The sequence below is a fragment of the Papio anubis genome, chromosome 17 (assembly GCF_008728515.1).
Source record: "Papio anubis isolate 15944 chromosome 17, Panubis1.0, whole genome shotgun sequence".
Lineage (NCBI taxonomy): Eukaryota > Metazoa > Chordata > Mammalia > Primates > Cercopithecidae > Papio > Papio anubis.
In genome coordinates, this window is record NC_044992.1 from 66,258,686 (window position 1) to 66,372,686 (window position 114,001).

At 48.6% G+C, this 114,001-nt stretch overlaps 6 protein-coding genes across 9 annotated transcripts in view; 2 read left to right on the forward strand and 4 right to left on the reverse strand.

Moving 5' to 3' along the window:
* The window catches only part of CD300C (CD300c molecule), a 3,382-nt gene extending 1,971 nt beyond the window's left edge, over positions 1 to 1,411 (reverse strand). The window contains exons 1-2 of the mRNA XM_031657744.1: positions 967 to 1,411; positions 20 to 358 (exon numbers count right to left, since the gene is read on the reverse strand). Of these exons, the coding sequence (XP_031513604.1) occupies positions 20 to 358; positions 967 to 1,027 (400 nt within the window). The 5' untranslated portion in view covers positions 1,028 to 1,411. The remainder of the gene's footprint in view (positions 1 to 19; positions 359 to 966) is intronic.
* A 12,144-nt stretch (positions 1,412 to 13,555) lies between these two features.
* Positions 13,556 to 22,372, reverse strand: CD300H (CD300H molecule). The gene is made up of 4 exons (XM_031657745.1): positions 21,169 to 22,372; positions 17,777 to 18,107; positions 16,629 to 16,727; positions 13,556 to 14,932 (listed from the first exon to the last, which is right to left on the reverse strand). Exons 1-4 carry the CDS (start codon positions 21,227 to 21,229, stop codon positions 14,746 to 14,748), a joined length of 678 nt encoding a protein of 225 aa, XP_031513605.1. The 5' UTR covers positions 21,230 to 22,372; the 3' UTR covers positions 13,556 to 14,745.
* A 12,819-nt stretch (positions 22,373 to 35,191) lies between these two features.
* LOC101014734 (CMRF35-like molecule 5) lies at positions 35,192 to 62,544 on the reverse strand. 2 transcript variants are annotated; one of them, XM_021927910.2, is made up of 4 exons: positions 62,267 to 62,544; positions 44,381 to 44,719; positions 37,881 to 37,971; positions 35,192 to 35,469 (listed from the first exon to the last, which is right to left on the reverse strand). In XM_021927910.2, exons 1-4 carry the CDS (start codon positions 62,337 to 62,339, stop codon positions 35,358 to 35,360), a joined length of 615 nt encoding a protein of 204 aa, XP_021783602.1. In that variant the 5' UTR covers positions 62,340 to 62,544; the 3' UTR covers positions 35,192 to 35,357. The 2 variants fall into 2 exon arrangements, with proteins under 2 accessions (XP_021783602.1, XP_003913427.1); XM_003913378.5 differs by lacking the exon at positions 62,267 to 62,544 and adding an exon at positions 50,007 to 50,299.
* C17H17orf77 (chromosome 17 C17orf77 homolog) lies at positions 49,630 to 50,666 on the forward strand. The gene is given in 2 exon segments (XM_021927909.2): positions 49,630 to 50,196; positions 50,198 to 50,666. Coding segments are annotated over 2 exon segments (726 nt in total). The 5' UTR covers positions 49,630 to 49,890; the 3' UTR covers positions 50,618 to 50,666.
* LOC116271078 (CMRF35-like molecule 9) lies at positions 59,816 to 65,722 on the forward strand. 2 transcript variants are annotated; one of them, XR_004179502.1, is made up of 3 exons: positions 59,816 to 60,149; positions 61,807 to 62,121; positions 64,415 to 65,722. XR_004179502.1 is itself a non-coding variant. In XM_031657747.1 (3 exons), the coding sequence occupies exons 1-3, from the start codon at positions 60,050 to 60,052 to the stop codon at positions 64,456 to 64,458; spliced, it is 462 nt and encodes a 153-aa protein (XP_031513607.1). In that variant the 5' UTR covers positions 59,816 to 60,049; the 3' UTR covers positions 64,459 to 65,722. The 2 variants fall into 2 exon arrangements, 1 of the variants encoding a protein (XP_031513607.1); XM_031657747.1 differs by having other exon boundaries at positions 61,804 to 62,121.
* Positions 65,723 to 67,786: 2,064 nt separating this feature from the next.
* On the reverse strand, positions 67,787 to 91,009 carry CD300E (CD300e molecule). Of its 2 annotated transcripts, XM_009191175.4 has the most exons (5): positions 90,572 to 90,659; positions 81,472 to 81,728; positions 74,978 to 75,325; positions 71,785 to 71,893; positions 67,787 to 70,637 (listed from the first exon to the last, which is right to left on the reverse strand). In XM_009191175.4, exons 2-5 carry the CDS (start codon positions 81,632 to 81,634, stop codon positions 70,517 to 70,519), a joined length of 741 nt encoding a protein of 246 aa, XP_009189439.2. In that variant the 5' UTR covers positions 81,635 to 81,728; positions 90,572 to 90,659; the 3' UTR covers positions 67,787 to 70,516. The 2 variants fall into 2 exon arrangements, with proteins under 2 accessions (XP_009189439.2, XP_017806428.2); XM_017950939.3 differs by lacking the exon at positions 81,472 to 81,728 and having other exon boundaries at positions 90,572 to 91,009.
* Between the last annotated feature and the right edge of the window lie 22,992 nt (positions 91,010 to 114,001).

The window sequence follows — 114,001 nt, forward strand, 5'->3', positions numbered from 1 at the left end:
GAGGGAAGGAGGGGCTCACCTGGGAACACGGACACCTCAACCTGGACTATGGGATCCTGAAAGTCTTGGAACAACGGTATATCCACCCCACACCAGTATATGCCTGTGTCCTCCTCTGTGAGGTTCTCCAAGGTCACTGTGAAGCTGAGGTTTTCAGGACTGTCCCTGATGGACACTCGGCCGTTCATTTTTCCTGCTGGCCCTTCGGTCTCCACAATCTTGTCACATAGGAAAACCCGTGGTGGTCTGCACCAGTATTTGTTGAGAGTCTTGTATTTCTCCTCATACCAACACTGCACGCTCAGGGATCCCCCCACGGGGCCGTCCACGGTGCTGGGGCCTCTCAGAGCAAAACAGCCTGAAAAATACAAGCCCGTCTCCTTACCAGAGGGGCCTGGTCCGGGGTGCCCCGGTGTCAGGCCCTCATGGACCCTGGGAGTGTGGAGAAGCCAATGGCAGGCAGGCAGGCTTTATCCACCCAGGAGCAGGAACTGAGGGTCAGAGGCTCCCTCTGTGCAAAGGCGGGAAGGGCGTGGGAAGTTTCCATGGAGACTGGAAAGGCCAGGCTAGGGAAACACTGGATGTGTGCAGGCCTGTGTGTGCATGTGAGTGTGGCTGTGTGAGTGTGACTGCATGTGTGTGTGACTGTGTGTGTGAGTGCGACTGCGTGTGTGATCGTCCCAGATAAAATGTGTGATTTGATAACTTTGGCAACGACAGTCACAGCATCACCTCCCACCAGGGCTTCCTGTCTCAGGCACAGAGAAACAGGCTTCCCCTGCGATGTGCCCTGCGGCCTGCTGTCCCCTGGGGAGGCAGCTGCTGACCGCTCTTGGATGCTCCTCTGCCCTCCTCCCCTCTCCCCACCCCTGCTCCCCTCTGTGACCGCTACTCCACTACCTGCAGCCCGCCCTGCCCTCTCCCACTCAGGACAGAACTCCCTGAGTCCAGGGCCAGACCACTCACCTGGGACAAGCAGGAGGAGCAGAGCTGAAGGCCGCCATGAGGCCCAGGTCCTGGCAGTCATTCCTGTAACACGGATGTCACCTGCCACTGTGCAAGACCCCAGGAGGAGACAAAATGGAGCCTCGTCCCAGCAGATCTGAGCTTTGCTTCTGCTTTTCTTCTGCTCTCTGCTTCCTTGTCCAGCCCTGTCTCAGGTCTGAGGCTGGAGAGGATCAGGGTGCAGGAAGCTCAGGGAGAGAGCCGCCTGGGCTGAGGCTGGTGCTGACAGCTCTGGGATGGTGCTAGTGGCTCCTCTCAACTCCGAAGTCTGGCAAAGTCCAGGGTCCCTTGGGTGGGAATGCAGCCACTTCCCCACAGCCCACAGCTTCTGGCTTCAGTGTGTCACTCACACAGCAGAAGGCAGAGCCAAGCCGGGCCATTTCCTACCACAGGGGCTGCTCCACCCTCCGTGACATGTCACTTCCTGGTCAGGATGGACAATCTTGTGGTTGGAAGCTAAATCTGCCATCTTCTTCAGCTTTGGAGGTGACCAGAGAGAGGCTGTGTCCCTTAATCTTCAGCTAGGTCCCCGCCGAGAGCTCTGCCCCTAAGACCCCCAGCTCTTCTTCTGGCCTCAGAAGTTAGCACTATGAACCCAGACACCATCTGCATGTCCCTTTTTGGTGCTGAGTCCCCAAGTAGGTTAAAATCCCACAGGCTTGGGGAGTTTTCTTCTTGTGCCCCTGCCCCCAGACCTAGACACAGAGCAGCATCACCCACCCGAGACTCTCCTTTTCCATCTTGTCTTCTTGCCGAAATCCACGCCCCAGTGAGAATCAGGGCAGAGAACTGAGAAGAGAGAGACAGAGAGTTCAGACGCGTGAAGATGCTGAAGTGGGACTTTGTGGTCAATATGAGGCTGCGACTGAGCCAGCACACACCCCAGGGCACACAGAGGGCGGTTTGGTGACTGAGAGGACAGCTTGTCATGAGCAGCGGCTGCTGGTGTCTATCCTGGGTCTACTGTGATGGCCAGGGGCTTCCCCAGGGAGCAGACATGGGGGACAGGCCTTCCCAGGAGGCGGAGACCCAGGTCTGTCCACACTCAACATGGCTGGTTCTCCTGACGTGATGGACTTAGGGTGTCTACCCTGGAAAGGGCAAGAAGGCAGGTCAGGTGCAGGGTTTGCCTCCTGTCTGTCCCAGAGGGCATCACCCCTTCTACACCTTCTCATGCTTTAAGCATATTCCTTGACTCTCCCAACCCTCCTACAGATTTCCGTTCCTTCCTTCCTATCAGAGTCAATAGCACCGGTATGTGCACATAGCCATAAGGCTGAGTGGAGAGTGACAGGGGAGTCTGGGTGTACCTGGCACCATGAAGGGGTCCCTGAACCCTCGACCCACCCTGTCCTCCCTCCATTTACACTCTCAGGGACACAGTGTGCACTGGGGTCATTGGTGCTGATGCCCCCAGACTCACATCATGGGACTGTCGTTAGCCCAGTGCAATCCCAGGGCTTCCAATTTGCCCAGTGTTCAGATCTGGCTTGGGCCTGGCTTTGAAGTATCCCAGCTCCGCCATGGGCTGACCTGGTCTCCTCTTCTGCTCATACCCAGCCCTTCCATTCTCCCCAGAATCAGCAGCGTGATCCCTGACACACACACGTGGCCCTGGGGAGGCGCTGCTCACCTCCCAATGGCTCCTGCTGTCACAGGATGGCACCCACCTGACCTGACCTCAGCACACAGGTCCTGGCAGCCCCCAGCGCCTGGTAGGTGTCCCCAGCCTCCTGGATCCAGGTTCACCGTGGTGCCGCCGCCCTCCCGACTCGGACCTTTGTCCAGACCCTCAACCTCCCACTCCTCTGCCTGGCTCCAGCTGACAGGTTTGCCTGCGTGTTCCTTGACCTTCCTGGGTTATGGTGGCTCCCCTTTTAGGGGTCCTCATGACCCATTTCACACTTCCCTCTTGTCTTCCTCAGTCTTTCTGTTGGCGGGTCAATGTCTGCTCCCATCTAGACTGGCCACCCCTTGAGAGCAGGGGCAGCCTCTTGTCTCATTCACTGCTGCGCCCGCTATTATTCCAGGGTCTGCCAAATGCAATTTAACAAACTGGCTGTTGAACGGATGAATGGGTGAATGGAGGCATGGTGTCCTGATGTCCCACTGCCTCAGAGGACTTAGTCATCCAAAGTTGGTGCATGATTTCCTGCCTAGGCTGGGGAGGAGACAGGAAATGCTGTCTGGAGGCCCTGGAGCCACCTGACCCAGGGAGGTGTCTGCCCCTGGCAGGACATGTGCACCTGCTCCTCTCTCTGCCTCAGGGAGTCACCCCTAAAAGGGAGTCCTCTTCCAGGGACCCCGGCGCTCACCTCTCCTTTCTCCTGATCCCTGCTTGCTCAGCGCCTATTAGAGGGACTTCATAACAGACCCCTCAGCTCCTGCAAAGCAGTCACCCCACTTCTCTTATTTTATTCTGTGACTCTTTTCATCTCTGACTCTTATATTTCTTCTGGAACTTATTCATGTATTTGTGCATTTGTTTATCTTTTCTATCCCCCACCTGGAATATGGGCTCAATGTAAACAGAGCTCCTCGCATGGGTGTTCACAGCTGGACTCCAATGCCAGGTCAGTGTCTGATACACCAGAAGCTCCCATAAGTATCTGCTGAATGGAAAAGTAGGTGAGGACTCCTCGGCATGGCCCTCCTTGACCAGGAGGACTCGTGGGAACCAGCTGCCTCATAGGGGTCTTGGGTGTGGCATCCCTGGAACCTAAACGATGGTCGGCTGATGACGTCTTCCTTTGTCTGTATAAGCAGACATGGTCTACACTAGTGAGCAAAAGACTCAGTTAACTACCACATCAAGGAGTCACGGCCCTCGATCCATTTCCATACTTGAGTCAGTTAAAAGCCACAGCCCTGGAATGAAGGGGAGGTCAGGTCCCCTTGAGGAAGGAGGAAGAAAAGGTCTGGCTACCATGCCACGATTCACACTGAGAATCTCCTACCAGCCTTCCCAGAGGGACCAGAAGACACTGGCCAGGACGTGTCCACATAAGGAAGGGAATTGTCAGGTTTTGGGGGGAATCCTGGATCCTCTTCTGCAGTGACCCCAATCCCGAGAGGCCCAGCATGGGGCTTGGTCCACTATTCTGAGCAAAGGCCTGTGGGGACCAGGGAACAATGGAGTGTTCACCCAGGTCTGACTTAGTGGGCATGATAGGTCCAGAATCCATGTATTGTCATTTCTTAAAGTTGAAAAGCATCATGGAATCGACACACTTAGCAAATGGAAGCTGCCGCATATTCTGCACTCCTGGACCCGGGGAGTGTGGGCCATTATGGTGGCAAAGGTGCAGGGGAGTCCTGGACCTGCCTCTCCCTGCCTCTCCCTGTAAAAACAGTGGAGGAAGCAATGCCAGGCTCCTGGAGAAATGGAAGGGTGCAGGGAGGGCGTCAGGCACTCAGAGTTGTTGCTGACCGCCCGAGGCTTAGCTGTCCAGGGCGTGCACGTGAGACATGGAGCTCAGGGTGTCCATGTCCATCAGGTTCACGTGTGACACATCAGGATTGGGCACAGGGAAAAGGCTGAAGGAGGCTCACAGAGGATTCCGGGAGATGTGGGGAGAGCAGCCCGGGAGGGAGCGGTCAGGAGGTCATTCCAGTCCCGCAGAGGGGCCCTTGATGGACAGCAGATGCTACTGGTTCTCACCCTCGGGCCAACTCTGCCTGCTTCTAGAGCTTCTCTGAGGTCTGTTCACCCAGAGGACGGCACCCAGCATGCTCAGGAGCAGGGGCAGCTCCAGGAGGACCAGGAGCAGGACATAGGGGCTGCTGAACAGGGAACTGTGGGGACATGGGGAAGGGTAGTGAGTCACCTCTCCAGGGGAGGCTCGGGGCCCTCCACCTTCTGCCTGTCTGTGAACCCAGGTCCTGTGGCCGCACAAACTCCTGTAAGGACAAGCTCTGTAAATGACAACTCCTCTAAAGGAATCGTTAGTCCCTGACCTTCAGCTGGAGAGTCCCTGGAGTCTCAGGACTGCCTATAAGGAAGCACATGGCCGGGAGAATGGTGCATGGGGACAGGAAGGGATCCAGGTGAGAACCACGCCCACAAGATCTCTACATCCTAGGGTTATTCACTGGCGCATGGAATCAGTCATGTAGTTTGATGTCCGTATGGCCATCATTTCCCAGGAAGGTCAGGACTATTCATGTTATTCACAAGTAACTGGCACCTGCCCTCTGGTTGCAAACATCAGCCTGTAAAATTCATGGTTGTTGTCAGCTCAGCTCTCAGCTCCTCAGAGGATTGGGCTCATCAAACAGGATGAGACTCTGGCCAGGGCTGCAAGGGAGGCAGAGGAGAGGGCCAGGGTCACCGGACCCCAGAGCTTCTGCCCCCTGCCCTGGCCTGGCCGGATCCCAAGACTCCCTTGTAGGACATGTGCCTCGCTCCTCCCTCCGCCTGGACCCCTCTTTCTCCAGACCCCAGAGTGCCCTGCTCTCAAACCCTGCAGGTCTCCACGGTCATGTCCTCTAATCCACAAACCCTCTTCTAATCATTGCCAATGAAATAGAGACTCCAACACCCACACACATGCTCCCCAAACCCGAGGCACAAATACCTTTTCCCAGCAGTCATCAGACTTTGCTGTATTTGTCTGTTGGCCTCTGTGCTGATCTGTTCACTGTGTGAATCCACCTGGTAGAACCCAACTTCCACCAGAGCAGGACAGTGGCTGGGTGGTTCCCTGCTGTGACCCTATCCCGACAGGAGTGCTGGCACTTAGCAGGACCTTCACATTAGATGTGGGAGGCGTGAGCAAAGAAGGGACCAGAGGGAGGGAGACACAACCGTCGCATCTCTCCCCAGCCTACAGGAAAGGCTGCCCATGTGGCAGTCCTGGGGGCATGAACCTTACCCAGGGTGTGGGCTGGGATCAGGGCTGTCCTGTCTGGTTGAGCTGGGCCAGGTGCATGCTGGGAGGTAACAGGAGGACCCGAGGTGCCCGTGGAGCTCTGGGACTGGAGGCTGGGGTCAGGGCTGCAAGGGCATCACAGGTCAGTCTTGGTGACCTCACTTGAGTCTCCCACTCATCCTCACCTGTTCAGCTCTGATTTCCACAGACACAATCACTCAGGACATGCTGGACAGATGCCCTGAGTCCAACATGTTCCATGGCCACGCCCAGGCCAGACCAGGGCCCTGGACCCCTCCTAGCCTTATCCCCACGTACTTCATAGCCAGGTGAGCACTTTCAGGTGCGAGAGTTGACCTGCTCTCTAGGGGAACATGAGAGTCTGTGGAAAGAACACCTGTCTGCAGACCCCACCCCAGCCAAGGAGGGAGGGGTGACATTTACTCTGTGAAGCATGACCCAGAGTGACTGTGGAGCCTGGGCCCTGGGCATGGCAGTGGCTGGAGTGAGGCTGGGATTAAGGACAGGCAGTCAGTGAGGTCCTCCCTGAATGATGGGACCTGAGTCCACTCAACCCCAAATGTCAGCCAGGCCGATGGACCCCACAAGGCCAGACACTTTCAGAGTGGGGCACACAGAGGAGTCTCGAACAACAGATGCAAATGTGCTTTTGTGCATGTCAGCACACACCTGCAGTGCACTGCAAAACACACCCACACATCTGTGCCTTCACCTGCCTTTTTACACCTACACCTGTGCATGCACACACACGCACTGCAAATACACCTCATACCTGTGCACGCGCACACACACACCTGTGCATGCGCACACACACCGTAAACCCATGCACGCACACACACTATGTCCTAAGTCACTGACCTGCAACCTCACACACTTCTTCCCATTTCTCTCTTCAGGGACAGAATAACCAGCCCTAGACTCAGACAGGCCTGGTGCTGAGTGAAGGGGAGCTCACCTGGGAACACCTCCACCTCCCACCCGGGAGGCAGTCTTCAGGCGAGATCTTGGAGACAAGATCTTGAAGGCTTGAGATCTTGGGAGACGAGATCTTGGGAGACGAGGTCTTGGAAGACGAGATCTTGGGAGACGAGATCTTGAAATTCTTAGAGCAATAGTCTATTGACCCAACACCAGTATCCACCTGCATCCTCCTCTGTGAGGCTCTCCAGGGTCACTGTGAAGCTGAGGTTTGCAGGATGGTCCCTGATGGACACTCAGCCACTCCTCACTTCCTCTTACTCTCCTCATTGCTTCTGAGTCTTGTTGCATAATTAGAAAAGTGGTTGTCCGCACCAGTGTTTGTTGAAAGTCCTGTATTCCTCCTCATACTGGCTGCACACTGCTGCACTGCTTACACATTTGACATTAGGATCCCCACCTCGGTGTCTGTCATGGTGCTGGGGCCGCCCACAGCAAAACAGCTTGGAAAACACAAGCCCAAGTCCCAGCTTCTCCTCAGATGGGCCTGGGTCAGGGATGCTCTGGGGTCAGAGCTCTGTGGACCCTGAGTTTGTGAAAACAGTGGCAGGCAGACAGCCCTTGTCCATCCAGGAATCTGAACTGAGGGGTGAGTAGCTCCCTCCCTGCAGAAGTGGGAATGGGGAGGGGGGTTTCTGTGGAGACAGGAAGAACATGGACTGGGAGAAAACACTGTGTGTGTGCATGCATGTGTGTACACGTGCATGCATCTATGATTGTATGTGTGGTGCATCAAGATGGCATTTCGGATTGGATAACTGTGGCAATGACAATCACAGGCATTCTCACCCAGGGCCTCTTCTGTCGAGGATGCAGCAGGACATGACTCACCTGAGCTGTGCCCTGGAGCCTGGCGCTCAGCTGGTGAGGCAGCCGCTGACTCCTGGGTGCTCCTCTGTCCTCCTGCCCTCTCTCCATGTCCCTACTTCCATGTCCAGAGCGCACCCACCCATCTGAGACATTCAGGAGGAACGGAGCTGCCGGTAACCGAGCAGCCCGATCCCTGGTGGTCATTTCTCAGATGTCACTTGTCGCTTCACCAGGCTCTGGTAGGACAAGGTGGAGTCCCCTCTCCCAGGGCCTGAGCCCCATTTCTGCTTTCTTCCCCTCTCTGCTTCCTTGTCCAGCTCTGTCTCAAGTCTGAGGCTGGAGATGGGAGATTGCAGAAAGCTCAGGAGAGAAGCTCCCTGGGCCGGTGCAGGCACCCCCAGACTCAAAGGGCCGGAGACCAGGGGCCAAGGTGCAACCTGGGTCTGAAGCCCAATGGGCAGTTCTGACCAGAGCAAGTTTCATCCCTAAAGACAAGTGCCCAGGGCAGGGGGTGGAACCAGGCGCGAAAGAGGAGGACACATCTGATTCCGGCCCATGGCTTCCGCTGTACTGAGAAGCAGCGCACACACTGCATGTCGAACTTCTCACTTCTGGGAGAGGAAGAGACACCCAGTGTCCCTACTGAACATGTTCACCTAGGCTGGAACTTGATTTGGTGACAATCTTCAATGCTTCTTATTTGTGAACAAGGGAAGCAGTCTTTGAAGCACTAACTATAACCAGTGCCAGACCTAAATTAAATTATACAACCTGTAAACCCAAGAGTATCTGAGACAAGTCTCAATTAATTTTGGAAGTTGATTTTGCCAAGGTTAAGGGCACATCCATGACACAGCCTCAGGAGGGCCTCACAACATGTGCCCAAGGTGGTCAGGGCACAGCTTAGCTTTATACATTTTAGGGAGACATAAGACATCAATCAGTATATTAGGTTGGTGCAAAAATAATTGCAGTTTTGCCATTACTTTTAATGCACTCCAGCCTGGGCAACATTACTTTTAATGGCAAAAACCGCAACTACTTTTGCACCAACCTAATATGTAAGATGTACATTGGTTCGGTCTAGAAAGGCAAAACAAAGTGGGAGGGGCTTCAGCTCACAGGTAGATAAGAGACAAACAGTTGCATTTTTTTGAGTTTCTGAATAGCCTTTCCAAAGGAAGCAATCAGACATACATTTATCTCAGAGAGTAAAGGGATGACATTGAATTACATCTGTCCTTTGTCCGCAAGGAATTTCCTTGTGAACAAACTGTGAGAGAGGTATTGTCAGGCCTCTGAGCCCGAGCCAAGCCATCGCATCCCCTGTGACTTGCACGTATACGCCCAGATGGCCTGAAGTAACTGAAGAATCACAAAAGAAGTGAAAATGCCCTGCCCCGCCTTAGCTGATGACATTCCACCATAAAAGGAGTGAAAATGGCCAGTCCTTGCCTTAAGTGATGACATTACCTTGTGAAAGTCCTTTTCCTGGCTCATCCTGGCTCAAAATCTCCCCCACTGAGCACCTTGTGACCCCCACTCCTGCCCGCCAGAGAACAACCCCCCTTTGACTGTAATTTTCCTTTACCTACCCAAATCCTATAAAACGGCCCCACCCTTATCTCCCTTCGCTGACTCTCTTTTCGGACTCAGCCCGCCTGCACCCAGGTGATTAAAAAGCTTTATTCCTCACACAAAGCCTGTTTGGTGGTCTCTTCACACGGACACGCATGACAGGTATATAGCTTTTTTTTTTTTTTTTTATTTTTAGTAGCTATCTTTTTAGCAATAGAACGGGAGGCAGGTTTGTTCTAAACAGTTCCCAGCTTGGCTTTTTTCTTTGACTTGGCGGTTTTGGGGTCTGGAGATTTATTTTCCTTTCACAAACTGCAGGGCTGGTTGGCGGAAGTGCTGAACCCACACATTTGTACGTGTCCTTTTTTCCCCCCACTGCAGCAGACAGCGTCTTGCTTTGCTGCCCACGCTGGAGTTCAGTGGCACAATCATAGCTCCCTGCAACCTCAAACTCCTGGACTCAAGCAATCTTCCCACCTCAGCCTCTCAAACTGTTGAGATTATAGGTATGAGTCACTGCATCCAGCCACAATCTTCTTTTTTATAGCTCAATTAATGATACTTTATTGCTTTTTGTGTACTAAGAAATTGATCTGTGAACTTCCCTCATTGAAAATATACCACAATTTTTGTAACCTTGTTTTTTTCATATCTCTCTCTCTCAAAAATAGAAGTGGCCCAGGCCTCTCTGGACCTTAGGGAGGCCCTGAAAGCCAGAGAGGAATAAAGTAGATGCTTCTGATTCCAGCCCGAGGAAAGACAGTAACTTTGGGCTTTAACTTTTATCTTTGCTTAATTATTTTTTCCTTTGTAAAAAAGAAAGGGACTCAATTTTCTCAGTGGATGGCTCTATGATATTAAATGTGCAGCTTGTTGACTCCTTAGGCATTGTGTTCTAAGTCTCTCTATGGCAGGCCTTGAAACCCAAACAGTTTATCAACGCCAGACAATGTCTGTGGGGAGGTCACTCTGCAGGTGAGAGGAGGGCCTCCCTGGCCAGAGTCTTCCTGAGTTTCTATGTGGATCTTCCTGAATCAGGTCCTCATGTACAGGCTTGAGAGTCGAAGAAAGAAATTCCCACAGGGCACGGTGGCTCACGCCTGTAATCCCAGCATTTTGGGAGGCTGAGGCAGGCAGATCACTTGAGGCCAGAAGTTTGAGACCAGCCTGGCCAACATTGTGAAACTCTATTTCTACTAAAAAAACAAAAATTAGCTGAGTGCAGTGGCTCATACCTGTAATCCTAGTACTTTGAGAGGCTGAAAAGGGTGGATCACTTGAGGCCAGAAATTCGAGACCAGCCTGGCCAACGCGGCAAAACCCTGTCTCTACCAAAAAATACAAAAATTAGCTGGCATGGTGGCATGCGCCTGTAGTTGAGGCACAAGAATTGCTCGAACCCGGGAGGCAGAGGTTGCAGTGAGCCAAGATCGAGCCACTGCACTCCAGCCTGGGAGACAGAACCAGAGTCTGTCTCAAAAAAAAGAAAGAAAAAAAGAAAAGAATGAAATTCCCACAGGGTCACATACACACATACTCAAACCTAAAGCCAAATGTGCACTCTCAAATCACCATTGCCTTTGCACTGGTTCCCTGATGCAAATTTCAATCTGTCAGCACAGCCAGGGACCAGCACAGGCTGCTTTCAATTGTGAAGTGTTTTCTGAAAAGCAAAGGGCACTGGGGAAGTGAGAGGGGAGGGAGAGTGATGGGTGGAAGGACTTCGAAAACAGTGACTCCCCGGAGTTTCTCAGTTTCGGTCACCTTGGCCCCTCTGCCTAACACACCCTTCTCGTTCTGTTTCCTGGGTCTCAGGATTCTGCTTTTCCCTTTTGCCATCCCTGGGCCACTCTGTCCTCTTCAGTGTCCTGGTCCAGTGAAGAGACTCTAGGGCATCAGTGCCAGAGAAATGCTGACACCATCACATACTGTATGCTTTTGGTCAGATTCTTTACTCTCTCAGAGCTGTTGGTGAGGCAGCTGGAAGGAGGAGAGATTAATATATGTAAACTTTTCCTTAGGTAGAAAAAATATCAATAAACTATAACCAAAAAAGAAAGTCAAGCAAACTTTCAGAGGTACAACTTCAGGTTTTGGTTTTTAAATTCTCTGATGGAAGTATAACATACAAACAAAATAATGCAAATCATAAATGTACAGTTCAGCAAAATTTGAGGAAATGACTATCCTTGCCTAACAGCCACCCAGATCAGACACCCACACCCTTGATGAGTCTCCTTCTGTATGTTATTGGGCGGGCTTCTGTGATCCATAGATATGGGCCATGGGCTATGACTTCTAATGCAGCAGGAGGAGCTGCAGACAAAACCTCTCAGACACCGAGTTGTAGAAGGAAGGGCTTTATTCAGCTGGGAGCATCGGCAAGCTACTGCCTTAAAATCCGAGCTCCCAGAGTGCACAATTTCTGTCCCTTTTAAGGGCTCACAACACTAAAGATTTCACATGAAAGCGTTGTGATTGATTTGAGCAAGCAGTGCGTACGTGACAGGGGCTGCATGCACCGGTGGTCAGAGAGAAACAAAACAGGGCTGGGAGTTTCACTACGTTCTTTTATACAATGCCTGGAATCTATGAATAATATCGGTTTCTACATTATGGGTTGATTTTTAACTACCAGGTTTAGGTCAGACAGGCCAAGGTCTGGTTTTGGGTACCGGGCTGCCTGTCTTGTTTTTTTCTTAAAACAGGTACTGAGTATAAAACAATATAAAGCAATATGAGAGGGTCTCTCTCTGTGTCCTCACTAAGGATAAGCCAAAGGTGCTGTGCCTTGCTCTCTCTTGGATCACTTTCTCTGGGGAAAGCTGGTGGCTGTGTCTAGAAGACACACAAGCAGCTCTTTTGAGCAAGGAGCTGAGGCCTCCCACCACCAGCCACGTGAATGCATGACGTTGGAATCAGATCCTCCAGCCCCAGTCCAGTCTTCAGATGACTGCAGCCCCAGCCAACATCTTGACTAGAACTTAATGAAAGACAGATCTTGAGCCAGCACCACCCACCTAAGCAACTCCCAGATTCATGACTCTCAAAACCATGAGATAATGAACATTTGCTGTTTTTGGCCGTGAAGTCATGGGGGAATTTGTTATGCATCAACAGATATCTAATATAGTTGGGCCACATTTGCCCAGGGCCAACCTCTGCAGCCACATCCAATCCTTATTCGTTTACTCACTCAGCAAGTATTTTTTTTTATGCCAACCATTACGTCACCATACTCTGTAGCTGGACGCTGGGGCATTCGTGGTGAACGAAGCTGGCCCAAATGCTGCTGTGATGTAAAGGGAGATGGATAGAAACCACCCAAAGGAAACACATTAACAGCATTTGGCAAACTGTGGAGGAAATAAACAGGGACCCATAATCAAGACAATCGGGGTGATCCCTCGAAGGATGATCACAGAGGCCTTTCAGAGGAGGCAACGTCAGAGGTGAAACCAAAAGGATAAGAAAGAACCAGAGGTAAGAAGATCTGGGGAAGGGATTCAAGGGGAGGAACAGCAGGTGCTAAGGCCCTGGGGAGGGATGCACACTGTGGCTAAAACATAAAGACCACATGGGGACAGGGCAACAAGATGAAATGGAAGAACCAACCAGTGGCTGGGTCCCCTCAGATCAAGTAGGCCAAGCAATGAGAGTGGGTGCTATGATTTGGCTGTGTCCTCCCTCCAATCTCAAATTATAGCTCTCATAGTTCCCACGTGTCGTGGGAGGGACCTGGTGGGAGGTAAATAAGTCATGGGGGCAGGTCTTATGTTGTTCTCATGATAGTGAATAAGTCTCACAAGATCTGATGGTTTTACAAAGGGGAGGTCCCCCGCCCTGCACATGCTCTCTCTCTCTTGCTTGCCACCATGTAAGACATGACTTTGCTCCTCCTTTGCTCCTCCTTTGCCTTCCACCATGATTGTGAGGCCTCCCCAGTCACGTAGAACTGTGGTCAATTACACTTCTTTCCTTTATAAATTACGCAGTCTCAGTTATGTCTTTTTTTGGTGGGGTGGGGACGGAGTCTTGCTCTTGTCACCCAGGCTGGTGTGTAGTAGCACGATCTCAGCTCGCTGCAACCCCCAGGTTTAAGCAATTCTCCTGCCTCAGCCTCCTGAGTAGCTGGGATTACAGGCACCTGCCACCACGTCTGGCTGATTTTTGTACTTTTAGTAGAGGCGGTTTCACCACGTTGGCCAGGCTGGTCTCGAACTCCTGATCTCAGGTGATCCGCCTGCCTCAGCCTCCCAAAGTACTGGGATTACAGACGTGAGCCACCACGCTCAGCCTCACGTATGTCTTTATTAGCAGCATGAGAACAGACTAATACAGTGGGTTTCATTTGAAGAACATGGAACAAGAGGTGACATGATTATTGCAGAACCGTGTCAAGGTGCTCTCTTGTTGCATTATGTAGAAGAAAGAGAAAAGGTGGCAAGAGGGATTGGGAAGAAAGTGGGAAGTCACCGTAGTATTGAGAGGATAGAGGACTATGGTGGCATCAGGGAAAGCGAGGGAATGGGAATATTGGAGAGATTTATATAAGGATTGACGAGAGATAAAGGAGAGAGGAATAAGAGATTAAAGGACTTGGGTTGCAGCAACTATCATGGAAAGAAAGCGTGGAAAAATAACAGATTTGTGGGACAGAGACAAAGATGTGGGGGAAAGTCAATAGACCAAGTTTGTGCATGGCAAGGTTGGGAAACTGTGGCACATCCAAGAGAGACATGAAGTAGTCCCTGGTCCTACCTTCCTGCCTTTTCCAGGGGAAAGTGATCCTAAGCCCATCATGTCAGGAGATGCTAAGCCAGGGCCAAACGACCCTAGGGAGCTTCCCCACCCCGCACGATAGACCCAGCCACTCCACCCACTTCCTGCCCCTGTACCCCTTTCTCCTTGTTTCTTATCCCCACAGCTGCCTTCCCTCAGACCTTTCCTGGCACTGATTATAGTTAGTGCTTCAAAGACTGCTTCCCTTGTTCACAAATAAGAAGCATTGAAGATTGTCACCAAACCAAGTTCCAGTCTAGGTGAACATGTTCAGTAGGGACACTGGGTGTCTCTTTCTCTCCCAAAACTAAGTTCAACGTGCAGTGTGTGTGCTGCTTCTCAACACAGCAGAAGCCATGGACCAGGATCCAATGTGTCCTCCTTTCTCCTGCCTGGTTCCACCCCCTGACCTGGGCACTTGTCTTTAGGGATGAAACTTGCTCTGCTCAGAACTCCCCACAGGTCTCCACACCCAGGTTGCACCTTGGGCCCTGGTTCCTGGCCCCTTGACTACCGTCCCTGTAGTCAACAATGCTGTATTGTACACTTAAAATTTGTTAAGAAATCACGTCGATCCCATGTTAAGTGTCCTCCCAAAGTGCCGGGATTACAGGTGTAAGCCACCGCACCTGGCCTACATTTTTTTTAACTTTTAAAGAGTATCCAGCGATAGGGTCAGGGTCAGAAGTCCTTTTTGCAGTCAGAAGGGCTGTGTCTCTGGACAGGGTTCCAGTGGGCATGGGGTGTGGCAAGTTCTCCTGTTCATGGACTCTGTCCAAGGAGTCCTCCAAGGCCTGTTCACCCAGAGGATAGCACCGAGTATGCTCAGGAGCAGAGGCACCTTCAGGAGTGGGAGAAGCAGGAAGTAGGCGCAGCTGGGCAGGGACCTGTGAGACGGAGAGAGTGACCAGTAGTAAGCTGCCTCCTCTGGAGAGTCCCAGGCTCTGCCTCACCCCTCCTTCCCTCGACGTCTGGTCCTATGCCCTCAAACCCAATGTCAGCATCAAGCCTGGTGGGTACCAGGGTCAGGCAGCTCCATGCTGAGGGTCACAGGCTCCTGACCTTCATTCAGCTCGGAATTAACCTTGAGTGTCAGGACCCAACAGATGCCGGAAGGTGAGGGATAGAGCAGAAGAGAGATATGGGAACCCAGGCAGGAACTGGCTCCCAGAAACAACTTCCAGAACAGATCCCTCAGCCACTGACGCCTGCAGGATCTCTGCTCTTGCTGGGAACAACCTCAAGGATGAAATATTGCTTTACAACCACCTTCACTCAAATTAAATATGATCACAAGAATAGCTCTTTCGCTTAAACTGCTTAACCATCTCAACCCCAAGGAGTGACCTCTCCGAGCTCAGCCCATGGCCAATCCTCCCATCCCTTGGGTCCCACTACACTGCCCCTATTCCAACTTCTCAAATGCTGCATTTTCTCCCCAAAACGGGCCGTTGTGCCATCTCTCCACCTTCCCAGCCCTCCACCTGTAGGACTTGTCTGACGCCCTCCCCGATCCTCTCTAAGACGAGCCCCTGTAACAAACCCTGTTGGTGCCCTGCCCCATATCCCCTTTGCCCACTTGAGCTCCTGGCAGCTGCAGGCAGTCTTGGCCCCACCAAAGATTTCCCAGTTCAGGCTCCCCTTCTCTGCCTGAGGTTATCTACAGGAGTGCACACATTTTCCTGTGCAGAGCAGGCCAGATGGGCCACAGAATTCATGCCCCCAGGAGTGCCTTCTGCCTGGAAGATTCTGTCTCCAGTTCTGAGGAACTTTCTACACAATCTCTCATAGGGTGCCCAGAGGGACTAAGCTCCAGTGTGTCCAGTTACTACAGTGTTAACCCCTTCATTACAGTGCATTTCATTTCCCTTTCCCTTTCCTGGTCTCATTTTCTGCTCTCTCAATGTACTTCCTGAGATTACCTCTCAATAAACAAATTGCTCCTAAGTCCCTGTCTCAGGACCTGATTTGGAGGAAACCCAAACTAAGACAGTCCCTTTGTTCTTCGTTTCTGTGGAACATCTTGTATTTCCTTGATAGCCCAAATCATGCCCCACCAGCTTCCCACACACCCTGGCACCCTATCTCTTTACATCTGCTTTATTTTCCTCCATAGTTATTATCATTAGTTGACATATTTCCTTGATCTATCATCTATCTATCTGTCTCTATTACATATCTCTCTCTACCAGCGATCATCTCCATCTGTCTATTCAGCCAGCCAGTCAGCCATCTCTATCATCTGTCATATCATATCTCTATCTCTATCATCTGCCTATCTATCTATCTATCTGTCTGTCTGTCTATCTATCTGTCCGTCCGTCCGTCCTTCTGTCTGCCTGTCTATCTATCTATTTATCTATCTGGCCACTGTCTGAATCTACCTATTTGCAATTTCCTCAAGAGCACAATTTTGCCCCTTTGTTCACTGCTGCATCTCCAGAATCTCCACCAGTTTCTGGCACATAACAAATAAATACCTGTTGAGTGGGTGAATAATCGAGGAAACCTGTGTCTAGGAAGCCCCACCCTACGAAAGAAGCTACACACATGGCAAAAGACAATGGGACACGTGCATTTTACCCTTCGCATTGGCTGGGCCTGGTGGGAGATCCAGGTGTCTTCACAGAGTTCTCAGTACTGGAGGCTGAAGATAAAGAACAGAGGCTCAGGGTCCTATGCCTGACTCTTCCCAGCTGAGTACCTGCCGCCTGCATGGTTCTGACTTCATAAAGCATAGGACGCTCAAGGAGGCAGCTGGACAGATGTTCTAGGACCATCATCTCCCCATAGGCAGACCGAAGCCCGGCTAGAGTCACAGAGCATCCCCCTGCAACCCCGTCCCAGTGGATGCCTTGCCCCGCTCTGGGGCCAGGTGGGCATTTTATAAACTCAGACCAGAGGACGACCAACTTCTCCCATGTTGGCGTCCCCCATCTCGTTGAAAACCGACATGCTGAAGGTCAGTTAGGCTTAGGTTTCAAAACCCCCCATCCTTGCCAGTGTATCCACACACCGCCGTCCGCACTTCACCATCAGTTCTTTCAATCCTCCGCCTGCACGTTCTCTTTATCACGTATTGCGCTCGTGGTCAATGCGTTCGTTGATCTGCCATCGCATCATCATTGCGCCTTGTCCATCACGCGCCATAAATATCGCATCATCGCATAAATAAATATCGCGGCGCTCCTGAGGATCATAATATCGCATAATCTTTTGCCGATATCGTCATCGCTTTATCACGCCTGTCATCACGCATCACCTTATCATATCACATGCCAATATCACTTATTGCTTACGTCAAATCTTGCCTTTTATCACCGCAATATAGGCGCATCCAGCGGCGCATCGGTTATAATGGCGCACGCGTCTGGGATCTTTTAATATATCTTATAACCGATCGCACTTATAATCACGCATATGTCGCGCATAATATCATCATCGCATAATACGCATCTCACGCAGCATAAACCTGGTCGCGCATCCGCATAATCACGCGTGCTTATTCGCATATCAATAATACGTGGTTTTGCCATCACGTTCACGCATGAGCCGCCACATCCGCTCCATCACGCGTGTTTCCCGCACGCGTTCACTGACGCGCTGATCATAATCTGGGTCGCCACGCTGAATTTCCTGCGGTTGAGTTCTTCTCCTGATTAAGATTTCCGTGGCTATCTGCGGATGTTATGGACGCCTGGGGAAGGAGATGCCGGGATACGGCAGCGGACCTGGAAGAGGGATCAGGCAGGAAGCCAGACAGGCCATCTTCCTGCAGTATTGTTGCAATCCCACATCGGTATTTTCCTGCATCGTCTGCCGTGAGGTTCTCCAATGTCACGGTGAAGGTGAGGTCCCCAGGATGGTCTGTGATGACTCGGTCACTCCTCACCATTCCCTCGGACCCTCTGGTCTCCACCATTTCATGCCAAATTGGCAAGCATGGTTGTCTGCACCAGTATTTGTTAAATGTCTTGTATTTCTCTTCATACTGACACTGAACGCTCAGGGACTCCCCCACGGTGCCCATCACAGTGCTGGGGCCACTCACAGTCAGACAGCCTGGAAAACACAAGTCCGTTTCCCCGTCTTCACCTGGAAGAGCCTGGACCAGTGGAACCTTGAGTGTTAGGTCCTTTGCACACCCAGTGTTGCCTGAGGCTGGAGGAGGGAGCAGTCAGGAGCACCAGGGAGCTATGGGCTATTTGCAGGGGGACACCCAAGGAGATGCCGGTGTGGAGTGCTGAACTCAGAGGCCATGTGCAGCAAGGTGGGCTCAGCCATCTTAGAGAGGGGAGAGGCTTAACCTCGATGGCCTCAGGCAGGTTCTGGGTCCCCCAGAAGTGTCAGTCCTGAGAAGAAACACCTGTCTTCATTGAACACCAAAGATTGAATGAAGCCACTAAGTACACTCTGAATAAATGGATGGTTGGAGAGATGGATGGATGGATGGGTGGATGGATGGAGAGATGAATGGATGGACGGATGGACGGATGGACGGATGGACCCGGATGGGCAGACTGGGCCGGGGCGGGGCGGGATAGTCAGATGGATGGATGGATGAAATAGGAAAGAAGCCATGTAGGCCAGGAAAAGGCAGGCATTTGGTATGCGAGGCAAAGGGAAGCTGGGCTTCTGACTCTGTATCTCCCTTTGTCCAGCCAGGCCTCATACTTGCAGTCCCTGCCCATATAGATGAGACCTCCTGTTTCCAGGTCTGGATCACAAAGAATATGGGGGCTGCCCGTGGGGATATCAAGGAACCATGTAGAAAGGGGTTGTTCTTGTGATTCAAGGACATTTACGCCTGGATTTTTTCCCCAGGACAGAATCCTGTGGCAACACTAGCCATTGCCTAACATCTGTAGGGCTCAGCTCCACGCTGACACCCATCAAGCTTCCTTCCCATCCCCACTTCTCTGCAGCACCCACCCGCCTTGGCATGTCCTGGGCCTCTTCTCCAGATCCTCTGCCCCCTCCAATATTTTGACATTACTCTCCCTCTTCCAGTCCCCTCTCTCTTTCCTCCACCCACTCTGCAGGCTCTGGGTCCAAATGATTAGGACCCAGCCCCATAAACTCTCTGCTTCCTGCCTCCAGGGGGCCTCACCCTAAGCAGCTGCTGCCATATGCATGTAACAGGAGGTGGTTAACAAGGGCAAAACGCTATTGAAATGGACTTTGGCAATAAACTCCTGAGGTGTGGATGTAATGTGTCTGCCTATCATCTATCTATCCATCCATCCATCCATCTTTCATCTACCCACCCATCCATCTAGGTGATGTATTGCCATCCAGTGATAGCGAGGCTTTGCTATATTTTATTGTGAATTAAAGAAAAATCTGGCCCGACTGGCGGTGACTCACACCACGAAATCCCAGCACTTTGGGAGGCCGAGGCGGGTGGATCACCTGAGGTCAGGGGTTTGAGACCAGCCTGACCAACACAATGAAACCCTGTCTCTACTGAAAAGACAAACAAATTAGCTGGATGTGGTGGTGGGCGCCTCTAATCCAGCTACTCAGGAGGCTGAGGCAGGAGAATCCGCAGACAGAGGTGGAGGTTACAGTGAGCCAGATCCCTTTCCTGCCTCCAGCCTGGGGCGACAGAATGAGACCCATCAAAAAGAGGAAAAAGAAGGAAAAGAAAAGAAAGAAGGAAGGAAGGAAGGAAGGAAGGAAGGAAGAAGGGAAGGAAGGAAGAGGAAGGAGGGAGGAGGAGGAGGGAGGGGAAGGAAGGAAGGAAAAAACAGAAACTGTATCTTTTGCATCTTCATTTTCTTGTCTCACGTTTTTCTGCTCCAAAGAAGCAGGCTCAGGTGGCCACTGTCTGCGATGGGCAGCCACCTCTGGAAGCAGTGATTCCTCCACCCTGGGTTGGAGGGCGGGGGGAACATTTGGCAATGACTACAGATATTTTTGGTTGTCCCAACTTAGAGTGGGGAATTGCTGCTGACATCTGGTGGGTAGAGGCCAGGGATACTGCTAAACATCACCATTGCACAGGGATGGCCCCAACACTTTGAGATAACGCAGCCCCAAATGTCCACAGTGTTGAGGTCCAGGAGCCTTTCCCAGGGAGCTAACTGCCTCCTAGGCACAGGCTTGGGGGCAAGGAAGGGATGGGCACCCCCTGTCCTCTCCTGCTATTGCTGCTGCTCTCAGCTCAGGCTCTGGGGGCGCTGTTAGCCTGCTCTTTCAGGTCCTTAAATTTCTCTCTTGATGATTTGGGACTGATTCCACAGATCTGGGAGGAAAAACACTGTGGGGTGCCACTTGGAATCACCTAGAATGTCCCTCCCTTGGATATTCAAGTCAAGGGCCTGACTGAGCCTTGTGGCGGCCCCTCCACCTCCCACTGACCCCGCTGCACCCAAGCTGTCCCTTCCCAGGCCTTGCAAGAGCTCACTTTCTCCCTCCACCATCATTTACGGAAATTCTCGGACCAGGGCTGACCGCAAGTTCCCAGCTGTCTCACCCTTCTGGGGGCCCATTATGTAGCAGCCCTGGGGCCAGCCCAGACCTGTGGGGACACCCAGGGTTCCCACGCAGGGATGCAGCAGTGCCTCCAGATAGGTAAGTGAAGCTTTACAAGGAGGCGCAGCAGGAACTGACATTGAATTATAGAAGGAACAATGATCTTGGAAATAAAAGTATGTAGGTTTGGACCTTGACTGTGCCTTTTATAAACTGTTTAATCTAAATTATTTGCACCTCCATAAGCGAGCCTCAGTCTCTTGTTTTCATCAGGACTGCAATGAGAATTAAATTAGGTAATGGGAAACAAGTCATGTATTACAGTGATTAGACTAGTAAGTACTGGTTTTCTGCCCCCTATTTCCCCTTCTCTCTGATGGATCGTGGAGGCATTCCTGATCTTAATAATGATGGTAATAATGATTAAAGTTGCCAAATCTACTTAGGGCTTACTGTGTGGGAAGCAGTTTACCATTTAATCCCCACCCTATCCCGATGAGAAGATTTGAGAAGCTTCTATGCACACCACACTCCCTCTTTCTTGATATCATTTCTTCCTCTTGCCCCTTGCCAGCCTTTTCTCATGCCCGCCTCACCCTGACCCGCCAGAGCAGACCCCCCTGCACCCAGGACCTGCCCTGCTCACCTGGGAAGCAGAGAAGGAGCAGAGCTGTCGGCAGCAGGGCAGCCCCAGCCCTCTGGGTCATCTCACCAGCATGGACGTCCCTTGTGGCAACAGGGTCTGAGGCTGGAGCCCAGTCGCAGAAGGTCAGCTCGTCTGTCCCCTCTTCTGTCCCCTCTTCTGTCCCCTCTTCTGCTGTTCTGGACACTTCCTCTTCGTTTCCTTCTCCGGCCTCTTCTGGGTTTGGTTCTCAGAGCTGGTGCCAGGATGGAGGAAGCTGGGGCCACGGGGCGCTATGTGGTTAGGTGAAACAGTTTTGAGAACTTGGACGAAGTTCTTCCTAATAAAATATGTTTGCATTTGCTGTTCCCCTTTCTGTTCCCAGTAAAGACAACGCGTCCCTCCCACTACCCACAGCTGACAGGCCTGCCCTTCTCCAAATCACAGCACGGCCCAGGACCAGTGAGACTGGGCCAGCTGCCATCTGGATTTTCTGGGCAGGTCCTCCCTTCTGTGAATGGCCATTTTCTGTGGCCAGCATGAGCCGCCCCAGGGTATGGCTCAGCATTCACTGGATAAGACCAGCTATTTGCAGAGCCTAGTGTAAAATGAAACGTAGGATTCCAAAATTATTAAGAATTTCAAGATGGTGACAACCAAGCATTAAACGTGGGACCCTTCTAAGAGCGGGGCCTGTGAGACTGCACGGGATAGGGGCACACCCACAATGCCCACTGGTCTATCTCTGATCCTTGGTGGTACAGATAGGCTGGGTGCAACCTCAGAGCCTCTGACCTCTTAACCCCTTGGTCTTGCTCTGACCTCAGCAGACCCCAGAGGTCCTTGTCTTGGTCAAGTGCCTGACCGTTTCCACAGACCTGGCACCACACAGAGCTTGGTGGACCATCTATAAGCCTTGCTTTTGACCTGCGTGGCTCTTTTTGTTGCCCAAGATGACCACATATAACAGTTCCAATATATCAAGAGCTAACTCCGGGAACCTGGCCAGCAGTGTGCCTGATATACACAGAATGGCTGTGGAGGATTTATAAATGCAAGCACAGCCTCAGAATGCCTCATCCGGGGACTTAGATTCCTGGAACTAGGAAACTCTAAAACCCTGGCATTCTGTTATCAAACGTCTCCTCTTACTTTGGTGTTTCAGTAAATGTATTTCCTGCTTGTTCATTTTTTGCTGCATTCGGAGTCCTCATATTTCTGTGTGTGTATATGTGTGTGGTATGTGGGATATATTATTAGTAGTGTCAATGCTTGATTATTGTGTAATTAGTAGTGTAGTATATGTGAAATTGCTGTGTATGTAGGGCTGGGTGATGTATGTGCATGGTGTGGGATGGTATTATTATTGTAGTGTGTGTATGTGTGGTGTGTAGGGTGTGTGTGGTGTATGTGAGATGTGTGTAGTGTGTGTATATGTGTGTGGTGTTTGGGGTCAGGTGTGTAGTGTATGTGTGTGCATGTGTGTGGGGGTGGCGTGTGTGTTGTGTGTGGTGTGAGTGGTGTGAGTGGTGTGAGTGGTGTGTGTGTGTGAGTGGTGTGAGTGGTGTGTGTGGTGTGTGTGTGTGTGGTGGTGTGTGTGGTGTGTGTGTGTGTGAGAGTGGTGTGAGTGGTGTGGTGGTGTGGTGTGTGTGGTGTGTGTGGTGTGAGTGGTGTGTGTGGTGTGTGTGTGTGGAGATGGTGTGAGTGGTGTGTGTGTGGTGGTATTGTGTTAATGGTGTGGTGGTGTGTGTGTGTGTGAGTGGTGTGTGGGGTGTGTGGTGGTGTGAGTGGTGTGTGTGTGTGAGTGGTGTGAGTGGTGTGTGTGTGTGTGTGAGTGGTGTGTGTGGTGTGTGTGCGTGTGTGGTGGTGTGGTGGTGTGTGTGTGGTGTGAGTGGTGTGTGTGTGTGTGAGTGGTGTGTGTGGTGTGTGGTGTGTGTGGTGGGATGGTGTGTGGGGTGTGGTGGTAGAGGTGAAGTGAGTGGGTGTGTTAGTATTATTAGTGAGTGGGAGGTGTGAGTGGGGTGGTGTGTGAAGTCAATGATAGTAGTGTGTGTGAAATTGTGAGTGGGGTGGTGTGTGTGTGTGAGTGGTGTGGTGGTGTGTGTGAGTGGTGTGTGTGGTGTGTGTGTGTGTGGTGGTGTGAGTGGTGTGTGTGTGTGTGGTGGTGTGTGTGGTGTGTGTGGTGTGTGTGGGTGTGTGTGGTGTGGTGGTGTGTGTGTGTGTGTGGAGTGGTGTGTGTGGTGTGTGTGGTGAGTGGTGTGTGTGTGAGTGGTGTGTGGTGTGTGTGTGGTGTGAGTGGTGTGTGTGAGATGTGTGTAGTGTGTGTATATGTGTGTGGTGTTTGGGGTCGTGTGTGTAGTGTATGGGTGTGCATGTGTGGGGGGTGGTGTGTGTGTAGTGTGTGTGTGATGTGAGTGGTGTGTGTGTGTGACTGGTGTGTGTGGTGTGTGTGGGATGTGTGTAGTGTGTTTGTGTGTACATGTGGTGTATGTGTGTGATGTGTGGGGTGGGGTGCGTGTAGTGTGTATGTTTGCATGTGTGGTGTGTGTGCACAGGTGGTGTGTGTGTAGTGTGTGTATGTGCATGTGTGTGGTGTGAGATGTGTGTACATGTGGTGCATATGTACCGTATGTGGGGTAGGATGTGTGTAGAGTGCGTGGTGTGTGTGTGAGATGTGTGTAATGTGTATGTGTGTACATGTGGTGTGTATGGTGTGTGGGGTGGTGTGTGTAGTGTATGTATATGTGTGTGTGTGTGGGGGTGGGAGTGTGTGTGGTGTGTGTGTGTCCATGAGTGGTGTATGTGTGTGGTGTGTGAGGTGGTATGTGTAGCGTGTGTATATGTGTGCACATGTGGGGGTGTCTTGTCTGTGGTGTGTGTGTGTGTTCATGCATTGTGTGTGTAGTGTGTGTATGTGTGTGCATGTGTGGGTGTGGGGTGGTGTTGTGGGGTGTGTGTCCATGCATGGTGTATGTGTGTGGTGTGTGAGGTGGTGTGTGTAGTGTATGTGTGTGTGGGGTGGGAGTGTGTGTGGTGTGTGTGTGTCCATGCGTGATGTATGTGTGTGTGGTGTGTGGGGTGGTGTGTGTAGTGCGTGTCTATGTGTGCATGTGTAGGGGTGTGCTGTGTGTGGTGTGGTGTGTGTGTGTGCATTGTGTATGTATGTGGTGTGTGGGGTGGTGTGTGTAGTGTGTGTGTGTGTGTGAATGTGTGGTTGTGGGGGTGTGTGGGGTGTGTGTGTGCACATTTGGTGTGTGTGGTGTGTCGGGTGGTGTGTGCATGTGTGGGTGTGGAGGTGTGTGGGTATGTGTGTACACTGTGGTGTGTGTGTGGTGTGTGGGGTGGTGTGTGCATGTGTGGGTGTGGGGGTGTGTGGGTGTTGTGTGTGCACATTTGGGGTGTGTGTGGTGTGTGGGGTGGTGTGTGCATGTGGTTGTGGTGTGTGTGGTGTGTGTGTACATGTGGTGTGTGTGTGGTGTGTGGGAATTGGGTATTGTGTGTGGGTGTGTGTGGGTATGTGCATGTACATGTGGTGTGTGTGTGTGTGGTGGTGTGTGGGGAGTGGTGTGTGCATGTGTGTGGGTGTGTGGGTGTGTGGAGTGTGCGTGTACATGTGGTGTGTGTGTGGTGTGTGTGGGGTGGTGTGTGCATGTGTGGATGTGTGGGTGTGTGGGTATGTGCGTGTACATGTGGGGTGTGTGTGTGGTGTGTGGGGTGGTGTGTGCATGTGTGGTTGTGGGGGTGTGTGTGGGGTGTGTGTGTGTACATGTGGTGTGTGTGTGTGGTGTGTGGGGTGGTGTGTACATGTGGTGTATGTGTGTGGTGTGTGGGGTGGTGTGCGCATGTGTGTGGAGGGGAAGCAGGAGCTGGGAGCGACAAAGATGTCTCCTCTTGCAGCAGCCACAGCCGGTTGCGCCCCACCCTATGTGCCTTGCTCTGGGCACTAAGGAAAAGCTTGCCTGGTCCTCAGTCTCCCTGACTCTGTGTCAAGGGCTGCTCAACGCACCTTTCTTGGGAAGCAGGGATCTGAGTCTGTGAAGGAGATGATGCACAGCTGCAGACTTCTCCAGAAAGCACCCTCACCAGCCTCGTCTGGGCAAACGGCCGGGTGCACGCGGTTGTATTAGTTAGCTCTTTCTGACTCACACTGCCATAGCAAAACTCCCAAATCACCACATGCTGTAACCACAAAAGCTTGTTTCTTGCTCCTCTATACGCAAGCAGTGAGTCAGCATTGCTTGGGCACCAGGCTGCAGGAGCCCAGTCCGCTAGAGGAGAGGGAAAGCACTGGGTGGCTCGCGGAGCCTCTGCTCAGAAGGTGCACATGCAGCTCCTGCTCACCGTTCATTGTCAAAGGGTCAACCCCGAAGTCAGTGGGAAGGAGAAGCGCAGTCCTCTTACAGGGTGAGGCAGTAAGTCACTGCCCGCAACCACGGAACCCACTACCGGAGGTTCCCTAACCGGGCTGGAAGGGTCCCCCGCAGCACACCGACTCCGTGGCTTCTCGCTCATCCGAGGTCGGGACAGGGAGAGGCTGCAGGGTCTGCTTAGAAACAGCTGGTGTGTGTTCCATTTTTTTTAGCTAGGACCAGACACTTTGCCAAATGCGAAGGACATGGCAATGCCACAGGGAACCCACCTTTGAAGCAGATGTGCTCTGAGCCCTGGTGTCCTCCAGGAGATGACAAATTCCTTGAAGAGATGGCCCACATCTGGGACTCCCAGGCTTTTTCCATGTCAAGGCCAGCATCTGGAGCCACTGTCCCCTCCCCAGGAGGCCCTTGTCCTTCTGTCTCTGAAACCTGTCCTGGAAAATGCTCTCCTCTCCAGGAGGGCAGAGCTAGGGGAGGACTGAGAATAATGAACACTGGCCGTGCGGCACCGAAGGGCGGGGAGCCTGGGGCCCTGCCTGGCACTGCACCACACTGAGACGCCCACCATCGCTGCCCTGGGGGGACAGCTCTCGGGGCTTCCAGAAAATTCAGATCTCATCTGGGAGGGGTGCATTCTTAGGGCAAACTCTGGGCATGTGATGTGTAGGACAGTGTGAGCAGCCCACACACTTATCCCTGTTATCCCTGCCTTTCAAGGCTATGCTTGTCTTTCTGCTTCCTCGAAGACCGTCATCCTCCCTTCTCATTCTCCCAGGATGAGCTCAGGCCACATCTCTCCTGGAAGGCATCCCTGACTGCTCCAGGCCTTCCAGACCCCTCCCTCTGGGGTCCTTGTTGCCTGCAATGCTTATTTCTGTATTTAATCTCATGTCCCTGTGTTGTCATTGTCCTGTAGCACGGCATCCATTTCCAGGTAAGGCTGTAGCCTCCACAAAGGCAGGACCGATCTGGGCACCCAGAGATGCAGATGGAGCTCGGCCCCAGCCTTGTGAGCTGAATTGGAGGGTGAGAGCTCTGATCCTTCCATATTTTCCAGGAAAGGGGATCAGGAATGTATGAAAGCATTGGGCCTCTCTTCTCTCACCTCTATCCATTTGGGGAGTGGTTCTCAGTATCCTGTGCATCATGGTGAGAATGGGCAAATGCCCAAGGGTGGTGGACCCCACTGCCCGCTTTCCTCCCTCCCCACTGGCACTCAAGGGAGACGTCACCAAGAAGGCAGCCTCCCGACCAGCTCTGGGCAATGGATGCCTCTTTGGGATCTTGTTACAAATACAGGGCTCTCTAAGGAGCAGGGTGTGGGGAGGGTCTTCCCAACATGGGGGCTGGGGCACTATAGGGAGCCTGGCTCAGAGAGGGTCTCTACTTGACTCTGATGATGTGGGCCATGTAGCAGAGTGAGGAAGGTTCTGGCCATGAGCTGGGAGCCCTGGCTTAGAATTTAGGGTCTGCTATTCACTAGTTATATGACTTCAGGCAAATCAGCAAAAGTCTCTTAGCATCAGTCTCCTCATCTGCGAAACAGGAATAAAAATATTCACCCTGCTCAGTACCAGGAGCTGAGCAGAGGCGTTTGAAGGTGGTGGCATCCCTCTGAGAAACCTTCCTCTTTTGATCTTCTACATACCATGCAGTCTGTATATTTAAATCCTGCACACCCATCCCAACACCCCTGCCAGGTCACTTTTAAATAGGATGACTGGAGCTGGAAAGACAAACTAAACTGTTGTGATGGGAAGTGGGGAGGTCAGGATTTGAACCCAGGTCTTCAGTCGGGTCCCACCTCTGGCTTTCATGATGCAAGGTAGGGATTGCAACACTCAGGCAGGGGTGAGATGGGTGGAGAGATGGCAAGTGGAAGAGGCCTCCCTCTAAGTCTTATTTCATTCAATATCTATTTGCAGAACAGCAGGAAGTATCTTCAGGGGAAGTTGACAGCACAACAAAGCCTGCTTCTGGGTGTCTGCTATGGATTGATGAGCTCCCCCAAAATTCATATGTTGAAGCCCTACCTGGTAATGTGGTGATACTTAGGACATGAGCCTATGGAAGGTAATTAGGGTTAGATGAGGTCATGAGGATCGGGCCCTCGTCATGGGATTAGTGCCCTTATCAGAAGAGGAAGAAAGATCTCACTCTCTTTCTTAGTCCATTTAGGCTGCTATTTTAAAATACCACAGACTGGGTGGGTTATGAACAACAGAAATGTATTACTCACAATTCTGGAGGCTGGAAAGTCCAAGATCAAAGTGCTAGCAGATTCAGTGTCTGTTGAGGGCTCACCTTCTGGTTCATAAAGAGTACTTTTTTTGCTGTGTCTTCACATGGTGGAAGGGGCGAGACAGCTCTCTGGGGTCTCTTTTATAAGGGCACTAATCCTATTCATAAGGGCTCCATTCCCACAACTGAATTATCCCCAAGGATCCACCTCCTAATACCATCACACTGGGGATAGGCTTCAACACATAAATCCTGGAGAAATGCAAACACTCAGACCATAGCACTCTCTCTGCCATACGAGGATACAGAAAGATGGCAGCCATCTGCAAGTCCGGAAGAGAGTCCTCACCAGACACCAAATCTACCAACATCTTGATCTTGACTTTTCAGCCTCCAGAACTATAATAAATAAAGGTCCCTTGTTTATAAACCACTCGGTTTACGGTATTTTGTTACAGCAGCCTGAGCTGACTGAGACAACGTCCTGGTGTCTGTCCCAATGCTTCACTGTTCTGGCTTTTCAGCATGAGTCACCTGTGCTCCTTCTCCCTGGAGGAGCCCTGTCTGGGGCAAGACCTTTGCAGAAACAGTGAGGCTTCTTGTCACTTTCCTCATTTGGGAATCAGGGATTTGGATGACGATTGGATTCCACCAACTAAGGTGTCTCTGAGGCCATTTGAAAGGCCCAGTTAGACAGAGGTTATCCTCCATGGCTCTTGGCCATTGCTGTTGGCAAACAAGGATTAGAAGAAACAGGAGACTTTCATGAAGTAGAGTTCCAGGGTATGTTTTCCAGCTTCCTGGGTGGCAAGAGGCAGTGAGAGCAGTGACAACTTCTTCATCTCACTTCCATTAGGAAGATTCCTTGGATTGCAGTTTCATAAAATTATTCTCTAGTTTCCTGGATGTGGAAGGCAGTTGCTTGGCAGATACCAAGACTTCATGCTCCCTGTGTGACCCTAGGGGCCTCAAAAGTAGGCTGTTCTGGGTGTGAGGGAGGAGCGGGGGACAAGCTTAGGAGCGGCTTCTTCAGCCCTTTCCACAATATTATAAGCACCTAATTCCCTGAGTACCTTCCAGCTCAAAATACCTAGAGTGGGCACTAGACCTGAGTGGATACATGCTCTTGGAAAGATCCAATCCCAGCAATAAGGTTATTACTAAGATAAAGGAAACCCACATTATACAGCTCCTCCTGTTTCTGTGTCAAGGGAGAGCGGGCAGGCAGGAGGGTCATCTTACAACCTCATGACATGTGTTCTCATTCCATCTAGCAGGTGACTTGTGCCAGACATTGCTATACGAGGAGACGCACTGGTGAACAAGACTGAGGCCCTGCAGGCTCCTGATGGATACTAGAGGCTCTGGTTCCAACGTGAGGAGGGTAAACACTTCAACACAGTTTTCTTTTTAGTAGATGGACCAGGAAATCAAAGGAGCTCTGTGTTACTCCATAAGGGCTGTGATTCTCAATAATAATCAATGACTGTGGTTCTCAATAGTGACCAAAATCCAGCAGCAATGCATTATAATCAATGGTAGAACACTGCTGCATTTTGGTCATTCCTTGAAACTCATTTGCTTGAAACTCAGTTCTGCTACAAGTGCAGGGATGCATGCAGGAGAAATGTTAACTCAGCAGGCTTAGGTTGTCCAAACTCTGCATCTTCCGAAAAAAGGCTTAGCCCTTGCTTTGCTTCTGGGAGATAAGCTCTAAACCCTTGGAACATCCTGCCTGGTTAGAGTGTCTTTGTTTATCTGGGAGCTTTGACGCCATGCTGGATAGCTCATGTTAACAATGTGATTACGGCGGGGGCTTCTAGCCATGCTAGATGGTTGATGCCGTCAATGTAATTCCTGGGTGGGTGGCGGAACTCTGAGCTATGTAGTTTTAGTTTCATCTCTGGAGACTTAGGCACTGAGGTCAGTTCTACAGGTGTTCCATGACTATATGACTGACCCCAATGAACTCTCTGGATACCAAGGCTTGGGTGAGCATCCCTGGCTGGAGCACTTCCTGTGTGTTGTGATACATTGTTGCTAGGATGGGAGAATTAAACACTGTCTGCAAAATCCCACTGGGAGAGGACGGCTGGCAGCTTGCACCATGCACTTTTTATCTTTGCTGGTTTTAATCCATATCCTTTCAGTGTAATAAACCATAATCATGAGCATAACAGCTTTTCTGAGTTCTGAGTCCTTCTAGTGTAGCCGAGTCCAAAGCTCAGACTGCTTGCCAAGCAACAGCCAGTAAGTCGAGAGACAAGCTGTTGGAGCAAGGAAGATGGCTTTACAAGCCAGCAAACCAAGGAGATGGTGGACTCATGTCCTAAAGAACAGTCTTAAAAGGCATGAATCTCAAGCTTCTTTTTATATTGGGGAAGGCAGAACAAGGAGGAGGTTGAGCCAGGAAATGACAGGTGACAACAGACATCTGGGCCTCAGTTGAGGAGGTTGCATTACCTTGTTTGTCCTTGGTCAGGTCATGATGCTCCTATAAATCTTTAGCATAACACTGCTACTGTGTGTATGTCTGCCTTATTGCTTCAGGGGTGTTGCAAAGGGACTATTATTATCCTTGTTTTAAAGTTAAACTATAGTGAGGAGCAGTGACTCATGCCTGTAGTCCCAGCACTTTGGGAGGCCAAGGCAGGCAGATCACCTGAGGTCAGGAGTTCAAGACCAGCCTGGCCAATATGGTGAAACCCCAACTCTACTAAAAATACAAAAGTTAGCCAGATGTGGTAGTGGGCACCTGTATTCCCAGCTAGTCAGGAGACTGAGGCAGGAGAATTGCTTGAACTCAGGAGGCAGAAGTTGCAGTGAGCCAAGATCATGCCACTGCATTCCAGCCTGAGCAACAGAGTGAGACTCTGTCTCAAAAAAAAAAAAAAAAAAAAAAAAAAGGCAAACTAGACACTAAATTCCTCCCACAGTTAGTTTGGGTTATATGCTAAAAGACATTGCAGGGTAGGGGTGTGGTCAGGAGCAAAATGGAGTTAGTTATTCTAGACCTCCTTTTCATGGTTATGCTTGTGAATCATTAAATCTGAGAGTGGTCTTGGGTACCCCCAACAAGAGATGGAAAATTTGACTGAATTTTAGCGCAATATGATAACAGAGGGGAGAGCCAGCTGTTGTGATGATAGGGAAGTGGGATAAGGTACCATCAAGCTAGCTTCCAGTGAAAAAGAGTGTTTACCTGGGAGTACTAGGTCCCACAGGTATAGGAAGGAGCATGGCAAATGAGGTGAGAAATTCTACTCAAATAGTGGCCAGGCACAGTGGCTCATGCCTGTAATCATTGCACTTTGGGAGGCCAAGGTGGACCAATCACCTGAGGTCAGGAGTTCAAGACCAGCCTTGCCAACATGATGAAACCCAGTCTCTAATAAAAATACAAAAAATTAGTCAGGCGTGGTGGTGCACATCTGTAATCCCAGCTACTCAGAAGGCTGAGGCAGGAGAATCACTTGAACCTGGGAGGCGGAGGTTGCAATGAGTCGAGATCGTGCTACTACACTCCAGTCTGGGCGACAGTGAGACTCCATCTCAAAAAAAAAAAAAAAAAAAAGAAAAAAGAAAGAAAAGAAAAAGAAAAGAAATTCTACTCAAATAGTGATCTTGTTGGGAAGATGACCAAGTTAATTCAGTTATAGAGGTCAACATCATATATCTTTCATTTCATTAGACTTGCCAACATCTTTCCAAGGAAATTGTTTTTGGATTTGTCATGGATATTCGATTTTGCTTTATTTGTTTGCTATCATTTTTGTAATTAGTTTCTGCTACACTAGACCCTTTATCCATCAATACCACAGTGTTTATTCAAATACATTCCCACTACTTGTCTATGAATGTTATTGATTATTGAGTATTGATTAGAGAAAGAAAGAATCTCTTATATGGGTAGCAGGAACAGAAAAGTTAGCTTATAGAAAGAATTAAATCAGTAAATTTAGATACAATTGTGCAAATTAGCTAGTCTTGACAGGAAAGAGAAACCCTGGGAGATTCAACAAAACAAGAAAGGAAAATGGCAGAATGAGAATCGATTTGTGTTCTTTCAACCATAAGAATGAGGATGTTGATCTGGTTAACTTCCTCTTGCTAGTAGGTCTGGGGAGAAATGTGAAAGACAAAGATTGAGATCGTGAAGAGCAAGAATAAGACAAGTAAAGCACAGTCACGTTGAGCTGCTGGTTTTGGTGACCTATGGCTCCCCGGCGACTATGATTGGAGTCTGAAGCTGAGAAGTCATGAGGCTAAATGTCCCGATTGTCTTGCCCAGCTGCTTAGGCCTTGCTGCTTGGAAGGAGACAGCAGAAACCAGGAACCTGAGACTGGGATAAAGCAGATGCTTTCTCTCCTGGTGCTCTGGAAAGGGAGTTTGAAGTAATCTAGGCGCTTGCTGCTTGTGCCTTCATCTCGGCGGGTAGAATCACCTTGAGTGGAGGTAGAACACGTGTATCTGCCAAACTGTGATTCTCTAAGGGCAAGGATTACGTCTCTGGTTTTGTTGTTTGTTTGTTTGTTTGAGACAGAGTCTCGCTCTGTCGCCCAGGCTGGAGGGCAGTGGCACGATCTCGGCTCACTGCAAGCTCCACCTCCCGGGTTCATGCCATTCTCCTGCCTCAGCCTCCGGAGTAGCTGGGACTACAGGTGCCTGCCACCACTCCCAGCTGATTTTTTTTTTTTTTTTTTTTGTACTTTTAGTAGAGACGGGTGTTCACGTGTTAGCCAGGATGGTCTTGATATCCTGACCTCGTGATCCGCCCACCTTGGCCTCCCAAAGTGCTGGGATTACAGACGTGAGCCACTGCACCCGGCCCCCAAAAGGAAACTCTTGATTTGACCTCCTGCAAACTCCCAGCCTGATCCTCTTCTCATCACAGTAAATTACACCCATGGTCCCCTTTTTCTCAGGTCAAACTCCAGTCACCTGGGCAACATCCTTGGCTCATCCTTTTCCTCATGCCCCAGCCATTGTGTTACCCCAAGACCCTCAGATCTGTCCACTTTTCTGCATTGCCCTCCCACCCCCCTCTTTCTCCCTGATTACCACAGGGCCTTCCCTCTTGAACAGGGACAAGAACTCCCCAGTCTGACTCTTGTCCCTGTTCACTTTGGCTAGATTGAACTTTTAAAAACAGTTACCAGAGGTGGGGCGGGTGGATCACCTGAGGTCAGGAGTTCGAGACTAGCCTGACCAATATGTTGAAACCCTGTCTCTCCTAAAAATACAAAAATTAACTGGGCATGGTGGCATGTGCCTGTAGTCCCAGCTACTCGGGAAGCTGAAGCAGGAGAATTGCTTGAAGCTGAGATGCGGAGGTTGCAGTGAGCCGAGATTGCCACTGCACTCCCACCTGGACAATGGAACAAGACTCCATCTCAAAAACAAACAAACAAACAAAAAACCAAATATTATCAACACAAACACCACCATACCGACAATATTAGTACAGGTAAGGGGATGGTGGGAAAAGAGGAAGATATAGAAGTTCTCATATTTTGCTGCAGAGAGTCAATAGTAAGATTCAATATGTTGTTGGAAACGAGATGCAAACATGGGCGCTCAGAGAATGTTATGAGTTGGTGGGATGTCCACGCTGGATGGGGACTGGGGGCAGCGCTGGTCAGAGCCTGGGCAGCAGACAGGACACGGGTCAGCCCAGAGAGGAATGGCAGAGCTCATGAAGGGTGAGGTTGGGGGTGGGGGAGTCTGGAAAATAACCGTGATTTCATCATTTTCTAGCCAAGTGATCCTTTATCTTTGAGCCTGTAGACTGCCTTCACGGCATTTACCCAGGTCTTTTTCTTTATTTCGGTGATACCCATACTTGAACAGTGCCTGGTACTTAGTGGATGTTTAATAAATGTTTTTGTTTATTTTTTATTTATTTTTATTTATTTATTTATTTATTATTTATTTATTTATTTTTTTGAGACGGAGTCTGGCTCTGTCACCCAGGCTGGAGTGCAGTGGTGCAATCTCGACTCACTGCAACCTCCACCTCCCAGGCTCAAGAGATTCTCATGTCTCCGCCTCCCACGTAGCTGGGATTATAGGTGTGCACCACCATACCCAGCTAATTTTTGTACTTTTAGTAGAGATGGGGTTTCACCATGTTGGCCAGGTTGGTCTCGAACTCCTGGCCTCAAGTGATCCACCCACCTTGGCCTCCCAAAGTGCTGGATTACAGGAGTGAGCCACCACGCCTGGCCTTTTCGAATGAATGACGGTGGGGAGTGAATAAGAGTCTCACTTGGGTACAGAGATTGACCTGACAGAGGGCAGCTGGGTGATCCTGGTTCATGTTCCCAGAAGGGAATTTCTGTTACTTAACCTCTGTCCTAACCACCAGATGGTCCCTCTGGGCAGGGGGCTCAGTAATTAGAGTCCAAGATTGAACACCACCCCGGGGACCCAGGCAGGCAGTACTGAAGACCCTGCCAACCCCAGCTCACAGTTCTAGCTCTGGCATCTAGTTTATGGATTATGTCACAGTCCCCAAAATGTATGGGTGATCTCCCTATATACCTCAAATTGAGAGTAGCAGCCAACTGCAATGCTCTTAAAAGAGGTAAGAAAACGTAACAGTCGACAAAAATAGAAAGTGTTACAGTGACGAAAGGAGGCTGTGATGTCCCAACATCTTCAGTCATGCTCGTCTAGGAAGCTCCCGACTTCCCTTCCCCACAAGTGGCAGGAGAGCAGCGGGCACGGCAGCCCGGAAACCTCTGCTCTCTTCTGTACTCGTCTTTCCTTAAGTTGGCCCATTACCAGAGTTTGGTTCCGTTTTTCTGTTTTCATGGGTTTAGGATTTTGAAACCCATTATTGACTGGAGCCTTGAACCCCACGGAATGCAAAGACAGGTCCGTTAACATTGCAGGTGGCTCATAGACTTGAGATCACGAACATCCACTGTGGCACAGGCGCCTCAGAAAACACATTCTTCTTGTGTTTTCTTCTGTGTTGGAGGCCTCAGAAGGAAGAAGGGCTCTGTCGGGCCCTAGGGACTGTGCAGAGAAGGGAATAGCCCCAGGTGGCACGGCTGCAGGAGATAAGGGACTAGGGGGCTGTTCCCTGAAGCTGGGGCCAGCACTGCCTCTAGAACCAGTCACTTCTCCAAAGAAATGTTGTTTCTCTGCCAGGTGTGGTGGCTTACACCTGTAATCCCAGCACTTTGGGAGGCCAAAGCAGGCAGATCTCTTGAGGTCAGGAGTTCGAGACCAGGCTGGGCAACATGGTGGAAGCCTGTCTCTACAAAAATATTTTAAAATTAGCTGGGTGTGGCGGCATGTGCCTGTAACCCCAGCTACTCTGAAGGCTGAGGCAGGAGGATCGCTTGAGCCTGGAGGGGAAAGTTGCAGTAAACAGAGATCACACCATTGCACGCCAGCCTGGGTGACAGAGCAAGACTTTCTAGAAAGAAAATTTAAAAAGAAAAGAAATTTTAAAACAAGAAAGAAAAGAAAAGAAGAGAAAAGAGAAAAGAAAAGAAAAGATTCTTTCTTCTGTGGGAGGGCCCTTCTCCCTGGACAGGATGTCAGTGGGCATCGGGATTCTCATCATCGGGCTGATTCTTCCTCCCTCAAGACCTTCTTTGTGGCCTGTTCACCCAGAGGACAGCCCCCAGCATGCCCAGGAGCAGAGGCAGCTCCAGGAAGAGCAGGAACAGGAAGTGGGTGCTGCTGAGCAGGGACCTGTGGGAACATGGTGACAGGAAATGAGCTACGTCCTGGGTCAGAGGTCTCAGGTCTTCTCAACTCTATGCCCAGATCCTGGCTTCCAATGTCTATGTGAGGGCAAGCCTGGAACCCCAGCCAGGACAGCCCCCTTGGTGGTGCATGGTCATGCTGCTCACCAGCGAGGCCTCCAGTCCTCCCTACACCCCCAGTCAACTCAGCCTGGCATTCAAGGTCCTGTCTGCCAACTCCCATCCGGCCTTTTTGGCTGGTCTCCCATAACTCCTCCTCACCTATCTTAAAGGGGTTTAGCATTCCCTGTCTCTTCTTACCTCAGCTTCTGCTGCATTCTGCACCCAGAGGGCCTCCCCACCCTCATCGCTACCTGTGCAAATGTTACCTACCTTTCAGGTGTCAGATCTGACGTCTTATCCTTGAAGGCCTTGGAGGATGACCTTGCTCTGACCCTCTGCCTGTGGACCAGCACCTGACCCTGGGGTTCCTTATGTTCCCTGTTACTTTCTATGGGTGTGTAAGGCCCGGAACCTTATTGACCATCAATTCCACCCCCTCACCATCCTCCACCCACTTCCCAGGGTCTTGATCTCCCAACTTGTTTCTTTCACCTCAGCGCAACTTGAGGCCACTCTCAGCTCACAGATACATTTTAAAAATCAGACCAGGAGTGGTGGCTTGCACTTGTAATCCCAGCACTTTGGGGGCCAAAGCAGGCGGATTGCTTGAACCCAAGAGTTCAGGACCAGCCTGGGCAACCTAGTGAGGCCCCATCTCTGAAAAAAAAAAAGAAAGAAAGAAGGGAAGGAGGGAAGGAAGGAAGGAAGGAAGGAAGGAAGGAAGGAAGGAAGGAAGGAAGGAAGGAAGGAAGGAGAAAGAGGGAAGAAGGAAGAAAGAAGGAAGGAAGGAAGGGAAAGGGAAGGAAGGAAGGAAGGAAGGAAGGAAGGAAGGAAGGAAGGAAGGAAGGAGAAAGAAGGAAGGAAGGAAGGGAGGAGAAAGAAGGAAGAAGGAAGAAAGAAGGAAGGAAGGAAAGGAAGGAAGGAAGGAAGGAAAGAAAGAAAAAGAAAGAAAGAAAGAAAGAAAGAAAGAAAGAAAGAAAGAAAGAAAGAAAGAAAGAGAAAGAAAGAAAGAAAGAAAAATCAAAATTATATCCAACCCCAGAATGCTGGATGAGCCCTCAGATGGGACTGAGGGTATTTGGGGGAGATGGAGGAGGGACTATACAGCAGGCCACAGGTCCAAATGCCCCCAAAGGTCCTTCCCAGCTTCTTCACTCTTGGGGCTCTCCCACTACACCTCTGGAGTCCCTTGTCCTCTGTCCCCTGACAGCTAAAATCCCATCAGTTTGCACAAAAGCATGGAGGAGGAAAAAAACAAAAAAGAAACAGTCAAGGAGTCCTAAAGCCAGCTCCGCAGGTGGAGCTCTGCAGACACATTCGCAGAACTCAAGATCGAGTGAATGAAAAAAAAAAAAAAAACAGAGTTGAACTGCAGAGGGAACTGGCAGGCCTTGAGTTCCAGGAGGACTGAGCCAGAGACACAGGCCTCTGCGCTGCGCTCTAGCAGGAGCAGGAGGGTCTGTGGTTTGGGCTTCCGCCTTGACCTGGGGGACTTGACCACAGCAGGCCGTGATGGAACCCAATAGCTAGCTCACAGGTGCTGACCTCTGGGGACTCCTCTGGACACCTCCAAGGTTGGTGAGCATCAGACTAATCCTCCAGACCCCTCTTCCAGCTTGGGAGGGCGAGAACACTGAACTTCCAGTTTCCCCCTTTCCCTCTAGCATTTTCCACTCCCCTACTCTGGTGCCTGGGGAGAGGGAGGCTGGAACAATATTTGTTCTTGGGCAGAAACTAGGAGCAGATGACAGAGGTGTCTCTCCTAACCCACTAGAGATCAAACCTCGATATGCCCTCTTGACCCCAGGAGGCAGGTAGGGCATGTTCAGGCCCCTCTCCTGCCACCCTTAGTCATGTGGTGGCTCATGCCTGTGTTGCAGAGTTTGCCTTCATGTTGCCAACGCTTACATGGGAAATCTTATTTTCCTCAAAGGTAAACTGAGGTTGGGGCAGCCCAACTGAGGTTTGCAGTGACTTTACTGATACAAAGATGCAACAGCGGGGGCCTATGGGGGTTTCAGCCTGAGTACCCCTAGAAGACAGGGTTATCAGAGTTAACAAATAAAAGCATAGAACGCTCAGTTAAATTTGAAGTTCAGATAAACAACATATGCTTTTTTAGTATAAGTATAGCCCATGAAATAGTTGGGATATACTTATGCTAAAAAATGTTTTGTTGTTTGTCTGAACTTGCAGTTTAACTGGGCATGCTGTTGCTGTATCTGGCAAACCGTGTTAGAGGAGAGGCCATGGGGCCAGACCTGTGGGAAAGTGGTGGGACCCGACTCCACCTACCTGGTGAGGGGGCTGCTGGTCTGGGTGGCTGCAGGTGTGAAAGCCAGGCTTGCTGTTGCAGTTGTCCATTCCAGGACTGGAGTTTTTGTGTCTAAACATACAAAGCAGAACACGGTTCACCCCTTCCATGGATGGCCCAGCTCTGGCTGTGGCCCTAAGACTTCTCCACCTAGGAATTAAGGAGCCTCTGCCTTGGGGTCCAAGACTCTCTGGTCAGTATCCAAAATATTACATGAATTATTTTCTAAAGAGAAGTTACTGAAGTATTACCATGTGAGAAATTCTGAGGAGCAGACTAAGGAGGGAATTTGCAATCACCAGTTGCATGGCACAGCTTAGCACACTCGACAGCGTTCTGCTCTCCTAGGGCTAGGCTAGCTCTTTTCTGAGTCTCAGCCACAGCCAAGGTGAACTCCTTATGGCCTGTTCTGTAGTGATTTGGCCACTGGGCTTGTGGCCCCCTCGCTGAGCCACCTCTGGGGATCCCGGGATTCCTGGCTCTCTGCAGCCAGGCCCAGCGCCCTCCACCTCTGCTCTTCCCTCTCTGGCCCTTTCCTGTCTTCCAGCAGCTTTGAGATCTCACCCTCCCTATCCCCGTTGAAGTCTGGCTATATTAGATGCATCCCAGCCTCCGCTGTGTGCCAGTTCCTGCTGCACCACACCCTTCTCACTCTGACGGTGTGTGGTGAGTTTTGATATTCAAAGTTTGCTTCTGGAGCAATCTAAAAATAAGAGATCATAGCATCATATTTGTCTTTTTTTAATATCATTTTCCTGTGATTAAATCAAGGTATAACTCACACATAATAAACTGTAAATATTTAAAGAGAACAATATGTTAAACTGATGTATGTGTATACCTGGTAACACCACCACCGTGGTCAGGACTGTGAGCATATTCATAATCCCCAAGACCACCCTCCTCCTTACTCTGTCCCCATGTGTTAGGGATTGAACTGTGGTCCCCTAAAAATTATATGTTGATACCCTAGTCTCCAGTACCTCAAAATGTGACTGTATTTGGAGCTAAAACCTTTCAAGAGGAAATTAAAATGAGTCTGTTAGGGTAAGTCCTAATGCCATCTGACTGGTGTCCTTCTCTGAAGAGGAGATGAGGACACGTGGGGAGACACCAGGGCGTGCGAGCACAGAGGGGCAACCTCAGGAAGGGGTAGCAAGAAGGCAGCCACCTGCAAGCCAGGGAGGGAGGCTTCAGGCTCAACTGAACCTGCCAACATCTTGCTCTTGGACTTCTAGCCTCCAGAACTATGAGAAATACATTTATGTTGTTTATGCCACCCAGTCTGTGGTATTTTGTTGTGACAGCCTTAGCTAAGGGATGATAGCACTGATCCATTTTCTCTTACTATCAATGAGTTTGCATTTTGCAGAATCTAATATAAATGGAATCCTACAGTGTAAATCAAGTTTTTGAGCTGGTTTCTTTCATTCAGCATAACTATGTTATCATTGGTATATCAGTAGAAGGTTTCCTTTTATCGCAAGTTGTATTCTATTGTATGGGTGGTTCACTTTTTTTGTTGTTGTTTGTTTTGTTGTTGTTTTGTTTTGAGACAGAGTCTCTCTCTGTCGCTCAGGCTGCAGTGCAGTGGCATGACCTTGGCTCACTGCAACCTCCGCCTCCCAGGTTCAAGCAATTCTCTGCCTCAGCCTCCCAAGTAGCTGGGACTACAGGTGAGTGCCATCACAGCCAGCTAGTTTTTTTTTTTAATTTTTAGTAGAGACAGGGTTTTGTCATGTTGTCCAGGCTGGTCTCAAACTCCTGGCCTCAAGCGATCCACCTGCCTCGGCCTCCCAAAGTGCTGGGATTACAGGTGTGAGCCACCACGCCCAGCCTGTATTTCACATTTTTTAAAAAAATTCCACTCACTTGAATTGTTTCCAGTTTTTTGCTGTTACAAATAAAGCTACTATGAATGTTCACATACAAGTCTCTGTGTGAACATAAAACTTTATGTCATTTTGACTAAATATGGAAGAGCTGAGGGGCTGGATCATCTCTGGCAGGCATACGTTCCATGTCTGAAGAAACTGCAAACTCTTTTCCCAGGTGGTTGTATCATGTGCATTCCCACCTGCAGGGTGCGAGGCTCCAGGTGCTCCAGAGTGTCTCCAACGCTTGGTGTCAAGGTCACTAATGTTAACTTTTGTTACAGGCTGAAAGAATAAGAGTCATGACCAACTCAGTATATCACTGGAGGCTATGTGAGCGAACAGAAAACTGTTCTTTTGAAAGCAGGATGTTGGAAAACTAGCAACTGCATCTGCTGCCAGAAGGGGCGCTGAGGGCAGTCACACCCAAAGTGCAGTGTTCCTTGTGATTATCTATACGAACACCTGAAAACTGTTGTACAAAGAAAGCAATTATGTGAACCTGTGATAAATCAAGCAGCTGACCAACCGTTACCTCTCCCTCCCTGCTCTTTCTACCTAATAAATACGAAGGGCTGTAGAAGCTCAGGGCCCTCGTTCACTAGAAGCAAGGAGCTCCCTGACCCCTTCTTCAAAACAGATCTCTTTGTCTTTGTCTTCATTTCTGCATTCGTCCCCCTTTGTTCAATCCTGTAGCAACCAACAGTGATAAGTGGTGGCCGGGACAGGAACGTGAGCAAAGAAGTTCTGCTGGAGCAGAGAAAGAGAAACTGACAAGACGAATGAGAAACCCCGGCACAAGTCAGCCAGCAGCCAATATAAGGTCAGTGGCCTAGAGAGGTACTGGGAATGGGAAGTTTTCTGAATCAGGGTAACATGGGGCAGAATTTGTCTATTGAGGTGCAACATTATGTGCATTTGCTTAAAGTTTTACTTAAATAATCTGGTGCTCAGGTTAGTTCTCAAACATTAACTAAGATGCTGAAGAAGGTCACTACACATAACCCATGGTTTCCACAGACAGGCAGTCTCGATGTAGAAATCTGGGACAGAGTAGGAGAAGGATTAAAACGGGCTCACCAAAAAGGTCTTAAAGTTTATCTTTCTGTTTTTTCTGCTTGGAGTTTTATCCATACAGTCCTCCTGCCATTATCTCCTTCTTATTCTGCTAGACAGCAGAAGTCATATTCTGAGTCTAAAAATCTGAAAGAATCTTTTGTCTCACCCACAGTACCAATTAAAAATAATAAACAGCAGGAGGATGAAAATTGGCCTGTGTCGCCCCCTCCAGTAGCAGAAACATCTGTACCACCTCCTTCAGTAGCAGAAATAGAGACCCCAGTACAAAGAATTTTACGCTCTGCTGCTATAGCTGGAGAGCCCTTAGGACCCTGTGCTTTTCCTATTTCCATAAGGCCCGATCCAAATAATCCACAGCAGTTTATTCATGAACACACCCCACTACAGTTTAAGTTGCTGAAGAAATTGAAAGCTAGTGTAGTTAATAATGGAGTACAAAGCCCATTTACTTTAGGATTGCTAGAATCTATATTTGACACTATGCGCCTTCCACATCAAATGCTTGATGTAAAGCATTTGGCTCGCACTTGTTTGTCTGCTAGTGCATACCTGACATGGAATTTAAATTGGCAAGAACCGTGTGCAGACCAGGCTAGACAGAATCGTGCTGCTGGACACAGAGACATTACAGAGGATATGCTGTTAGATAATGGTCCTTATTCAGATCTGGAACATCAAATGGCACTCGCAGACGTTGCTTACAAGCGGTGTGCCTTGGCTGCTAAACGTGCCTGGGCCACAATTCCTGAGGAAGGGGTCCCACCCAGTACAATCTTTTTTACATATCATGCAAGGGTGGCTTATGCATATTTTCTTGCAAGATTACGAGAGGCAGTGAAGCATCAGATTCCTCATACTGTGGCTGCAGAAATGCTAATCTTAACTCTAGCTTTTGAGAATGCAAATGCAGATTGTAAATGTGCACTGGCACCTGTGAGATGTATAAAAAACTTGGGAAATTTTCTCAAAGCTTGTCGAGATGTGGGAACGAGCTTTATGGCTCTACAATGTTGGCTCAAGCAACGGCTAATTTAGTAGTGGACAAATCTAAAAAGGGCCAAGGGGCGAATCCTAAAATGGAAAAATGTTATAATTGTGGAAAAATCGGACACTTCAAAAAAGAACACCGTCAGACCTCTGGGCAGAAGGGATCTTTTTTTTTTTTTTTTTTTGAGACAGTCTCGCTCTGTCACCCAGGCTGGAGTGCAGTGGCGCGATCTCGGCTCACTGCAAGCCCCGCCTCCCGGGTTCCCGCCATTCTCCTGCCTCAGCCTCCCGAGCAGCTGGGACTACAGGCGCCGCCACCACGCCCGGCTAATTTTTTGTATTTTTAGTAGAGACTGGGCAGAAGAGATCTTATAATGCAGTTCCCTGCGCCCCCCAACAGAAAAAAAACGCGAGGATTTTGCCCTCATTGCAATAAAGGAAATCACTGGGCTAGTCAGTGCCACTCAAAATTTCATCAGAATGGCACCCCCTGTGGGGAAACGAGAAGGAGGCCTGGACCTGGGTCCCACAAACAATGGAGGCATTCCCCATCCAGCCCACAGCCCCGTCTCAGGGATGGGTTGCCAGAGGCACATTGATTCCCACTCCCCAGGAACACCCTGAAGTGCAGGATTCGATCTCCCAGTCAGAGAACAGGTAACGTTAGTGGGAGGAGACAAACCCATCAAACTTCCCACTGGTATTTGGGGACCTTTGCCAACAGGATATATGGGATTAATTTTGGGTAAAAGCTGTCTTAATTTACAGGGCATTACTATAGTCCCAGGAGTTATGGATTCTGATTATGAAGGAGAAATTCAAGTAGTGGTAATGTCACGAGATCTCTGGGGTTTTGAACCAGGAGAATATATTGCTCAGCTACTGCTTATTTCCTGCAAGTTACACCCTTCTCCACGGAGGTCGGGAGTTCGAGACCAGCCTGTCCAACATGGAGAAATCCCATCTCTACTAACAATACAAAATTAGCCAGGCGTGGTGGTGCATGCCTATAATCCCAGCTACTCAGGAGGCTGAGGCAAGAGAATCTCTTGAACCCAGGAGGTGGAAGTTGTGGTGAGCCGAGATCTTGCCATTGCGCTCCAGCCTGCAGCCTGGGCAACAAGAGCGAAACTCCATCTCAAAAAAAAAAAAAAAAAAAAAAAAAAAGAATTGATATTATCTGGTCCTGAACTCACCAAAGGTCCATCTGAGCCTGACATTTTCTTTGTGAAAAGACTGCAAAAGACAAATTCTATTTCATTAATAGATACAGAGCTATTCTAGTTATCTATTTCTTCTTGTGACTGGTAGTTTGCACCTTTCAAGGATGTTTTTCCATTTCATTTAACTTGTTGAATATATTGACATAAAAGTTGTTTACGACACATATTCCTTTATTATTCTTTTAGTAGCTGTAAAATCTGTTGTAATGCTACCTCTCTCATTTCTGATGTTAATAATTGACGTCTTCTCTCTTGTTTTTCCTGATCAGTCTAGCTAGAAGTTTAACAGTGTTTTTGATGTTCTCACAATGTGTGAGATGTATCTCATTTCATTTTTTCCCCATTACTTTTGCTTGCGATTTCATTAATTTTTCAGTGTGGTCTTAATATTATCTGTGTTCTGGTCTTTGCTTTGAGTTTACTTTAATCTTTTTTTTTTTTTTCCCTTGTTTCTTAAGCTAAGGCCATTGACTTGAGGCCCTTCTCCTTTTCTGACACAGGCACTTAGTGCTATAAAGAAGTTCCAAGAAGGCACTGGCAAGGACTGGGGTCTCTGGTTACCAGGGAAAGGGGTCCCTTTGGCCCATGGGCTGAAACTGGAACCATCACCCTGTCATCTGTGGGCAACAGACTCGGACACTGAGCTGTTCAGAGAAAAACAAAACGTGCCTAGAAAGGCTTAATCCCATCCTGGAGGGAGCCCTGGGAGCCATGGGGGCATTGAAGAGATCCCCTCAATCCCAAGCGGTCCTTCAGGGTCCTATGAGACCTGTCTTAGTCTACTTTTTCTTGGTTATAACAGAATATCTGGAATTGAGTAATTTATAAAGAAAAGGAATTTGTTTCTTACAGTTATGAAGGCTAAGATGGCCGAGGTTGAGGAGCCACATCTTGGGAGGGCCTTCTTGATGGTAGGGACTCTGCAGAGTCCCAAGGTGGTTCAAGGCATCTCGTGGTGATGGAACTGAGTGTGCTAGGTCAGGTCTGTCTGCCTTTTCTTATAAAGCCACCAGTTCCATTCCCATGATAACTCATTCATTCTTTAATCCACGAATGGATTAATTCATTCATGGGAACTCTACCCCCATGACCCAGTCACCTTTTAAAGGCCTCGTCTATCAATACTGCCACATTGGGGATTAAGTTTCAACACTAGTTTTTGGGGGGACAAATATTCAAACCATAGCAAGACCTCAGGACTCAGCCACTCTCTGTCATAGGTGACTCTGAGTGACAGTTAATTTACTCAAGTGGGACCTCAGGGACCAGGACAGAGCAGGACCTGAGAGACACACACGTATATACACTTCCTCTTACCTGGCTTAATGGTCACTTGAACGTTGACCCCAAGATCAATTCCAGTTTTCTCAATCCCACACCAATAACTGTCAGCATCATCTCTTTTAAGATTCTCCATGGTCACGGTGAATATGCGGTTTTTCTGATTGTCCCTGATGGACACCCGATTCTTCTTTACCTCCTGCTCTGATCCATTTGTTCTAACAAGGATGTTACAGCCATTCCAATCAGCTCCTCGACACCACCACTTCAAGTAAGTTTCCCAGCCTGAGCCGTAAGCACACTGCACAGTCAACGAGCCCCGCTCCGAGCCATTCACTGTTGTTGGACCAGTGATTTCAGTGGCAATGGAGTAGCCTGGAAAACACAAATTCATGTGCTGTCACCTCCCACCCCAAGGGCAGGGCCACAGCCTCCTGCATTGGGAGTAGTGGCCAAATCCAACTGCCTCATAACAGTCAAGGAAGGAATACATTTTCCACAAGACAAATCTTTGTCCTTCAAAATTCCACTGGGTCAAAGTCACCAGGAAAATCACTGAAGAGCACAATTGCAGATCCCCAACGAAACACAAATGTTGACGCTGAGCAATAATAGCTTCCTGCAGTTCACCCCTCTCCCTCTCCCTATGGCCAACAAATCATTATATTCCAAGGAACGCTCTTTTGCAACCATCTTTGTGTTATACTGGTCTGATGGGGAGGAAATTGCAGAAGACCCTTTTCCAGGAGAATGATTGCTGCCTTGACAATTGGCTATTCCTGGTGATTCTGATGGTTTCTGGTGGCTCTGCTGTAGTTAATCACCCTGAATGAATCCCTTTGAAATTGACCAAATAGTGATACCAACTGGTCTGTATGTGCTATGGGATCCACATCACACAGATCTCCATTTCGCCATACATTGTTATAAATTCCAGTTCCAAAATTCCTAGGAAAAGCTAACTTAGATAAACGCAAGTAAAGATTAGGTATAAACAGAGCGGCACCCATTCCACTCTCCTGCATCTTATAAGTTCTTCTCTAAACATAATGGACATGATTCAAGTCAGCTAAAGGGTGAGGGATGGGGCATACCTAATTAGCTCCACTTTTCAAACAATTTGCTCCAGGACAAGACTAGTCTGCATGAACTTGTCAGCCTAATCTTTCACTTGAAAACAATTCAAAACAGTGGAAATACCTTAAGTGAGACCTTTGTCAGAAAATCTTTAAATTCAACTGACCTAAACGGAAACCCAGCTAAAGAAACGATTGATTTTGATTATTTGTGCACCGGTAATAAAGCGTAGCTGTGATTACTGCAGCATAAACTTGAGATTGAACTAGAAGCACATTGGAGCACTTGAAGAAGCCCTGGGAGCAATTCCCATGGAAGGAGAGAAGTTGTCTCTGAAATGCCAAGAGACACCCAAGGTCATGGTTAAGAGCTCAGGCTGTGCCAGAGGGCTTGGGTTTGAATCCTGGCTCTACCACTTACAAGTTTTGTGAACCTGGGCAAATTAACCTCTCTGTGTGATATGGTTTGGCTATGTCCTCACCCAAATCTCATCTTGAATTGTAGCTTCCATAATTCCCACGTGTTGTTGGGGGGACCCGGTGGGAGATAATTGAATCATGGGGTGGTTTTCCCCACACTGTTCTCATGGTAGTGAATACATCTCACGAGATCTGATGGTTATATAAAGGGAAACCCCTTTTGCTTGGCTTTTATTCTCTCTCTTGCCTGCTGCCATGTAAGACGTGCCTTTCACCTTCCACCATGACTGTGAAGCCTCCCCAGTCATGTGGAACTGTGAGTCCATTAAACCTCTTTTTCTTTATAATTTACCCAACCTTGGGTATGTCTTTATCAACAGCGTGAAAATGGACTAACACACTGTGCCTTCGTTTCCTATAAGTGGGAATAATAATGGCATCTACCTCTATGTTACTGTATTATGTTTGTTATTATTATTATTACCCCTGGAGGAATGAAAACTTTAGACTTCATTGGAATGTCTTGAAAAACCAGGGTTCACCATGGTAGGAGTGGAAGACAGTTTCACCACAAACAGGCAGAGCTGCACAACCCGAGGAATTCCTGGAACAGAAATTGGACTCCATGCCCAAATCTGCTTTCTATGGCATCCGAAGGGAACTAAGAAACTGCACACGACCTCCTGGGGAAAGATGGATTTGGGGGCTTCATTTGTTCACTCTGAAAAAAGTTCTGCATCAGAATGGAAAAACAACAATTAAGGTAAATATTTAAAGAAAAAATACATCTGGAAGTTATATAGGAAATAAGAGCTGGGTGTGGTAGCTCACACCTGTAATTTCAGCACTTTGGGAGGCTGAGGCAGGAGAATCGCTTGAGCCCTGGAGCTTGAAAGCAGGCCTGGAAACATAGCGAGACTAAATAAATAAATAAATAAATAAATAAATATTAGCTGGGTGTTGCACTGTATGCCTGTAGTCCTAGCTACTTACTTAGGAGGTTAAGGTGGGAGGATGGCTTGAGCCTGGGAGGTCAAGGCTGCAATGAACCCTGATCCCAGCACTGTACTCCAGACTGGGTGACAGAGCAAACCTTGTCTCAGAAGGAAGGAAAGGAAGCAGAATACATCTGAAAATTTTTTACAGAAAATAAATTTGAAGCCAGGCATGGTGGCTCACACCTATAATCCCCACACTTTGGGAGGCCAAAGTGGGATGATCACTTGAGCCCAGGAGTTTGAGACCAGCCTGGGCATTAAAGTGAGTCCTCATCTCTACAAAATAATAATAATAATAATAATAATAATAATAATAATCGACTTTAAAAGAAAATAAATTCGAGATTGGAAGGAAAAATTTTCTTACAAAGCTTGATCTGAGTGTAGATAATATAAGAAGTACATAGATTTGTTACATTTAAGCAGAAATGAAAACACTGCATATTAAAATTTGTTGACATGACAGCCAAAGCTGTACTCAAATATAAATCCTTGGAAAAAAATGTTTGATGATTCCTCAAAAACTTAAACATAGAGTTAACATAGGATTCAGCAATTATACCCCTAGATATATACCCAAAAGACCTGAAAACATATCTCCACACAAAACCATGCTATGAAAGCTCATAACATTATTCCTAACAATTTTTAAAAGGTGGAAACAACCCTAAGGTTCATTAACAAATGACTGGAGAAACCAAATGTGGTATATCCACTGTGAAATATTATGCAGCCATGAAAAAGAATGAAGCTCTGATTTGTGCTACAACACTGAGGAACCTTGAAACATAATGCTAAGTGAAAGAAGCCAGACATGAAATGTCACATGTTGTATGATTCCATTCATATGAAATGTCCAGAACAGGCAGACTCCTGGAGACAAGAAAGTAGATTAGTGGATGCCAAGGGCTGGGGAAGGGGTTAACTGCTAATGTGTATGGGGTTTCTTTTTAAGGTGAGGAAAATGTTCTGGAATTAGATAGAGGTGATCTTTGTACAACTTTGTGAATGTACCAAAAGCCACCGAGTTATACACTGTGAGTAAATTTTATGGTGTATGAATTATATCTCAATTGGACAAAACTAAATTCTTAGTCTTAACATAATTTAATTAATTTAGAAAGAAAAATAATCACAATATTTCATTTATTAAAGATAACAAGTGCTAATCCCAAGGAAATAAGAAGAAATTATACCTATAAGAAATGAATAATTAGATAATAAAATCAGTTAACATTAACCCACCAGATCTCCAAACTGACTAGTTCAATGTAGGAGAAAAGAGGATGTGGGAAAAGGAGAAGCGACAATAACGTGGACAATCTTGTGGCACATGTAATCAAAATGAGCACCGTCATTCCTCGATATCCAGAGGGAATTTGTTCCAGGACCCTGTGGCTATGAAAATCTACAGATGCTCAAGTCCTTGATATAAAATGCCATGATATTTACATATAACCTACACACATCCTCCCATACACTTTAAATCTCTCTAGATTATTTATAATTCTAATGCAATGTAATTGCTACGTCACATATAGTTGTTAGACTGTACTGTTCAGGGAATAATGAAAAGAAAAAGTCTGTACGTGTTCAGCGCAGGTAGAGGGCTTTCTTTTCCAAATATTTTCCACCTGTAGTTGGTTAACTTGACAGATGAGGAACCCATGGATATATATGTAGGGCTGACTGTATATGACAACACATATTAAAATTTTAAATTATAAAAGGATGCTTTATAACTACAGAACTTTATGCTAATATATACTTAATAATATTGTTAGCTTTCTTGGTGGAAGGGGGGTGGAAATGATATAATTTATTCAAAAACAAGCAAAAAAAACCCTGAATAGATAATAATCATGGTGGGGGTGGGGGAGAATCCAAACTATTCAAAGAATTTACCCTAGATCAAGGCTCTATTGTCAGATAGCCTTATAGGTAATTTTTCAAGATTCTAAGGGAAAAAAATCCTTTATGTTCTAATTCCAGAGCATTAAAAAATGGAAATCTGGCCGGGCACAGTGGCTCACACCTGTAATCCTAGTATTTTGGGAGGCCAAGGTGGGCAGATTATGAGGTCAAGGAGCCCAGACCAGGCAGGCCAACATGGTGAAACCCCGTCTCTACTAAAAATACAAAAAAGTTAGCCGGGCATGGTGGTGCACACCTGTAATCCCAGCTACTTGGGAGGCTGAGGCAGGAGAATTGCTTGAACCTGGGAGGCAGAGGTTGCAGTGAGCCGAGATTGCGCCACCGCACTCCAGCCTGTGCGACAGAGCAAGACTCCTTCTCAGATAATGATTACGCACTGTCTAGCTGCCTGTCTTCCTCCTTATACTCTGAGCTCTTTAGAGGAAGTCTCTCAGCTGTGGCTAAGAACCAGTCAAGACCATGTATGGAGGCGTCTAAACCATCCAGATGCTTGAGCCCGCCATGACTGACTGAGTGGGTTTGAGCCGGAACCCGAGTATCCGTGCTCTTTAAAAGTTCTTCAAGAATGGACTCATTCATTAGTTCCTTCCTTATTCATATCTGTTTATTCATCTGTTTATATAGAAGGGTCAGGGTTGAGAACCCTAAGGTTCATGGAAGTGAGTCCTCATCTCTACAAATAGTAATAGTAATAATAATCAACTTTAAAAGAAAATAAATTTGAGATTGGAAGGAAACATTTTCTTACAAAGCTTGATCTGAGTATAGATCATATGAGAAGCACATAGATTTGTTACATTTTAACAGAAATGAAAACACTGCATATCAAAATTTGTTGACATGACAGCCAAAGCTGTACTCAAATATAAATACTTGGGAAAAAAGTTTGATGATTCCTCAAAAAGTTAAACATAGAGTTAACATAGGATTCAGTAATTATACCCTTAGATATATACCCAAGAGAACTGAAAACATATCTCCACACAAAACCGTGCTATGAAAGTTCCAACAAGAAGCTATTCCTGTTTTGTTTTGTCTTTGTTTGTTTCTGCAGCATCTGACACAGAACCTGTCAGATAACAAAAACTTGACTGCTATTTAATGAATACGGGCATGGATGGATGAATTGGCGCTGTCATTTTCCCTGACGTGTCTCCTTCCTAAGAACAGAGTGTCTCTGTCTCCAGCCCAGCCTCTGTCATTCCAGCACCTTAAAGCTCCAGCTACACTCACCTGCGAGGATAAGAAGCAGCAGAGCCTGGGACAGCCACATGGTACTGTCTCCTCTCCTCTCCTCAGTGATCACAGGTGTCTGGTGCCCTTCAGACACTTGAATCCAAGCTCGGAAGTCAATGCTGCAAACCTACCCGAATCTCCTTCAAGTTTCTTGCTCACTTCCTATTATGTCTGTAGCTACTTCTCTATTTTACATATTTGGAGAAAAGAGGTGCCATTCTTTGCTATGGTGCAGTGTGTGTTGCAAGCTGTGTCCAAACTTTTGTGCATGTAGGAAAGAAAATGGGTCCAGACCTGGTCAGGTTTGCACGGCAGTGCATGTGGGAGCCAAGGAGCAGGAGGAGCCAGGAGGAACCCAGGCATTGAGGAGCTGTGGGATCTACTGCCAGGAGGAGAGGACAGACAAGGCTGGCCATGAGGAGTGCGGGGAGAGGAGCAGTTTGGGAAGCCCACAGTGCACAGGACTCACACCCAGCCTTGCTGGAGAAAGCCCATGCCCCAGGCTCCTTCCAGGCAGCCCCACTGTAGGACATCTCATTGCCTCTTCCTGCTCTGGGCTGTCTGACCCACTGCCCCTACCCCCAGGACCGTTTCCTCTGGGGTCGTGAGTCACTCTGAAGCCACTGTGAAGCCAAGGACGGGCTCAGTGGGGAAGGTCAGGAATGGAGAAGTTGCTTTTTCTCATTAGCTTCCTCTTACCCTGATTTCATCCTCTCCATCCCTGCACACTTTCCCCTGGCTGCTGTTGGAAATTACTTGTTCTGCTGACGCCCAGACGGACTTTCCCAGTCTCTCCCCACTTTCTTCAGACGGTCCCTTCCCTCTTTCTCTGTCACCTTCTCCCTCTCCCTTTCCTTCCTGAATTGATTCATTTTGTCTCTCCTGTTTTATATTTTCCATATCTGTGGGCTTTGTTCTATATCTGGGGAGCTTTTTATATTGTTTATTTCATGATTTTACTTTCTCTTCCAATTCTTGGATCAAATATTTATTTTAGAGACTGGATTTTTATTTCAAAAAGTTTTTTTGGTTCTTTGATTGCTAATGTTTTTCAAACTCTCTTCTGTTCCTTGAACTGTATCCCACCACTCTGTGGTCAGGTCTTTGTTTTGTTGTTTGGTTTTGTTTGGTGCTTCTTTATGATGAGCCATCCTCAAATGTCTGCTAATTCTTGGTTATCCAGTCATAGTCAAGAACGAGCTAACGTGTAGCTAACTGAGACTTCAGAGTATATAGGAGTAAATAATATATAAAATAGCTCTGGTGGCTCACGCCTGTAATCCCAGCACTTTGGGAGGCCAAGGTGGGCAGATCACCTGAGGTCAGGAGTTCGAGACCAGCCTGGCCAACATGGAGAAATCCCATCTCTACTAAAAATACAAAAATTAGCTGGGCAGTGGCACACGCCTGTAATCCCAGCTACTCAGGAGGCTGAGACATGAGAATCACTTGAACCCAGGAGGTGGAGGTTGCAGTGAGCCGAGATTTCACCACTGCTCTCCAGCCTGGGCGGAAAAGTAGTTCCAAAAAAGACACTTGTACACGCATGTTTACAGCAGCACAATTTGCAACTGAAAACATAAGGAACCAGCCTAAATGCCCATCAAGCCATGAGTGGATAAAGACAATGTGGTGTACATATACACCATGGAATAGTATTCAGCCATAAAAAGGAGCAAAATAATGGCATTCACAGCAACTTGGATGGAGTTGAAGATCATTATTTTAAGTGAAGTAACTCAGGAATGGAAAACCAAATATTGTATGTCCTCACTTATAAGTGGGAGCTGAGCTATGAGGATGCAAAGGCACAAGAATGATACAACGAATTTTGGGGACTTAGGGGAAAGGATGGGGGGAATGAGGGAAAAAAGACTATACGCTGGGTACAGTGTACACTGCTTCAGTGACGGGTGCACCAAAATCTCAGAAATCACTGCTAAAGAACTTATCCTTGTAACCAAAAGCCACCTGCTCCCCAAAAACTATTGAAATAAAATATAAAAAAGAAAAAGAAAATGAATAGTTCCAATTTATCATGCCAAATTATTTGAACCCTTGATTCTTTCTTGACTTACAAGCTACATTTTAAGGTGTGTGGGCAGAGAGGGGCCTTCTAAATTCTAGAATGAAGAGGATTGAAGTTGAGCTCCAGCATTCTCACTGCCGTGGTTTCCCTAGATATTATATTAAACTAAATAACTCCTGCTCTTTTGCTTGGGGGTCACTGCCTGCCTCAGGTATTTGGGGTATATGCAAAGATGCACATTTTTGGCCGGGCACAGTGGCTCGCATCTATAATCCCAGCACTTTGGGAGGCTGAGGTGGGTGGATCACCTGAGGTCAGGAGTTCAAGACCAGCCTGGCCAACATAGTGAAACCCCATCTCTAATAAAAATACAAAAATTAGCCCAGCATGGTGGCGCATGCCTGTAATCCCAGCAACTTGGGAGGCTGAGGCAGGAGAACACAAGAACCCAGGAGGCAGATGTTGCAGTGAGCCGAGATCACACCATTGCACTTCAGCCGGGGTGACAGAGTGAGACTCCATCTCAAAAACAAAACAAAACAGAACAAAAATGTGTTTGTGGAACTGCTCCATGAACAAAGCTCCAATTGGGTCCCCAGTCTCCATTCCCACTTCTGACCCACACTCTGCATCATACCTGCTGGCGCTGAGTTCAAAGCCTCCCGTGAGTTTTATCAGGTGGGTCAATTAGAAGCAGGAGTTGCAAAATGCAATTTATTTTATCTGCCCTTTATTCTGAGGGCACACCCAATATGCCCCAGACCAACATAACCCTAAACTTTTGACACGGCACGTCCCTAAACCAGTGTAGGGTTTATCTCCCAGTCTCTGGAGCACATCCAGTTGCTAGCCTCTTCTTGTTATCAGGTCCAATTCGCATGATGTCATAAACGCAGGGGACTACCTTTATGTTCTGGGCTATGGCTGGACGATTCAGGTTTCTTAGAATACTATGAGAAGAAGAAAATTAACGCAGTCCTGGAACAAGACTATCAAAGTATACTGCTGTCCATGCCGAGTGAATGTACCTGCCTCTGTTCCTCCTTCCTGATGGTAGTGGAAAGCACGCTTTTGCCAGATCAACAGTCATACACAACACACCAGGTTATGTTCATCTATTCTAGTAAACCTGTCACTGTTGGCACAGAAGCTGGAAATTTGGCTATTGCTTTAATATGGTGGTGGGTTTGTTGCTGTTTTGTTTTGGAGACAGGGTCTCACTCTGTTGCCCAAGCTGGAGTGCAGTGACACAATCATAGCTCACTGCAGGCTCCACCTCCGGAGCTTCAGTGATCCTCTTGCCTCAGTCTCCTGAGTAGCTGACAGTACAGTCGTGCAACATTGCACTGGCTAATTTTTTTTAAAACACTTTTCAGTAAAGAAAGGATCTTGCTCTGTTGCCCAGGCTAGTCTCAATCTCCTGGGCTCAAGTGATCCTCCTGCCTCAGCTTCCCAAAGTGCTGGGATTACAGGTGTGAGCCACCACGCCCAGCCTCTTGGTTTAGTTTTCACTAGCCCATTGACCTTGGTAAATTAAAGGCAGATCTGGTGGGACCACAGCCTTGTTTTCTTTGTCTTGGAGGGTGGCACTGATCTCTGTGTTCCTGGCAGAATGTGACATTGTTTGAGATTTACTATCTTGGCCACAGCAGAGAGACAGCTTTGGAGGCTTCCACTTGGCCTTCCCCAGTCTGATCACTTTTACTGCACAGACCAGAGAGTCAATATTCATATGCACCAGTTGCTAAGTGTATTCACTTCTATCATTTCTAAAAATCAGGGCAAGAACCACTGGGCCGCCTCTCTTGTCTCTAGGATCTTGATTTTGCCTCTGGTTCTAATCAGGACTCGCTGCCTGGTCCAAGTGCTCAGCTTGTCTCAGACCACCCAGTGACTCCACCTGCCCTCTTCCCTTCCGGAATTCTCTCAGCCCCGTTGCTCCTGTGGAGTTCAGTTATGTAACGGCATCTCCTCCCGTGAACCTGGCCTACAGAGACAGTCACTGCTGAGCCTCTCCATAATGCTAATGCCCCATCACCAGCATAGTTCTCATTTCCCTGGTAATTGGAGTATCCTCCAGGGCATCCCAAGGATAATACTCATTAAATACTAATTTAATTTAGTATGCTAAAGTGAAACTAGCATATTTTACCTGAAAACACAATCAAATAATTTCATGTGAGTCTTTTTAAAAACAACCTTGCTTTTTTATAGCAGTTTTAGGCTCCCAGCAAAATTGAGCAGGAAGTACAGAGATTTCCCACATGCCTCCTACCCTCACACAGGCACAGCCTCCCCCATTATCAACATCACCAACCAGAGTGGGACATCTGTTACAACTGGCGAATCCATATTGATACCTGTGACCATTTGAAGTCCAAGTTTGCATTGGGGCTCACTCTTAGTGTTGCATATTCTATGGGTTTAGACAAATGGATGATGACAGCATCCTATAGAGTAGGTTAACTGCCCTGAAGATCCTCTGTGCTTCCTTGAGCCTTTTGATCCCTTCTTCCACACCCTGCCACGATGTCCTTACATCATTGAGTATGGGGTTTTGTTGCTTCCAAGCTTCTCAGGGCCATCCCAGCAGTGCACTAGGACCACTCTCCCAGCTTTGCAGGTGGTGAGTCCTCCTACATTGCATGGATGAGTACCTCTATGTTGAAAAACACTTCCTGGCTCAGCACTATAGTCCACTGCCCCGGGATCCACTCTCACACACACTCTTCTAACTGGTTCATGCCAGTGTATATTAGTTCTCCTGTTCCCTTAGCAGCGTGTTCCTAGGTGGGCCAGGCTGACACTCAACCTTAGTTATGGGTCCGGAAGAGAAATGAGGGCAGATTCCTCAAGTAGATCCTTACGGGGCAGCAATGTCTGGTGAGGCATCTGCTTCATTGGAGACCTCAGCATCCTCTTCAACAGGGGAGCTGTTACCTTCTAACAAGTGCACCTGGTTGCTCCGCAGTGGGAGGCTCACGGGCTCAGGTGAATTGCCAAATGTCCCGTCCTCAGGTTCCTACTTTTCCCTACAGGGGCCTGACTTGTTGAGGCTAAGGGTTGAGTTTTCACTGAAGTTTCACTTCTCTTAAACTTGGGTCTGGGCCTGTGTATTAGTCCGTTCTTATGCTGCTGAAAGAGACATACCCAAGACTGGATAATTTATAAATGAAAGAGGTTTAGTGGACTCTCAGTTCCACATGGCTGGGGAGGCCTCACAATCATGGTGGAAGGCAAATGAGGAGCAAAGTCACGTCTTAAATGGCGGCAGGCAAGAGAGCTTGTGCAGGGGAACTCCCCTTTATAAAACCATCAGATCTCATGAGACTTATTCACTGTCACAAGAACAGTATGGAAACCCTCCCCCCATTATTCAATTACCTCCCACTGGGTCCCTCCTGGTGGGAATTATGGGAGCTACAATTCAAATGAGATTTGGATGGGAACACAGGCAAACCGTATCAGCCTGATCTACAGCACATGTTTTTCTCCAGATAAAGGGAATGGGGATCCTTTCAAAAGCTGCTAAGGAGGATACCAGATGCCCACCAAAGGCATGGCCTAAAATGTTCACAGCACACTATACATCATGGCCCCGAACTTGAAACTAGCTGAATGCCCATAAATAGTGCATTTGAAAAAGATCACAAAAACAAGAAAAGTGTTTCAAATTGTGCACTTTAAATATATGCAGTTTATTTTATCCCAATTATACCTTAATAAAACTGGGAAGGAAGGAAGGAAGGAAGGAAGGAAGGAAGGAAGGAAGGAAGGAAGCACCAGGGCTCACTGAGGCACTAAGATTCTGAGAGAAGGTGCAGCCTCAAACATAAACAGAGGGCCGGGATCACGCCTGTAATCCCAGCACTTTGGGAGGCCGAGGCAGGCAGATCACTTGAGTCCAGGAATTCAAGACCAGCCTGGCCAACATGGCAAAACCCCGTCTCTACTAAACATACAAAAATTAGCCTCGTGTGGTGGCACACACCTGTAGTCCCAGCTACTCGGGAGACTGAGGCAGGAGAATCGCTTGAACCCAGAAGGCAGAGGTTATAGTGAACTGAGATCATGCCACTGTACTCCAGCCTGGGTGACGGAGCAAGACTCTGTCTCAAAAATAAATAAATAAATAAATAAACAAACAAACATAAACAGAGACTGTTTGGGGGCCTCCTCCAGCACTTCCTCCCCAAGAAATGACTCCCCACGCCCTCCTCTGCTCCCATTGGCAAAGCCTTCTGTTCCTCTGCCTCTAATCCCCCACCCCTGCAAAGCCCTTTGCAGGTGAAGATACGATGGGCTTTGTCTTAGGAAGTCTAAACTGACAGGGGTTTGAGTGGGGAATGCAGCAGGGAGTCAGGAAGCCCCAGGACCGTGAACCAGGCACAGTGACAGACCAATTTTAGAGTGAAGAGGACACGGAATTTAATTCTGAGCACATCTGAGCTGTTAACAAGGTGGCTGTCTCTATGAAACAACCATTAGGCACTGGAAGTGACAGCCAAGCACTGAGGCAGGAAATCAGGTGACAAACTGCTTTTGACAGTCTTGCACATAGAGGTGACTTTAGAGTGCAGGTGAGGACACTCCCTGGAGAGAAGGGCACCAGAGGAGAGCACCGGGACAGGCTCCTGGAGACGCAAGGTGGCAGGGTCGGGAATGGATTAGGCAGTGAGAGCCAGGAAGGGCTTCAGCAAAGAAGAAAGAGGAGAGGAAGAGGGAGCAGGTGACAGAGGAGGGAGGCGACCATCTGAAGGAAGATGGGAGAGTCTGGGAAAGTCACTTTGGGGATCAATAGAGTAAGCAGTTTTGGTGCAGTGAGACTGGCCAACAACCAACCACAGGGAAAATGTGCAGAGACAGGGAGGAAGAAACCAGGGCAAAGTGGGGCTAGAGAAGAAAGGCAACTTCCCCTTCCCGAGCTCCCTACTGGGAGCCTCCAATTTGGAGTGACTCGGGACCCCAGAGGAAGCTTTCCGAGGCAGGAGCACTGAGTCAGGCTCCGGAAGAGGCAACAGCCCAGTGGTTTGAGATGACCTGCTGGGGGCTGCCTGGAAAGAGCCTGGGGTACGGGCTGTTTCTCCAGCGAGGCTGGGTGGGAGCGTTGTGCTGTATTCTTCCCAAAGTGCAAAGCCAGCATGCCTCCATCAATCCCTTCCGTCCACGCTCTGAGACAAAGCCAGCATGCCTCCATCAATCCCTTCCCTCCACGCTCTGGGGCAAAGCCAGGGTGCCTCCCTCAATCCCTTCCGTCCACGCTCTGAGCCTCACTGTACTCCCTTCCTTGTGTTGCTGGAAGATGCTCCTAAATCACAGACAGCTGCAGAGGGAGCCTAGGCCAGGCCTGGACTCTTTGCTTCCCCAGTTCATTGAAGACGTATCGTAACACCACACACAATCCCAAAGGACAGCACCACGTTTCTCTTAATTCATGAATTTAGGAAGTAACTAAAGAAAAAAAAAGGAAGCAGTTGAGAAAACAACAACAACAACAAAATGATTTAGACAAATAGAAAGCAGTTTGCCTCTGGACTCAGTTACAAGTTTCTGGAGGGCGGCTGGTATTAACTCATCACCAGGAAGAGAGCTCAGACAGGCAGGGGCATGTGGCACTCACTGGCCCTGCTCCTTCTCATCCTCCCAGGTAAGTGGGCCTGGGGATTGAGGAACCGGAACCCGAAAGGCTGGGCAGGAAACAGAGAGGGTCTGTGCTGGAAGGAAGGAGACAAGCTGGGGAAAATACACTCATCCATGCACACATAAGAAGGAAGGAAGGAGCCGGGCGCGGTGGCTCAAGCCTGTAATCCCAGCACTTTGGGAGGCCAAGACGGGGGGATCACGAGGTCAGGAGATCGAGACCATCCTGGCTAACACGGTGAAACCCCGTCTCTACTAAAAAAAATACAAAAAAACTAGCCGGGCACGGTGGCGGGTGCCTGTAGTCCCAGCTACTTGGGAGGCTGAGGCAGGAGAATGGCGTGAACCTGGGAGATGGAGCTTGCAGTGAACTGAGGTCCGGCCGCTGCACTCCAGCCTGGGCGACAGAGCAAGACTCCGTCTCAAATAAAAAAATAAATAAATAAAAATAAAAAAAATAAGGAAGGAAGGAAGGAAAAGAGAAAGAAAAAAAGGAAGGAATGTTTTGTTATCTGACAGTTACTAGGTTAGGTGTTGGGGAAAGATGATAGATAGACAGATGATAGATAGATAATAGATAGATAGATAATAGATGATAGATAGACAGATGATAGATAGATAATAGATAGATAGATAGATAATAGATAATAGATAGACAGACAGATAGATAAGACAGAAGCAAACGGAGAGATGATAGGTGAGAGACAGATAGATGCACAGACAGGTGGACAGATAGATGAAAGGACAGATAAATAGGTAGATACATACATACATACTTGCATATGTACACATATACACAAACTTAAATGCATGAATCCCTGAGGAACCTTCAAGGAGCACAGACACTCAGGTTCCAGCTCAGACCCACTCAGTCATGGCGGGGTTCAGACATCTGGTTAGTTTAGAAGCCTCCACAGCTTGTCTTGACTTGTAGCTAAAATGGAGCAGCTCAGAGTTACAGGAGGAAGACAGGCAATGAGGCAAGGATGTCATCGCTCCCTGGAATGTAAGTAAACCCCACACATCAGCCTGCTTGAGCTTCTGCTCTGGACCAGACCATTGTTCACAGACCAGACCATTGTTCACAGACCAGACCATTGTTCAATGTTGTAAGCGCAGTGACTGAGACAGGTACAAAGTGGTCTGGTGGCACCAGGGAGGGGCTGAACCAACCCTTCGGGGAGGGGAATAAAAGTTTGAGTCCATCAGGCAAGGAAGAGAAAATTTCCTGGGCAAAGGGAGCAACTTGTGCAAAGGTATGGAGACAAAAATAGCATGGTGCTTAGGCAAAGAAAAACAACCATGCACTCCATGCATGCACGAGTGTGTGAGTGTTGGGTGTGTGTGGGTGTGGGTGTGGGTGTGTTTGGTTCCATGAAACTTTATCACATGTACAGACTCACAGGAGAGGGATTTTAGGTGTGTGGGGTGCAGTGCCAGTGGGCGGAGGAGTTGGGGGAAGCCAGGATGTCTACCTGTTCAGCTCTGGGATTTTAAAGTAAATCGGTGGTTGGCCGGGCGCGGTGGCTCACGCCTGTAATCCCAGCACTTTGGGAGGCCGAGGCAGACGGATCACCTGAGGTCGGGAGTTCAAGATCAGCCTGACCAACATGGAGAAACCCTGTCTCTACTAAAAATACAAAATTAGCCAGGCATGGTGGCACTTGCCTGTAATCCCAGCTACTCGGGAGGCTGAGGCAGGAGAATCGCTTGAACCCAGGAGGCGGAGGGTGCAGTGAATCGAGATTGTACCATTGCACTCCAGCCTGGGCAACAAGAACAAAACTCTGTCTCCAAATAAATAAATAAATAAATATAATAAGCTGGTGGCTACAATGAGAGCCAGGGATTGGTGGGGAAGTGAGTGTCACCTCGGGGCAAAGGAGGGAAGGTTTCCAAAATGAGAGGGCATTCAGTGGTCACTAGTATGGTGCATGAACAGGCCACTGTGTTGGGCAGTTGGAGCCCTCAGGAGAACTTTGTCAGAGAGGTGACAACAAATGAAATACTGCCGGGGAATTAAGGAACAAATGGATGTGAGGATTTGACAATTTAGGGGCCGAGGATAAAAGCTCGTGGTCGGTCCCCAGGGAGGTGCCGGAAGCCCTTGGCGGTGCCCAGGGAGGGAAGATCTGGACGTTGCGTTCCGTCTTCCAGGGTGTGTCTCGATTGATGGTCCTGAGCTGTGTGGGGCAGAGAATGCGACTCACTGACAGTGCAGTGTGATTGTGACCAAGGCTGGGAAACCTACAGCAAGTGGCGGTGCCGCGGAAACAAAATCCTCATTACAATCACAGCATCAGAGCAAACAGCAGGGAGAGACCGAGGGTCCATCAGGGACAATCGGAAACACCGTGTGTTCACCACAATCATGAAGATGCTCCGGAGGTCTGACACTGACACCTACTGGTGTGGGATCGAGAGGACAGGCCCTGACCTTGGGGTCCAAGTTGCAATGACCGTTTACCCAGGTAGGAGCGGCTTCCTCCTGTACTGAGCTCTGGTGCTGACCCAGGAGGATTCGGTGATGCTGTCTTGACGTTGCCCTGGGACACCCGTGTGCATGTGCCCGTGCGTGCCTGTGTGTGCCTGTGTATGTGTGCCTAGGCTTGCCTGTGTCTATGTGTGTGCTGTGCATAGATGCATGTGTACAAATGGGCCAGTGTGTGTCCGTGTGTACATGTCTGTGTGTGCCTATGTGCCTGTGCCTGTGTATGTGCATGTGCACGTGTGTGTGTTGGGGGGAGGGGTTACACCAAGATTCTGGAGAGACTGGAAGACAGAGCAAGCCTCAGCGCCTTTGTACGTCTCTATCTGCTGTTATCAGAGGGAGCCAAGCAGAACCGTCTCAGCTTGGGCAGGCTCAGTGCAGGCTGAGAAAGAAGGCGGGTTCTCTTCTGCAAGTCACTTGGGGCAACCCGTGCCCCCTCAGAGCAGCCCCAGCCTGATGGGAGGACTTGTCAGGTGTACAGGGAGGGGAATGCAAGAAAATCGCAACCCCAGAGGTCTCAGCCGCAGGACAAGCATGTAGTGACCAAGAGCCCATTGGTGACCCTCTCGTTGGAGGCACCTCTCTCTCTTCCTCTCCCTCCTCTGGTGACATATGGACAAACGAGGGCATGGGAGACTCTGACCCATTCCTGAAAGAGGGAAAAACAGAGCCCAGCATAGTGCAGAGCCTTCCCACGGGCCTCCTCTGGCTGCCCTGAGTCTTTGAGGAGCCTGAGAACTCAGAACGGGGGGCTCCCAGAAAGAGAGTCAGGATGTCACCCTCACTCCACAGCCCAGCCCCCAGGGACATCAGTGTCATCTCCACCACAGGCACCAGGGAAACTGTCAGCTCCCCATGCACACACACAGATGCTATAGCTCAATCATATATCTGTTACCTGTGGGCCCATTTACAAAGCAGAGAAAAGTCATTTTCAGCTTAGTATATGCAGATGTGGTGTGCCTGTGTGCGTGTGCGGTGGGGAAGTGTGCTGGTTTTAGAATGTTTCAGAAATTGACTTAAAAAGAGAACAAAGGCATGAGTGGAAGGAAAGGAAGAGCTGGGGGAGAGTCCCCTCCAAGCCTAGTGAAATAAGGAAGCTTTTGGGAGGCAGGAAAACCTCAGCTGGAAACAGATGCTCTGCCCAGCTGCAGGGGGCAGGAGTCCTGAGTTCCCATGCAGGGCCCAGGGAGGGGCAGCCGGCTCTTAGGGTCACTTCGCTACACAGCAGGCAACAAAGAGCCTGCTTGAACCCAGGATGAGACTCAAGAGAAGATCTGTTTGGCTCTGTTGTAGAACTTCAAGAAAACAGAGTGTGATTCTCAATGCTCAGCTGTGCAACGCAGGACTCTGGGACTAAGCTGAGTATTTGTCAATTGCCTAAGCTGAGTATTTGTCAATTGCCTACGTAGCCTCTCACCACAAGTCCTTCATGGGTGGTACAGTGGTGTGTGTTTGTAAATGAAATAATGTTACATTTTAGATAAGATACCAAAAAGATACAAAACAAAACAACTGTGTCTGACCTGTAGTGCTAAGACTAAATGCTTCACAGTCCTTGGAGGGGTAAGGGGTGATGTGAGCCATGGGGAAGCCACCTAGGTCACCCTCAAAACTATCCTTTGTGTGTCCAGCAGCAAATCCAAGAAAATCATCTGAACCTACGACAACAGACGTAGCTGCACCTGGGACAGCAGACACAGCTGCACCTGGGACAGAAGACACAGCTGGGTCTGGGACAATGGACACAGCGTTACCTAGAAAAGCAGAAACAGCTGTGCCTGGGAAAAGGAACACAGCTGTGCCTGGAACAGCAGACACAGCTTCACCTGGGACAGCAGACACAGCAGAACCTCTGAGAACAACCACTCCAACAGTTCTGGCCTCCTGGCCTTCTCTCACCCAGAGCACCAACAGCACCCAGCCCACGGCTCTTACCAGCCCCTCACCAGGTGAGCAGAGCTGGGCTCCCACAGACCTTTCCCTAGGCTACCCCACGACCACTCCTTCAGGGGCTCTCGCCAGAGACCCTCATGTGGCACTGGTCAGGCGAGAGGCAGTGAAGTGTGTAGTGGGCCTTCCCCTCCCCGTCTATACCTGAGCACTGCAGGAGATTCTCCTCAAGGAGCTGCAACAGGCTGAGCTCCAGAGAGCAGGCTCTGGGCTCCATGCTCCGCCAAGTCCCTCAAGCCCCAGGAGGCAAAAGCGAGTTGAAGCTTTGGGTGTTCTGGAAGGGCGGCTCTCTGTGTGGTTTTCCTGTGGCTGCTGTAACTGATCATTACAAACTTGGTGGCTTAAAACAACACAATCTCATGATCATACAGCTGTGGAGACCAGAAGTCTGAAATGGGTCTCATCGGGCTGAAATCAAGGTGTTAAGAGGGCTCATTCCTTCTAGAGGCTCCAGGGGAGGACCTGTTCCCTTGCCTTTTCCAGCTTCTAGAGGCCACCCGCATTCCTTGGCTCATGGCCCCTTCCTGCTGAAAGCCAACAAAGGTCAGTGGAGCCTCCCACAGTGCATCGCTCCACTAACTCTCCTGCCTCCTTCTTTCATTTATAAGGATGCTGGTGATTCCACTGGGCTCAGCCAGATGATCCAGGATAATCCACCCTGGGTCAGCTGACGAGCAGTCTCAAATCCACCCACTGCCTTAACTCCCCCTTGCATGTAATCAAATATATTAACAGGCTCTGGGGTTAGGACATCGTTGGTGGTGTTCACTATTCTGCCTACCACAGTCACAGGCAGGGGTGTGCCCATCACTGCAACTCCCCAGCCAAGGCTAGGGAAGGGCAGGGCGGGAGAGCAGGAAGCTGGGCCCCTTGCTTTTCTTTCACATTCCCAGCATGGTAGAGGGATGTGGACATCAACCTGAAGCCCACCTCCCTTCGAGGGATCAATAGGATGTCTCATCACAGTGCAAATGCAGCTGCCCCTGTTTAACCCCATCACAGCCCTGGTGCTTCAAGATCCCTCAAAGTCCAGGGTCAAGGCCCATTCTCTCCCTGGATCCTGCCTTCCATGCTCCACTGGCTCCCTTCCCTTCTCCAGTCCAACTCCCTTCCTTTCAAAGGGTCTCATTCCCTGGAGCCTGCCAGCACCGAGCCTGTGTTCCCTAGGAGTCCGGAAGAGGCGAGGCGCTGGGGATGCTTCCTGACCTGGCTTTCGTCCCGCTCCACTGTTTGCAGAGTGGTTGTTCTGCTGAGCGGAGATGGCAGTGCCAGGACTTCTAGCGAGACAGGAGAGGCACAAGGAGAAACTTGGCAGGGAGAGACCAAGGGTGCAGTGAAACTTGCAAGACCACGGGGAGTGGAACTTACAAGAAGAGCACAGTGGTTTAAAGGGTATTTTTAGGATGTGCAATATGGCAGGCCTGCTCTTGCTCAAGAAAACCCTGAGCGAAATTCACATGACTCATCACTGCTTCCTTGCCTGGGCTGGAGGCCAGCTTCAGGGAGAGAACAGGGGTGGCCTGCGGGGAGGGGCCCTGGCACTGGGTGTTGGGGAGTGGATGAGGAATAAGATTCGGAAATCAGACTCTTAAACACTGATGGGGACTCCCCAGAACCCGCTAAGTTAGCTAGACCAAGTATTAAACATGTGGGCGATATGAGGCAGCAGGTCTCAGGTCTGCGGTCATAAAGTGGGTCCCCAAGCAGGAAGAAACGCCTCACGGGAGAACCAACTAGATAAACAGCCAGGTTGATGAAAGTGGGGGAATATCTTCCTCTGCTTCAAAAGGGTAATAATAAGTAGATTTGAGCTTGAAAGATGGGCAGAAGTGACAAAGGGAGACACAAGGCAGAGAGAGGAACAGAAGCAGGAAGACAGGACGCAGCAGACCCTCGAGCTTGGCGGGACACAGGTGAGCAGCAGGGACCGTGGGATAGAAGACCAAAGGCAGGCCTGGCTGGGCTCAGTGGTTCACGCCTGTCATCTCAGCACTTTGGGAGGCCAAGGCAGATGAACTTGAGCTCAGCAGTTCAAAACCAGCCTGGGGGATATAGGGAGACACCATCTCTGCAAATAAATTTAATGGCAGGGCAGTCACAGCCAAGGGCAGCGAAGAGGCCGGGCCTCAAACTGAGCCTGTGGGGAGGCCCCTGGAGGCTGAGTCTCCGGGTGGCATGACTTTGCCCCTTGCAGGGGGCTTCCCTGTTTGGGGACCAGGCAGCTGAGCAGGGTGGCAGGTGTTGGTTGGGGAAGAGGCGGCTCACTCTTGGCATCTTGACCGCTTTGTCCAGGATCCTGCTCTGCAACATCCACTTCCTGCTCCCGATCTCCCTGAAGGGGCTGCTGCTTCTGGACCTGCTCTGCACTGCGCTGCGAGTGAGTAATGCTAAGGGGCCTCCGGGGGGAAACAATGTCACAGCCTGAGCCGGGGAACCGGGGAACCGCAGCTCCCACACCATCGACACCCTTGGAGGAAACAAGTAGAACCTCTGGCCTCCTATCGGGTAATAAGCAGCAATTCCAGTTCCCCAGGAGACAAGGGTCCCTGCAGAGAGGAGGCATCCCTCATCCTGGCCTCAGGCATGCAATCCCATTCCCGGCCGGTGCTACACAGCACAGGGATGCCGAGGGGGCCTCTCTGCCTTCCGCCACCTCTGCCTCAGGAGCAGATAAAAGAAAGGACAACCCCTCTTACACACTGATTCCTTGGAGGCATCTGCCTCTCACCTTCACGGATCCTCCCTCAGGCCTCCTTTCCTGGTGGCTCCAGGATGACCCTGTCAGAGATAATGGACTATCGTTCAGTTGCAGAGGCCCCAGGGCCTGTCTGGACTTTTCCATCCCAAGAGGGGCTCGACTCTATCCCCTTTGTGCCTGTGACACTCTCCATCCTCCACCTGGCTCAGAACTGGCACAGCCACCACCACCCACTCCGGATTCAACCCAAGCTTGGCCCCTTCCACCTCTCGAGCTGTGCGACAGCAAATGCAGGATGCTCAACCCTCATGTTTCAGTCCCCCCAATTCATTTGTAATTAAATAACAACACACCTCTTTTTCTAACTTTCAAACGTATATATATTTCCTCTCAATAAAGTTGTTAGGATTATTATTCTCTTCCGCTTACATTCTTCCTGAGCTCTGTCTGCTCATTTTTTCCTCCATATTTTACTTTAAATACTTTTTTAAAAATTACTATATTTCTTTTCTTAGCTCCTTTTTTTGGAGAGATCTTGTTGTCTGTAATTTCTCTAAGGAGGGGAATTTTCCATCTGAACTCTTCCTCTATTGCCTTGAGCACTTCCTCTCCTGAGATGGATTCTTCAACTGCCATTTGCTAGTGTTCATTTCTTCTCCTTGACCTCATCAGCTGTGAACAGCTGCTGGTTCGCTTTATAACTTTTCTTTGAATGAGGTTGAAGATTTGCCAAGAGTAGTGTCAGGAGCCATGGAGGGCAGAGCGTGGAGGGTAGAGCATGGAGGGCAGAGCCATGGAAGGCAGAGCATGGAGGGCAGAGCCATGGAAGGCAGAGCATGGAGGGCAGAGCATGGAGGGCTATTGACACAGTGGAAAGTTTGTTTTTGGGAACACTCACCACTTGCCACATCTTGACTGCCTGTGTCCATATGGTTCATGTGTTGAGAAAGGGCAAGACCTCAGGCTCTAGCAGCCTGCGTGCTGCTAAGCATGGGAGAACAGCCTGAGTTGTAGCAATGTGTGAACCCTGGCCACACAGGCTGGTTGCTATTGTCCTCTGGAGGCTTCTTCACCCACGAGTCTGGAGCATGGGCTGGGGTGATCCAAGACAGCTCTGCTGGGACTGTTGCCCAGAGGCCCTACATGTGGCCTTTCTGTGACAGCTGGGTTCTAAGAGGGAATATCCACAGACTATCCAGAGGGCAAGTGTTTCAAGAGACTGAGGAGGGAGCTGCAGGGTTTCTTCTGACTTAGCCTTGGAAGCCATACAGAGGCCCTCCTGCATGCATTCCCCATAGGGGCAAATATTGGTTCTTGCAGGGTGAAAAAATATTTTTACTCTTTTTAGATATAAAACGCAGATATAGATGGATGGATGGATGGATGGATGGATGGATGGACGGATAGATGTACAATATGTCTTTGGTATTAACATTTCATGAGGGGAGATATTTAGGGATATTCCTTTTTAGGAATTTTTTTTAAGGAATATTCATTGTTATCCTAGGATAACAATGAAAAAAATGTTGAGAAACACTGTTCTAGTCCACTGGTTGAAACAGTCACAACTCACTCAGACCCAAGGGGAAGGGACATAAGCCCCAACTCTTAATGGAAGTAGTGTCAAGAAATTTGCAGCCATGTTTTTAAACTGCCTCGTGGAAGAATCATAATTTAGTGCCTTCATGTCACATATAAGAATAGCAGGACCTGAAGGGGTGAAGCCACCTGGTCCCCAGTCACAAGGCCAGAGAGCAGAGTTGGTTCTGCCTCTGAATGGCAGCCTGGAGCTGGCCCACACAGCATCCCTGCAGGCCCATCTGTGCGCTTTAGAAGGTCACTTCCCAAGCCTGCTGGGGGCACCATATGGTCCCAAGCATAAAAATGAGGCTCTGAAACACGTATCCTTTACTCAAAGGTCACAGTCCAGCAGCCATTACTTGCACAGACATGTCTTGCTTGGGTTCAGTGGGTGAATGATTAAACAAATTATTGTACACTCACGCAGTGGAATCCAGCTGAGCAATAGGAAGGAATCAACTATTGATTGTGGTAAGTGCAACAACTTGTATGAATCTCAAGGCTCAGTGAATAAAAAAGTCAATCTCAAAATATTACATACTACATAATTTCATTTGTCCTCAAAAGGACAACACTGTAGACATGGAGAACAGATTAGTGGTTTCCAGGGGACAGGAATGGGATAGGTGTGCAAATACATGGGACAGCATGAGGGAGATCCTTGTGATGATGTATGGTTTCTATATTTTGACTGGGGTGGTAGTTACCTGGATCTATAAAATTGCGTGGAGCTCTACACAAACACATCCATAAACCAATGTATGTTAAAAATGGTGAAAACTGAATAAAGTCTGCAATCCAGTTAACAGTATTGTAACAATGCCAGTTTCTTGGTTTGGGTATTGTCCTACAGTTATATAATATGTCACCATTGAAGGACACTGGATGAAGGATTCACAGGTCTCTATGTTATATTTGCAATGTTAAGCCTATAATTTTTTCAAAATAAAAATTTCAAAAATTAAAACCTCCAGGGGCTCCCTGTGGTCTCCAGAACTCAATTCAAACTCCTTGGTCTGCCATGAAGCCCTTTCATAACGAGGCTCCAGCCCCATATCTCACTTCTCCCTCGCGTGCACTCTGCACACATGGTAATGGTAATGTGGCTCCTGAAGGTCCTGGTTTCCAGCATGCTCTACGACTCTCCCCTACCATTGTCTGGGACAATCATCCCCCAGTCTTCTGCCTTATTTTTATAAATCAAGCCCTCAATTTTCCTTCTCTGCCTCACTTCTGTGTCCGCGCAGAGCACTGTGCAGACCCCTGACACAAATTCTAACACACTGCATCGCTATTGTTAGTCTACATCTTAATCTTCTCTTCTAAAGGAGTAGGGACTCTGCATAGTTTAAGTCCTTATCTGTAACGCCCAGAACAATGCACCATAGACACACAATAAAAGTTTATTGAATGAATGAGTAAATAAAGGGAAAAAAGAATGGAAGAATAGAGGAAAAAAAGGGAGTAAGGAAGAATGGAAAATTCAAAGCATGGAGAAGCCACTGTTTCTTTCTCCTGCACCTGCTGTCTGCCATCTGTCTACTCTTTCTTAACTCTTCCCTTCTGGCTTCTGCTCACATTGCTCTGTTGATATGCTCTTCTGAACTTCGTTAGTGACCTTGTGAATAAGTTCAATAGCTGCCTCTCAATCGCGGTCCTCCTCCACCTCTCCAGCTCTGCTTTCCTCCTTGAAACATTCATGGCTCTTGACTTCTCATCTTCCACCTGTTTGTTTCTGCTCCAGCTCCTTGTTCAATGTCTCTTCCTCCTACCCTTTGTCTTTAAATGTAGGTGCCCCGAGGGCTCTGTCCTTGGTTCTGACCTCTTCCCTCCATGCTTTCACTTTTTCCTGGCCTCCAATTAATCTTTCTACACACATTCCTCTCCAGCGCTCCACACTCTGCTAACCCAGATCTCTAGCTATCTGCTAGACCTCTCTGCCAGATAATTCCAAACACACAGAAAACTAAGCTCTGCATCAACCAAACCTGCTCTTGACTTTCCTACTTCTGTCAATGATGCCCCATTCCTCTGGTTTTCCAGGCTTGAGACTCTGGACTCCCAGATTCTTCCTTTCAGATTTTGCTACATCTGCTAGGTAAGTCCTCCTAAAACACATCTGCAATCCCATCTTGTTCTGCTCAAATCCATCCCACCGTAGCTAATCAAAGTTTAAGTAAGAGTTGAGTCCTAAGCCTCCTGAACCTGCCACCACCTGAGTTCTTCCAGGTTAGTTCCATCTGGCCTGGCACAGAAAAACTTCACTCCATTGGAATCTTAGACACATCCTCCCATGAGCATCTGTATGTGAACAGTACAGTCCATTTGCTGATAGGTCTTCTATGAGTGACTCTTGTTACAAAGATTATTTCCTGCCTCTCTGCTTTCACTTACGCTGTTTCTCTGTCCTCTCTCTCTCTCTGTTGCTCCATCCCTGCCCCACTGGAACCCTATACCTCCTTCAACATCACACACGAATATCACCTTCTTTCTCTGACCTGGCCAATTTAACATGATATTCTCCTCACCAACCTCCTGACATCAGGAAGCATCTTCTGTGGCTCTAGAGTTCTTCCTATGCTGTAATGACTTGGGAGCTTATCCTTCTCATAAAATGAATCATAAGCTCCTTTCTTGCTCATCATGATATTTCCTGGGTTAATATAATTAATATGGGCCTTGTTAGATTGAATTTCTCTTTCAGCACGAGTCCTGGGCCAGCCCCACCTTTCTCTGAGTCACCATGCATGATGGAGCTGGGAGCCCCCCAGAGATCAAGTTCAGAGCACGGCAGCTCTGCCTGAGCATTCGGCAGTCATAGGGGCGCTCCATGTGCTCTGGACACTGGCATCACTAGCTGAGGATGAGGTCGGGCCTGGGGGCAGAGGGAGAGCACTGGTCCAGATGCAGGTAGCAAGTGGAGATGGTGATGCTTGCTTGTGGCAGATTGTGGGAGTCCTCCCCACAAACTTTAGGGAGATGGAGTAATTGACAAACATTCAAAAAACCAACTGAGCTCGTTTCTGAACCAGGGGTCCCCAGTAGTGATGATGACACTGTGCACTTCAAGTGTGGACAAGTATCCTTCACCTCTGCGTCCTCCATCCTGTCTTTGAAAAACGATGTCTGCTCCACCTGTGGAAAAGGTTAATTGCTAACAGGTGGTCTCAGCCAGACTTCTAAAGTGGACAGAGCTGACTCTGTTGACCCTGTGCACAGGACACCCCCAGGTAGGGGAATTCCAGGAGTAATATCAGGGGCACCCACCAGTTCTTTCTCCCATTACTGTTTCAACTTGTCCCAGAACTTTAACCTGGAGCTGCTGATCCATGGCTCACCCAGGCAGAGATGTTCTGAGCCCAGCCACACACTGCCTGGTTACAGGGAGAGAAGGAGCCCCTTAAAGCCAGGGAGACCCAAGGGGTGACAGAAGAAGAGAGGAGCCCTGAGCATGTAGGACACTGGGTAACTGCATGAGCAAGCTCTGCCGGGACCAAGCTCCCTGGGGGTTGTCCCAGAGAAAGAATGGAGCCCTGTGAGCCCAAAGGCTGGGACTGTGAGGACGTGTCCTCAGGGAGCCTCCTATCTGCAGGAAGGAGGTAGTTATTGCCCTGGGGGAAACTGGCCTGGGAAGCATTTATGCCAAGGAGAAGAATGAAGGGCCAGACTCCTCCAGAAAATTTTTTCCCTTCCTTCCTCCCTCCTTTACTCTCTCTCTCTCTCTCTCTCTCTCTTTGAGACAGGGTCTCTCTATGTTGCCCAGGCTGGCCTGGAACTCTTGGGTTCAAGCGATCCCCCTGCCTCAGCCTCCTGAGCTGGGATTACAGGCACTCATTATGGTGCCCGGCCAACTTCCAGGGAATTCTTGCCCTTGGGAAGTGGGCATGAGGGCAGGGAGGCAGGGAACTGAGGAGGAGAAAGGAGGACCCCCAGGCTCCACACTGAGGCCTCCAAAGGAGTGTCCTCTAAGAGCCAGGACCCTCGTTTGAGGCACAGGAACAATAAATCCCTCCAGAGTCCACAGGTCTCTTGCATCCAGTCTGAAAGGTTGACTCCCTGCACAGGGAGGGCACTCCTGGGGACAGGGCTCTGCAGGGCTTCAGGTCAGCCTGGCTCTATCTCCCAGCAGGAGCCCGCTGAGGCCTGTTCACCCAGAAGATAGCACCCAGCATGCTCAGGAGCAGGGGCAGCTTCAGAAGGACCACGAGCAGGAAGTGAAGGCTGCTGAGCCGGAACCTGCGGGGGACACGGTGAAAATGAGTCATTTCCCCGGCAGAACCCCCAGGACCCTTCTCTCTTCACCTCTTCCTGGGCTCTGACTCTGGAGGCCAAATAACCCAGGAGCAGCCGGGGAAAGGACCTACACCAGGGCAGCCCCTTCTGTGGCCCCCATCCCTCCTTGTCCCTCCATCAAGGACTGCCCGGGGGGTCTCATCAAGGAGAGGTGATGGAGTGAAGAGAGAAGAAGGACCCACTTCCAGGAGTACACTCCACAGCACCCTCTCTGTCCCTGTCCCACTCGCAGCCTCCACTTTATCAACTGACTTCTTAAAACCAGTCCCAACTCTCGCTTTTTTTATTTTCTGAGACAGGGTCTCACTCTGTCACCCAGGCTGGAGTATAGTGGCGCAATCATGGCTCACTGCAGCCTTGACTTCCTGGGCTCCAGTGATTCTCCCACCTCAGCCTCCTGAGTAGCTGGGACTACAGGCGCACCACCACACCTGGCTAATTTTGTGTTTTTCAGTAGAGACTGCGTTTCACCATGTTGCCCAGGCTGGCCTCAATCTCCTGGACTCAAGTGATCCGCCCTCCTCAGCCTCCCAAAGTGTTGGGATTGCAGGCGTGAACCACCGCACCTGGCCGCCACTCTCACTGTTTCACTCCAGCTCCTTGTTCCCTCCCCTCAGGGTCTGGCCGCAATATCACAGCCCTTTCTGGGTATCTTTGGGAGAGGAAGGAGAACAGACTCAAACCACAGCCTGAAGCAGGCCCATCTCCCCACAGACCCAACAGACAGCTCCTGGTGGCAAAATCCCCAGCTGAGCAAAGACCTTTGAAAGGGGCCACAGAACCGGGACCCCAAGTCCAGAGCTGGATGGGGAAGGAGACAGAAAGGGATGGGGAGGGGATGAGGGCTGCACATGCACCTGAACTCAACCTTCGACCTGAGTCCCACTAGTTGCCCCGTAGGGAAAGGTGTTCACAGCACAAGTGACATTTCTCACTCAGCATCCACATGCAGACTCAGAGAGTATGAGAATCAGGACCAGAGATGGAGAGAAACAGCAGCCAGTGATGATCTCAGGTCATGGTGTGCCACCACCACCGGCTTCCACCCCAGAGCTGCTCCCTCCATGGCCTCCAGGCCCTAGGCGCTTACCCTGAATTTTTGGTCAACACCTCCCCGGTGCTGAGGTTTCGCCCAGGGTTCACCACCAGGAAGATGGGAGTTGTGGCTGGACGTGTGGTCGTTCTTGGGGTTTTGGTTGCTGTTAGAGATGAAAATGATGCATCGGGCCGTGCCTGGGCTCCCAGCCATGCAAGAAGCACCAGTAAGGAAGTCACACAGAATCACCTACTCACAGAAGAGGCTGGAGAGACCTCTGAAGCCAGATCCAGGACACCTCCTGGGTGAAACCCCCCAGGGACAAAAGGAGCCCTTACCAGAACCAGCCATGAGAGTTCCCTCCAATAAGTGCCAGGTCTTTCTCCGCATCTCAGAGAAAGACTCTTACCACTCTGCCCACTCTGCCTTCATCCCGCTCTGCCTGGGCTTCTGCAGCCTGATGTGGAGTTCCAGGAGGAGGAGGGGTAGGAGGAGTCTAAAGGAAGATGGTTCAGCCTGTGGCCCAAGAAGCCTTGTAGAGACCATGAGAGGGGGGCCCCGAGCACCCTTCAGGTGGACGCTCTTTTTTTTTTTTTTTTTGTTGATGTCTGTGGGCTGCAAGAGTTTCACTCTTGTTGCCCAGGCTGGAGTGTAATGGCGCGATCTCAGCTCACTGCAACCTCTGCCTCCCGGGTTCAAGAGATTCTCCTGCCTCAGCCTCCCAAGTAGCTGGGATTACAGGCATATGCCACCACACTTGGCTAATTTTGTGTTTTTAGTAGAGACGGGGTTTCTCCATGTTGATCAGGCTGGTCTCCAACTCCTGACCTCAGGTGATCTGCCTGCCTTGGCCTCCCAAATTGCTGGGATTACAAGCGTGAGCCACCGTGCCCAGCCCATGTGGAAAGGCCACTGTAGGCCGCCCCTAGAGAGGGGATAGGTTGTCACTCGGCTCCTCCTGGGGACTTCAGGTGACCACCAGACTATTGACATAGTCTACTCCCTCATTGCCACTGGACCCCCAGCTCATGATCTCCCTAAAGCAGTTGTCCTGGAGGCTCAGCCCTTCACCAAGGGCCCGACATAGGCTTGGTGTGATCCGATAAGCAGCCTTCGACCGCTCTGTTGCTGGAGATTCGCTGATGGATGTGACCTGAGCCCCACCCCGTTGGAGGGGCAGAGACACATAAACAGATGGACTCACTTCAGCCGGAAGCAGCCCTGGGAAGGAGCCCCAGCAGGTGCAACAGGAGCACAGGGGAGGAGCTTGATCCACTCCCAGGCCAGCAGGAAGGAGGGAAACATGGGCAGCACCTAGCAGAGGCAAATGCCGGACCATGGGTTGCTTTTGGAAAGTGAGAGACGTGAGCGTGGTGATAGAGTCTGAGTCTGAGGACAGGAGATGGTGTGGATGGCTAAGGGGCAGGGGGCAGGGAAATTTGGTTGAAGAGGGATGGGGAGGCAGAGAACCACAGGACAAGGAGCCAGCCCCAGGAGGATCACCCTTGGACAGGATGGGGAAGCCTGTCCTCAACCTGAAAGGGAAGGGGGAAGAATGAATGTAGATTGCATGGAAGTTTGCAAGTGGGGAAGGAGAGAAACTGATGTCCTGTGTGTTCTCAGGAAGGTAGATGTACAGGAGGTAACGTTGGAAACTCTGAACTTCTACTGGCAGCCACAGGCACCATTTTCTTACTTTGTTTCCCCCAGCAGCGCTAGAGCAGGTGGATTTTAGACAGGGTGGCCAACTTTCCCAGGACTTTTCTAGCCTTAGCACTGAAAATCCCACATTCAGGAAACCCCTTAGTCGTGGGCAAACTGGGATGGTTAGTGGCCTTAATTTTAGGATTGATCCAGGGATGAGGGTTTTGTTAGGTTGATAAGGAAATACAATATAGGAGTTATGGGTGCTACTAAGAGAAGAAAATGTCAGGTTGGTCATGATCTCACGCCTATAGTCCCAGCACTTTGGGAGGCCGAGGCAGGTGGATGGCTTGAGGCCAGGAGTCTGAGACATGTCTAGGCAACGAGGCAAGACCCTGTCTCTACTAAAAATCACAAAATTAGCCAGGCATGGTAGTGCACACCTGTAGTCCCAGCTACTCAGGCTGGGAGGATCACTTGAGCCCAGGAGGCGGAGGTTGCAGTGAGCCGAGATCACTCCATGGCATTCCAGCCTGGGCAACAGAGTGAGGCCATGTCTCAAAAAGGAGAGAAAAAAAGAAAATGTGATATATTTCAGGGGCTCAAAGTGGCCTAGGAAGGAAGTGAGGTCAGAACAGGAGTGACTGGGACAATAAATTGGGGAAAATAGAGGGAAGGATCAGAAGACAGAAGGTCACTACAAGGTTGAGAATAGGGGCAGTGGCATGAGGATGGGGGAGAGCTGATCGATGAAAAGTTGTCAAAAAATAGAATGTATGAGTGTAAGACTCTGAGCAGCAACCAGGTTGGGTGATGACAAGCTCTGAGATGTTTCCTTGGGGTGTGATTCTGAAGAGAGTGGAAAATAAAGGACACCAAGGTTGAGAATGTTAAGGAACCCAAGGCAAGATTGCCAAGTTATTCATTAAAACCTGCCAAGATAATGGCAGAGGTTGAAGTGGAGGCACTGGCAGGTCCCCGCTGAATGAGGGGGAGCAGCCTGGAAGCTGATGGACAGCCTTGTCGAGCACAGATAGAAGGTGTGTGTGGCCATCTGGCACAACATTTAAAGGAAGCAGGTGGAAAGTCACAGGGCAGAAGTTGTGATGGGGGCAGGAAGAATTGAGGCATGGCTCCACAGCCCTCTAGCATATGGGGAGTAAGAGAAAGAGTAGCTTCCACTCAAGAAGCTACTAAACAGGAAGGTCTTCCTAAGCAAGACATATTTCAAAACAGCGTGGTAGGGGGATGTTCTGTGAGGAGGCTGCAAATGTACAGGAGTGTTTCTTCTTTGGTACAGGCTTCCCAAAGGGCACGGTGGAAACAGCTTTGGCTCAGCATGGAGGGGCTTCCTCCATGCTGGGTAATGGGGTGAGGCCCGGGCCCCATGGGAGTGACAGCACCTGAGCTGTGCACCCCCCAGTCCACCTAAGGCTGAAGGATCAGCCGCCTCTCTCCGTGCCCATGCTATGGGCTCCTCCCAACACCACTGTGACTGAGGACAAGACAAGACTTGGAGGCACACTTCAGTATGCCACCCACCCTTGTTCCCTTGTCCTGTCACACCCTAAAGCCCTGCTGCCAAAGTGAGGGGAGCTCTTACCTGGGGAAACATACACCCTAACCAGGGCCGAGGGATCACGTGACCATGAATCCAGGATCCACACTGTCTGAATTTTGCACCAGTAAGATCCAGCATCATCTTCATTGAGGTTCTGCATGGTCACAGTGAAGGCAAGAGCCTCCGGATGGTCTCTGATGGACACGTGGCCATTCCTCTCCACCTTCTCTTCTCCCTTGGTCTCCACAATGCTCTCACATGATGTGTCATACTGTCCTCGGCACCAGTATTTGTTATATCCCTTGTACGTGCTCTCATACTGACACCACACTCTCAGAGAGCCCCCCACGGTGCCAGTCACAGAGTCGGGGCCCGTCAGAGACAAACAGCCTGGAAAACACAAGCCCGAGTCCCAGGTCTCCATCCAGATGGCCCTATCAGCAGCCGTCTGTCTGAAGCTTGAGGGGAAGGTTGCCAGGGAGACCTGGGTGTTTCCTGGGATGGGGACCTGGAGGAATACCTGAGCTTAGGACCTAAGCCAAAGAATCCCTGTGAGAGAAGAAACCTGTCCCCTGTGAGAGCAGTGACACCAAGTCACAGCGCAGGGGCCCTAGCACTTGGAAACCAAAGCTGGAGGTAGGAGCAGAGAGGAGCTGTCCCGCCTTGTCCCGGGCCCTGCAGCCTCTGCCAGGCATGAGATTTGGTCATATACAAGATCACTTCCCTTCGGAGTGAGACCCACGTATTCTGGGGTCTTCTGCAACTCAGGCTTATTCTTTAAAAGCACAACGTGTGGTTTCCTCCACTCTCAGAGTGTTCTTGTGGGAGGGAAAATAACTCTCCTGCTCTGATCTTAACCACTCTCTGGGAAGAATCGACATGACCCTGGGAAGAGGGGTTGTGTCCAAAGGAAGCCCTGATAAGCTTCTTTACATGAATTTGGGACACAAGATCAGCCTCCCCGATAATAGTCCCCAGGTCTTGGGTGTCAGAGGTCACCACGCATTCAGAGGAAAGAGGGAAGCTGCTCTCTGTAACCGAGTGAGGTGCTTTGGGTCCTGGGGGGAAAGTGGGGCTTAGAATCTGGGAGGCAAAGTGCGAGAAGTTGATACGGAAGGAAAGAGAAGGGAAAAGAAAGGCTGTAGGTAGGCAGAAGTTCAGGCATTATGGGATGTGATGCTCAGCAGAGGCCCCAATATCTTGAGCGAGTGCTGACAAACTTACAAGAGGCTTTGACTGAACTTGAGTGCATGTGCACGTGCACGTGTGTATGGGTGTGAGAGAGGGGGAGAGAAAGACAGTCACGAGGCTGAGCTTTGCATCCCCCAAAGTAACCTGAGTTAGCAATAAGAGGATGAACACACACAGGGGCCACGGAAGCTTAAGCTGTTGGAATGAGCAGAAAGTGTGAAACGACCGCTGGTATCTGCGAGTCCTACGACCATCTGGGCTCCTGAGCTAACTACATCTAGATCCGAGGTGACTGAGGACGGAGGAGTCCCTGACTTCTGGCTTCATTCATTTCTCTCCCCTCCTCCCACCACCTGCCTTTCCTCCCCACTCTGTCCCCAGCTGGCTCTGTCTGTCATATGCCTTGGCAGATGTGTGAGCCGCCACCATGCACACCTTCCTCACCCCACCAGCCATGCTTGGTCTGAGACAATCTCACTGTCACTATCTCTTCCCACCCTCCTGGTCCCTCCCACACTCAGTAGCACCTGTCACCCCCACCCTGACCCCTTCCCAGCCCCTACCCCAAACCCTGCTCCAAACCTGTGTTCTCCCGCTCTGTGCTCCCTTGACCACAGCAAAGTTGCTCCTGACCCCACATCTTCTGAGCGCTTCCCATTTCTCTGTTGTCCTAATTCTCGTAAGAACCTTCCTTGCCCTGGATGCTGTACCTTCAGGAATCTTCCCATTCCCAAATCCCTGCTCCCCACCTACGTTCTCCCCCAAGAACCTGTTGCCCACAGCTGCACACCCCTCCTGAGATTACAGAGCTGGTCCTTACCTCCTCCCTTCCACCTGCCCCCAGCACCCTCCTAGAGGTGGCACATCCCAGCAGCACCTCCTTCCAGGTTCTGGACAGAGCTCAGGACTGCATTTCCCACATGGGAGTTTGACAGGGTACAAAGGGCTCGTCACAGCCAAGCGTCTGGTGGTGGAACCGAGGCCTGCTTGTGCTGCTTCCGAAAGGGATCATTCCTGGAGAGCTTGGGGTTCTTCTTCTGCCAGGATCAGAGCCAGCCCCTTCAGAGCTGAATGTGTCCTAGAATCCCTGCCACCCCAATCAATAAGATGCCAGCTTCAGATGGGAAGTCAGACTCAAGAGAGCTTTCCAGGTTCCTTCCAGCCCAAAAAGTCTTTAATTCCTCAATTGCATAAGAACTGCCCTGGCCTTCTGCCCCTGGCCTCTGGAAAGAGGCTTTCTCCTCTGGAATCTGTCCTCCACATTCCTGATTACAACCTGGACTCTTTTAGCCCTGCTAGGAAGCAAATGTTTCACCTTCCTCTCAGTCACACACATACAGACACACACACACACAACACACACACACACACACACACACACACACTGGGGAGAGTACAGCTGAGAGAGGAAACCATGGGACCATTTCGTCCCTTCCAGCGCCCAGAGCCACTTACTTTTAGCTCCTCTGGACTGAACTGTTTCCTTTCCCAGGTCTCTGTTAGGTAAACCTCCAGGTTTAGGGGTCTTTCTGGCTCACAAACTTTACAACTTTTCAAGCCATTCTAAGTCAAGCAAATAGCAGTCCCTTTGCAGAGTCAGAATCTCATCCTGAAAAGCCTAAAAGTGCTATGGGGAACCCCAAACCTAGCAAATCTGGAAGGTCACCCTAGAAAAGAAAGGGCCTTCTGCATTCATGATGGCTATTCTCTCCAGTAGGCAACCTTCTCATTGAAATGAAACCAATGCAAATGAATCTTCTGAAAAGACAAAAGATGGTTCTTAAAATGTGGAAGTCACGGCTGGGCGCTGTGGCTCACGCCTGTAATCCCAGCACTTTGGGAGGCTGAGGCGGGCGGATCACAAGGTCAAGAGATCGAGACCATCCTGGCCAACGTGGTGAAATCTCTTCTCTACTAAAAACACAAAAATTGGCCGGGCGCAGTGGCTCAAGCCTGTAATCCCAGCACTTTGGGAGGCCAAGGTGGGCGGATCACCAGAGGTAAGGAGTTTGAAACCAGCCTGGCTAACATGGTAAAATGCTGTCTCTATTAAAAATACAAAAATTAGCCAGGCATACTGGCAGGCGCCTGTAATCCCAGCTACTTGGGAGGCTGAAGGGGAGAATCACTTGAACCTGGGAGGCGGAGGTTGCAGTGAGCCTAGATCATGCCATGCACTCTAGGCTGGGTGACAGAGTGAGGCTCCATTTAAAAAAATAATAATAATGCAAAAATTAGCCAGGCATGGTGGTGTGCACCTGTAGTCCCAGCTACTCAGGAGTCTGAGGCAGGAGAATCGCTTGAACCTGGGAGGCGGAGGTTTCAGTGAGCCAAGATCGTGCCATTGCACTCCAGCCTGGCAACAAAGCAAGACCCTAGCTCAAAAAAAAAAAAAGTGGAAGTCACTCGTAAAGACTTATATTTCAGAGGCACGACAGGAGTGTGGATAAGGGTATTATCTAAAGCCCAGTAAGCAAAGCCACCTCCAAAATGGAGGTAAAGCAAGGCAACTTGCAGAGGGGAGAGCCTGGATAGGTGAGCTTAAAGAAAAAGATAAAGTCCAAGGCAGGCAGATCACTGGAGGTGAGACCAGCCTGGCCAATATGGTGAAACCTTGTCTCTACCAAAAATACAAAACTGAGCCAGGTGTGGTGCCACATGCCTGTAATCCCAGCTACTCAGGAGACCGAGGCATGAGAATTGCTTGAACCTGATCAGCGGAGGTTGCAGTGAGCCAAGATCACCCCGCTGCACTCCAGCCTGGGTGACAGAGCCAGACTCCTTCTCAAAAAAAAAAAAAAGAAGAAGAAGAAGAGGAAAAAAAAGATGAGATGAGGGGTGTGGCTGATTAAATCACAGACCCTCAGATGTAGATCGTGGCTTCTAGTTGCTTAGCCCAATTTTCTACTTAATATAAAAATATAATGAAAGCAACTTTTCATGCAAAGTATTGGCAAATGACACCAAATTACTGTTGTTTGAAAGAAGAACCAGGATTGGATTGGGAAGGAGTGGGGAGATCTTTGTGGTTGATAACATTCTAGTTCACGGATTGGCCAGTGAGTTCACAGATGTTTAAGTTACATATAATTAAAATAAAAGAGGGTCTTGAATGGACCAGTGATAAGAGAGTGTTCCATGACCCATGATCTAATCCTGGGCACCTGAAGTTAAGGAAAAAGAAGGTTATGCTAATTCCAAGATACTTTCCTCTCTGTCCTGCTAGAGTGTTACCTGAATGCAAGATTAGCAGGTCTCAAGGAAATCCAGCATGTTCCTGGAAATGATTGATGGAATTATAAAAATGCGTCTGTGCCTTTTTTGAAACATGTGCTTGCTGGTTGCTTGAGGTTAATGGGAGCTAGTAAATATTGGACAGCAACAGTTCAGAATGGAAAGACCAGATGATGTTGCAGAGAGATCAGCTATTTCGTGACTATTACTCGGTTAGCCTTATTCTTGACACCTCTATGGCCAATGGAAAGAGCTCTGTGGAGGACACAGATCTGGACTTCATTTCCAGCTTGTCTATTTAGTTCTTATGTCATCAGATATCCCATCATCAACTTACTTATAAAGTGGAGTCAATGCTATTTGCCCTGCCTAGGTCACAAAATTGCTCAGAGGGTTAAATTCTATCATCTGTTTGGAAGTGTTTGTAGGCTATAAAAATGCATAATAAATAGAATTCTAGTTTTGCTCTTTCTTTATTTTTTACTATTTTGTAGAGACGGGGCCTTGCTATGTTGCCCAGGCTGATCTCAGACTCCTAGGCTCAAGCATTCCTCCTACCTTGACCTCTCAAAGCACTGGGATTACAGGTGTGAGCCACCACACTCAACCAATGTTTGCTTATTTTGTATTTGAATTTGCTTCCTTCCTCTTTGTCATTTATCCTCCATGCTAGAATTGCCCCTTTCCATCTCTCTTTCCCAGATAAGATTTTCAGAGGGACCTGTGAAGGTCACTTGTGAGCCTGAGGATGGGGAATGAGATAGGAGTGGAAAGAGAGATGGAAAGGGCAAAGAAAAAGGAAGCAAATTCAAATACAAAATGAGCAAACATTGGTTGAGTGTAGTGTCCCATGCCTGTAATCCCATCACTTTGGGAGGTCAAGGGAGGAGGATTGCTTGAGCCCAGGAGTTTGAGTCAGTGTCATCTACCTGGTCTTCTTCCCTTAAATCTCTGTCATTTTCACTCACCCTTGTAGAAAGAACCTTGTCATTACATTGGGAGGTTTCTATGTTTTATGAGGGAAATCAACCATAAAATTCATTCTGCAAACATGAAGAATGTCCTCTAATTTTTAGCCTAAACTTATTTCCCCACAGACAAATGTGTTTTCCTGCATTTTGCATTTTGAATGTCTATTAATAAGAGTTTCTCTTCTGAAAGTCCAACCTTTGCAGGACAGTTTCATTTACTTGTTTACACCACACCTTGTTCCAGGAAGGATTTAAGGTAGATGTTGAGGATGGCATTTTAGACACTTGGTTAATTCTTTTTTTTTTTTTTTTTTGAGACAGGGTCTCACTGTGTCACCCAGGCTGGAGTGCAGTGGTGCAATCTCAGCTCACTGCAACCTCCGCCTCCCAGGTTCAAGCGACCCTCCTGCCTCAGCCTCCCAAGTAGCTGGGACTACATGCGTACATCACCACACCCAGCTAATTTTTGTATTTTTAGTAGAGACAGGGTTTCACCTTGTTGGCCAGGCTGTTCTCGAACTCCTGATCTCAGGTGATCCACCTGCCTTGGCCTCCCAAAGTGCTGGGATTACAAGTGTGAGCCACTGCATCTGGCCCATTAATTCTTTCTCACAAACCATTCCAACCCCTTTACACTAAGCTTTGTCAAAACAGAACTATTGTTAATTCTTGAACTCTCCATGGTCTTTAATATCCTCACACTTGTCCATAAGATATTCCTTTCTCACTCAGCCAACTCATTCATCCTTCAGGATGAACTTCCAGTGAAGCCTCAGTGACATCTCCCACCCTTCAAAGAGCAAAGTGAGGGGTCCCTGTTGCATACTCTCATCACCACATGAATAAGTCTCTACAACAGTAACTTCCACATTGTATTGTAGTTAGTTGATTCCCTCAATTCAGAAATTACTCTTAATTACAGCACCCAGAACAGTCCTGGCACATATCTGGTGCTTAGTAAGTGTTTGTAGGATCCATGGATGAATGATTGAATGTACAGAAGGATGCACAGGTGAATGAATGGATGTATCTTTCCCTTTTCTGTGGACACTTTACCTCTGGCTTAAACCCAGGATAGCTCTTCTACCTACTGTCCTGCCCTCTGCAAAACCAAGTCCCCAAAGCCACAGCCCCACTCACCTGAGAAGCAGAGAAGGAGTAGAGCTGGGAGCAGCCACATGGTCCTGTCTCCCTGGCTGCCGTCCTCAGCAAATCTAGGTCCCAGTTGGAATCCAAGTATGTGTAACAGAGCCTGGGTCATCCACTTTCTACTTGTCCAAGTCTTCTTTGTGTTCTCTCTCATCTGTTTCCTTTTTTGCCTTTTAAAGGATGCTTCCTAATTTTAAGCCTTACTTAGCAGAAGGGGAAGGGTGGCAAGAGACGCTTCTGAGAATGGACTAAGCACAAAGAAGAAAATCTGTTGACCTTCCTGTAATGTGAATATAATGGTTGCATCACCCCCTGAGATTTCATGACTCGGGACTTCATGAAAGTCAATCCCAGTTTACAAAACCTCTCCAGCAGAGGAGACTCTGTTCCCTGCCTCTTTCACTCTTCTTCCAATCTGGGATTACTTTATCAATCTAAGTAGCTTCCCTTCTCTATGGCTGCCTACTTTTGAATCATAAAACACCCTCTGCTTAAGGAGCTGTAGTGAGCACTCCCCATGTCTTTCTCAACCGTTATCTCCATGCGGATGACTTCACACCTCTTCCTCTAACCCAATATCCCAATATCCCTCCTGGGCACCAGATCCTACTTTCTAACTTCCTGTAGGGAAGCTTCACCTGCTTATACACTACTAACCTAGTTCAGTATGTGGGTCATGGTCCACACCACAGATTCTGAAGTCACACAAACTCAAATCTCATCTCCATCATTCATTAATCATCTGACCTTGGGCATGTTGCTATATCACTCTCATCCTCAGTCTCCTCATCTGTAAAATAGAGAACTCAGGACGATTCTTTCTCGTAGGGTTGCCATGGGAAATAAATGAGTTAATGTAAGTAAAGTGTTTGGTACAGTACCTGGAACATAGTAACTGCTCAGTTAACATTAAACACCTTTAGAATAGTCCTGGACCATTGAAATAGCTTCTCATCTGGTCCTTCCACTAGCTGTACATTCTCTCTAATCCAACTTGCACATCAGAAGATACTCTTCTTTAAGACAGGTATCTGAAACTATAATTTATTTCCTTCTCTTCCCCCAGAGATACCCATCCTTGATACCCACAGCCTCTAATCTTTACTATCTTTTAGAACTCTACTGGATCATCTAATATTTCAAATTTTGTTGTAAGAGCACAAATTCTTATCTTTTATGTACCACTATATCTGATGAAATATTATATAGCCAGGCATGGTGGCACATGCCTGTAATCCCAGCTACTTGGGAGGCTGAGGCAGGAGAATCACTTGAACCCAGGAGGTGGAGATTGCAATGAGCCAAGATCGCGCCATTGCACTCCAGCCTGGCGACAGAGCAAGACTCCATCTCCAAAAAATAATAATAATAAAAGAAAGAAAGAAATATTATATCTAGAATAGAGCCCTGGATGGGACAATAAAACACCAGGATCCTGGTCCCATGTGTGACACGAGCCACACACTTGATGGACCCAGAATGAGCAGAGCTGACAGTAGCTACAACATTGTGTCTTAGTCCATTTTCTTCTAGTATAACAGAATACTACAGGCTGAGTAATTTATAAAGAAGGAAAGTTCGCAGGTGCAGTGGCTCATGCCTGTAATCCTAGCACTTTGGGAGGCCGAGACAGGTGGATCACTTGAGGTCAGGAGTTTGAGACCAGCCTGGCCAACATAGCAAAACCCCATCTCTAATAAAAATACAGAAATTAGCCCGGCATGGTGGCATGAGCCTGTAGTCCCAGCCACTCAGGAGGCTGAGGTGGGAGAATTGCTTGAACCCAGGAGACAAAGATTGCAGACGCCACTGCATTCCAACCTGGGCGACAGAGAGAGACTCTGTCTCAAATAACAATAATAAAAAGAACAAATTTGTTCACCTTCCCAGCTTTCTGAAGATGAGAAGTCCAAGAGTATGGTAGTGGCATCTGACAAAGGTCATACCATGGCAGAAGACAAGACAGCAGGCAAGCCTGCTAGACAGAGAGAAAAAGGGGGCTGAACTCACCCTATGAGGAAACCACTCTCACAATAACTAACCCACTCTGGAGATAACAGCATTAATCCACTCATGAGGACTGAGCTCTCAAGACCTAATCACCTCTTAAAGACTTCACATCCCAATACCATTACATTGACAGTTAAGTTTCAACACGAGTTTCCGAGGGAACATTCAAACCACAGCAACCCTCGTGCCATTTATTCAGCAGAGACAACAGTTGGAGGCTTCAGTTCTCTCCACCAAGAGGATCAAACAAATCTTCAGCCTTCTTGGTTCTGCTTTTATAATGTTTTCTTCTGGTTCCTTTAAAAAAAATCTTATCTCTAGAGTTGTTTATAAAATAAAAGAAATGGGAATAAGCAAAGGCATGTGCTGATGGTTGAAAAAATATAAACTCACCATGTCTAATATAGGCACATATCACTATAATCCAATTAGAAAATCCAAACTCCAGACTACCTGGTAAGACAGAGTCAATATAGAAGCTATCATCTGGTGCCAAACTGAAGTCAAATCCAATAAAAGGAAATTCCAGGTATTAGAAATGTAAAGGGAGCTAAAAGCCAGGTCTATGAGCAGGATCCGATACCAAGAGGCTAATGGGGACCAGTCAAAATGAATTTGGGCCTTCGGAGGAAAGGGGCTGCTGTTTAAATAGCCACTCAGGGGCAGAAGACAATGTCTCAGGTCTATACAAGACAGGAAGCGGGAGCAGAGTCCCCTGCCAAAAGCTAGGATCCATGAAGGGTCATTACGCTCAGGGAACAGGGTGAGGGGAAACCCCACTGATGGGCTCATGGGAGCATCAAGGCATCTCAGCTTCCTATAGTTGTAAGGAGTTAGAGCCTTCCATGAGAACAAGCACCTAAGTTGCACTACATAGGGGTGTGAGATCCAAAGTCACAACTTCCCATCCTGTGGGAGTGTTAGACAAAGACGTCAATATAAAACAGGTTGGCAAATGATGAGACTTGTAGGGCCATGGAAGAGATGAACACAAACCAAAACCACACCTCCAGTTCACCTTGTGGTTTTGTACACCCCTTGAGCTAATGATCATTTCCACATTGGTAATGGTGGGAAATTTTTTTTTTAAATTCACGACACATGAAAATTGTCTGAAACTAAAATTTCAGTGTGCACAAATAAGTTTTACTGGAATACAGCTACACATGTTCATTTATGTATTATCTATGGCAGTTTTCAAGCTACAACAGCAGAGTTTGTTACAGGACCAACAAGTTCATATGCCTGCTGCACTGGAACAAACCAATACACCAAGACAGCAGGGTTTGCAGCAAAGAAAGAGTTTAATGGTCACAGGGTAACCAAGCAAGGAGATGGGAGGGACCCTCAAATCCATCTCCCTGAGAAGTTCTGGGCTGGGGCTTTTAAGGGGATGGTGGAGGGCAAGTAACTGGAAAATTAGGATCATTATTGGTCAAGGTAGGATGGATGAAATCATCATGATCTGGAAACAGCCTTCTTTGGTGAATCAGCTTCTCTTGGGTTTCTCCAGACCAGCTGGCATCAGTAGTTTCACTGGTATGCAAGACCTGATAAGAATATCTCAAATGGAAAACTTAATGTCTCACAATGCTTAAGATGTTACCTATGGTGCAATTAAGGGGAACTATAGTCTTAAAACAGGGCGTGTGTGATTCTGGGGGAATAGGCAGCAAATATGAGGAAGCAGGTAAGAGAGCAGGCTGACCTCATGATTAATGCCAAATGTGCTGCAAGCTTGATTTATTTTCATTTCTCTCCTTCCCTTCTTCCCTGATTAATTTTATAAAATTTATAGGAACAATTCCAAGTTGACTAGTTGTGACAGAGACCACAGAGCCCACAAAACCTAAAATCTGTAATAGCTGGCCCTGGCAAAAAGAGTTTGCCATCCTCTGGCGTTGACGATGGACCCCTCCCCACTTGCAACTAGCAGTCTTTCCCACTGGTAATTGGAAGCAGAATCCTGAAAGCAGAGCACTCTTGGGCTAGTCTCCTTGAGGGTTATAGAAGCTACTTTAGGTGGCATGAGGATTTACCAGGGCAGAGACAACCTAGAGAGTGATCTTAGGCCAGAGGGAGGGTCCAGGTAGAGTCTAGCTTAGCCCTGGTGAAGATACAGATGCTCTCGCCTGGCCCCATCTGCCTCATTTGGCAGCCTGACAAGTTGGCACTCTCCTGCCTTCCACTTGGTGCAGCCCCACAGGTTCCCAGAAGAAGCAGGTAGCTTTCCCCTAAGGACCTCCCCTGGCCCCCTAAGCAGAAGCTCTTACCAGCTCCTCCAGCCACACATGGGATTTCCTACAGGACAATTCCATTCCCTGTCCCAGCTTTAATCCTACCTCCACCCTGACTCCACCGACACCTCAAACTCAACATGATGGACATCTAACCCTTCTCTCTCGCTGACCTCTCCAACAACTACTAGAACAACAACAGCAACGTGCTTTTCTTCCTTAACTCCCCAGACTGCCCCAGCCCAGAGCTTTCACCTCCTGCTCTTCAGGCTGTCACTAAAGCTGCTGCCCCTGGAACTGCACAGAGCTCAGGAAATTCCCTCCTCCATAGAAAAGCGAAGTGAGCAAGTTAAAAGACGATTCTTACCAGCTTTAAGGTTACTTCTGATATAATTAGAATAGTAGAGAATTATAAAAGGGAGAAGTTCATAAAGAGGGCAGCGATGTGCCATATTAATGTATATAGAAAAGATGCTCCTAAATTAATCAATTTATAAAGACTTAGAGTATATTTCTGCCAAGAATGGGAAAAGTATCCTGTTTCTCAAAGACATAAGCTGGAGGAGGCTGCACCCTTCAGGAACCTTCTTAGCAGTTAATTTTTAAACACATACTCATGCAATTCTAATCCTCTAAACAACCCTGTGAGGTAGAACTTCTATTATCCCCAGTTTCAGGGGGAAACTGAGGCACAGAGAGGCCAATCAACCTGCTGAAGGCCTTATGACCCATTAGTGGTGAGGCGCTATATGATTGCATTCATATGAAGCTAGGATTGGAGGGCCCAGGTTGCCTGGCTCCAGGATCTGTGCCCTTATCTCCCACTACCCAGCTGCTTGTAGTAAATTAATGCAGAAACAAGGCACAAGAGGTCATGATGGTTGCTCCGAGAGAATTAAACAGAGTCATAGACCAAGAACCACCCAGGACGGTCTGAAAAGACTCTGAGAAGGTGATGCTCAGAATAAGACTGCGCTGGCATTCAGAAGAGTGCACCAGATGCAAAAGAAGAGGAGGCAAGGCCAGGCACGGTGACTTCTGCCTGTAATCCCAGCACTTTGGGAGGCTGAGGCAGGCAGATCACCTGAGGTTAGGAGTTCGAGATCAGCCTGGCCAACATGGTGAAACCCCATCTCTACTAAAAATACAAAAATTAGCCTGGTGGTGGCACACGCCTGTGTGCCAATCCCAGCTACTAGGGAGGCTGAAGCAGGAAAAGTGCTTGCACTTGGGAGGCCAAGGTTGCAGTGAGCCAAGATCACACCACTGTACTCCAGCCTGGGCGACAGAGTGAGACTCTGTTGAAGAAGAAGGGAAGAAGAAGGAGGAGGAGAGGAAGAGGAAGAGGATGAGGAAGAAGAAGAGGAGGAGGAGGAGGAGGAGAAGAAGAAGAAGGAGAAGGAGAAGGAGAGGAAGAAGGAGAGGAAGAAGGAGAGGAAGAAGGAGAGGAAGAGGAAGAGGAAGAAAGAGGAAGAAGAAGGAGAAGGAGAAGGAGAAGAAAGAAGAAGAAGAAGAAAGAAGGAGGAGAAGGAGAAGGAGAAGAAGCCGGGCGCGGTGGCTCAAGCCTGTAATCCCAGCACTTTGGGAGGCCGAGACGGGCGAATCACGAGGTCAGGAGATCGAGACCATCCTGTCTAACACGGTGAAACCCCGTCTCTACTAAAAAATACAAAAACTATCCGGGCGAGGTGGCGGGCGCCTGTAGTCCCAGCTACTCGGGAGGCTGAGGCAGGAGAATGGCGTAAACCCGGGAGGCAGAGCTTGCAGTGAGCTGAGATTCGGCCACTGCACTCCAGCCTGGACGACAGAGCCAGACTCCGTCTCAAAAAAAAAAAAAAAAAGAAGAAGAAGAAGAAGAAGGGGAGGGGGAGGGGAGGGGGAGGGGGAGGGCCAGGGGGAGGGGGAGGAGGGATGGGAGGAGGAGGAGGGGAAGGGTAGTAATAGGAGAGTGAAATTGGGAGCACCTAGTGATGCAGGAGGAAACCAGGAGAGTCTGGGCTGTAGACTGAATGCTTATGTCCCTCCAGGGTCATACGTTGAAACCCTAATCCCCAAGGTGGTGGTATTTGGAGTTGGGGCGTTTGGGATATGATTAGGCCATAAGGGTGGGGCTTACATGAATAAAATTAGTGCCCTTATAAGAAGAGACACAAGCCAGGTACAGTGGTGCAAGCCTGTAGTCTCAGCTACTTAGGAGACTGAGCAGGGAGGATCACTAGAGGCCAGGTGTTCGAGGCTGCGGTGTACTATGATAGTACCTGTTAATAATCACCACACTCCAGCCTGGGCAGCATAGTGAAGTCTGTCTCTTAATTTTTTTTTAATTAAAAAAAAAATCATAGAATCATAGAAGAGATACAAGAGAGCTTGCTTTCTCTCTCCCTTTCTCTACCATGTGTAGATAGATAAAGAAAGAAGGCAGTCATCTATAAGCCAGGAAGACAGCCCTTACCAGGAACTGATTGAGCCAGCATCTTGATCTTGAACTTCCAGCCACCAGAACTGGGAGAAATGAATTTATTTTGCATGAGCCACCCAATTTACCGTATCTCTGTTACAGCAGCCTGAGCTGACTGAGGTAATCTGAAAGCAAAGAAAGGAGAAAGAAGGGAGGATGAAGTGCTCAGCTGAGTCAAAGGCTGCTGAGGTCAAGTAAGATGCAGAAAGAGAAGATGCATTTGGATTTGACTGACGGTAAGGTTGTTGGTTCCCTTGTCAAGGGCATGTCTGTAGAGTGGTGAGCAGAGAAGACAGGTGGGCGTGACTGCAGAGTATATGACAGATGAAACAGAGTCAGAAAATGCAGACACTGGCTGGGCGCGGTGGCTCATGCCTGGAATCCCAGCACTTTGGGAGGCCAAGACAGATGGATCCTTTGAGGTCAGGAGTTCGAGACCAGCCTGGCCAACATGGTGAAACCCCGTCTCTACTAAAAATACAAAAATTGCCCAGGTGGTAGTGGTGCACGCCTGTAATCTCAACTACTCAGGAGACTGAGGAGGAGAATCACTCGAGCCTGGGAGGTGGAGGTTGCAGTGAGCCAAGATCACACCACTTTACTCCAGTCTGGGTGAGAGAGTGAAACCCTACATTAAAAAAGAAAGAAGAAAGAAGGAAGGAAGGAAGGAAGGAAGGAAGGAAGGAAGGAAGGAAGGAAGGAAGAAAAGGAAGGAAGGAAGAAAGAAAGAAAGAAAAGAAAGAAAGAGAAAGTACAGATATTTCTTTACAAGAAGCTCTGAGAAGGAAAGTGGAGAGAAAAGAAACAACAGCTGGAGAGGGCTGGAGAAAAAGGGGAGTGTTTTTTAATCAAAATCCTCCAGTATGCTGAGAGGTGAGTGGGCAGATCTTCTGGAAAACCTGTCCTGGTTGACGGGCGGATGTCACAGGGACATCATTGTGGTGCTCACAGAACTTGAAATCCAAGCACAAAGATGGAGTTAATTACAACAAACTAAAATTATTCGGGTGTAAAAAAAAAAGACAACAAAACTGAAAAAACTGAAACAAAATTATCAAAAACATCAAGAGCTTATACAGATCAAAATGAAAAATACTCAAACTAAGAGAAAAATTGGCAAACACCATCAACCCACAATTCTCAACAGAAGAAATACAGATGACTGACATTCAGAAGAAAAGGCACTTAATCTCACTGAAAATCAAGCACATGGATATACTAAAACAATAAAATTATAAATTTTCCCAGATTAGCCAAGAGGTTTTCTAAGGTAATGCTCAGCAAAGGCAGGCAACAGCCTGGTGGAATCCGTATGCTGTCTGTAGGTGACGTAGTGTTCTAATTCTGCAAAGCAACTTAGCAGCAAGTTAGAAGAACTCTAAAAATGGCCTTTCTCTTCGCCCAGTAATTCCACTTTTCATATTCTATTCTAAGAAAAAAAAAAATGAAAATGTGAACATATAGTAGTGAAAAATGTAAAAGACCCTAATTATCCAACAAAAAGAAACTATGTAACTATTGGGCTAGGTGCAGTGGCTCACACCTATAATCCCTCCACTTTGGGAGGCCAAAGTGGGCAGGTCGCTTGGGATCAGGAGTTCGAGACCAGCCTGGTCAACACGGCAAAACCCCATCTCTACTAAAAATACAAAAATCAGCCTGGCATGGTGGCAGGCACCTGTCATCCCAGCTACTTGGGAGGCTGAGGCAGGAGGATCGCTGGAATCCAGGAAATGGAGGTTTCAGTGAGCTGAGATCGTGCCACTGCACTCCAGCCTGGAAGACACAGTGAGACTCTACCAAAAGAAAAGGAAAAAACAAAAAACAAACAAACAAAAAAACCCTCTTGAGAAACAATCAAAAATGAGAGAAATACGTGGGATTTGACTAAAACATTAGAGATGAAGAATAACGTGAGTGAAATCTTTGAGAACGTGATGACTAAGGAGAGAATTTTCCCAAGTCCAGGGTAGCTCTTGAAAAAACACAAGCAAGCTTTAAGAAGCAACTGCCAGAGAAACAGAAACTAAGAGAGATGATGCCCTCAGCCATGTCTGAAATCCAGGCACTCGTGTGGGGAGATTGCAGAAGTTGGTGGTACGGCTGAAAGAAAATAAGGAAGCTTTGAAACATGATTCAGTGGCTTCCTGCTATAAAATCTTCACTGTCTCCTCTTAGCTGTGATCAAGTCCAGACTCCAGCATGATTCACACAGCCCTGCAGGACCCAGTCTCCTCCATCCTCCCGGCTCACACTTTTGCTCTAGCCATTCCAAAGCACAGTATTTCTGATTTCCCAAATAGCAGCTGCTCCCTCGAGCCACCACGCCTGCATATATGATGTTTGGTCAAAGCCCTTCCAGTCTCCCACCCACCTTCCTTGGTACCTGAAGCCTCTACATATCCTTCAAGATGCCGGTAAAGCTTCCCCGCGAAGCCGGCTCTGGCAGAGTCGATGCGCTGCCTCTGTGCGGCACAGTACCTGGGTTGCATCATTCTGTCTTAAGCCCGCCCCAACATTATTTTCCGGGTGAATCTGCCTCCACTGTTGCTTTGTGTAGGGCACCACAGGTTGAGTTAATGAGTCCATGCAAAGTCCTGTCCCATATCATTTCTCTATTTAGACCTTTCTATCTCATTTCTCATTTCCACTCCCCTACCCCAAAGGCAACCATTCTAATGCTTATAAGTGCACATCCGTACGCTTGTGTGATTGTCAGGTGTACATGCTGGCTTTGTAGGAGTGTGTGTAAGTTTACATAACTGACTGGGCACAGTGGCTCACAGAGGCTGAGGTGGGAGGATCCCTTGATGCCGGGAGTTCAAGACCAGCCTGGGCAGCATAGTGAGACCCGATCTCTACAAAAAAATTTAAAACTTAGACAGGCATGGTGGCACACGCCCATGGTCCCAGCTACTCAGGAGGCTGAGGCAGGAGGATTGCCTAGACCCAGGAGTTTGAGGATGCAGTGTGCTATGATTACACCACTGCGTTTCAGCCTGGGCAAAAAGAATTTACATAACTGGCTTTATGCCGTCGATCTCATTCTGGCTTTAGCTTTTTCACTCAGTACTGGATTATTTTTATTTTTTTAATTAATTTTTTTTTTTTTTGAGACAGAATCTCACCCTGTCACCCAGGCTGGAGTGCAATGGTGTGATCTCAGTTCACTGCAGCCTCCGCCTCCCAGATTCAAGCAATTCTCCTGTCTCAGCCCCCTGAGTAGCCGGGACTACAAGTGCACACCACTATGCCCAGTCAATTTTTGTATTTTAGTAGAGATGAGGTTTCACCATATTAGTCAGTCTGGTCTCGAACTTCTGACCTCAGGTGTTCAATCTGCCTCGGCCTCCCAAAGTGCTGGGATAACAGGTGTGAGCCACTGTGCCAGGCCTCAGCACTGGGTTTTTAAGCCCCCTCCATGTTGCCATGGGGCCACAGAGTTTGTTGACCAGAACTGGAGCTTGTACACTACAGGAGGTGCCAGGTTTACTTGTCAGCTCCTCCCCCATGTTGCACACCTGGGCTGCCCCCAGCAACCTGCTTCCCAAACAGCACAGCACTGAGCATGCTCTAGCCCGGCCTCTGTGAGCCTGCATGAGAGTTTTCCTGGGCTCTGCCTGCCTGAGCAGGATTGCTGGGTCCCAAAGTAAACACACACTTAGCCTGACAGATTTCTCTCCAAACAGGCCACGCTTGGCTTGTGAGCGTTCTTTCCTGACCAGGGCCTACAAACAGAACCTGTTTCATAAAATAGAGCAGACTTTTCGCAGACTGCTCCCAAAGTGCAACCTCCCTTTGATCCTGGCATGAGTTTGTTCGGTCAGCTGAAAATGCAGTAAGTCCTCGGGTCTTCCTGAGAGCCCCGGGTCTAAATCCTCGAGTCCAGCTTAAGGCCAAGCCAGGATCCTCTGTTTGACCCTACAGCAAGAGCTGGAGCCATCTTCCCCACATTCCACTGCATGGCCAGCAATGACTTCTTGCTGCAAACACAACACCGATGGTTGTGGAGGGGAACGGGCCCTGAGGACTCCCAGCCACCCCCAATTCAGACCCCGGGCTTCTTCCTACAATAGCTCCTTTGAAGGACCAGCTGTGCTCTTCACTTAAAGTGTTTTGTGGCTGGGCGCGATGGTTCATGCCTGTAATCCCAGCACTTTGGGAGGCCGAGGAGGGTGGATCTCCTGAGGTCAGGAGTTGGAGATCACCCTGACCAGCATTTAGTAGACCCCATCTCTACTAAAAATACAAAAATTAGCCGGGTGTGGTGGTGCACCTGTAGTCCCGGCTACTCAGGAGGCTGAGGTGTGAGAATCTCTTGAACTCAGGAGGCGGAGGTTGCAGTGAGTCAAGATCGTGCCACTGCACTCCAGCCTGAGCTCAGAGTGAGACTCTGTCTCAAAAAAAAAAAAAAGAAAAGAAAAGAAAAGAAGAGATCTTAAACGATCTAGGGTCTGGATAGATAGTGCTGTGACAAGCAACCCTAACATCTCAGTGGCTTAACATGATAAAGGTGTATTTCTCAGTCAGATCAGAGACAGAGGAAAGTCAGGCAGATCTCTAGGTGGCAACTGGAGGACCTGGACCCTTCCATCAGCATCATCACCTTCATGCTGGTTTCTATGGTCACCATGGAGCATGTAAGAAATTGCACAGGTGTCTAAGGCCAGGCCCAGAGTGGGGTACCAGACTTCCACCACATCCAGGAGAACCAGGACACTGAGGCTCTCTGGTGAGATGTCACAGAAACAATGTGAGCTGCTTGTATGCCTGGCCCTTAAAACCATCCCATACACTTAACATTTCCAGGAAGGTGAAGTGGCCAGACTTTTCCCTATCCTTCCCACCAAGTAGAACTAAGCCCTGATCTTGGGCATAAAACAAGCATGAGGGCCAGGCATGGTGGCTCACACCTGTAATCCCAGCACTTTGGGAGGCCAAGGCGGGTGGATCACCTGAGGTCAGGAGTTCGAGACCAGCCTGGTCAACATGGCAAAACCCCGTCTCTACTAAAAATACAAAAAAATTAGCCAGGTATGCTTGGTGGCAGGCACCTGTAATCCCAGCTCTTCGGGAGGCTGAGGCAGAAGAATCGCTTGAACCTGGGAGCCGGAGGTTGCAGTGAGCCAAGATCGCACCGTTGCATTCCAGCCTGGGTAACAGAGTGACACTCTGTCTCAAAAAATAAAAAATAAAAATAAAACAAGCATGAGAAGGGACTGAAAGGTGGACAGACAGTAGGATCCATGGAACGATGTAGCAATGAGTTATCTGGGTTTTCTCTTTCCTTTATGTATCCCAGACTTGGAGACAGCCCCGATGGAGAGGCCACAATGCAGAAACAATAACAGGCACAGAAAAACAATAACGAAAGCCGTACCTCTCTCTCTAGAAAAAAAATAAATAAATAAACAGGGAAGGAGCAGCCTAGCAAGACAAAAGACTTAGACAATGACTTCTCCACCCTACAGAACACCCCAGAAAAAAATGATGGCCCTACCACTCAGGCCAGCAAAGGCAGAGTGGGAGCTTAACGTCCACCTCCACCCAGCTGTAACCAGGCACCCAATCCCCTGCCAGGTGGTGTCAGGGAAGGCTGGGTAGGGAATCTGGACTTCCACCCCCACTCAGCAGTGAGAAGCACAACTCCCTCACGAGGGGGTGGCCTCAGCCAGGCCACATGGGGAGTGACGAGAAAGCAAAGGGACCTTTTATCTGAGGAATGCAAGCCCCTTTAAATGAGCAGACTCAGAGAGGCATTCAGATGTGACAGCAGTTACCTCTCACTCCCTGCTTGAGCGAAATAATTATCTCTTGAAGCCACCTGCGATGCAGGCCCTAGACGAACAGACACCACATAGCCCTGAACACCGTGAACACCACGCACTGGATGCCAAAACTCACACCGGAGCTCAACAATGCACAGTCACCAACAGATGTGATTTCTGTAAGCTAGTAAGAATTTCCATCAGACAACTCCGTGTCAGCCCCTCCTAGCTCCCTTTTGCCTTTCAAAATTTGCTAGTAGGCTGGGTGTGGTGGCTCACGCCTGTAATCCCAGCACTTTGGGAGGCTGAGGTGGGCAATCATTTGAGGGCAAGAATTCAAGACCAGCCTGGCCAACATGGTGAAACCCCATCTCTACCAAAAATACAATAATTAGCCAGGCGCGGTGGTGCACACCTGTAATCCCAGCTACTCAGGAGGCTGAGGCAGGAGAATTGCTTGAACTTGGGAGGCAGAGGTTGCAGTGAGCCGAGTTCACACCACTGGACTCCAGCCTGGGTGACAGAGCAAGACTCTGTCTCGAAAAAACAAAACAAAACAAAACAGAACAAAAACCCTGCTTGTAACAAAGGCCAAGCAGATCGCTCCCAAAGGCAACCTGGAAGTGTGTTTCCGACAGCTGTTCTCACTTCAACTCAAGTTAACTCTTAAAAATTGTATTTTGTGCCTCAGTTTCTTCTGTAGGTCTTTTGCCCTCTCCTGGCCAGGGGCGCATCAGTGGAGGCACAGTAGAAGCTGGAATTCACATCCTCACCCACTGGGGTCCACGAAGTCCCGCTTGCAAGCCCATCTCATTGCTGGGCTATGCCACCCTTCTATGCATTCCCACGGTCCCCTGTACATTTCCACCAGGAGACCGGGTTATTGTAATCATCAACGTCCTTGTCTGCGACCCACACTGCACCCAGCAGAACTGTGCCTTGTTCACTCTGCTGTCTCTAGTACCCACTTCTCAGGGGGGCTTTTTGAGCATGTTCTGAAAGGGTAGGGGGAGAACAGCCTGGAAATGGTAAAAAGATCAGGCCGGGCGCAGTGGCTCACACCTGTAATCCCAGCACTTTGAGAGGCCAAGGCAGGTGGATCACTTGAGGTCAGGAGTTTGAGACCAGCCTGGCCAACATGGCAAAACCCCGTCTCTACAAAAAAAAAAAAAAAAAAAAAAAGAGTCGGGTGTGGTCCCAGCTACTCAAGAGGTTGAGGCAGGAAAATCACTTGAACCTGGGAGGCAGAGGTTGCAGTGAGGCGAGATCGCGCCACTACACTCCAACCTGGGCAACAGAGTGAGACTTCGTCTCAAAAATAAAATAAAATAAAATAAAAAAATAAAATCTATGTATACATGGCTGCGCTTCTTACACAACACCTCACATTTATTCAAAGAAATCTGAGACTCACCCCCCGCCCCCATTGCCTTGCTCTCAGGAAACAAGAACAGGAAAACTAAATCGCTGCATGCCATCAACGGGGGAGTGGGCGAGTGACAGCAGATGTGGTGCTTCCAATGAGGCCAAGGGATAGGGACACTTGGAAAATCCCAAGCTGGGACTGACCTGCCAACTACAGCCAAATGGAGTAGTGCCTCCTCCAAACACAGACGGGACTTAGATGGCAGCCACTGGTCGTTCGTTTTGTTTTGTTTTTTGGGGATTTTTTTATATGGAGTCTCGCTCTGTCACCCAGGCTGAAGTACAGTGGTGCGATCTCTGCCTCTGCTTACCGCAACCTCAGACTCCCAGGTTCAAGCAATTCTCCTGCCTCAGCCTCCCGAGTAACTGGGATTACAGGCACCCACCACCAGCTAAAAACTTAGCCCAGCTAATTTATTTCATATTTTTAGTAGAGACAGGGTTTCACCATGTTGGCCAGGCTGGTCTTGAACTCCTGACCTCAGGTGATCCACCCACCTCGGCCTCCCAAAGTGCTGAGATTATAGGCCTGAGCCACCACACCCAAACTGGCAGCCACTGGTCTTAAGCAGGGAAGACCTAGGTCACCTCAAGTGTCCTGTAAGACACCACAGTCTATGCTGACAGAGAGGAAGTACTTGTGCAGGCCCCAGCGTAAAGTCCCTGAATTAGGAATTCCTGCTGACTTGCTTTTGTTGGACAGCCCTTCCTCCACAATTAAATGAGAGAAACTTGCCTCCTTGTGAGATGAGACCAAGTTATCATTAGACCTCCCCATGGGTGGAAGTTGTGTTTGAGTCCTATGATTCCCTGCACCAAAAAAAAAAAAGATTAATGTAAAAAAAGGAGAAAGGTCAGAATGCTCCTTTCCCCTGCTGGATCAAGGCTCTGAGACAGGCTGAAGGCAGAAATCCTCTGTCATTCCTGTCCCCCTCTCAGCCGCCAGGGGAGCGTGACCCGTTCTGGAGCTCCAGACACTGTTATCACAGAAGATTTGCTCTTTCTGGCAGGCAGCAAAAATGATGAGACCAGTGTTGTCCAAACTGAGGGTTGCAACCTGGTTGTGGGTCTTAAGCAGATTTTTTCCTTGCAAATAGTGTGAGAGACCAATGGAATCTCAGATTCCCAAATTCACTATGCCAAAGGGAAAGAGAAGCTTGGGAACTGGGTCACCAATGCTGTTTTCCTTTTGTTCCCAAACAGATGGCTACAAGGGCACAACCCTGGGCCATGGCCTCTTTTTCCGCTCTTCACATGTTTACTTTATCTTAAGTCAGATGCAGATTTACTGAGCTGCGCACAAGATATCATTGACTTTTCCCTCCACTTCCTCTTTCCAGGTGTAAAATGTAGTTTTACCAAAGCTAATCAGAGCCTCACAAGAATGTAAAAATTTGCTTCCCTGCCTCCCCTCTCTCCCTTTTTTTCCCCTCCTGCTTTCTCTTTTCCCTTCAAAGACCGAAGTTCCCAGTCGGTCGGGCACTGGCTCACACTTGTAATCCCAGCAGCTTGGGAGGCTGAGGCGGGCAGATCACCTGAGGTCAGGAGTTCGAGACCAGCCTGGCCAACATGGTGAAACCCCGTCTCTACTAAAAATACAAAAACATTAGCCAGGCATGGTGGTATGTGCCTTAATCCCAGCTACTTGGGAAGCTGAGGCAAGAGAATGGCTTGAACCCGGGAGGTGGAGGTTGCAGTGAGCCAAGATCGCACCATTGCACTCCAGCCTGGGTGACAGAGCAGGACTCCATCTCAAAACAAAAAAAAAAAGTTCCTAAAACCTCCTTTGGAAAAAGCATCTGTGATCACAAGAGTATCTGTGATCTGTGTTTTTTTCCTGGACAGCCTTGGCTAAACAAACCTCTAATGCATTGAGACCTGCCTCAGTCATGTTTTGGTCTATAACAGGGTGTGTCAGGACCAATCAGAGCACATCTCAGGTCATAATGATAAACACTGAGACTTTTATTTTTTTTCTGCATGTGCATACAAGTATTGCAATGTAACTAAATTTCTTACTGTGAGTCATGGTCAAAAAATACTAAAAGTCACGACATGGGCTAAGTGAGGGGCTCACGCCTATAATCCCAGCACTTTGGGAGGCCAAGGCGGTTGGATCATCTGAAGTCAGAAGTTCGAGACCAGCCTGGCTAACATGGTGAAACCCCATCTCTACTAAAAATACAAAATTAGCAGGGCATGGTTGCGGGTGCCTGTAATCCCAGCTACTCGGGAGGCTGAGGCACAAGAGTCACTAGAACCCGGGAGGTGGAGGTTGCAGTGAGCCAAGAACACACTACCATACTCCAGCCTGGGTGACAGAGTGAGACACTGACTTAAAAAAAAAAAAAAAATTCATGACATCAGTTACGTGTGAGCATTTTACTTCAATCGGGAATAAAGAACAAGGAAACTCTGTCACCACCCTCCGTCTCTTGGTGCCCAGAATCTCCATCAAGCACGTTCTGGTCCAGAAAAAAGAGGGGGCCCTGCAGTAGCCCACCCTATGTCTTGGTCCATTCAGCCTGCTGTAACTAAAATACTACAAACTGGGCAGCTTAAGCAGTCATTTATTTCTCACAGTTATAGACGCTGGACATCGAAGATCAGGGTGTCAGCCTGGTCAGGCTCTGGCGAAGTCCTCTTCTGGGTTGCAGACGACTGCCTTCTCTTTCCATCTTCACACGGCAGAGAGAGAGGTCTACAAAGCTCTCTGGGGTCTCTTTTATAAGGGCACTCATCCCATTTATGAGGGGTCCAGTTTCAAGACCTAATCACTTCCCAAACCCCCAATACCATCAGCTTCATGGTCAGGATTTCAACAGATGAATCTTTGGTGGGGGAAGAAGGGGGACACAAACTTTCAAACCATCACCCCTGGAACAGGCAGATAATACCAGCATTTTCATCAGTGTAATGGACTTGGCATTATGCAAGAGCAGTGTCTATCAGGAACGTGAAACAAGAAGGTTTTTGCGGTTATGACCGAAACCATCTGCTCACATCAGCCCATTTGTGGTTTTATTTCTTTTTTTAATTCTCAATGTGAGCAGAGAGCAGGCTGAGAAAGGAGTGCTGGCATCAGGAACTGGCAGCGTTGGAAGCACCTGTGCAGAGGGACAAAAGCCCCAAAGTGAGCGACCACTGGGCTTCGAGCCCCAGTGCCGCCCACCTCACCACGCCCCTGACTCCTGCATCTTCCCCCGCGACCCACCCTGGGCAGCTGACTCACTTGCCTTTGTCCATGCAAATAACTTCCCCATGGGTCTCCTTTTTCATTTGCTTCTCTCCCCTTTATTTCAGGCTACTAAGGGATACAATGCTGATGGTGCTAAGCAAAGCCTAGAATAGGAGAGAGGGCTCTCCAGAAAAGACCTGGAATGTTAGAGATGAGCAATGCCACTGTTAGGAGCCCATAGGTCCCGCCCCAAGCCTCTGAGGCCTCTCCTTCACCTTCGTATCCACACCAGACAGGGCTGGTGAGCGAATTCTGGGGGATTCAAGGCGAGAGAGAGGCCCCTGTGTTCTCAGCTTTGGGCAGTTGAGGTCACAGATACCTTTGAGATTGTAACAAAAGCTATAGACCCATGCAGCAGGAAAACACACACTCTGAGTTTCACATCTACATTAAAGGAAGCTCCAGAGTCCTTCTATGTATTCCTGGTGAAGAACCCCCACCCTGGCCGGGCGCGGTGGCTCACCCCTGTAATCCCAGCACTTTGAGAGGCCGAGGCGGGTGGATCACATGAGGCCAAGAGTTGGAGACCAGCCTAGTCAACATGGCGAAACCCTGTGTCTAGTAAAAATACAAAAATTAGCTGAGTATGGTGGTGGGCACCTGTAATCCCAGCTACTCGGGAGGCTGAGACAGGAGAATCGCTTGAACCCGGGAGGAGGAGGTTGCAGTGAGCTGAGATTGTGCCATTGCACTCCAGCCTGGGCGACAGGAGCAAAACTCCACCTCAAAAAAAAGAAAAAAAAAGAAACAGATGAGAGAGATATGACTCTGATACTAGAACAGAGGAGGAGCCTGCAGAATGTGTGCAAGCACACATGTGCGCGTGTGCAACCACACACCAGCTCTCAGACACAGTCTGTGCTCTTTGGGAAGGCGGGTGGGGGTTACAGGACACTCCCACATGACAAAACAGCAATCATCTCATGTCCCGTGGGTGCTTGAAAACGTCTCTCTTTGCACACCAGCACACAGCCACATCTTCCTTGCTGGGGTTCTCTGTGGTCAGTGTGAAAAACCATGTGCCAGGGCTGTCTTGATGGTGCACGGCGCTCCTCTCCTGACCTCAGGTGATCCACCCGCCTCAGCCTCCCAAAGCACTGGGATTACAGGCGTGAGCCACCGCACCTGACCCAGCCCCTGCATTCCTTTCCGCACTTGGCTTCTCTAAAGTTCAGAGCAACTTGAATCCATTTGTGCAGTCTGCTGCCACATACGGAGGCCCTGTTAAGTGTGAGACCTACTTTGTGTTTCCAGCTGCAGACCTCATGCTGAGCGAGACTTCGCCTGGCCCTGGAGGGGTTCCCCACTACACCCTGGGTTGCCTCTGTGCCTTCTGGACTACCAGGCCTGGCTTCGTGGCTTTCCTTGGGCCTCTGGTTATTATCAGCAGAGACCACCCATCTGAGGCTGAAGCCTGAAACTCTAGTCATCCCTCTGATTCCCTCGTCCTCTCCCCAGTGCCCCTCAGCCCCACCCACCTCCCCTTCCGCAGCCACCAGGCCTGCTGCTCGTCATGCTCCCACCAGCCACCCCCCCGCCCCCTTCCCCGGACCCAGGATGTCAGGAGGGGCAGAAGTGTCACTGTGTCTCTTTGCTCTCTCTGCCTCATCTGCCAACATTTGGGAAGCTTCTGTCAGCCGGACTGAAACCAGCTTTCATGTTTCTTACTACTCCCTTGCGTCTCTCTTTTCTATACCTCAGTTTTGTTTGTTTTCCCATTGCATCAACGTTTACATATAGAGCTGTTCAGAAAAAGCAGAAACTGGAGACAGGAAAATTGCTAATAACAACAGAAACTTTGTGGCTTTAATTCTCATAATAATTAGCGTCACAGGGCACCCAGTTTCTCAAGAGCCTACAACTCCCAAAAACAGACAAGTCACATTTTTATGTATCATTGTGTCTTCAAATATACTGATCCAGCAGATTTATCTGACATCAGAACCGGAAGTTGGATGTTCGGAGGGCAAATCTTACCCAAAAATTGCTGACACAGCCCCTAACATGTTACATTATTATTAATTGGACAGTCATTTACTGGGCGTCTACTAAGTAAAGGCGGCCGTGTATACAGAGGAGAGATCATGATTCCATCAGGATCCTGGGAGTGGACCAATGGCAGGCTCAGTTGGTATAACAGGATAATCCAATGCAGGGGAAATTTACAAAGAGAAGGAAAGAGTTAAGTGAAATCAACAAGAGACAGAGAAAAACACAGGACTAGCAACAGCAGCGGGGCCACTACACCTCTAAGTCTAAGGCAGGGAGAGGTGTCAAGAATAACCAGAACCCACAGGAACTGTAGGACAGGACCATGCCACAGGGCCTTTGGCCCTCAAAGGAGGAAAACAGACACTCCAGCCCAGCAGGGTGGCACCTGGGCAGGAGAAACGCTCACCTTCCTTTCTTCCTGCCTTCCTTTCTCCTGTTGGTGCTGCCCATTGCCATTCCTTGAAAGGAAAATAAATCCTGGGACCCCAAACTCACTAAGCCAAAGGAAAAAAATCAAGCAGGGAACTGAGTCATGCAAACCTACCTCCCATGTTGGTTCCTAAATGAGATGGTGACAAGGATGACAGGCTACCAACCTCCCTCACATTGTGATCTTTACCCTAAAGCGTTACTGTTAACTTTCACCATGTCAATGTAAACTGAGAGCTTATCTTCAGTGCGAGACACAGGACAGAACTCAAAGTCATCCCTCTGCCCATCTGAGACAAACGCGTATCTGACTGTTTCCTCTGCCCTGTTGTTTACGTGATCTTAGGTAAAAACGCAGATTCACTGAGCCAGACAAAGGCATGAATGGCTATTTTCCCCAATTCCCCTCTCACAAGAAAATTGTGTGTTTCTCAATATCCCGCCCTTTTCCCTTTAAATATTGAAGCCCCCAAAATCATCTTCAGAGAAAGGTATAGACCTGTCTCCCAGGCACGTTTCCTTAACTTTGGCAAATAAACCTTCTAAAATGATTGAGACTTGCCTCAGTCATTTTCCTCCATTGACAACCTGAGCCCAACCAGAAGCCAGAGTGAGGTTATCTATGTTCCCCTCTCCAATAAGAACAGAAACCCCACTCCAGAGCAGGCGCAGTGTCTGACTCATCTTCATATCCCAGCAGTGAGTACAGTGACCGGCTCAGAGCAGGTGCTCGGTAAATGCGGGCTATGTGAAGAGACGAATGAGCGAATGTCCCTCCACTCGGCAACCAGAGGCAGGGATCAGCATTCAGCTGATAATGACCTTCCAAAAGCTTGTGAGATGGTGTAGCAGCCCCCAGGCATGCCCATGGAACTAGGTCGAGACACTAGTTGTGCTACAGTAATAGGTGGTTCTGACATTCGTCCCTGGACCACCACTTAATACAAAAGTACCAGAGATCCCAGCTCAGACTGTCCAGGGCTGGGGTTCATACATGTCCAGTCATGTCTGATAAACCAAGAAGCAGGCCAACTCCAAGTGTCCATTTACACTGGGGAAAAGGAGCCTGGAAGCCGCCAGAGGTCAAAGTTCCTGCTCCCGGGATAGGGCCTGAGCCAGAGGAAAGATGGCTACAGGCAGCAGCTGATAGAGCCTGTTTCACAGTGGGCAGGTCTGTGCAAATCTATCCCAAAGTCTGAGGAAGCTGAAAGGCCAACGAAAGCCAACATACCCTGTTCCTTAGAAAGAAACATTTAATAGTGAAACTGTCAGAGGTGTTGAAACCAGAGCAACTCCACCTTGGGTGAGGGCTAGCAAAATGAGGCCAGGACTTGCTACGCTGCATTCCTGGAAAGAAAGGCATTCCTAGCCTCCAGATGTTTACGGTTAAGAGAACAGATTGATAAACAGTTTATCAATTTGCAGTTTATCAGTTTAACAGTTTGCTGAAGTGACCCAGACTTGGAGTCAAGTCCTTGAGAACAGAAGCATTCCTAATTGTGCTTAGAGTCTTCGAGCCTCACTCTCTTACCCAGGCTGGAGTGCAGTGGTGCCATCTCGGCTCACTGCAACCTCCGTCTCCCAGGTTCAAGCAATTCTTGTGCCTCAGCCTCCCAAGTAGCTGGAATTACAGGTGCGCCACCACGCCTAGCTAATTTTTGTATTGTTAGTAGAGACGGGGTTTTACCATGTTGGCCAGGTTGGCTGGTCTCAAACTCCCAACCTCAGGTGATCCACCTGCCTCAGTCTTCCAAAGTGCTGTGATAACAGGCGTGAGTCACTGCACCTGGCCTATGCCTCTACTTTCTTAACAAACTTTCTTTCACTTTACTCTATAGACTCACTCTGAAGTCTTTCTTGCACAGGATCCAATAACCCTCTCTTGGGGTCTGGATCGGGACCCCTTTCCAGTAACAAAACTGCCATTGCGAAATCATAACTGGAACAGTGAAAGAGTGCTGACCTAACCAGCTCCACCTTGCTTCTAACCTCCAAGCTGTCCATGTTCATTCCTGGGCATAGGCTGAACTAACTTTGGGAGGAACTTAATTTATAGCTTAGAACAAAGATGATAATAGGCCTTTCCCAAAACAAACCCCCTTCTTGCCTGAGGGCTGGGCTGCCTTCGTAGGACTAACAAATTAGCCAAAAGATTAGAAATTACGGTTTAGGAGATTCCGGTTTACAAGAGATTCATGATTTACAAGTTTCTGATCCTCCCGGAATTGATCCTGGAGATAACATCACTATTGTAAACCAAAGATCAGTGCTAGAGACATTTTGCAGACCCTGCACTCAGTGAATCAGCTGGCATCACCCAGATCCATAAACTGGTTCATCTGAGCTTGTGGCCCCCACCTAGGAACTGACTCAATGCAAGACAGCTTCAACTACCTATGATTTCATCTCTGACCCAACCAGCCAACACTCCCGACTCACTGGCTGTTCCCCACCCACCAAATGATTCTTAAAAACTCTGATCCCTAAATGGGAAACTGATTGAGTAACAATAAAACTCCGGTTTCCCACACAGCCGGCTCTTTGTAAATCACTCTTTCTCTATTGCAATTCTCTTGTCTAGATACGTGGGCTCCATCTAGGCAGCGGGCAAGGTGAACCTGTTGGATGGTTACAATAGGGACTTACAAACAGAAGCCATGTCTGTGTCTTTGGCGGTGGTGAGACAAGACAGTGGATTCTTGCACCATTACCCTTCAGACTCCTGCTTCAGAGGGAATGGATAGGAATTTGCCCTAAGGGCAGGACTCTTACTCAAGAAACAATAGACAAACTGGAAATCTCAGAGGCATCCCAGAAGTGGAGCTGATCAGAAGCGACCATGCTGGATTAGCAACTAAGGTAGAGTTTCTTCAGCCTAGACAGAGCCATCCTCACCAGCTCTCCCTCTCTCTCGTGCTAGAGGCACAGGCAACCCGGCCCCAGGGCCCAGGGACAAAACATAATTCCAGAGGGGAAGAAGGACACAGTGTGGCCCCTCTGGACCTCAGGGACCTGGGCTCGCTTGGAGATCACACCCCGGGCACAGACAGATGTTTGGGCATCCCAGCAGCCACGGCCGTGGGGTTCACTCAGGCAACTTCGAGGACAGTGGGCACTGGCAAACAGGCCTGAGCGGGAGCAGAACTCAGCCAAGGCTGTGCTCACCATCCGAAGAGGACTGAGTGAGCCTTAACGGGGATGGAAGCCTAGTGCCAAAAAAAATATGGAGGAGCCTCACTGCTCCTGCCAGGCTAATTTTTGTATTTTTAGCAGAGACAGGGTTTCACCATGTTGGCCAGGCTGGTCTCGACCTCCTGACCTCAGATGATCCACCTGCCTCTGCCTCCCAAAGTGCTGGGATTAGGCACGAGCCACTGTGCTCAGCCGAAAGGCACAATTATTATCCCAGTTTTGCAGATGAGGAAACTAAGGCTTAGAGAAGACAAGTAACTTATCTGAGACCAAAAAACTAGCAAGTGGCAAAATCAGCGTTCAAGCTCCGATCATTCTGCTCCCAAACACTCTGCTTTTAAGCAGTTTACTCTCTGATTCTATTGGTTGAATGAGGCCCATGAAGATAAAAGAACAGACTTTCTCCCTTCCCATGCTTTCTTTCTGTGCTCTGAATCCAAGGTTCTTTCAACAAGTCCCCTGTGCATTCTCCTCCTTCCTGGAAATTCCAGAACGCATCAGAGATGAGACTCAGAAGACCACAAAGGGGTTCTGCGTATCTCCAGGCAAGTGTGCAAGACCTACCTGCAGATGCCAACTTCCTAGTTGGTGAACCCCATAGACGAGCATATACAAATGCTCACCATCAAACACAAAGACCTTCCGCACATTCGTTCACACACACACACTCAGCTGGTCCACAACAGAACAGAAAACAAGCTTCTAATTTAGGAACCACAAAGAACTGTACTGCGGTCACTCATAGGAACGGCCCAAACTTGCACAGTTCCTCCTAAAGCCAGCCTGCAGTTTCGATCCCACAGACGTTTCAGTGTGAGCTCATGTATGCTCGGGATGGGGAAGGGGTGGGTCATGGGATGGAAGTTCATGCTCAGATGCAGCCCCCAGGGCAGCCCCAGGCTTTCTGTGGCCTCTGGTTAGGAAGTTTTGGGTTGAAGAGCTCGTTGTTCCCCTAAATCGTCTTCCCCTAAATCTACGGGTAAAATTAAACAAAGACCAATGGAATTGTACAGAGAGTCCAGAAACAGATTCACATAAATGTGGTCGATTAATTAGTGTCAGTTAACCAGGACAGTCCTTGTTTGAGCATATTGCCCCAGAGTCATGCTTTTAAGTTCCCTTTTCACTTTTAAGAAAATGTGTGTGTGTTCTACTATAGAGCTCACCGACTGGACTATGCAGTAAACTATACAGTCATCCTAGCCCCAGGGGGTTCTTATGCACCCAACAGTTTGGGAACCATGCACCTAGATAACGAGGTTCCAGGTTCACAAGCCAGTTCCTGTGTTTCTTTGCATTCCACCATGTATCAGTGTAAACCTTCTCAACCACGCTAAACCACCTACAGCTTCTAAAACGGCAACCTCTGTGCCTTTGCCCATGCATTTTCCACTGCCTGGTGCACACTCCTTCCCAAGCCCTTTCTTCTCAAGCTGCAAGATCATCTCAAGTGTCACCTCCTCAATGGAGTTCCCTTGACCCCTTGGGTGAATTAGGGGTGTGGTTGCTGGGCCTTAATAGCACCCAGTACACACTTTCTTAATCTCCATTGTAACACTTGGAGGCATTTTGTATTTGTTGAGTTTTCTATTCTGTCTCCCCAGTAGACTCAAACCTTTGGAGGGCCCTGATTACGTTTTACTCACCTCTATATCTCCAGCACCCAGTGGGGTGCCTCACAGTAGCAAGTACTCTAAGAATGTTTAATACATGACCAAGGCCATGATCTTCCACGGACCAGCTTCCCAATTCAGCCAAGTTATTTACCCATATAGGCCTCCATGGCCTTGTCTGAAAAGTTGGGGGATTCTTACCTCATTACTGTAAGAATCTTGTCCTGTGACCTCTTACTTTGTAAAACTAATGACAAAAGGAATCCCCACCCAAGAAATGGAGCCCACAACTCATGATCCCAGGCCATGATTTGCTCACGGTTTATGAAGTTCAGTTGGCTCCTGAAATATGACCAGGAAGTAACTAGCATAAAGCAGATATAACTTGGAGAAAGACGAAGAAAGAAGGAATGGCTGTAATGTTGACTGAACCCCTGCACGAGGACTGTCCTGGGTTTTTTGTTTGTTTGTTTGTTTGTTTGTAATCTCAGCCCTATGATGTTATCCTCCTTTTACTTAATCTTCTTACACTGGACTTCAGATGCATAGAATTGAATTAATCATAAACCTCAGCTTGTGACTTTTAGCACCACACATAAATCCTCTTTTGTTTTTTTATTTTTACTTTGTTTGTTTATCTTCTCTTCCCCTAACGCCAATCCCGTTCTTTTCCCCTTAGAAATACCCACTCTTGCATATTTATTTTACAAAAAATTCAAATCAATCAGCATCCCATCCAGGTTCTTGGTTCAACTGAACAGCAAAGTTCTGAGATCCTCCCAAGAAGCTGAAAGTCCTTCCTCTGATTGCTATGGACTTTTTCACCATTTCCAGACCCCACATTTTATCAGTCCTTTCCCCATTCATACAATTTCTGATGGGTTTCCAACCCAATCCATGTTGGGGTGATCCACGTACTCATCGCCCTATGTAGCCGTAGGCAAGCCCACTCCACGAATTTCCTTGGGAATAGCCTCAGTCCCAGTTATAGAAGAAGAATTGTAAGTTACATGGTTTTGCATGTGTTACAAGGAGTGGCACGGTCAGGACTCACATGCTGGACCACCAGATTCCAGAACCTTTATGAGTCCCACCCACAGGCACTGTATCTGAGCCATGAGGCTGAAGATGGCAGGACGGGCATGTCTAACTACCAGGAAAGACTCAAGAAATAACTGGGAGTAACGAGTGTTCGTGTTTCTCCAGCAGAAAGTGACAGCCTGTTATTGAGGCACACGTAACGCACAATGAAATACACAGAAGACTGGATTAGCTCAATCCAGGCAACCCTGGACAGGATCTATTCCTGGCGACTAGTTCTTTTTTTTTTTTTCCCCAAGTGATGTTCAGAATGAGCATTTAGTCTCCTGAACAGATCTTCCACCTGGTAGGTGAAAATAACTAATTATCATGCCAGGAATATCTCTTATTGCAAACCAACAAGTTGGAAATCTGGTTTATAAATTTGTCTTGGGTAATTTGGATGGGGTGACAATGAACTACTCTGGTTGTGAAAGTAAATTTTACGGTCCAGGCAAGGTGGCTCATGCCTATAATCCTAGCACTTTGGGAGGCCGAGGTTCAGGAGTTTGAGATCAGTTTGGGCAACATGGTGAAACCCTATCTCTACTAAAAAATACAAAAAATTAGCCAGGAGTGGCAGCGTGCGCCTATAGTCCCACCTATTTGGGAGACTGAGGCAGGAGAATCGCTTGAACCTAGGAGGCGGAAGTTGTGATGAGCCAAGATCACGCCATTGCACTCCAGCCTAGGCGACAGAGCAAGACTCTGTCTCAAAAAAAAAAAGTAAATTTTTCTCCCTTTTCTCTAGTACAGGACCTGAGACTTGGGGAGGTAAATGTTTGCTGAAATGGAAAACACAGTTGAGTTCTCAACCCTCAAAGCCAACTTCCACTCTGAGGTATAGTAACGCCCACTGAACTGAAACCACCCACCAAGCCCAGCCCCAAAGAGGTGACCATTCTTGGCCATGATCTGCTACCACTGAGCACCCTTCTCTGTGCATGCCCCCTTGGAGATGCTTCCTCACCACCCACTAACCTCCACCCTGGTCCCTTGGCTTCCCTCAATTGCCCCTGGCCTCAGACAGTTGGGAAGAACAGTGAACTGGAAGTCAGGGCCCCTGAACTCTAGTCTCGGCTCTGCTGATCACTTTTTAGATGACCTTGAGCAGGTCAGATAACCACTGAACCTCAGTTTTCTCATCTACAGAAATAGGCCCAAAAAATGTCTACTTTGCCTTACCTCCACAGAGTTGCTGTGCAAGTTAAATGAGTTGATGAATAGGAAGTTCCTTACAGGCCAGGAGAGGTGGCTCATGCCTGTAATCCCAGCACTTTGGGAGGCCGAGGCAGGCAGAAACCCCATCTCTACTAAAAACACAAAAATTAGCCAGGCGTGGTGGTGCATGCCTGTAGTACCAGCTACTCGGGAGGCTGAAGCAGAAGAATCGCTTGAACCTGGGAGGCGGAGGTTGCAGTGAGCCGAGATCGTGCCACTGCACTCCAGCCTGGGCAACAGAGCAAGTCTCCATCTCAAAAAAATAAATAAAAATAATAAGAAGAAAGAAAGTTCCTTGCAGCCAGGTGCGGTGGCTCACGTCTGTAATCCTAACACTTTGGGAGGCCAAGGCGGGTGGATCACTTGAGACCAGGAGTTTGAGACCAGCCTGGCCAATATGGTGAAACCCTTCTCTACTAAAAATACAAAAATTAGCCAGGTGTGGTCGTGCGTGCCTGTAATCCCAGCTACTTGAGAGGCTTGAACCCAGGAGACAGAGGTTGCAGTAAGCCAAGATTGTGCCACTGCACTCCAACCTGGGTGACAGAGCAAGACTCTGTCTCAAAAAAAAAGAAAAGAGAGAAAGAAAGAAAGAAAAGTTTCTTGCAAACTATAAGATACTAAATTATCTAAAATTATTTCAAAATACAAAAGGAGTTTTTGATGCTATATGCAGGTAAGAAGGGTTGGAATTAACAATCTCTGGAATAACGCACATGATTTTCTCAACTCCTGTACTAAGCACATATACATGGCTCCAGAAATAAGCAGAAAGTCTTTGCCATTTCAACTGTCCCCCCCAATACTTACTATGTTAACCCACTTCTCCATCAACACTTCTGCCCCAGGCAACTAGAAGAGATAGAAGGAAGGTGGTGAAAAGCAGCTTCATGGTTCTACCTACTGAACTCCTTTCTCCCCTCCATACAGCCCAGTCCTCCTAGATTCTGGGCTGACCATGCTGCAGAGAACAAGGGCTGCATGCTCTGCCTTCTGCTTTGGTGTCTCCCCATCTCTCCTTATTGTGCTCTCCATTCACACCTGCAATCATTGTTTATTCTACCGCTTTTTTTTTCTTTTAAGGAAGAAACAGAGATGATAAGCAGCAACTACTTGACAAGCAAGTGTTAGAACACAATGCTATGGCAATCTCCTTAACATGCTTGAAATAAATGAAAAGATAGAAAATCTCAGCAAAGAAATAGACACAAAGCAGCAGCAAGTGGACATTTTACAAATGAAAAATATGATAACTAAATTTTTTAAATTCAGCTGATGGGCTCAACATCAGGAGGGAGAGGACAGAGGAAAGAATCAGTGAACTTGAACACAGAACAATAGAAATTGTCCAATCTGAACAAAAGAGAGAAAATAGACTTTAAAAGATGAACAGAGCCTTAGGGAGCTGTGGGACTGTAATAAAAGAGCAAACATTCATGTCACTGAAGTTTCAGAAGGAGAAAAAAAAGTGGAGTTGAAAAAAGGTATCTGAAAACATAATAGCTAAAATTTTCCCAGTTTCAGCAAGACATAAACCTACAGATCCCAAAGATAACTATCCTCAAAGTCAGTCAGAGCCTGGGTCTAAAAACAATTTTGAGCAGATTCCTGGAAAACTCAATCTCCAGTCCAAGCATCCTTCTAACCTTAGAACTCTTTGCCATTTGTCTCCTTGATATCTGCACTTGGGCCATCTCAAAGATGCGTCCAACTCAACAAGTCCAAAGTAAACTCACAATTATGCCCTCTAGAAAGGAGTCCCATCACCTTACACTGTTTCCTAGTCTTCATTCCTGACCCCTCTGTCTCTTCATTCCCACACTCTGTCCTGCCTGGAGCCCATTCAATGTTGCCTCCTGTTAAAGCTTTCAGATTTGTCCATCTCTCTATCTCCTTCTCTGCCAACCTAGCCCAAGCTACCATCATCTGTCAACAGCCTCCCAGTTGGTCTGCCCATGTTAACTGTTAGTTTTTCGCCACCATGCAGCCAGAATGGTCTTTTTGCAAACAAATCTGATCTTGTCACTCCCCTGTAAGAAACATTCAACAGCCTCCCAGGGCTCTTACAACTCCTCTACTGGACCTCATTTTGGCCCCTGCTGACCTCCAAAGCCTCAGCCCATAATAAGCTCCCACTTAATCCCCAAGTGGCAACCACAAAGATTTGGTTCCTCAGACAAAACACATTCCCTTGATTATAATGACTTTTCACACACTGTTTCCTGGACCTAAAATGCTCCCTCCCTTCCTCTCTTTGCTTGGTTAACTCATACTCTTCCTCCAAATCTCAAATAAATTATCATTTATTCAACTCAACAAATATTTACTGAACACCTACTACATGCCAAATACTGTGCTAGGTGTTGGAATGCAGCAACAAATAAATCAAGCTCCTGTCCTCAACAAGCTTACATTCTCCTAGGGGGAGGGGGAGAGGTGAAAATAAACCAATATAAAACGTACCAGGTGGTCATAAGTGCCCCAAAGACAAAAAGGGTAGAGGGAGTGAGGGGATGCAAATGCTATTATATTAATATCTTTAGGGAAGGTATCTATGATAAGGTGTTATTTTAACAGAGACCAGAAAGAAGGGAGGGAGCCACACTAACAACTGCGGGTAAAAAGTGCAAGGTAGGCCGGGCGCGGTGGCTCAAGCCTGTAATCCCAGCACTTTGGGAGGCCGAAACGGGTGGATCACGAGGTCAGGAGATCGAGACCATCCTGGCTAACACGGTGAAAACCCGTCTCTACTAAAAAATACAAAAAACTAGCCGGGCGAGGTGGCAGGCGCCTGTAGTCCCAGCTACTCGGGAGGCTGAGGCAGGAGAATGGCGTGAACCCGGGAGGCGGAGCTTGCAGTGAGCCGAGATCACGCCACTGCACTCCAGCCTGGGCCACAGAGCGAGACTCCGTCTCAGGAAAAAAAAAAAAAGTGCAAGGTAGAGGGCGCTGCTGTTCAAAAGTCCTGGGGTGGGAGCAGAGAGGCCAGCATGGCTCAGGGAGAGGGAATGAGGGCAAGAGTGGAATGAGATGAGATCAGAGAGGAAACAGCGTCATCATTTAAGGGCCCATAGGCCTTAATAGGGAGTTGGATTTTACTCTCAATGATGCAGGGAGTCATTGGAGAATGACACGATCCGGCTTACTTTAAAAGGATCACACTGGCTGCTGTGAGGAAAAAACAATAGACAGAGGCAAGGCAGGAAACTGGGAGACTATGAAGAAGCAATTGCAGCCTTCCAAGTGTGAGACGACGGTGGGCTAGGCCAGGTGGGGGACGTGCACGGGGTGAGACATAGCTGGAGCCCAGATGAGTCAATACTCCTGATGAGTTCCCAGAGCACCTCCTTCTTCTACGGTGGTTGTAATGGGACATTTATTGGTGCACATTTGATTAATGTCTGTCTCCCCCTACTGGGCTATAAGCCTCAAGAAGGCAAGAAGTGGATTTTCTTTGCTCACCATTGCATTTCCAACTTCCAGTCCCCATAATATATGCTCTATATAGTTTTCTTGAATGAATGAATGAATGAATGAATGAATGAATGAATGAATGAACAAATACCCAAAAAACAAAAGCACGAACACACACAATCTGTTAAGTCTGCCTGGGAAGCCCACCCTTCCCTGATCTCTTGAGGCTCTGCAAGAAGCAGTTATGCAACGTCCACTCCGTGCCCAAGCACCTTCCAGGCACAAATATGGTGAAATAGGAAAGTATTGTCACCAGAATATTCACAATAAGATAATGAAGTTGTGGCGATACCTGTTTTCTCTCTTCCAGATGTTGCAAAATTTCTATAGTCAATGTATGTTACATTTAAATCAGGAAACAAAAAAATAAATTAACTAATTAAAGTTATTCTCTTTCTTAAGCTGGGCGGGGGCACATAGGTGTGCATTTTATTATTCTTTATAACTTGTTTATAGGTCATATATACTCTTTGTAGAAAATATTTAGTACTCTAGTTTTTTGGTTGCAGAACCTCTTGTTGAAATAAAATGTAATCTGGAGGCCTGGCACAGTTGCTCACGCCTGTAATCCCAGCACTTTGGGAGGCCGAGGCGTGTGTTTCACTTGAAGCCAGGAGTTCAAAACTAGCCTGGTCAATGTGGCGAAGCCCCATCTATGCTAAAAATAAAATGTAATCTGGAAGTTGCATTAAGTGATGCGGGGGTGGTCCTGGGGGCTGGCTCCCTGGTTCGCCCCTCCAACACCCAGAGACAACCCTATGCACAACCAGGACCTCAGGTGAGAACAGTGATGTCTGGCGTGGCCTTCTGCAGGTGGGAACACTCAGGTCCCAGGTGAGTGGTGAGCTGGGACCAGAATCCGGTCCTTCTAACATCTTGCCCAGCTTCTCCCCCTGTCATTGCCTCTCTTCACTCACGTTTCCTTCTTGATTTTTCCCTCTTTAAACTCATCAATGCTCAAAGCCTAAGGGATAAAACTAATGCTACATTTCTCTTCCCCGAGGTTCTGTATTCGCTCATTTTCTAGGATTCGTGCTTAAAATTTGAGTTTTTATTTTGGTAGATGGCAAACGGCAGGAAAGGGGAGGAAGGGGGTGATGGAGAAGTGAGGAGAGAGGGCTGGGGACTGCCTGCAGCTTCAGCCTGGTGGCTTGGTTGCCTGGTGGCTGCAAAGGTGGGTTCTTGGATCAAGTGTGGTGACATTTTCTGGCTGCTGCTGGGTCAGATGGGAGCCGACTGTTCCCAGAGGCTAAAACCACAAACAGGACAGTCCGTGGAGGCTCCGTGCCCCTTAGGGACCTGGAACCCTGCCAGGTCTAGTTGAGGGCTCTTGGCATGGCTGGCCAGGAAGAGGGAACTTGTTTCTGATTCTCAGCAGGCAGAGTCCTGTGGAGGAAGTTATTCTGTTTCTATCGAGACAAGCTCTGGAGCAGCTCAGCTCTGGAGCGGTGAAAGCCTGGTGCATGCACCCCAACCCTCACTTCCCTCTCTCATCAGTTGTCACTCTTCACTCAGTACTCAGTGGCTGCGATAGCCCAGGAAGCCCAGGCTCAGCCCCCATCCTTCTCAACTCACTTTTCCAGGCGCACCTCCAACTGATTGGAGGGGGAAAAAGTAGATTTTTCCATCCCTGGGAAATGCAACGTGCCAGGTGCTATCACCCACTGGATGCTGGGTTTCGGGCTTCAGTGAGACAGTGGGAGCCCTCCTCAACTGCTACCCTCCCCTACCCCTCTACCCCTTCTTCCCCATGGGATCTGTAGGGTCTGCAGCTCTCAGACACACCAGCCTCAGGGTGCAGCTGCTGTGCACTGGGTGACTGCATGCTGCCTCTCCTGTCACTGCGAGTCCTGGCATCTTAGTTCTCAAACATGCAGTTGAGTCAAGAAGAATGATGGCCATTGCTTCATCTCCTGACTTTTAGGATCTGGGCTAAGCCAGGACACAAAGCAGGCTCAGAAATGAGGCTTTGGCTCCTGGCACCCACAGCTCTGGATTTGCAGGACAGATAAGACACGGATCCTGCCCCGGAACTCTTTCAGCCAGCTTCCCCACAGACAGCAGTTTGAGCTGCTAGGCCAGGCTTTGCTGGGTCCATTTAGCCTGGGGCATCTGAGAGGGAACGGTGGTGTCCTTTATCTCCAGGACTCACACAGAGCCAGTGGACTCTATAGCTGGACTCTGGGTACCTTGTGGCTGTCCTTGGGAGGCTGCCACTTGGCCAAGGGAAGGAGATGGAGAGATAGCCTGAGATTTGGGGTGTGTAGAAGCTTCTCCCACTGATTGCCCTGAATTTAGGTGAGATTTCAGTGGCATTGGAAATCTAAACTTAGGTTTGGAAAGGAGCCAGGCCAGGTGCAGTGGCTCATGCCTGTAATCCTAGC

What these genes read in the sequence shown, in the direction of transcription:
- LOC116271078 (XM_031657747.1), top strand. Translation starts at nt 60,050, where the DNA reads ATGAAGATGCTCCGGAGGTCTGACACTGACACCTACTGGTGTGGGATC. An exon ending in TGCAATGACCGTTTACCCAG is followed by an intron (nt 60,150 to 61,803) that starts GTAGGAGCGGCT and finishes TTGTGTGTCCAG; the next exon opens with CAGCAAATCCAAGAAAATCA. An exon ending in TCTTACCAGCCCCTCACCAG is followed by an intron (nt 62,122 to 64,414) that starts GTGAGCAGAGCT and finishes CGCTTTGTCCAG; the next exon opens with GATCCTGCTCTGCAACATCC.
- CD300E (XM_009191175.4), bottom strand. Translation starts at nt 81,634, where the DNA reads ATGAGAGAGAACACAAAGAAGACTTGGACAAGTAGAAAGTGGATGACC. An exon ending in TAGGGTGTATGTTTCCCCAG is followed by an intron (nt 71,894 to 74,977) that starts GTAAGAGCTCCC and finishes CATCTCTAACAG; the next exon opens with CAACCAAAACCCCAAGAACG. An exon ending in GTGTTGACCAAAAATTCAGG is followed by an intron (nt 70,638 to 71,784) that starts GTAAGCGCCTAG and finishes TGTCCCCCGCAG; the next exon opens with GTTCCGGCTCAGCAGCCTTC.
- LOC101014734 (XM_021927910.2), bottom strand. Translation starts at nt 62,339, where the DNA reads ATGGAGCCCAGAGCCTGCTCTCTGGAGCTCAGCCTGTTGCAGCTCCTT. An exon ending in GAATCTCCTGCAGTGCTCAG is followed by an intron (nt 44,720 to 62,266) that starts GTATAGACGGGG and finishes TGTGTTTTCCAG; the next exon opens with GCTACTCCATTGCCACTGAA. An exon ending in TCAAGTGACCATTAAGCCAG is followed by an intron (nt 37,972 to 44,380) that starts GTAAGAGGAAGT and finishes TTGTATGTTTAG; the next exon opens with ACACAAAAACTCCAGTCCTG.
- CD300H (XM_031657745.1), bottom strand. Translation starts at nt 21,229, where the DNA reads ATGACCCAGAGGGCTGGGGCTGCCCTGCTGCCGACAGCTCTGCTCCTT. An exon ending in GCTCCTTCTCTGCTTCCCAG is followed by an intron (nt 18,108 to 21,168) that starts GTGAGCAGGGCA and finishes TGTGTTTTCCAG; the next exon opens with GCTGTCTGACTGTGAGTGGC. An exon ending in CTGCCTGATCCCTCTTCCAG is followed by an intron (nt 16,728 to 17,776) that starts GTCCGCTGCCGT and finishes GGGAAGAGTCAG; the next exon opens with GCATAGGACCCTGAGCCTCT.